Consider the following 144,179-nt stretch of genomic DNA (forward strand, 5'->3'; position numbering starts at 1 on the left):
TTTGATGTAGCCCCGTATGGGTTCTCCTTCCCTTTGGACTACCCCGAAGATGCTTTCCTTTGCTCTGGGGCACCGTTTGCTGGTGACAAAGTGTGCAGTGAAGACCTGCACGAACTGAGCCTAACACTTTATCGACCCGGGGGCCAGGTTCCTGTACCAAGTGCGGGCTACCCCCTTGAGGGTGGTGGTGAAAGCCACACACATGCATGATTCGCTGGCTCTGGCGAGGTGCATTTGGGACTGGAAAGCATCAACGTGGTCGTTGGGGTCGAAGGACCCGTCATACTTGTCTAGAGGTGGGAGCTTGAAATCTCTGGGCAAGGGGACTGCCAGGAGTTCTGACGCGAGGGGGGAAGGAACTAAGAGAATCGGGGCAACTCCTACCTCGTCCGAGCTCGTCTCGCCTTTGCCTCTGAGCTCTGACAGGACGCGGGTGGCGGTTCGTCGACCTCGACGGCGCCTTCGCTGCTGAGTGGGCCTTGTACTGGCGCTGCTGGCCTCCGTGTTGCCGAGCTCAATGGGCCCGGAGTGCTGGTAGTCCGCTGCTGCCAGTGCGCCGAATCGGTTTTCCACGAGTGGGAACTCCGGTTTGGAGCCCCGAGGTGCCGATCTCGCGGGCGAGGTTCCCGACCCGCCTGCGAGCTGCGAGGCGGGGATGACTTTTCTTTCTCTCCGGCCTGGGGACGAGGCCTGGCTGTTTGGGGTGTTCTGGGGCCTAGAGGCCTTTCCTTGGTGGAGGCACCCATCCTGCGGAGAGGCCTTGACCGGCTTCGGAGCAGGGTGGCGAGGTGGAAGTAGTGGTTGGTTCGGTGGCAGTTGGGGGAACTGCTGTTGATAGTGATACTGGGAGAGGTTGTGCAACACTTGGTGCTGGTGAAGCTGGTGTTGCTGGAATTGTTGCATCTGGGCTTGCATTGCCTGCATGCACTGCATCAGGTCGTCCAACCGATTTTGGCTAGGTGCCAGGGGGACGGCGGTTGGTTCAGTGAAGGTAGTCTCGATGGGGAGAGGAAAGGGGATGTTTGTGGCAGGTAGGTTTACAGGCGCCACTGCTTGTGGCGTATTCAGATTGGGAATTCCGTCCGCCGAGAGGGGGATGGTGAACTGCCCAACACACACCACGGTAACTTGAGGCTGTTCCCCGGTGGTGTTTGTCTCTGTGCCGCGTCCGGCGTTGCTGGAAGAGGCCATGAGTATTGAGTTTTTCAAAGAAGGAGAAAGGGGTATGAGAATTTTGGAGGGAGGCCTTTTGAAGCGTTCCCATAGACGACGCCAATTGATGATGCACAATCCAGCCGATTTTAGCTATCAACGATCTTGCCTCTGAACTGAGTAGCAGGGACCTGAAATGGAGGGAGAAGAGAAGCTCCGGGGAGAACCCGGCGTAAGGGCTCCGAAGCTCAAGTTAGAGTCTTTCAAAGGCAAGATAGACCAGATAGCGCAAAAGTTAGCATACCTCGTTCTTGTGGGGTAGGAGCCTTTTATAACCACCTCGCGCACTCACTTCCAGGCTTCTGTCAGATTGGGCATGATTATTTCTAAGCTCCTGCCAGTTCGGATGTCACTTCCTCTGGCCGGACAGAACCGCCACTGCTCCTTTTGTTGGAGCCGTCTCTGCGGCTAGTAACGACGGTGGCAGGTGGCGGTAGCAGGAGGCCGTTTGAAGTGCGACTGTCAGGCGTTAGATCCCAAATCAGTCAGGTGCGCCGCCCTCGGATACGGATGTCCTTGGTGTCAGGTACGCTTGGTCAGCCTGGTGTTTCGGAAGCGAAGTGCTGGAGTGGCGAGTGAGATGTCGAGCTCGGTTTGGGGAGTGTTCCGAACTGCCATGGGTCAGCTCGGGTCACAGCTTTGCGAGGCTCGGGACCCGAGGTAGTTCGTGCTCCTTGCAGGGAGCTCGGGTTCTCAGTAGGGAGCTCGGGTTCTTAATAGGGAGCTCGGACTCTTAATAGGGAGCTCGCTCTTAATAGGGAACTCGGACTCTTGGTAGGGAGCTCGGGCTCCTAGTAGAGCGGTCTGGAGTTCGGGCTCGGTAGTGAGCTTGGACTTCGTTACTTTTGGTGCTCATTTTGGGCGCTCCGCTATCCCGAGTTGTTTGCTTTTGCCACGTATCGGGTGATTGCGAGATCGGACCAAATTTCCCTTCATCACAAAGCATCCCTCATCGAGTAAGCATCTAATTGGCTGGATTAGCAAAGCTTATTCTTTATCTCAAAACATTATTGTTTTCATTATTTTTGGTGGTTTTAAACCCAGACCTTGGATCAATCCCGCATTTAGCATTGCAACTATTGGTTGACTAGCAATTTTTTTCTGTCTTGAAAAGAAGAAAAGAGCAATGCTTTTGTTGGACTAAGATCATTAAGTTCAGCCCTTTCAAACAAAATAAAAAAAAAAAAATAATGAAATAGTAATATCCTGGAGCTACATCAGTGATCCACAAATTGCACATGACTGATGAATCAAGTACCATAATCTCGTGGATTATGCTTACCACAAAAATCCTGTGTGCAAAGCCTCATACGGATCACTAATTGGGGTGCATTACTAATCCTTTTACTATTGGTTTTTGTTGAGTGATCCCATAAAAATCCAAGAGCTTCAATCCGCCTCTTCCACTATATCTGCTCAAATATGGTCTTGGTTACTGTAGGATAATAGGATAACATAAAGCCTAGGCAGGTAGTTCACAAAGCACAATTCAAGTTTCATAAATATTAACAAAAAAATTTAGATCATTGAAACAATCGAAAAATAAAAAGCAAAAAAGGTTCCTTCAATTTCAAGGGAAGCATATATTTCAAATACCAAATTTTTAACTACTAACTTTGCTGTTAAAAAAATGCATTTTATGATTTGAACCTTGCTTTAGGCCTCCTAAGAAAAAGGGCTCCTGTTCTTTCTTCTATAACAGAGAAACAGAACCAGAACAAGAAGAAACAGCCTTTGCAGTCCAAAAAGAAAGAATTATTTACGCATCTGTAGCAGTGTAGCTATCTGTAGCTTTCGTCCTGTTGGATCCACTCCACTCCATTCTCGCACTATGCTCGAGGCTCCTCCATTTTTCTTTTCTCAGTTCTCAGGTTTAAATTTTTGGAAAAGTACGGACATGCTTAATGCATTCTCACTGTAAACTTATAAACATTCACAATGTCCAAAATCCATATTCTATGCATTCATACTCGCATGTGAATTGACATCAATTCGGAGCTGGTACCTACCCCAAATGTAATTTGAGTCTACAAATTCTGACCCTAGGGTTATCGGTCATTCTCCTTTGTGTATTGAATGCTCTAAAAGGTTTAATTATAGTATTTCACTATAAGGTTATGTTTGGGAGTGCTTAAAAATAAGGCCAAAATTTTGGGCTAAATTTTGTGTTTATTCATACCTATACTATCTCAGTAGTGTTTTGTCATCACATACAAGGGATGCAAACGAATTAGATCGGATTTAAATCAAGGTATATTTGATTATGGTTCAATACTATTTATAGCAGATCTGATAGACAAGGATCTCAATTCGAATTCAATCAGGAAGTCGGATCTTGGATCTTCGGATCTGATCCAATTCGATTTGTTTTCTTTAAAAATTAATAAATTATTAAAAGAAAAATAAATATGCCAATTTAAATAAAGAAAAGCATAAAATACAAGTACTTTTTAATTATTTTCATAATATAAATACATGTTTTTATAAAAAGTAAATAATATGACAAATTTACAAAAATACAATATAAATAATATATTTATAAATAAATAATTAACATATATATGTATTATATATATTTATATAAATAAATATATAACAAATATAGGATCAAATCTTCTCGAATAGGATAGGGGGTTGATCCGAATCTGATCTGATTTTCCGATTGGATCCTATTATCTGATCCGAATTCGACCAAATAAGATCATGATCCAATCCATTTGCACCCCCTACACTCATTACTTATTTTTAAGCAATGCTTATTTGAATCCCAAACTCGGCCTAAGAACCACTATGGAGCTTATGGGGCCACTTCAAGATACCCTAAGGCTCTATTCGCTTTTCAATAAGTTACTTACCTGGGTAAGTTTTTCTTGGGAAACACTTACACGAGTAAATGCATTTACCCAAGGTTCAAAGTATCAATACGTATCGGCCGATATGTATCGTTCTGGGACCCCTCCGATATGCCCCTACAGTAGGTGTATCGGAGGTCTGATTGGTCTAGGGGGTAGAGGAGACCTAAATCAGCCCCCCTGAACTGGTTGCGAAAAAAAAGGCTCCAAAATGTGTATCGATTCGCTTGATACACCCTATCGACATATTGGGCGTATCGATATCTTGAACCTTGCATTTACCCATGTTCTTTTATTTCTCTGGTAAATTATTTACCCAAGAGATGGGTATCACTTACCCAGAAAAACAAACTCTTTTTTTTTTTTTTATGAATCCCATAAAAACAAACTTTCCCTAATGCACATATAAATCTCAAAATAGAACATGGAATTCAGGAGTGTCCTTGTCATTAAAGAATGCCCATGATGGCTAGGATCCGCAGTTCCTGAGAGCAACTGGTTCGGAAAATCATAACGAAACACTACCCATCATGAATGCCAATCTAAAAAGAATAAAAGATCAATATCCAATGCCTGGAGGCTTCAATTGTTATAGCAAAATATATTGCTAGACAACATGTTACATGAAAAGAAACCTTCTACTTCAAGAGTCCTAGTCCACAGGTTTCATGTAAAAGAAAGGAGAAACAAATTTAGATTCTTATGCACACGCACAAAAGTTCAATCATAACCAGATAAAAATCTCTCCTAACGCCCTTTCTCAAATCCAATGCGGGTTCTACTAGAACCTCTGTCATAGCCATCACGCATTGAAGATCCAGCACTTGCACTCATGGTCCCTCCGCTCCCAACTTTTTCCATGGCCTTCTTACCCTTCTTGACCTCCGTCAAGAACTGTTCCAATCCAAATGGATCAGCTTCTTCTGCCTGCTTCTCAAACTCCACTGCGCCACTTCTGGGAGCTGCACTCTCAGGGGCACCAGTAAATGCCCTGTCAGGTTTGAAGCGATCAGTCTTCATGATCTTTTCAAGTTGCTCATCTGCACCTCCATACATATCAGCATCCGCATCCTTCTTAGGCCTGTACAAGCTAGACAGGGTGGACTGTGCAGTAAACAGGCCCTTATCATATATGTTGTACTGGTCATCAGTTGCGAATCCAGAGTCCATTCCTTTCTCCTGGTTGAACAGCCTCTGGTCATACATGACTTCCCCGCGTCCTGCTCCTGTACTAGCCATACCAAGCGCCACTTTTTCACTAATATCACGGTCTCTATCACGTGTGATCTTACTCTTCTTACCCATTGCAGCATCTTTGGCCTCCAATCTTCTCTCTCGCTCCCTCTCCCTGCGTCGCTCCTCACGAATCTTTTCTCGCTGCAGGCGCTCCTCCCTCTCTTCCTTTGTCTCCCTCACAGGCTCCTCTTTTTCCCTCCCTCTTTCATGATCCCCCCTCACATCACCACTATCCATCATTGTCCTATCGGTAGGGATGGGAATAGCTGCCGGGGGTGGTGCACCCCCAGTCCTCTCAGCTCGGGCTTTCTGAGCCAATGCTCGCAGCTCCTGCTCCTTTCTTTCCTTCTCCTTCAATAGCATCTCCTTTTGGACCTTTGATCTCATTGCAACAGCTTCTCTAGCTTTCTGTTCCGCTACATATAATGCCTCAGAAAGTTTGGCAAAATTGTCATTAATCTGGACTTCTTGAAGGCCTCGTCCATCTGCTGCAAGACGTTTATCAAGGGGGATTGTATAACCTTTGGGGTTCTTCCAATTAGAAATGCAAGGTGGGATTTTCCAATCTTGCTGATCTTTCACTGTTACGGGACGAGGTGGGGAATGCATAACTGGCACGGGTGGGGAACCCATGGCTTTTGGGACTCTTTTGTGCTTGAACTTTGGCGGCTCAAGTGGATCAACTGGCATCTCTACCATTCTAATTATTCTCTCTTTTGCACCTGAATTGAACGCTGCTGACTGTTGTGATGGTTTATACTTAATGAACTTTGAGTCAGATGATTGCGTTGGCACATTCTTCGGTTGTGCCGCACTCAATCGGACATTGACAATTTTTTCAAGAGCTGCTTTTGTGCGCTCTGTTGTTTCATCTATCTCTTTCTCCAATTCTTCAGATTCTTTCACTTCATCTGTCAGAATTTTAGGGACGAGATCTTTATGCAGCGAATATACAATTTTCGAAGCATTCTCGTTCTGCTTAACAATTGCATCAAAGGCAACGTTTCCATGGGAGTCCACAGTAAGTGGAAGGATTTTTGAGCCTGGCTTCTGATCCTTCCTTCCCATGCCAAGAGGGTACTGGGCGACATGAATCTCAGGAAACGCACCGCCATCTCCAAAATCCTCGGGCTTTCGGGGCACAAAACCAGCACGTTTCAAGTATGGAGGTACTGGATTGGCTTTGGCAGTGGTAGACTGTTCTGCCTCAGAAGAACTAAAGCGTTGCTTGAACCATGGGTCATTTGAGTGGTCGTAATACGAGGTGGTCGATGATTTAACAGGTGGAAGTAGTTCGTTTAGTGCTGCCATGGCGAAACCACTTAGGGGAATAGAAAAGCACCGGTAATCTCAACCCGACAATCTGATAAAAAAAATATAAAAAGAGAAAGAAAAGAAACTAATTAGGTGGAGAAAATCAAACAACGTGCATAGATAAAGGGAAAACAACTTGAGTTTATGCTCTATTCCGAGATCAGATATTGAGTCATGAAATCTTAGATGCTGATCATGTTATTGAGACATGAAATCTTCAAAACAGGGGGAAGGTGTATTAAACGACGAAACCCTAACCCTAGAACCTAAGGAAGGTGTATTAAAAGACGAAACACAGAAGGTGTAAATTGAATCAAAGATCCAAGATTATAACATACCCAGACAGATCCATATAAATCTAACCCCAGATCGAACCAATCGTAGATTACGTTCGTGAGAATTGGCGGTAAAGATTTTTCAGTAGATAGATAAAAAAAAATAAAAGAAACATTCACAGTACAAGAGAGGAACAATTCATGTACCGGATGAAGAAGAAGAAGAAGAAGATCAAGTTTCGATCTATTAGGTTTAACTCAAACCTACCGACCTTCCTTCTATCGAATATCGCTGCAATGGAGCCCGGAAATATAAAATAAAAAGAGGGCGGCGAGAGGAGAGGGAAACGCGTTGAAGTCCATCCCCCTCCCTATTTGGTTCATCTAGCTTCTTTGATTGGGATTTCATCCCACCCGTGCATACACACGGCACCACTTCTACCGTTGGATTGGATTTTTTTTCGCTTACGACTGATTGAGACGACTCCGGATCACCTGCCCACGAAAACTCTGTCCACGCCCTGTGAATTAATTGAGAACATCTCCCCCTTATATAATACTATGCAGAAAATGAGATATTCTCATGTATAACTGCGACACGACTCACTTCCTACAAAAAGGTTCCGATCTAGTGTATGTGTATTACGCGTCTATGAAGTAAAGCCGTCCAGATTTTGAGCTGGGATTTGCTGCTCATGACAAAAACTGTGCGTACATCGCATCGGACCCATCATATCTGCGAGACAGAGATCATATTAGAACAGTTCTTTTTGTTGTGAGTACATCCGGCCTCCAAGTTATCGCCACGCGTCCATGCCAGAATCAACGTAGAAATTCTATTGAAAATGGACACGTGGGTTTCTACAATCGTTAATCAGTATGACGGATGATAGGCACGCGCCGTATTAAATCAATAGGATTAAATCTTCGGTGATGACTGATGAGTTTACTCTACCCGTTCGCCGCAAGCGAGGCGCGACGCGCGAGCGCTGCACATCCAAAGCAAGCTCCGTCCGCCATATCCATTTATTGTAATTCCATTTTCTCGTCTCCTCGAATAGGAAAGAGAGGCAGAAGCTTTCGGTCCTTAGTTTCAACCTGTTACTTTCCGCGAGGGATTTCATTGGAATGCAGAGGTTTTTCTGCAAATAGATTGAGTAACCCGACTGCTGATGTCGAAATTGCAAGTGATCTATCCATCTTGTTGAAATTTTGTGTTCAATGCCATGGAGCGCTACTCTACCGTCGGTTCTTTGAGGTTCTCACCTCTTCTTCCTTTAAGAAATCGAACTCTAATTCGTCGCATTAAGCCATCATTCTATGTGCCTTCATCAATTTCTTGTCATTCGAAGAACTCGGAGGATTGCGATGAAGAAAAAACGAAGAGAAATGGATTCAGGTTACTTGAATTTTCTGTAACTCTCACAGTTATCTCTTCTTCGCTGCCTCAAGCTCATGCCGCGCCGAAGGTCTCAGAGAAAAAGCGCTCGGCGAAGAAGATGGAAGCTTTGTCACCCGAAGAACTAAAATCGTGGTCTCAAGGGCTGCCGGTTGTCACCAACCGAATTCCTTATACGGACATACTGAATTTGAAGGAAGAGGGAAAGCTTAAACACATTATCAAGCTCCCCACAGTAAGTTTAAAGCAACGGCCTGATGCTGTTCTTGTCGTTTTAGAGGATTCTAGGGTTTTGAGGACTGTCCTACCGTCGGTGGAAAGAGATGGAAAGTTTTGGGAATCATGGGATAAATTACAATTGGATTCAGTTTGCGTCAATGCGTATACTCCTCCCATTAAAAAGCCGGAAATTCCAGTACCTTATTTAGGTATTTTGTTGAAAATACCACTCTTCATGTCTTCTTTTGTGAAACCAAAGCCACAGTCAAGGCGGGCGCTGGAGCTTGAGAGGGCCCGGAAGGAGCTACAGATGAGAAAGAAAGCTGAACTGGACAGGGTGAGGGAAGAACGTAAAATGATGGAGAAGGCCATCAAGGCCGAGAAGAAGATGGAAGAAAAGAAAAAGAATAGGGCATTGAGAAAGATAAAGCATGAAGAGTCTCTGCGTAAAGCAAGGAGGAATTACCAACGTATGGCAATTGTATGGGCCAACATGGCTCGGGATCAGAATGTAGCAACTGCCCTTGGGTTTGTTTTCTTCTTCATCTTTTACAGGACTGTTGTTTTGAGCTATAGGAGGCAGAAGAAGGATTACGAAGACAGGTTGAAGATTGAGAAAGCAGAGGCAGAGGAGAGGAAGAAAATGAGGGAGCTAGAAAGGGAAATGGAAGGAATTGAGGGTGAAGGTGATGATGGTGAGGAAGGGGGAAGTGAGCAGAATGCTTATCTTAAAATGGCAATGCAGTTCATGAAGTCTGGTGCTCGTGTTCGTAGAGCGAATAGTAAAAGACTTCCTCAGTATATGGAGAGAGGTCTTGACGTGAAGTTTTCAGATGTTGCAGGACTTGGTAAAATACGTCTTGAGCTTGAGGAGATTGTTAAGTTTTTCACACATGGAGAAATGTACCGTAGGAGAGGAGTAAAAATACCAGGTCAAATTTCCTTTACCCTCATATAATTGTTTCCTTTGAAGTGTTTTCGATTGGTAATTTTTTTTTTCTATTGAAATTGATACTTTATGTATTCAAGCTCGAGGATAAAATCAGTTCACTTACATCCTGGGTAACTGGGTAACATGGCACATAAATGCATGGTCCATAAAGGGGTTTAGCAAGTAGGTTATGAATCCATGGAACTTACTGCTTTGCGATTTTTGTGATATTGGCACAACATCAGTTTTGCATCTTATCCTGGTGAATGATTATATATTTTGTACACGAGTCCTGGGCAATGGACCATTTAGCTCTTTGTATATGGAGCTTGGTCCTTTCAACTATACAAACTATCCCTAGTCTTATAAAAAACTTTAAAGAAATGGTATGCTTTGTTTCGTGTAATAGGTCCAGTTCATAATAACACTAAAATGACATCACATAATAGCATGATACAATATCAAGTATGAAATTCTTTTAGGATCTGAATTATTTTAAGTAGTTCTTGGAAGGATCTCCACTGCTAAGTATAGTTAGTAAAACTGGGAAGATGTTTCAAATATTTTATACCTGTTACAACCCTTTTAATTTCTTGGAAAACCTCTTAAATATAAATGAAACAAGTCCACTGGATGTTGGGATGGATTTTGATAACATGCTGACATGGAGCTTTTTATTTATGTCACCTTCAAAATTCAAATAAGTCTTCTAATTTACCTAACCTCTGAGTTCATTAGAGGATGAGCCTGGTCAATTGTCTCCAATAGATTACCTGTAGTGTGACACTGTGACATGATGAAAATATAAGTGATAAGCCACGTTTCTAAAGCTTTATGTACTGCCAGTCATGAAAAAAAGATAATGCCTTCTGGATGACTTGATCTAATGATGATGCTTTGTTCTCAAAGATCCTGAGATTCCTCTCCCCTCAAACTATCCATATGATCACCAATGTTTGTATGCTATACACTGTTCTGCCTCTTTCATTTAGGCCCTTTAAATTCCACCCAACACTTAAGCTCCATCACTGTCCTCAGACTGCACCACTTGAAGTTTACGACCCCGCAAAAATATGCCAACTCAGCCAACATGAATGAGCAATGAATAACCTAATAATCTGCTGTTCCAAGCCCTCGCTGCGAAAATACATGCTGTTGAGTGGATGCCCATTCCTCTTACAATCAATGTGTCTCTAGCTAGAACCTAGAAACTTACATGGTGAAAGAGACTTTAATTCGAACAGGAGGAGCCTGGATTGCTTTATGTTGGAAATTCCCCCCTTTCCACCACAGATCTAGCTGAACTACCTACCATGGAGTTCAGTTTTCTTGGAATACATCTAACTTCGAAAAATGCAAGATTTGGTAGCCACCCATCTTTGTATAATATTTTTATGTCTATGGTTAGTTATTGAACATGGAGCCTTGAGGTTTTTCATCTGTTGTTTGATCTGGATTCTAATTTTTTGGTTACTTCATAATAACATTCTTCTAGTTCATCTCAATTTTGGGTCATTGTTACAACTTACAAGTTCATGCCCCCGCAAATATTTGAAAAAAAAGCCATCTTTATATATTTGAAAATTTTGGTTATTTATTAGAAACCCAATATCATGGACCCTTGGGGTTTCAATCCTTTTTTTTTATTTAGATTCTAATTTCTGGTATAATGCTATTCTTCTGCTTTTATTTTTTATTTTTTATTTTATTTTTGTTCTTGTGACAAGCCTGTGTTGCAGTACACTTCAATTAGTTCATATAAATATAACTGCAACAAGACGAGAAATCGAGTTTCTTTTTGTGTCAGATATCATATTAAAGCCGGTATTTGCTTTGTTCATATTTGTCGTTGGCATTAGGTTTTGTTACAATATATCACAATGATTCCTTGTAGGCGATTTAGCTTGAGTTGAAACACCAGCTTTATAATAATATGATCTGTTGCTTTCTTAGGTGGCATACTTCTTTGTGGCCCCCCTGGAGTGGGGAAGACATTACTAGCAAAAGCTGTGGCTGGTGAGGCAGGCGTTAACTTCTTTTCAATTTCTGCATCACAGTTTGTGGAAATATATGTTGGCGTTGGTGCTTCTCGTGTCCGAGCACTATACCAAGAAGCGAAGGAGAATGTAAGTACTCTCTGGAACTGCTCCGTTTTAACTATTTTTTCTTTCTTTACTTGTGCAATTTGGTGACCTACCTTTTGTATAAGAACATAATTTATGTTGTTATATGGTAATTCTTTCTGTTAATTCCACCATGATATCCAATGTCAGCATCACATAAATATCAAAAAACCCTACCTTGTTATTATTGTTACTATTGTTAGTAGTAGTACTAGTAGTCTTGGATTTGTTATAGGTATACCAGATTAGTCTTGGATTTGTTGGAAAAGCACATTCTTTAACAAATAATAATTAGCATGTGGATTTTTATAGGCACCATCTGTTGTTTTCATTGACGAGCTGGATGCTGTTGGAAGGGAGCGTGGTCTAATTAAGGGCTCTGGTGGTCAAGAACGCGATGCTACTCTCAATCAGGTTGGCAGGGAGATGCTTGATATTTATGAATCATGGATCACTATTGTTGCTTTTTTCTTCTATTTTTACTTAAAATTAGATACTGATATTTCTTGTTTTCTTAATTGAATTCTAGCTCCTTGTATGCTTGGATGGGTTTGAAGGTAGAGGGAATGTAATTACCATTGCTGCTACAAATAGACCAGATATTCTTGATCCGGCACTTGTGAGGCCTGGACGGTTTGATCGAAAAATTTATATCCCTAAACCTGGCCTTATTGGTCGCATTGAGATTCTGCAGGTAAGTAGTTCATATCTAGTATACATTATTTTGCATATTTACATGTTTGGTGTCCACAATGTCATTCTTTACATTTTCTTTAGAGTCTTCTCATGTATTTTTTTGGCAAGTCAATTCATGTTGAGATATTTTCAGTGATTTTTTTTAATCTTCTGGTATTAGGTCCATGCTCGTAAGAAGCCAATGGCTGAGGATGTGGATTACATGGCTGTGGCTAGTATAACAGAGGGAATGGTTGGTGCTGAGCTAGCCAACATAGTTGAGATTGCTGCCATTAATATGATGCGTGATGGAAGGTCTGAGGTAGGACTTGCACAGCTTGGGCTCAAATAATGCATCTGGTTTTGGTTTACTATGGAATCTAATGGTCAGTCAGTCAGTCTTCATTGAAAATATTGAATATCTTTATCCATCTAAGCTTTGGCTCCCTCAAAATTGAAAAACTGTCATTCCCTTTTCACTCACTGCAGTCCAGATCTGAAAATCAATTTTCTCCACATATTTTGGATCTAAAACCCTTTTGACCAACCCCTATGCACAGAACTGCAGGACTTCCCCTTCCCATCCTACATCAGAAGGTCCTTCAGTTGTTGATGTTATCAAGTATATTAGAGTATTCGCCTCTAATTTTCTCATCCCACTTGTCTTTGTTTTGGCCAATTTACCAACATGCAGAAAATGAGATTGCTGGAAAAGACAATAATCCTTCTTGTTTCATGATTTAGCTTTTGCTAGCTTCAAAAATATGTGTGTGTGTGTTCATTGTTCTTTCTCTTGTTTGCCCCTCACCTTATCTGAAGTTTTTCAGTGTTATGAAAATCACTTAGATGGCCATTGCCTATCCCTTGATCCATTAATGTGAACCTTAATTTAGGGGTCGTTTGACAACGGATGAAATTACTGAACTGAAAGACTTATTGCTTTGTTTTTTTTAGTTGTTAAAATAATTAAATAATGAAAATTTCAAGGGTATAGTGATCTACCCAACTTCAGCTTCGACCATTAAGGAGCCCAACCTCTTAAAAACTTATATGCTAAAAGACAAAGCAATAAGCTTTTCAATTTAGCATTTACGGCTGTTACCAAACAGCCCCTTAGCCTAACTATAGTAGGGAGGGGGATTTGATCATATATATATATAGATTAAATTTAATTCACAGATTTTTTTTTCTCTGTGGAATGGATTTTCTAAGTAATTAGTCTAAAAAATAAGTTGAGATTGCCTGATATAATATTGTGTTTATTTTTTCATGTCATATTGTATTAACTCAACAGAAGTGAACTTAGGTAATAGATATTATTAGATGTATCAAATTGTAATTAGTGTTTTAAAAGGTGTTACACTTGGAGGCACACCTCCAGGCAAGGTGCCCCCAAAACGCCCTGAGGCTTATGCCAAAGGCATTGATGCCTCTCTAGCGTACGCCTCATATGCCTTTTGCATGAGGTATGCAGCGTATGCGTATGCTAGAGGTGTACACCTGATGCACCTCATGCATGTCTCATACAAAAATACAAAAAAAAAGACAACAAAAGAAAAAAAATGAAAGGAAAAGGGAAGGGAAGGGAAGGGAAAGAAAAAGAAAGAAAGAGAAGAAAAAATGAAAAAGAAAGGAAAAGGAAGGAAAGAGGAGGGGAAATAAATAAAAGATGAGATCCTCCTTCCTCTTCTTCTTCCTCCCCACCCCTACCCCTCTTTTTTCCTTCTCACCCCCCTCCTCTTAAGGAGGCTTATGCCTTCTATGTTCTGAACCACACTTCACGCCTCCAGGTAGTAGATTGCGTCATGTCATGCCTCCTTGTTTTAAAAGATTGATTGTAATTCCATTGTTGAATTCTTGCCATGGGATGTTTGTGCTGGAGAATCAGCTAGAGTGAGAAGACATGATTCTGGAATGATTTTACTGAACATTTTAGTGTCAATAGTCTATACAGTTTTCTTATGACTATTTATTGATATTGGTGTTGAATTTTGGATGTGCTATTGAAGCTTTAGTGGCATATCGTGGTGCTGAAGTGCTATGACTGAACAAGGCAGCACCTCTGGACTCTAGGGCATTTTGGTCAATAAAAGTGATTAGTAGAGGGTGTATTACAATGATCAAATTGCTACAGAGGTGTCACCTTGGCTCAATCACTAATTTGTCAGAAGCATTTTTTTGCTGTTGAAGATTCAGCAGCGAATCCATTCTTTTGATGTTGCTTCTTGGAAGCAAAATGTATGTGGATTTGGTTTCATGCATTACCATTGCATTTGCATCCAATTATGTCTTTTGTCGGCAAATTAAGAAAGATATGATTAAGAGATTTGAATAAATTTAGGAAAGATTAGATTTGAATAAATTTAGGAAAGTCATATCCTAGGATTAAGGGAAAGATTTAGTCAATCCCTGATTGAGAGAAATTCTAGGGGTTTCCTATCTTTTCTTATTTAAGGTGTATGCTCAATATGTTTTTATCATCAATAAAGAAAATCTTCTTCTTTTCTCCCTCTATATTTCGCAACATGGTATCAGAGCTTTAGGGTTCGATCATGAATTTTAAGGTCGCCATGGTTGGCTCAGGTTCAACATCTTCGGATGCTACTAGTGGTGTGACGTCTTCGGAGGGAGGTATTCAGCCAACGGCTATTTCTCTTTCTGAGAATTCCCATCAAATTACCATTCACAAATTGAATGGAAAAAATTATCTTGAGTGGTCTCAGTCCGTGCGGTTGGTGATTGATGGCAAAGGGAAACTCGGCTATTTGAATGGCGAAGTGAAACCGCCAGCCACTGATGATCCAAAGTACAGGCAGTGGCGTTCTGAAAATTCTATGGTTACTGCTTGGTTGATCAACTCTATGGATCCGGTGGTTGGAAAACCATTCATGTTTCTGCCGACGGCTCGCGATGTGTGGGAAGCTGTTAGGGAAACCTATTCAGATTTGGACAATCATTCACAACTGTTCGAACTGAATACCCGAATGTGGAAGATGCAACAAGGTGAACGTGAAGTAACAACCTATTATAATGAGATGATGGCTGTTTGGCAGGAGTTGGGTTTATTTGAAGAAGAAGAATGGGAAAGTCCCAGTGACAGTGCTCAATACAAAAAGAAGATAGAAAGAGGTCGGGTTTTTGTCTTCTTGGTTGGTTTGAACAAAGAACTCGATGAGGTTCGGGGACATATCTTAGGACGAAAGCCCTTGCCTACTATAAGAGAGGTTTTTTCAGAAGTGCGTAGAGAAGAAGCACGACGGCAAGTGATGTTGAAGAATGTTAGTGAAACAAAAACAGAGAATGAAGGATCTGCTCTTGTGGCCCGAGGTGCAGACTTAGACGGAGATAAACGAGGAGGAAAGCAGAGGCCTTGGTGTGATCATTGTAGAAAGCCATGGCATACTCGGGAAACCTGTTGGAAGCTGCACGGGAAACCGGCGGGTTGGAAGAAAAAATTTGGCAGTGACAACAAGTCAAGGGGAGATGTCCGCGCACTTCAAGTAAGCAACTCGGATCCAGGGCAGCAATCATCCTCAGAGTCTCTTCCTTTCACAAAGGAACAAATTGAGCACTTATATAAAATGTTTCAATCTCAATCGTTAAGAAATTCTAACCCATCCTGTTCTCTAGCTCAGTCAGGTAATTTTTTCACTGCAACCATTGCTTGTACCAAATCTAATGGCTCCTGGATACTAGATTCAGGTGCCACTGATCATATGGCCAACACTTTGCAATTCTTTTCTTCATATACACCCTGTGTAGGGAATCAAAAGGTTAAGATTGCAGATGGTTCATTTGCTATTGTTGCTAGGAAAGGAACTGTATCTATTTCTCCTTCTCTAAACCTCAAAGATGTTCTGCATGTTCCTAACCTATCCTACAATCTCTTATCAGTCAGCAAACTAACCCTTGATCATAATTGTCGAGTTAATTTTTGGTCTTCTTGTTGTGAATTTCAGGATTTAACCTCGGGGAAGATGATTGGGAGTGCTAAATAGGACGGTGGTCTCTACCTTTTTAATAAAGGATCTACCTTTGGAAGGCAAGACCGACAGACTTGTTTCAACTCTATCTCTGTTTCTAGTGACAGTGAAGTTTTGTTATGGCATTATCGATTAGGACATCCTAGCTTTCAATATTTAAAGCATCTATTTCCCAAGTTATTCATGAATAAAAATCATTCAGTTTTCAAGTGTGAATCTTGTGAATTAGCAAAACATCATCGTGCTGTTTTTCAGTCTCAACCATATAAAAAATCAAAACCATTTACCATGATTCACAGTGATGTTTGGGGCCCTTCTAGAGTAACAACTCTTTTTGGAAAACGTTGGTTCATTACTTTTATTGATGATCATACTAGGGTCACTTGGGTTTTCCTTTTAAAAGAGAAATCTGATGCTGAAACTGTGTTCAAAAATTTCTATAACATGGTTCAAACACAATTTCAGACTCGGATTAAAATTTTTCGAAGTGATAATGGAAAGGAATTTTTTAACAATGTGTTACGGAATTTTTTTGCTGAGAAAGGAATTGTACACCAAAGTTCGTGTAATAATACACCTTAACAAAATGGGGTGGCTGAAAGGAAAAACAAACATCTCCTTGAAGTTGTTAGAGCCCTAAGTTTTCAAACTAAGGTTCCTAAGTATCTTTGGGGAGAAGCTGTTTTAACAACCACTTATTTGATTAACAGACTGCCTACACGAATTTTGGATTTTAAAACACCCATACAGGTTTTCATTGACTGTTTTCCAAACTCTCGGCTAGTGACAAACATTCCCTTAAAAATTTTTGGAAGTGTGGCCTTTGTTCATAACCATGACCCTAAACGTTCAAAACTTGATCCAAAAGCACATAAATGTATTTTTGTAGGCTATCCCACAAATCAGAGAGGTTACAAATGCTTTGATCCAGTTTTGAAAATGATGTTTGTGACTATGGATGCCACATTCTTTGAAGGAACCTCATACTACAGCAACTCCCATTTTCACGGGGAGAGCAACACTAGTGAAGATGGTTTTTTAGATGGTTCTGATTTAATGTTTGAATTTGTCCATAATGATGTTCCTCACAACCAATCACCGAAAGAAAGCGAGGCAGAAAATACAAAATTAGTGGAAACAAATGAATTAAATATTGAAAATGAACAACCTTTGGTGATGCCATCTCAAAATGAAAAAGCTGAAACAACAGAGATGCGTGCGAAACAGTATAAAGGCCTTGTATATTCAAGGGAATATCTAGCACAGAAAAGGAGAGGCACTATTTCGCAGTATAAAGGCCTTGGATCATGAAATTCATGATAATTCTCCAAAAATCCCTGAAAATATTCCTCCAGGTAATTCTAATTCTTTTAGTCAGCTTGATCTACCCATTGCTCTTAGGAAAGGTGTTAGCTCTTGTACAAAACATCCTCTGTCAAATTTTGTATCTTACAAAAATATTTCACCTTCATATTGTGCCTTTATTTCACAAGTGTCTAGTGTACCCATTGCTAATAGTATCCAGGAGGCTCTAAATGTTTTTGAGTGGAAAGAAGCTGTTTTTGAGGAGATGAGAGCTTTGGAAAAGAATGCTACTTGGGAGAAAGTGGACCTGCCAGATGGAAAGACAGTTGTTGGTTGTAAATGGGTGTTCACTCTAAAGTACAACTCAGATGGATCCTTGGAGAGATACAAGGCTCGCCTAGTAGCTAAAGGCTTTACTCAGACATATGGAGTAGACTACTCTGAGACCTTTTCTCCAGTGGCGAAACTAAATACAGTTCGAGTACTCTTATCTGTTGCAGCTAATTTTGACTGGCCACTGAATCAACTGGATGTGAAGAATGCCTTTTTGAATGGAGACTTGGAAGAAAAGTATATATGGATCCTCCACCTGGTTTCACTAAGAAGTTTGGAACTAAGGTATGCAAACTAAAAAAATCTCTATATGGACTTAAACAGTCTCCCAGAGCCTGGTTTGAGAGATTCACAAGGTTCGTTAAAAGTCAAGGATATAGTCAAGGACAATCTGATCATATTCTTTTCACAAAAAGATCCACCAAAGACAAGGTTTCGGTTTTGATTGTCTTTGTTGATGACATAATCTTGACTGGAGATGATATTGAAGAGATGAGCAGACTAAAGCAGAGCTTAGCCAAGGAATTTGAGATTAAAGACTTAGGCCAGATAAGGTATTTTCTTGGAATGGAAGTGGCAAAATCAAAGAAGGGCATTGTGGTTTTGCAACGAAAATATATTTTAGATATCTTGAAAGAAACTGGAATGAGTGGATGCAAACCTTCAGACACTCTGATAGAAGTTAATACTAAACTTGGAGAAGTTAAAGATGGGGTTCCAGTAGATACAGGAAGATACCAAAGGCTGGTAGGAAGATTGATTTACTTGTCACATACACGTCCTGATATTGCCTTCGCTGTGAGCATGGTGAGTCAATTTATGCACTCCCCGTACGAAGAACATCTTGAAGTTGTGTATCGAATTCTTAAGTACCTAAAAGGCACACCAGGAAAATGACTCTTCTTCAAGAAAAATGAGAAGAGAGGGGTTGAGGTGTATACAGATGCGGACTGGGTAGGCTCGATCACTGATAGAAGGTCAACTTCGGGGCACTACACATTTCTTTGGGGCAATTTAGTTACTTGGAGAAGCAAGAAGCAAAGTGTAGTTGCTAGAAGTAGTGCTAAGGCTGAATTCAGATCAATGGCTCAAGGAGTGTGTGAGGTTCTTTGGCTAAAGAGGGTGCTAGCAGATCTTAAGATACCAGTGAGCTTTCCTATGAAACTGTATTGTGATAACAAGGTAGCTATCAGCATTGCTCATAATTCGGTTCTACATGACAGGACTAAACATGTTGAGATTGACAAACACTTTATAAAGGAGAAGCTTGAAGAAGGAATAATCTGCACTCCGTTTGTACCAACCACGCAGCAAGTTGCAGATGTTTTGACTAAGGGCTTGTTGAGACAGCCATTTGAACTTCAAGTTGGCAAGTTGGGCATGATAGATATCTTTGCACCAACTTGAGGGGGAGTGTCGGAAAATTAAGAAAGACATGATTTGCGGCAAATTAAGAAAGATACGATTTGCGGCAAATTAAGAAAGATATGATTAAGAGATTTGAATAAATTTAGGAAATATTAGATTTGAATAAATTTAGGAAAGTCATATCCTAGGATTAAGGGAAAGATTTAGTCAATCCCTGATTGAGAGAAATTCTAGGGGTTTGTCTTTCCTATCTTTTCTTATTTAAGGTGTATGCTCAATATGTTTTTATCATCAATAAAGAAAATCTTCTTCTTTTCTCCCTCTATATTTCACAACATCTTTAGATAGGCAAGTCAAGATAAGCCTAATCTTTAAGCATAAAAGGGATGCTATTTGCAACAAAATTATAAATCTCGGAGTAGTTATTAAAATAAAGCCCAAGCTATAACTCAAAGTAATTTGTTAAGGTAGGAAAAAGAAAAACTTTAATTTAGATAAATGACAGTTGGCTAAATCCCTAATTAAACATTAATCAACCCAATATCTTACTGGATTGCAATGGTTATGAGATGTCTAATCAATTGGATGGCTGAGCAGAGCTTAGCCAATTGGGATGTCCTGGACCAGGATCTACTTATGTGGTGTAGCTTGCTTTTTCTGGTCATTACACATTCATCCTCCACAAGTATTTGTAGCACTCAGGTAGCCAGGCCTCATCTTGATAGTATATTGCTCAAGTCTCTTCCAACTTGATTGGTGATCTTGGACCTTGCATTGGACCAATTGATCAAGGGCAGGTTCCTAAAACATGATCCTGTATCAATAAAGTTAAAGCTACATTTAGGATTCCATTTTATGGGATCAATTGCATGCCTGTTGGATTTGGGTATGGACCAGTTTATCTGCCACATGGTATTCAAAAAAGTTAAAACTACATCTAGGAATCCATTTTATGGATCAACTGCATGGCATACATGTTGGATTTGGTTTTGGATCAGTTTGTCTGCCACATGGTATTCACATCCAGAGCCAAGAAAAGCCTTAGTCTGACACATGTAATCACCAGCTTATAAGCAACTCAATTTTATCACTGTACTTCATTCTTTTGATATTGTGCTAAAGCCTTTCTTAAACTTGCAGATTACAACTGATGATTTGCTACAAGCTGCACAAATAGAAGAAAGAGGATTGCTTGATAGAAAAGATAGAAGCCCAGAGATGTGGAAGCAACTAGCTCTTAATGAAGCAGCCATGGCTGTAGTAGCTGTGAACTTTCCTGATCTTAAGAATATTGAGTTTGTAATTTTCTCTACTCAACTTTGTTACTTCATATATTTATCTTTCTCATTTTCTACATGAAAGCTATGATAGCTGATGCATGAATGCACCTAGTGCACCATGTTGGTACAATGCAGTACCAACACTTACACTGGATACTGCATGTACAGTACTAGAGTTTAAATATGTTATTTCAAACCATCGTCATCACCATCTAAGCCTTGTCCTATCTCTATGGGGTCGGCTACAGGAATCCTGTTTTCCCATTTGATTCGGTTTTGTCCATATCCATAAATGTGTTATGTCAAATGTTATTCTTTTTAACTCCCCCAGTTTTTTTAGAAGGAAAGCATCCCTAATCAGAAGACACATAATACATGTTTGAAAAGACAAAAACACCCTCATCTTTTAATTATTATTATCTATTAGCATAATAAATGGTTTCTTTGTCTTCTCACATGGGATTTGCCCAAATAAGTGTTGTGCTTTTTATGTATTACACTTCCTATGATAAGTCCCCTTATTTTGTCAGTAAAAATAAGAAACTTGTAAATGTTGGAAGTTAATTGAAATTGCAGGGATACAACTTACAAGTATCGGGAACTATAAGTTGCTTAAAACATAAAAGTGAAGGCATTATATTAGGTGGCGTTTGATGACACTTTTCAGACCTCTGAAGTCTGAAAATTTTGCTTTCAGACGTCAGAGGTATTTGGAAGTGTATATGAATTTGGGTCTGAAAATTATTTTCAGATCTGAAATAGTAAGACCGGGGCCAGGTGCTGAATGCGTTCAGATGCATTTCAAACCTGGCTGAAAGTCCAAAATACCCTTAAAAACATGTTTGCGTTTCTCCCTCTCACCGTTCATCTTCTCCACTTGACGCAGCGGCAGCAAGTGACTCCTCTAGCGAACTAGCAGCGGCGGCGGCGAGTTCCAGCCCTCTCTCTCTCTCTCTCTTCATTCTTCTTTTTTTTTTGATGAATGATAATAAATTTATTAATTCAGAAGCAGATTTAGAGTGAGTTCATACAACATCCCAGGGAGAGGCGCGAGCTGCAGCCCCTCCTTGAATCTTACAAGTAAACTATGAAAGAAAAGCAAGAATCACAACTGAGCCCAAAACAATTCTTCCCTATTTACCCCTTGCTTGGCTAACACATCTGACAAAGTATTTGCTGATCGCCCCACCCACTGTACTATGACCAATATATTCCTTGTCAACCAATTAAATTTCTTCATTTCATTCTTGTAACGCCACATAGCCTCTTCAGGATTTTTCAACCAACCCACCACCACTTTGAATCCCCCTCGATTGTTAGGTGTTGTACCCCTAGCTGGTTTGCAAATTGCACCCCTTGTACAACAGCTAATAGTTCTGCCCTGATGGAGTCCCCAATTCCTAAGGGACCTGAGTAGAGCAACAAAATCTCTCCCTTCTCATTTCTCAAAGCACCCCCCATTCTAGATAATCCTGGATTACCCATGCTACTTCCATCAAAGTTCAACTTCAGTGAGCCTTCAGATGGAGGAGACCAGCTTGTAATTGATTTGTCCTTTAGGGATGAACACCTCGCTACTGCTAACCAATTTCTCCAAAGGTCATTAAAGGAGAATTGATGAAAGATTTCCAAGGTCTTCAGCCAAAGTATTGCCCTATTCAGCACACAGTCTTTCAATTCCTGACTACTCCTTTCCTTTTCTTGAAAAATTCTAGCGTTCCTTTCTTCCCAAAGAGTCCAAATCAAGGCAGCACGAGCACATCTCCACATAATTCTCCCTATTTTTGTAGGCCAATAAAAGGTAGAATGGTTGAAGAGGATGCGAACTTCTGCTGGTAGACTCCAACTACTCCCAAACAATGAAAGTATCCAAGCCCAAAGGTCTGCAAAAAAGGGACAAGATATTAATAGGTGGTAACAATCCTCACCGTGAACTCTACAGAGGATACATCAATTAGGAGAAATACAGAGGAAATGTCTTCTCTTTTGTAGGTTATCTAGAGTGTTTACTTTCCCATGGAATACTTCCCAACAAAACGCCATAATTTTTGGGGGGACTTGCCTGCACCAAATTTCTTTTGACGGAAAGGGTTGGTGAGTAGAAAGTTGAGAGATGGACTTGAAGAAAGAAGCACAAGTGAAGGTTCCATTGGGTCTAGGAGTCCATACCCTCTTATCTAGCTTGGAGGGATCCAAACAAACCTGATGAAGACAACCAAGCAAGACAGAAAGAGATTCAATTTCATCATCCCTAAGTCCTCTACGAAACCCAAAATCCCAAGTAGGATCTAAGGGTGTTCCCAAAGGTGAGACAAATTTTGAGACCACCTCTTTTTTGTACAAAGAAACAGAAAGTAGCAAAGGGAACGGATCCTTTAAAGGTGTGTCTCCTACCCAAAGAAATAGACAAATTTTGAGACCACCTCTTCTTTCTTCTTCTTCTTCTTCTTCATTTTCATTTTTGATCGCTGCTGCAACTCTTGACAATGGCAACAAGTGACTCCTCCAACGAACTAGCGGCGGTGACTCCTCCTCCGCAAGTGACTCCAAGCGAACCAGCGGCGGCAAGTGTCTTAAGCAAGTGACTCCTCTATTACAACTCTCACTGTTGCAACTTCCGTCCACTGTTTTTCATCTTCTTCTTCCTTAAGACATTATTTTTCTAATTATTAAATATTTTTTTATTGCTTTATGGATTTTATTACTATTTTCACTTTTCATTCAATTTTTTCTTATTTTAATAAATCATTTTTATTTTTATAATTTATTCATATTTTTCAATATTATTTTGAATTTAATAAATTATTTTTATGAAATAGTACACGTTGAACTCAAAATTACCAAATAGTCTAATTTATGGGTAAAATAGTAAAATTAGTGAGTTTCAGATGCTAAAGGTTTGATTCCATACAAACAACCTTCTTTATTCAGAGCCTCTAAAAAGTCAAAAAACAACTGTCTCTTTTCAGATTTTAGACACTTGATTTCTTTTTAACTTTTCAGATTTCAGATTTATCAAACACCACCATGGTTATTGGATATGATATATCAATATCATGTTCTAGATTTTGTAAACTGGGATTTTGGTTTCCGTAGAGGGTTATGTGATGATGAAAGTGCTTGTGTTTCAGAACTGTTGTCTTCACTCGAGTCTATTTGTTTAGATCCCCTCAAACTTGACACAAGAATTTGGACCCCTAACCCGAAAGGCTTTTTCACTTGCTCCTCTTTCTTTAAGTCCCTTTGCTCGACTTCTGCACCCCAGAACTTCCTAGTTAAAGAATTCTGGACTAGTCCCATTCCCCCAAAGATTGTTGTTTTTTGTTAGGAAGTTTATTATGGTAAGATTAATACCTTTGAAAATCTGCAAAAGAGAAGACCAAAGTGGTGCTTATCCCCTAATTAGTGTGTTCTTTGTAAATCTCAGAATGAGGACTGTCACCACTTACTGATCTCTTGCTCCTTTGCTACAACTTTATGAACCAATAGGAGTGGGGGACTCATTGAGAGAGGAGGTGATGGCCTTGCTTCAAGGTGTATAGATGTGCAAAACAATTGGGGTTACACCAAATCGAGATAGAGGGAGACTCTAAATTGTTGATTGAGTGGCTGCAATCTAGTAAGTTGGGAGCTTGAATTTATAGACAGCCCATAAGGGAAATCCTCAACATAACAAGGGAGATCGGTGCATGCTTCAAATGGACAAGGAGATCAGCTAATGGTTTAGCTAACACATTGGCTAAACAAGGGACCCTGAGGGAGAGAATGTCCTGGGCAGTTTTGTAAGAAAGATTACTGGGGGCTCAACACTTACTTAGGAGTTGACAGCTGTACTTAAATCTGGAAAGTTATTCTTAAGTTATATTAATGAAGTTACTGTTTCCAATAAAAAAAACTTTATGGAATTGGAGTTTTATGTTGTTTTGTGTGTAGGTGGAACCTACCATCTGATACTAGCTTGTTGTTTAGTTCGTCTATCTTTGAATGGCACATAAAGAGGGAGAATTATGTGGAAGTGCATAAGAGCAGCTTTGTTGTGGACAGTTTGGGAAGAAAGGAACACCTGTAATTATAAGCTAGCTAAAGCAGAATGGAAGGACTCCATGGGTGTTCAGAAATGAGATTAAGAAACTTAATCACATTACCAAGGACATGCAGTTATTATTTCAGTGGACTCCAAGAGCAGCAAATGGGTTTGCGGACCAGCTAGCGAAGCAAGGGGCTAATAGGGAACATTGTTTTTGGGCTTAGTTGTAGGGGTGGATTTGAGCTGAGCTGAGCTGAGCTGAATAGTACAAGGCTCGAGCTCGAGGGCTAATAGGGAACATTGTTTTTGGGCTCAGTTGTAGGGGTGGATTCGAGTTGAGTTGAGCCGAATAGTACGAGGCTCGAGCTCGACTCTCCAAGGTTGTACAAGGCTCGAGCTCGAGCTTGATTTGAGAAAAAAGGTTTTATAAAAATAAAAAATTATATATAAAAATATTTTTTTATTTGATATTTAAAAAATTAAGAATTATAATATTTTTATTATATATTATTTTCTATAATTTTATTATATATATATATTGAGCTCAGCTCGCGAGCCTCACGAGCCAAGCTCTATTAGGCTTGAGCTTGGTTAGAAGCTCGGTTGAAACCGAGTCGAGCTCAAGTAGCTTGTGAAGAGCTCGGCTCGTGGCCACCCCTACTTAGTTGTAAGGATATAAAGCAAAATCTTAGGTGGAATTTTAAAGGATAATGGGGTAGCCGAGGCTACTCAACTTCTGTACTAATTCTCATATCATTTTCTTAATAAAATCACCTTTTGCTGATAAAAAAAAGGAACACCAGAATTTTTTGTGAAAAAGAAAAGAGCTTCTCAGAAGTTAAAGAATGTATTCTGACAAGGGCAATTCAATGACTGAAAACTCTAAAGCTCTTCGGTGCACTCTTTTGATGACCTATGGAGAAGTTGGTTAGAAGTGGCTAATACTTCTACCAGGAAGGACAGACATGTGGTTGAATGAATGCCACCAGGGGAGGAGTTTATTAAGCTGAACTTTGATGGAAGTAGCCGAGGAAATCCAGGACCTTCAGGCATAGGAGTGCTGAGAAACAAAGACAATAGCACTATATCTTTGTACTCAGGTCCTGCGGGTGTGGGAGACTCTTTAAGGGCCGAATTAATTGCTGCTGTACAAGGAATCCAGCTTGCAAATCAGCTAGGCATAGAGCTTCTGATTATTGAAGGGGATTCCTAGGTGATAGTGGGTTAGCTAAAGGATCCGAACACCGTGATCTGGGGTTTTAGAGATCTTCTCAAAAAGGTTAAATGGCTGACAAGGAATAAGACAATCAGAGTTCAGTGGGTAGGCAGATCAGCAAACTCAGTGGCTGATTCACTTGCAAAACAAGGGGTTCTTCAGGCTACTTTATTTTGGGCTTCTGTGTAATTTCTTTTGTACTTATAATTCTATAACTAGTTTTAAAGGAAAGGTCGCATCTCGTGCCTTTCCATGGGTTGCATCAGTGTTAGCATCAGCATCCAACCATCTGCATCTATGCATTATATCCTTTGGAGAAGACATATGGCCTTTTTTAGTTTTTGGATTATTGATCAGGATCTTGACAACCTTTTAAAAGCAATCATTATGCTTTGGTAAGCCTCTTTGGTTTAATTGGTGTTTCAAAGGCACATCAACAAATAAAGGAGATTAGAGTTTTCTACTGTATATTTTATATGCATGTCATTGTTTAGGTGTATTTGACATGATTTTACCATCACAATTATCTGGATAATTTGCCATGGCAGTTTTACTTTTGATCAATTTCCTTCTACAACCAGTATAATCCTAGCAACTACTAATTCATTTTCAGTGTATTTGGTCCTTTGCATCGGAAAGTTATCCCTTTAGGCCATGTTTGTATTCAGGGGACTGGTGAAAAATTGAGGGTTCTAGAATAAGTACCAACTGCCACACCCCACAAATTCAGTATTCTGTTAAAACAACAGGGTTCCAGGATATCTGGAAAATAGGAGATTTGTTTTCCCTTTTCTGGCAATCTGGCCCCCATATTTGGAACATAGGAGATTTGTTCACTTAGTTGGCTGGAAAAAGTTTGTCAACCCAAAGAAAGTGGTGGGTTGGGAATAAGGAACTTGAAGTTCTTTAATAAGGCTCTGTTTGGGAAGTGGCATTGGACATATAATGAGGAGGTGGATAGCCTGTGAAGGGAAGTTATTCATGACAATATGATCAAAAGGGAGATAGCTGGGTTTCATGTGATGTTACCCTTACATATGGGTGTTCCCTGTGGAAAGGTATTAAAAGTGCCAAATCAGATTTTTTTTAAAGGAATTAGATATAAAATTGGGGATGGTACGAGGGTAAGGTTTTCGGATGACCTCTGGTATGAAGAAATTAGGCTGAAAGAGATCTACCTTGGGTTATTTGACTTAACTGTAAACAAGAAAGCTTTGGTGGCAGAGTTGTTGATGTTTCAAAATGGTACAGCAGTGTGGTCTCCTTTAAGAGGAGCTTAAATGACTGTGAGGTGGAGCAAATGGCTGATCTGTTATATAAACTTCACAGTTTTATCCCAAGCAGATCAGGGGAAGTTGACAAAAGAGAATGGAGATGGTGCAGGGATGGCAATTTTTCAGTTAGATCTTTTTATAGTAAGCCAGTGGGGAGGGGGGAAAGTAGTTTCCTTTGGGAAAGTGTTTGCTATACAGCTGCTCCAAGGAAGGTTGCTTTTCTTACGTGGACAGCCTCTCTGAACAAATGTCTGACTAGAGATAATTTACTGAAAGGGGTGTTCTAATTGATAGCACTAACTGCGTTTTCTGTAATGAGGAAGTGGAATCTGTTCATCACTTATTTTTGCATTGTTATTTTTCTATAAGGCTGTGGTCTAAAGTATTGGACATTTTTGGAAGACACTTTTGTTTTCCAAAATCTGTGGTTTTTAACTAGTTGGCAGTTGAAGGGTCTGAGCGGAAGAGGAAAATTAGTTTGGAAAGTGATTCCTGCAATCTTTTGGACTGTGTGAACGGAAAGAAATGGCAGAATCTTTCAAGATTTGGAAAAAAAAAACAGAAGGGACAATTGTAAAGGAATTATGAGGTAGAATACACTCTTGGGTTGTAGTGAACAAAATTTTTAAAGATATACCATACAGCTCTTTTTTGAATACCGTTTTGTTATTTTGTAATGATTGAGCAATACTTTTTGTACTGGTGGAGCTAGTTTTTGCACAGTTTTTTGCTGTATAGGTTTGGGCGGTGTATATTTTCTTTTTTTCAATACAATACATTACCTTTCTTCAAAGAAATATTTCTATCCAAAAACAGACGTCATTGTATTCTCACCACATGAAATTAAGTGAACATAGGATATTTGTTCTTCCATTTTTTTATAATCCACTTGTTCTTCCATTTTCATGTCACTAGTAATCATATGATGCTGCACCAGCCTACCAAAACCATTGGAAACCAACAGAAGAGCTCTTAATTATAGAAATCTCATAGTGCAAGGAGATTCAATGGTCGGATGGTTTAGGCACAACAGGAATGGAAGCTGGTGCTACCAACATATATTAAGAGAACTGAGATGGTTAGCAAGGGAGCTGAGAACCATGTCCACATGGATTCAGAGATCAGCAAATGGAATAGTGGATACATTAGCAAGACATGAGATAAACAGGGCTCAAATGTACAGGGGTTCTATCTAGAAGGAGAAACAGCAAGCAATGTAATTAATAAAATGAAATGATGGGAAGCTACCTAAAGTAGCATGAGGGCGCAAGCCATGACCATATTGTAAATTTCATTCATTTTACTGAAACTTGATAAATTCTTTGGATGTTACTCATAAAAAAACTGTAGTAGTGGAACTTATAACCCAAGCAATTCATTGTGAAGTTCTTACAAATTTCAAAATGAAACTAATTTTACAAAAATATAGAAAAGTATGATGATATGAATTTTCAAGGTACCTCGTCTCTTTTTTTCTTAAAAAAAAAAAAAAGAGGAAGTGTGGGGAGAAATGACAAGAAGATATTGGAACATAAATTTGGAAGAGATAATGGAAGCAAGAGTGCATTTTGGTCATGGTACTAGGAAATGGAATCCTAGAATGGCACCTTACATCTCTGCAAAGCGTAAAGGTATTCATATTAGAAATCTTACTAGAACTGCTCGTTTTTTATCAGAAGCTTGTGATTTAGTTTTTGATGCAGCAAGTAGGGGAAAACAATTCTTAATAGTTGGTACCTGAAAATAAAGCAGCCGATTTAGTAGCATTGGCTGCAATATGGGCTCGGTGTCATTATGTTAATTAACAAATAGGTTGTTAATTAGCACTTGAAGCGGCTAAATGGTTCCTGTCATTGGGCTCCCATCTGCAAATTGTTTATGATAGGCTGATTAGTGAAAGTGGAATGTCTTGGCTAAGCTAGGCATTTTTTCACATTCATTGAATAATTGATTATTTCAAGGTGAGATTTGACATGTTTAACTTTCCAGGCTTTTGCTTTAGCATTCTTGCATTTTGCTCCTTACTTTTATAATGTTCATGCCTAAATAACTTTTTAAGAATTTTGTTTCATGCTATCATTCTAATGGAAACTTCATTATATGGTTTGGATAGCTCACAATCTCACCTAGAGCTGGTAGAGAACTTGGCTATGTGCGAGTGAAAATGGACCATGTGAAATTCAAGGAGGGAATGCTTAGGTATGAAATTGTTTCACATACCAGTTATTGCTTTCAAATAATAATATTTCTGTAATACAACTTTTCTGTCATTTTTGGAGATTCTTCCTAGTCATGAAGTCTAGTGAACAGAATCTCATTGTACAGAGGGGCTTTGTGTATACCTTATATTAATATAATTATACTAATAATATAGCTGTAATTAAAAAGTGAATGGCAAGCAAACTGCTCTTGAACAGATTTAGTGGTTAAGATTGGTGGGATTCCCTTGAGTGAATTTTGTTTGCACTTCTAGTGGATTTATCTAGGCAGCTTATGGGAAAGCATCTTAACAATCTCGTTTGTTCATTTCTCTTCCCTGATTTCCCATGCAGTCGGCAATCTCTCCTGGATCATATTACTGTTCAACTAGCACCACGTGCAGCTGATGAGATTTGGTATGGTGAGGATCAGGTAAGACAACCATTTATTATTGGTCTATAATAATGATGCTAAATATGAGCAAAGAGGCTTTTCTGAAGATGTTTTGCAGATTGAGGTGAATGTTTAAGTGATAATGCGTTTGTGTTTGAGTTCACTGCTTAACTTGATGATGCTCTGTGGAATGATTCTAAGGTGGCAGTCTTGTTCCTTACTTCCCAAACTAGTGCTGTAAATGGATTTTGTTCTTGGAAGTTTTCTCATGGCAACACTTACGAACAAGTTTATTAATACAAGGGATCAGTTTCCAGTTCTACAGAAGTATGTAATGGAGGTGCCTTACTGCAAAAATATGGTAGCTTTGGTTTGTAGAATTAGTTGAGTGGAGCTGGAAATCCCAGCTAAACATGTGTTTCTGATGTTGATGAACCACACCACCTATCTAGATCTTCATGAACTGGCACAACAATTTTGTGCTTTACTTGTAAGGTGCATTGAGGATGAAGGTGGATGGATGCTTCATTTACGAACCTTGGTCTTTTTTTCTACTTTCTGCAGCATGTAAAATAGATGACCAGTAACTTCTAAAGGGATATATATTTACAAAATCCATGTTCTTTCATATTATAGTGTACATGAAATTCTATAAGCCTTTAAAAAACCTTGGCAAATGTAACTGTTGGAAGAGATGAGCCGTTTGCAGTGCACGGGTTCCTTTTTCCTTTCTTTTTTCTAGTGTTTGGTCTGCCTGGTTTTAGATGAATTAGTGCCCAACTTATGTGTTTCATTCTAGATAGTAGCTGCTTTCTATGTTTGTTTTATATATTATTTGCTTGTTATTGTTTTCTTTAGTCCTAGTGCTATCATTTGAAAGGAAGATTTCTAATCTGTTGAAAAATTTTCAGTTGAGCACAATTTGGGCAGAAACAGCAGATAATGCTAGATCAGCTGCACGAGCCTTTGTCCTTGGTGGCCTTTCTGAGAGAAATTATGGGTTGTCTGACTTTTGGGTTGCAGATAAACTTAACGTATCCTCCACCATGCCATTCTTTTGGTTTGTTTTCCTCTGTTATTATGTGAGGTGGAAATGATTATCAGCATGACAATTGACTTTTGTTCTTCTTCTTTAGGATATTGATTTAGAGGCCTTGCGCATTCTTAACATGTGTTATCAATGTGCTAAAGAGGTAACCTTAATTAAGTTGAGGAAGCATTTGTGAAGCACCATTTTTAGATCTTTTCTTGCGAGTACAGCCATATGAGATGTCATGTGTATGTTTCAGATCCTACATCGAAATCAAAAACTCATGGATGCTGTGGTTGGTGAACTCATTCAGAAGAAAAGTCTCACCAAGCAGGAATTCTTTCGCCTAGTTGAGGTACATGGTTTCCTTGAACCAATGCCACCCAACATAGTTGATATCAGGGTGTCCAAGCGCATGCAGTTCCAAGAAATGATGGTGGACAAGAAGGAAACAGTTAAAGAGAGCACTCTATGAAGTGGATGACTAGTCTATTCCATCTTCTCCTGTTTTTGAGGGTAATTATTTATATCTTCTACATTTGGGTTTTATCTAATTAGATACCATGGCATCTTGATATTCAAGTGTTAATTTTTGTATGTGAATATATCTAGAAGTTTTCCCCTGGAAATTTAGGCTATGCTCAATTAAGATTCTGCTCCAAAGAATCGCTATTTGAAGAATGAGTTCAAGCAAAATTGATTCTTTTTTGAAGCTAAAATCAATTTTTATTGCAAAAGGAATGATTTGTCATGGAAATTGCAAATTTGGAGGTCGGGATCTTTAGAATGTAGTTAATTGGGCATTTCTAAACTCGTGCACAATTGCCAATGGAGATCATCTTTGTTTCATAAAAGATAATTTTCATGGATTTGTGATGATATTGTGTTTTACCTAGTGCAAATATTTTGAGAAATTGCTTTGCAACTTATTAAGTTCCCAACTGTTTTTTGCTAGTTAATCCTTGAGCATGTCAATATTATGTTAGTTATAGTTATTGAGCATCCAGGCAGCGCTTCCTTAAGTGGACTTCATATCCAGTTTTTGCTGATCCAATCAATTAGGTGTACGTGGCTTGGCAAAAAATCATTGTGCCTGTGAAGCTTACTCTTTCCGAGAAAGATGTTCTTTTTCTATTATGGTAAAATCTCAGGCCAACTAGTGTGAAAATGCATGGTTGTGTGACTTGTGTCTGGGAGTGGTCATTTCATGCGGAAATGGTGGGGGTTAATGTCCATGTTCACTCCACCTCTTCCAAAACCTTGAACAGTTGTCCAGCGTCGTTTTGTCATCATAATTGCAGTTGCTTCATAATGCTAATTACTGTCTTATCATCAAAATTCCTTTTTCTTATTCCCAGGTTTAGTGGTCTGATGCGATACTGCCTTTGTCCTGAGAACTTATTGCAGCAGAGCACTCTCTTGAAAGATTGGCCCGCCCCCATTCTACCAATGCTAACTGGAAGAAGAGACTTCTGGGTCGGTAAAGTGAACTCAAATGCACCTTGCAAACGGTTGATAGATCTCCGTCGTCGGCTGAACTTGGAGACCAGAAGGTGCAATCTTGAAACAGCAAAGGATTTCACCTATTTGGAAGTCGAATGTTTGTATACTTAGTTTGTCTTCCGTTATTCCAGAAAGTGTTCTTATTCCCTTTTGTATATTATCATTTATCCATAAAGTAAATAGATTTCCCCGGTGCTTTCATCATATTCACAGGGGAGTGTCAATTGTGCCAAATGGTTTATGTGGCTGTTTAATTTATTTTTAGATTTTTAGATTCTGTTACTATTAATTAAGTAAAAAAAATATTAGACCTACAATTTAGGTGCAGGTACAATCAATGATCAAAATATCGGTGTCGAGTATTGTATCGGACAATTTGAATATGGATACAGATATGCTTTGGAAACACATGGATACAGACGAAAAAAATGAAAATGCTTAGATACGTTGGGGAAATAAATACATACAAATTCCATAAATATATTAATAACATTAAATTTAAAATCAAATAGTCACAAATAGGATACATAAATATCACATAATTTTATTGATTTTGCATTAATAAGAGTTCAAGACACATAACATATGCATATATTATATTTTAATTATTATATCAATTATTTTATATTTTACTATTTTTAATTTTTTACATTAACAAAAAAGTCAATTAAATATTAAATTATCAAATGTAAACTAAAATATCAATTAATAATTTAAAAAATATATAATTTCAATTTAAAATATATCAAATCTATTAAAATTTCTAATATAGTTTTTAATTACTAATATAATTATTACATTATTGATAGTTTTGTTTCTATAGTTTTTTTTTCTAAAATTAAAAACCATTTTTGGTATAAATGTTGATTAGTAGGGTTGATAGATTCTATTAAATATTATACTCACAAATATTTTCTAAACATTTTTTATTTTTGTAATTATTTAATATGTTGTTACTTAATGTAATATACATTAAAATATTAATTAATTAATAATTTAATATATATTAATTTTAAGTATTAAAATAATTATTTTATTATTAATATTTTATTTACATAAATTTCTTGAGTTTAAAATCATCTTTTGATTTTAATGTAAATTTGATAGATTATTTATTCCATTGGTTTATAAAATATCAATTTTGAATATTGTTCTTTATAGTTTTTAGTTAAAATTGTTGAACAAAAATATATTATTTATTTGAATTACATGTACTGTGTAGGTGTTATATGTAATAAAAGTTATTTTATTTCAAATATTTACACAAGTATTAAGTTGCCTTAATGATTTATGAGTTGCCTTGGGATAAAGGTGTGTACCATGTTGGGAGACATAGGTTCGAGTAGTGTGTTTGTCTTTACTTTGTAATAAATAAGTTCGTGCGTATTGGTCCGTATCACATGGTAAGGCGATACGTGCTCGTAGGGTTTTCGGGTCAATGGTAACGGTTTGGGTAGTTTGACCTTTAGATTAGAAATTTATTATATTAGGGTTTTATATCTCTTCTTTTATGAGAAAAGAGAGAGCTAGAGCTAGGTGGTTGTTGGCTGAGAAAATAAGAAAGAAAGGAAAAAGAGGAAAGGAAGGAGGGAAGGAAAAAAGAAAGGAAGAAGAAGAAGAAAAAGAAGGTGATGTTCACTTCTAATGATGATGGTGATGGCAATGGCAATGGCGATGGCATCCTCTTTCTTTGATTTCAAATCAGAGTTTTTTTTTGGACAAAAGAGGACTTCATTAAACAGAAAAACAAACAAAACAATAGAGACAATAATACAAAGAAGAGACAACAAAAGAAAAAAAAAGCAGAGAAAAAGAAACACAAAAACACATCACCCACAGTTCAACAACCTAGAACTACTAGGAGTAGCATAAAAAGCAACAATGTCTTTTAACATAGGACCTGCCATCCATCTTGGGCAAGCATCTTTCCAACAAAAATTGTAAACTAGACCCATCTTGGCTACTGCATGAGCCAACACATTAGCTTCACGGGCAGTCCAACAGAAAAAAAAAGGGATTTCCTAGCGCTAAGGGCTTTAATGTCTTTGCAAAGGAACAAAACATCTTGGTGGGGAGTGGCATCCTCCTCAACAAAGAACTAATAAGCTGTCTCGAGTTTACTTCAAAGATAACCTTATCCATCCTTGGTTCACAGCAAAAGATACCGCTTGGAGCATGGCCTTTGTTTTGGCAATCAATGCTGAATTAGCAGTACAGGAACCTGAAACAACAACCTTGCTCGTCTTTGATCACAAAACCAAAAGAAGTTACTCCATTTGAACTAAAGCCACTATCTGAATTTGATGAAACCTGAGTTTGGTGGCAACCAAAAACAACTTTTCCTAGACTTTTTTTCTAGGAAGCAAAGAGCTTCCTAATTTTTGATCAGAAATGTCTCCACTATGGTTCTGTAAATTAAGGAAATCACAACAACATGGTTAGTATTCTCATTTTCAAAAATAAAAGTATTCATGTCCTTCTAAATCTCCCACAGAGTTATAGCTATTTGAACCATTAGGCTATTGTTTAAATTAACAATGTCCTTTATGATTTGGGAGAACCAACTCCCAAAGTTTGAGGGGATAGAATCTTTTGAATGTTTGACTCCACAACCTACTCCAAGCCAGATACATCTAGCTTTGTCACACAAGAGCAGTACATGGACAATGGATTTTTCCTCTTGATTATATCTCAGGCAAATTGTTGAGTCAAGAATTTTCCTATTGGCTAAGTTCTTCCTAATTGGGATGCCATTATAGCAGCATTTCCAAAGAAAATTCAGGATTTTAGGTTCCATAGGGATTTTTCACAAAAGAGTTCCACAAATCTTTATCCCTTACATATTCATCCCTTACATATTCATCCCTTTCTAGATCATCAGAACCCAAACTTTGACTAGCTACACAGTAGGCTAACCTTACTACGAATCTCCCTTTTGGATCATGAACCTATATCAGTTCATACACCCACATGTTTGTTACTAGATCAATACTCATAATTTTTTCCTCTTCTGTTGGAGTAAAAAACCTCCCAATCTTCTCTACATCCCACCATCTTTCTTCTTGGTTTATAAACTCCCTCACTCGTAGGTTACTTTGTATTGGCCTAGGACCCATTGGCTTAAAACCTTCGAGGCTTAGAATCGAAGGGTCCTTCCAAACATCAACCCTTTCCCCTATATTGACTTTCCACATAATTCCTTTTTATAGCAATTTTCTTCCCTTCATAATGCTTCAAGAAAATGGCATCTAGGGAAATATTTTGCTTTTAGAAGGCGATCCCATAAATTGCTTGTATCCACACTTAGCTTCTAAGTTCATTTTTCCAATAAGGCAACATTGAAGAGGTGGGGATCCTTGAATCCCATCCCCCCACTAAGCTTTGACTTACAAATTTGGGTCCAAGGTACCCATCTTATTTTCTTTCTTCCATCATAGTCCCCCCACCACAACTTTCTTTCACACTTTACAATCTCCTCATAGAGTTTGTTGGGTATCAAGAAACAAGACATGCAATGGTTTGGCATAGCAGTGAGAACTGCTTTTATGAGAACATCCTTTCCTGCTTGAGACAATAAGGTCCCCCTCCAACTCTTGGCCTTATTTTCAATTCTCTTAGCGAGGTAATTGAACAAATGGATTTTTTTCCTCCCTATATTAGGGTAGGTTCCCAAATATAAGGAGGGGCTATATACCTTTTTGAATCTAAGAGAGTTAGCCAAAATCTTTTGACGTATAGGGTGCATTTTCTTACTAAAAAAGATTTCAAACTTTTCAAAGTTCACTTGTTGTGCCGATGCATTTCCATAGATTTCCAAAGCCTCTAGCATCTTATTTCCTTCACTAACATAGATTTCCAAAGATTTCAAACTTTTCAAAGTTCACCTGTGTCCCGACCCCTTTGAGGTCAAACTTCTTTTCAGGGAGTACCATTTACCAAGATTTGGTAAGATATAGATTTAACACATAACATAACCCAATTGACCCATTTGTCTCCAAACCCCAACTTTTGCAAGGTTCTTTGAAGGAAGTCCCCCATTTTACCTTGTCTAGGCTTTGTTCATGTCCATTTTTACAGCCACGAATCCATTTTTTGCCTTAGTTTTGTTCATGTAATGCATAACGTCATGGGCTATGATGATATTGCCAGTAATGGATCTTTCAGGAATGAAGGCACTTTGATTTAAGGAGAGATGACTTTGTTGAGTAGAGGTTTGAGCCTATTTTCCATGATTTTTAAAATAATTTTGTAAACTATACTACACAAGCTAATAGGCCTAAACTGGGTAGCCCTCTTAGGGTTCTTCACTTTCGGGATCAAGGTTATAAAGGTGGAGTTGAGGCCTCTGCTATGGATTCCATTTGAGAAAAACTTTTTAACTTCTCTTGTAACCCCTTCCCTTACTATCTCCCAAAACTTTTGAAAGAAAAAGTTAGGAAAGCCATCTAGACCTAGAGCTTTTTTCGAGGCCATCTGGAACAAGGCTTCCTTTATTTCCTCTTTTGTGACATCTTTTTGGAATTCTTCATTATCTTCCTTAGATAATTTCCCTTCCAAGAAGTCCATGACTGAATCTATGTTTGAAGGATTTGAGGAAGAAAAAATTTCTTGAAAGTGCTCTACTAAGACATTACTAACTTGGTCCTCCCAGTTGAAGTTTAAGGCTCTCAATTTGATCATGTACCTTCCTAAATTCCTCTTTGATCCACTCCCTAAGGTCTCTTGTCAGAATTGAGCACTTCCTGGAGATCCAAATCTAATCTGAGCTTTTCCCCCAGCTTTCCTTAATCATGTCCCCACATTTTTTATGTAACAACCAAATTTCTTCAAATCTGAAAGGTTTCTTTAGTTTTTTTCCCATGGGTTTTGTATTTAGGCAAATTTGGGAGGTGATTCAAACCATTGAGATCTCGTTTTTCTCTTTCTCTGATCTTAGATCTCACATCTCTCTTTCTCTCTAATCTCTCCCTAGTTCCTCTCTTAGATCTTAGTGACCTCAGACCTGAGGTCGTGTCTTAGTCCCTCTCTCATTTCTCAATCTCTTTTTTCTTCTCTGTTAATAATCTTAAAAATAATTAAATAACTTTTTATTAAACCACAAACCGCTATCCGAGTTGAACAATTTAGCGGTTTGATTGTTCGAGTCAATAGTTCTCTGACCAATTCAACGTTTTTTTTTTTCAAAAAAAAAAAGGTCCAATGTAAAAATGAACTTGGGTACACAACCGATTCCTGAGTTAAATGGTTTGACCTTCCAATCCAATTTTTAAAACAATGAGTTTAGGCATATAGCTCATGAAAGGTTTCCTTGATCAAAAGTTTTTGCAACTTGCAAGGTAAATGTTGGATTTGGTGGTAACCAACAAAATGACTCATATTTTGGGGAAAAAGAAAAAAATGAAGGGAGCATTTGCTTTTGCTTTTGAACTTTCAAAAGACAAATTGAAAATATTTTTTCAATTGTTATGCCAAAATGCCAAACTTGACTTTTTTTGGTGAGAAGATATCAAGACTTTGATTTTTTTTATTTAAGCTTTTATTTCAAAATTAAGTTTGGTAGCATTTTACAAGTGTTTCCAGGCTTACCAAACTAGGTCAAACCTAAGGGGGCTTGGGACTGATCCATTCAAAGTTTCAGACCAGACGCTTGAACGGCTAACCCAGACAACAGTGGTCAAACCTGGAATTAGGCACGAAGTTGTACTTTATATCTCATTATTTAGCATTTGCAATGGGGGGTACGTGGGTAGCCCATCCCCCACAATGTTTTTAAAACTGATTGGAATCAGAATTGCTTTGGCCATCAGTTTTGTAGAAGAGAGGGGCAACTTGAAATGAAGATGATGCAATATGCAAATTTCCATGTCATGAGTTCGGATCTGCTCCTCAAAGAGCACACCTCACACCTACCTCACAATATGTTTAGTCATGCATCTGGAACATCTCCATACTTGAAAATATTTATTCATAGGAGGATGTTTCCAATGCAGGCTGAAATGTACTGTGAAGTCAGTGTGAGGCACACTATGTGAGGAGCAAATTCGAACTCCAACATCATGTATTATTTGGCAAAGTGGCAATCGCGTCCCAGCTTGCTTCTGATCTCCAAGATCGTGCTAATGAAGAAATACCCCAGGAGTCCATTGAAGGTTAAGGATTATTATTTGTTTCCCTTTCCCTCTAATTCTAAACCTATCGATTATTCTTAAAACGAATATACATTAATTTTCTTTTAGGTTGTGTTTTGTTTTTTCATTAAAAATTTTCCATCAACTTCTCTCTTATTTTCTCTCAAGCCATTCATATGCTTATTTTTTCATGGTTTTTTGTTCTTGACTTCCTTTTTAAGGTAGGGGATGATGCTGGATCATGCAATGATTCAATAAATTATTATACATATAATTAATATGATATGATAAATGGAATTATTATGGGCTTGATGAGAAAAGTTCTCTGTTAGTTGGATCATTAATTAATTGTGGATAATTAATCAAGATTTTCCACACGGTTTGATCATCATTGAAGATAAATGCATGGGTGAAACTGATATACCATGAAGCTGAAACAGGGTATCCCAGTATCCAATGGCCAACTTCTTCAACCGCAGATCAATCAAACGGTGGTCACATGCAAATATGGCTGGACATTTAAGAATTAATTAAGACTTAAAACTATAAGGTTAGAAACCTAGACCGTCAAGGGAGCATGTAGGGCTGGGGTCGGGCTTATATATTTTAGACCAATGTGTATGTAAGGGCAACCCCTAGGTGCTATGCCTGACCTAAGTCCAGCCCCCTACAGCGAGATGCCATTTGGCAAATCAACATAAAGACATTTTGGGAGAATGATGGTTCAGTTTAGGGTCAGAATTTATAGGTCTAAAGTATTATTGGGGTAGGTGCCAGTTCGGAATTGATGTCAATTTACGGGCAAGCATTGGTGCCTAGAATGTGGGTTGTTGACATTTTGAATGTTTATAGCTCTGTAGTGGAAATCAAAAATCTGTGTTGACAAATTTCTTCCTATAACTATTTTATAAGTAGTTTTCAGTGTCCTTATTTTATCGACAACATCTTCCAACCCTATTATTTGTTTTTTGGTCAAACAAGAGACAAGTTCTTGACAAAAATACACCCAAAGAGATTAATAATATGATTAGAAAGTAGAGTAAATAATTAACTTAAATGATTAAGTAACAAAAAATTGTTTAATATTTCTAAAATAGATTGCAAACTTATAAAATTAATTAATTAATTAATTTAGCTTAAAATAATTTAAATTTTAAAAAATTAACAAAAGGAAGACATTTTGAATAAAAACTAATAACAATTACTAAACATTTAATACAAATGTTAGAAAACAAACTTCATAATGCAGGGAAAATCATCTATTTTAAAAGAAAGCCCTCATATCAAGAGAGCTTAGTCTTTAGACACATGGCATTATATTCTTTCAAAAATCAATATCTAATAATTGGGTACTTTCCACTTTCAAATGAAAACTTACTTCCTTAAACATGTGTCTTTCCACTCTAAAAAAAGTTCTCAAAAAAGTGTTAATTTAGACAAATGGCCACCTACAAAAAAAAAAAAAATATCCACTTCAAGTTGATCTTAGACACATGGCTATTTATAAGAAAAGTATCCATTCTTAATAATGGCGGTGTTTGGAACCATGGGAGTTTATTGAATAAACATTGTCACATAGGTGTCACTTCAGCATTTTCCTCATTATGTGGATCCGTATGCATAAAGACTTGCAAAAGATAGCCTTGATTTATGTGCACGCCTACTGTTGGGGAAAGCTTCATTTTAGCGCTTCCCCCAACAGATAGGCATTTATTCATTGTTTTGCTAATATGATGCCTAATGGCGCCTAGTGGTACCTAAGTGTCAATAAACGAGTTCATTATTACTTTTCTCGGTTTTGCAAACAAATCTACGGTTCCAAACACATACAATATGTAACTCATATTAATCTTTATAATTCAATTTTCTATTAGCAGTCCATATGTAAAGCACAGCCAGGCTCGGCCCATGATCCCAATGTTCCACAAATCCACTAAGAGACCTTATCGGTTACAACCAGACAATTTGGTACTTGCAAAAATGCAAATGGGGTGAGAGAGGCTCCAACTTTCAACCTCAGGATAACTCAGAAGCTATGAGACCTACGCACCACCACCCCATTGTGATCTCATGGAAGTAATGTTCCCAAGTTGTTTGTCACCTACAACTGAAATATATATATTAAAACAAGGAAGTCTAGAAATTTTCTTCCTTTTTTGAAGTTTTGAATTTTTTAATCAATGTCATTTTTGAAACTACCAATTAGAAATTCTACATTCCCTAAAAAAATCTTCCTAAAATCTCTCTCTTCCACACATTTCAATAACCTAAATAATCTAATATCCTAAAATTTCTCCTAAACAACCCCCCACTATCCCCAACTTTCTCCTAAGTTATCTCTAATTTAGTAGATAGTTTCTCTCCTAAATCATCTCTAATTCTTATTTATCTTCTCCCCACTTTTTATCTATATCTATCTAAAGAAAGTTTGAATTAAAAATTATTTAAATATTCTAACAAAATTATATAATAAACTTAAAATATTTATTAAAAAGACAAAAAATAATTATAATCGATTTAATAATATTCATATTATTATTAATTATATATTTTTGCAAAATTCATTACAAAATTATGTACAAATAATAAAAATCTAACATTAAAAATGAAATAATATTTAAATATTTCAATAACTAAATATCTTAAATAACAAAATATTAAAATTAATATTTTAAATCAGTTAATAATATATTTTAAATAGTTATTGAATAACATTTAATTACAATAAATAGATTAAGATTTTCAATATTTAGTTAAATAACTAAATATTTTAAATAATGAAATATTTAAAATAACAAAATTATGTATTAATAGTACTATAATTTTATGGATTATTAAATTCAATAAGTAATTAATATTTTAAAATTTAAATAATGATATTATTTCAATAAATGAATAATATTTTAAATAACTAATTTCATTTATACCAATTAATAATTCAAGAAAATAACTTTCAAAAAATTATTGTTCATTAATAATAATTTTAAAAACTTAATCTATATTTATTATATATTTATATATACTAAAATTAATATTTATTGTATTTTAGTAATTATTTATTGTTTTTTTGTGATAAATATATTTTCAATAATTATGTACAAATCTATTTTGTTTTGTTATTTAAAAGAAAATTTTCAATAATTATTGGATTTTAAACTACTGTGATTTAGCTTTTTTAATTTAATTTATTGTGTATTTTTTCTATAAATTTTTAATAGTTATTGGAAATTAAACTATTATTCACGGGCGGGTTGGTTCAATTCAGTTGTAGGTTGTTGGGCCAACCAAATTGACTTAGTCAGGTTGGAGAGTTGTCACTCAGGTTATATCAGTTTGGTCAATTTTTAGTTTGATTGGTTGGTTCAAAAGGTTTAAACTTAAAAAATTAAGTTTAAATTTTAAAAAAATTATAATGACATTATTAAAAAATTAAATTTATGATAAAAATATTTTAGCCTAAGAAATATTAGAATTTTCCACTTTCTCGTATTAAAAAAAATATATTTAAAATATAAAATATTAATATATATCTATGGTTGGGTAGTTCAATTTTAGTCAGTTTATAAATGGCCAAAGTGAAATTGATCAAACCCAGTTGGGTTGGAAAATTGTTAAACCAAAGTCAATTGGAAATACTAGAAATCGGGTTGGACAGTTTCATTAGTTTGATTAGGAATGGCAACGAGGTGGGGCGGGGATGAGAAGCCTCTCCCCATCCCCGTCCCCACGAAAAATCCCCATCCACATCTTTGTCCCCATCCCCACTAACGGGGGGACAAAGTTATCCCATCCCCATCTCAACGATTATGTTTTAATTTTTTATTTTATTTAAAAAATAAACATAAAATAATTATTGTTATTTTTGTATCGTAAGTTTGTTAAACAACCCTATCTAAAATTAATTATTGTTATTTTTGTATCGTAAAAAAATTATTAAAAATAGTATATAAAATATAAATGATTATTAATTATTATATAAAATAATTGTATAATCTTATATGTTTCTATTGTTTAACTTTAACTTAACAAATACCGTATTGCACGGGTCCTAGTATATAATATAAAAAAAACTCATAAAAAAAATTAAAAACCGACTTTGGTGCTCTCTAGTTTCTAAAATACAACCGCAGCGCATTGTTCTCTTGGAGTAGCACCACCCACTCACAAAAAATTTTTACTTGATTAGAATCTTCGAAGCAAGCAGATTCTCATCAGACGATAGAAATAGTTTCCCTCGTATAATAATCAATAATGGTCCCCTTCCCTTCAGGCTTCAACTCTAACTAATCTGGCCGTTAAAAGAGAAACCTTTTCTGTGAAATTTCAAATTTGTTACTCTATCTAATCGTATGGGGTTTGAAATTCCAAACGATACAAGAATTAAGTCCACGTTCTAGTTTGAAATTCCAACCAATAACTACCCATAACTGCCACGACTAGCACGTTTAAACTTTAAAAACGGCTTCTGGTTTATCCTTGGTACACTTCTTTGAAGAAGAGTAGTCTTTCTCAGAAGGTTAGAGCCCCCTCGATCCATTCATCAACATTGAGCTTTATTTCTCGATCGGAACCAGTACTGCTCCGACCTTCTGAGGAGAAACGACGAGAGCAACACCTTCCATGGCTTCTCTCTTGCGTCTTTTCTGCGCTTTATCCATTGCCGCAGCCACTCTGATAAATTTTGTTGTTATTGTCACAGCCACTGAATTTAAAGTTGGTGAAACTCTGGGCTGGCGACTACCCATCAACGACACTCAAGTTTATAGCCAGTGGGCCGCAAACAACAGATTCCGCGTTGGAGATTCTCTCTGTAAGTTGGTCATTGTTTTGCTTTTATTAATTGTTTGCAAATTTAAAGTTAACACAGGCAGCAATTAATGGCGGAGTTTCTTTCATCTCTCTCTCTCTCTCTCTCTATGTATTTGATACAGTATTTTGAATTTGTTTTACAGATTTTGAGTACGAGGAGGATTCAGTTCTCGTAGTGAACAAATGGGGGTACTATCACTGCAATACTAGCAAGCCAATCGTTGCCTACAACAATGGGAAGACGGTGATCAAGCTCGACAGAACTGGGCCATTCTACTTCATCAGTGGGGCGCCGGATCACTGCAAGGATGGACAGAGAGTGGTCGTCAACGTGCTGGCTCTCCGCCCATCTCCGCCATCCCCACCGTCTGCCGCCCTTCCACCCCAATCTCATGCGGCTGACTCACCGTCACCATCACCACTTGCAAGCTCATCATCAGGATTCTCTGTCGCTCTTACATCCATTCCCATAGTTGTGGCCCTCACCGCCAGTATCTCGTCCTTGGCTTGGGTTATTGCACCATACCCTCCTCATCTTAATTAATTAGATAATCACATTCAACAATATTCTATATTCTGATTAGTTCCATGGTTTTTTTTTTAATTTTATTTTTTATATATAATATATGTTGATCGAACGTATGCATGTATTGATATTGGTTTGTTATATATATGCTTGGTTAAATTACTACTTCGAGTCAAGACTCAAGAGTAGCTAGAGTTATTAATTCATTGAGAATATAGTGGGATTCTGTCTGTGATAATAGGCCCTTCTTGATTCTAGATATTACTATTACATCATTATCCTGGTTTCCTGCATTTACAAACTTGCCACGTCAACTTTTGTGTAGAAACAATAGTGAATCATGTTTGTTTTGCATGGGGTGATCATTAATTTGAAGCAACAGATCTCCTCAGGTGAAAAGGGAAAATGTAGGAAAAAAAAGGGAAACCCAATTACTACATTTCAATTCCTTAATTTGAAAGAATTGGCAATAAACACCAATTCTTGAGCTTGGACAATTGCGTACCTATGGTTGGGTACGTCAATTTGTTGAAGAAAAGACCCACCAACTAAACTATAAGAAACCAGGTTCCCCATGACCAAACCCTCCTAGACTGGGTTTGGGTTGGACCTCTCCCATCAAAATCAATTTGAATGGGTTGATTAAATTGGACCAGTCCAGACTCCAGACTCAATAATGGTCAAAAAAATACTTATTGGATCGGCTTGGACCTGATCCATTTGTAACGGATTTATATCGGACTGGGTTGGGTTGAGCCAATATAGAATATATTGAAACAAGACAAGAGTAGGGGTGTTATGGACCAGGTCTGGATCGTACACAATCTGAATTGAAACCAATTTGAACAAATTGAACGTACGGTCAAAAAAGACATTAAATTGGACCAGTCCAATCAAAAATATTTATGGTATTGGATTAGGACTGATCGGACCGGATTGGATTGGACCAGTATCCGATTCGATCCATTAACAACCCTACACGGACTGTTCTACTAAATCATGATCTGGCCAGTCACCAGTGGCCATGTTTGGACCCATTTGCAATCCTCAATCATCATCATCATTCCACATGACTGACTACCACACTCATGGTATACCTAGTGGTTATCTGATTTCTTCATAATGGTGAAGACCTGCTGATACAGACTCTATCTACTAAATTATGATCTGGCCAGTGGCCACGTTCCTCAATCATCATTCAAGCCAGTGGCAAGTGACCATGTCCCAACCGTATAGGATCTACTATTTGAATCTTGTTCGCCAGGTTCTCCAAATTCTAAATGGGTTTTCAGTCCAGCGCAATGGGTTAAGATTATATTCGAGACAGAAAGGTTAGGCTCATAGGTTGTTTCTGTTGTTTGTGACGTTGAAGAGAGTTTCACATGTTCCGCAGAAAACCAGAGAAGTGGTTTTGAATGCTAGCGAAGGCCTTGTTAGAGGCAATGGCTTTTGGAGCTCTGATGAATTCTTTGATTTATTCAACTTGGGGAACCGAGTTTAATTTTCTCAAAAATAGAAATAGAAAGTGAGAGCTTGATGACTTAAAAACAGATGAAACCGAAAAAAAATACCACACCAGAAAACAGAGGATATCTTATGTTATTTCGATGAGTTAAGAACACCTTATTTTTCTTTTCACCAATCTGAGGCAACTGGCTAAGATGAATTGAATAGAAAATTGAAGAAACCAGCAAACATTATTGAAAGAAAAAAAAAAGGCATACTGCCATTGCTGTGACTCTTCAGTCAGTAGAAAGCCGTCCCAAGCCACAATCAAAAGTTATTTCTATCACTCTTTGGCACTCCCCTTTTTATTCAATAAACGCTTTGATGTTCACTGCAAGTAAACAACGATCTGTCGCTCTTGAAACCTGAGTTCAAATCAATGTCCAAAATATAGCAGGAAAATGAAAAAAAACAGAGTATTTTGATCTGTAACAGTTGCGTGAAATAGTGGGAAATGCTGAGACCTCACATTCTCACCCTTGTTTTAATCGATGCTTCATGGCGGAAGCAAACCACCGAAAGCATGAATTCACCTTCAATCAAATCAAACCAGTGACAGCCAGGCAGAAGAATGTATATTTTGAAAATTTAATAGATGGAAAAGGTCATTTTTGACAATTTCGTTTCTTTTCATGGGGCTACACCACACAACGGGGGCATTTTCGAGGGCATTTTCGTCATTTTATCCATGAAGTTTACTTCAAACTTCTTCAAGGTCTTCTCCTCGTCTTCTCACCAAGAAAAAACCCTGGCTCAGGGTCCTGCAACTCAGAAGTCAGAACTCGATTTTCAGCAATAATGGCGACCTCAGAGAATAGCGGAGGAGCGACCCTCAGGCACGCCTTTGGGAACGTGCTCACCTTCTTCATTCTCCCTCTGATCGGAGTGCTCGCATTCTCGATCCGCCTTTTCTCTGTAAGTCGAGCTTATGATCATTTATATTTCAGTGTATTCATGGATCCGGTTGTCAATTTCTTGTCAACTTTGGGTTTTTGGATCTCATATTTTTCGAATTAGTTTTGTTTTGAATGAGTTATCTTGCATTGAAGTCTTACAGCTCAGTCGAATGGCTTGTACAGGTTATAAAGTATGAAAGTGTAATCCACGAATTTGATCCTTATTTCAATTACAGGGTTACACAGGTTCGATTCTTTCTTAATTTCTGTATTGGTGCAAAATTTGGTTTCTAAGGATATGATATTGTCGTGACTCGACAATGTGGTGCATAATTTGGCACTTCGGTTTTGCTGAATTATGATGTTAGCTCATTGTGACATGTCAGATTCAATAATTGGTGTAGATGTTGATTCCGGTCGTGGATAATGAGTGTCGAGGGTCCTCTTAAACTGCCCTGACAAGAAATTTACGAGTGGGCTAAGTTTACATGACCGGATGTTTTAGAATCTAAAACATTAGTTGGACTATGATAGAATTTAGGGAGTGCAGTTCTAGTAAATGCATTAAAAATTTAGAAATGTTTCATTGATGGGAAATGGTTCTTCATAAAACAACTACTTTGCAATCATTTTGATTACCCCTCAATGCCAGACAATAGAGAAATGCTTGAGAGTAACAAAGGGTCTCTAGAATGGTGAGGTGTAGAATGAATATTGGTGGGAAACATAATTGTTTCTAAGGCTTAAATTGTGACAGCAGACTGCTATAAACAAAGCAGCTCTAAAGAAGCATTAGCGTTTGAGTGGCATGGAAAATGGGAAATCCGGTTAGGTTACTTAAGTTAAGTATAGGTTTTGAGGTTCCGCTACATGAACAACAAATAACTCTTGGTGCAGTCCATAAGCGTCAAAACAAGGGCTGTACACAGGTTTGGTTGAATGTTGCGGTGCTGTCATGAGAAGGTACCATACAGAGTTCAGAAACAAGGTTGGGGTTCATCTAGGATTCTAAACAATGGATTTATTGCTATAGAAGGGGAAATAAAGTGGTTGAACTGAGAAAGTATATTAATAATACCATGAATCGTAGGGACAAAGAAACCTTTGTAATGTTGATGTGGTTCCAACTCACCTGGGATGGAATCCTACCTTCATGGCCCCCTCATCTCCAATTTCTCCTAGCAATGAAAAAAAAAAAAGAAAACCTTTGTATACTCTTCTTCTTGAATTGCAAAATCTATGCAATCTTCTCTTACTATCTTACCAATTTCTATTAAAGAAAAAAATTATAAATTTGAATTTTCTAATTAGGATGCCTGATATCATCTTATTATGTAGTCATGCTGTTAAGGTCAGTGGAATACTTCTTTTGAGAGATGTAGATTCTACAGTAAGCCTGGATTTTTTTTTTTCGAATTCATAGGCTACACAATGGGGGTAGCCCATCTCCCAAACCCATAACCCCTCTCTGCAACTGTGGTGGCAGAGGGATTTGATCCTGAGTTTCCACTACAACCAGCTAGAGATCCCACCAACTGAGCCACCATCAGTTGGTTCAGTAAGCCTGAGCTAAGATGTGCATGTTGTTAGTCCCTGTTTATCCTAAAATGGAATTGTGTCTATTCTTTTTTTTTATCAATAACAGAATTATTTCATTAATGAAAAATGAAAGATAAGTACAAGGGCAGGGGGAGATAAACTCTCTTAACTCCCCCCAAAAAATAAAAGATTACAAATAGGCCCAGAACAGCTGATTTCTTCCCACCCCTTGTTTGGCTAGTGCATCTGTAAAGGAATTGACACACCTCTTTCCCCATTGTAATCTCACTGCCTTATCCCGAGTCAACCACTTAAATACTCTTTTTTCATTCAGGTAGCTCCACATGCTTCTCTCCTTTTGTAGCCATTCTATTACTAACTTCGAGTCTCCCTCAATAATTAACCTCCTTAAGTTAAGCTCCTTAGCCTTTTTAGCACCTTCCAAGACTGCCAAAACTTCAGATCGAAGAGAGTCTCCTTCCTCGACTGGGCCTGAAAACATAGCAATAATCGCACACACTTCATTCCTAAAGACCCCTCCAATGCCTGAAGGGCCAGGGTTTCCTTCACTGCTACCATCGAAGTTCAGCTATATAAAGCCGAGAGCTGGAAGATCCCACATTGGTTGAGGGACAATCTTGTCAGGAGCTGAACAGGCCACTTCTTTCCAATTGTTCAACAGAGCTGATGTGGATATATCTTCAAATAACTTCAGAGACTTCACCCATTGTATTACCCTTATCGTAATTACTTCAATTATTGCCTCTCTGGACCTTTCCTTATCAACAAATGTTCTTTGATTTCTTTCCTCCCAAATTGTCCAGCATACAGCAACCCTTGTACATCTCCACAAAGCCTTCCCCCTCTTCTTTGTTACAACTACCAGCAGTAGGACCAAAGAGGCTTTGAACATCTGGTGGAGGAATCCAACTACAACCAAACAAAGAGAAAAACCATTCCCAAATAAAAGAAACAAATGGGCAAGAAATTAATAAGTGAAAGCAGGACTCACCATCAGCTTTACAAAGAACACATCAGTTAGGAGATAAGCACCAAAAAGGCTTCTTTCTTTGAAGGAGATAACCAGTGTTAATCCTTCCCAAGAAGGCTTCCCAACAAAAAGCCCCAGTCCTAGGTGGAATCAGTTTACCCATACTTCTTTAACTGGAAAGGTTTTCCCAACACTACCGGTAGGCACCATTAAAGCTTTGAAGAAGGAAGCACAGGAAAAAATACTGGAAGAAGAGGCACCATTAAAGCTTTGAAGAAGGAAGCAAAGGAAAAAATACTGGAAGAAGAGGGAATCCAAATGCGTGAGTCCGACTTTGAAGGGTCCAAGCAAACTCTTTGTAAGATATGAAGAAGAGACAAGAGGCTGTTTAGATCTGAATCCCTGGTTCCCTTTCTGAAAGGAAGGTGGAAACCGGTTCATTTTTGTAATCAGACAAGGCCGAGAGAGGGAAAGCAATCTTTCAAGGGTAAGTCTCCCACCCACAAGTGTTCCCAGAGCAAACTGGTCAACCATGTAAGCATGACTGCCAGGGTCTGCTAACACAGTGCAATTTTTGAAGTTGGCAGCTGCTGGTTGTATATTATGATTAGATCATATCCCCAAAGCTGTAAACTATGAAAAGACAACCCCTCCCCCAAAAGGAGCTGTCTGTTCTTTGTTTTCTATCTTTTCTTTTCTTTCCTTTTTTTTTTTTTGCATGTTTACTTAGGAAGTGGCTAGAATGGTTGTTTATATTTGTTTAGGAAGTATAGTGCATGTTTTGATTGATTCTATTATCTTATTTGTTTCTAGATCAGTTAGTAACTGATGGCCATGCTCATTGATTTCAGTATCTCACAAAGAATGGAATATATGATTTCTGGAACTGGTTTGATGATCGAACCTGGTAATGGCTATTATCATTGTTTGTTAACTTATTCTTTTTAGATTGTTGCTACTTTCCTAAACCAAAATAAAAATAGAGAAAGTTAATTCTCTAACCAACTAGGATAGTTCAGTAAACTCTCAGCACTAATTTTCCTTATTTCTGAAGTTATGCCCATTGAGGCCTACTAAATCTAGTATTCCTACAAAGGTTAAAGACTGGGAAAATCACTAAATATCACAACTTTGATTATAGAAGGGGACTCAAAAGTAGTGGTGTGCTGGATGAGAAATAACAGCATGGGAATAAATCACTAAATATCACAACTTTGATTATAGAAGGGGACTCAAAAGTAGTGGCGTGCTGGATGAGAAATAACAGCAAAGACAAGAGACTTAAAATATTCATGGGTTCACAGATCAGAAAATGGCTGTACTGATACCTTGGCCAAAGAGGGTGTCAATGGGAATCAACCATTCTGGGGGCTTTTTGATGATGTACAAATAGGGGACAGCCGGACAGGGTACACACCCTATTTGTGATAGTGGTCACCTCTAGTACAAACCCTATTTGTATTATACTATATGTGTGTTATTTTATATTTACATAAAGATTTATGCCAGATAAAATAACATATCATATACATTTAATATAATGTATTTAAAGTCATAGACCCAGAAGCCTAGACCATGATCACCCCTAGCCATGTGGCTAGAAATCTAAATGGATAAATAATTTATTAACTAAATATGAAAAATGAAAATAAAAAAATAAAAATGCATTTTTTTTGGAAGAGGTTAATTATGAATGTTCATTAATCAAAACTTAAAACCACTCCATGTGCACGAACTGTACAAAGGGAAAATACAACCTTACATCTCAGGATTTACAAAAAGATTTATTTTGACAAAAAAAGCATCATATGATTTCCTATAAAACACCCTATGCATACCCACCCAAGAAATGATTCTGGCCTTAAATTTAGCTAACAATCCATCTTCTGCCTCATATTTGTTTTCAAAAATCCTTGAATTCCTCTCAATCCAGATGGTTCAAAAAAACTGCAAGCATAGCAATCATCCACACAATCTTTCCTTCTTTGCTGAGACCCTGAAGTGTCCAGCACTTTATAAAGTCTTCCATTGATTCTGGATTCCAATAAAGATGTACCTAATATATCTGTTGTGTATAAAAGTAAAAATACAAAGGAAATAAAAAAATGCTTCATCTTTAATGGATCTCTCCTCAGTAATAATAACATTTGATAGGAAAAATCTTTGGGTGTCTAAATGCCATTTTAGAAGTAGCTAGAGAAGTTGATACCAAGAGTACCTAGTGGGTAGAATTAAAAAAAAAAAAATCCCCTCACCCTTCCAAAAGAAAAGGCAAAATAAATTGTTTAAAAGGTTTGAAGTGATTCTAAATGTAATACTCATCTTATTTATCGTAAGGTATCCTCTTGGTCGTGTGATTGGTGGAACCGTGTATCCTGGACTGACATTGACAGCTGGTTCCATATGGTGGTAGGTATTTGAGATTTATTGCCTTATTATTTCTTGAGAGTTTATTAAATAGTTTTTCTTTGATCGTTGCTACCAGATTTATCCTACTCTTCTGTGTACTTAGTATTTGTGAATCAGTATTCCAGATGGCTAGTGTTTTGGACAATTACTTTCTGATGGCAGGTTACTGAACTCATTGAACATTCCTCTATCCGTGGAAACAGTATGTGTATTTACTGCTCCTATTTTCTCAGCTAATGCCGCTTGGGCGACTTACCTTCTGACAAAGGTTTGCTTTCAGCTGAAATTTATTCTTGTCATGGATTCATTAGTCATGTACGCATTATGCAGTGATATGTTCTGTCTCCATTCTTAAATCTTAACAGGAAGTGAGAGGTACTGGTGCTGGATTGACAGCAGCAGCTCTATTAGCTATGGTAATTTCTATAACCACTTTTCAATTTATTATTATAATTTTTTCTGGGTTTGTTGAATTTTTTTCAGAGAGGGATCTCACCTGTTCTAAACCATGATTTTTTTTTTTTTTATTTGAGAGCAGAAATAGTTAAGGAGAAAAAATATAAAATTCAAAATTGTGGGGTAGATTTTACTAAGCTCCCAGCCTCATGTTAATTGTTTTTTATTAAAAAATTGGTGCTTGGGTTTCTTTGTAGTATGTAGGCTGGGAAATATTTTCTTTTTTCCTTTTGATATTGGTTACATTTTTGCGGTTCCAGGTTTCCATCTCATATGAAATAGAAACAAGTATGAGATTGGTTGTCCAAATCTGCATACTGACGAAAATGCAAAAATGTAACTGGGTTAGTTCAGACTTCAGAGTTTTGGGTAGTTAACAAAAAAAAAAAAGTTGCTTGTCAGATTCTCTATTTTGTGTAGCTTGAATTTTCATTTACATTGAAAATGAGCTGAACCTACCAAAGAATGTGGACTCATCTCTAATTATAGACTTGTGCAAATGTTAAACTAAATATGTAATCTTGGATATCTCTTTGACTGTCTATTAATTTGATGGTTAAATAAGTTATTTTTATACAAGATGTTGCAAATAACTGACATATTATAATTTCTATAGTAAAGTCCAGAATTTTTTTAGTAATGCTGAATATTCTTTTAATTTATTACTTTATTCTATCTTTCTTTCTTTATGTTTCCTCATTAGAGACCCTAGAAATGCAAAGTTGGAAGATTTGAGCTTCCCCCTCATTGCCTTTGTTAACCTTAAATATGAATTACATTCTTTTGTTCTATAAGGCCTATTACAGGTTAGAAAATGCATTTCCAGCTAAGCAGCTTGAAGAATTGTAGGAGAACAAGTGTCTAGAACTCCACAACTATAGTAGCCTAGGTTCTGTAGATGGAAACCTGGAGAAACCTCCTTTATGTTTCCACAACAATAACAAAGGCTCTCAAAGAACAAAAAGCCTGAAAGATAAATTTCATTCAAGTTGAAGTTGGTATTGGGGCTATGGGCTTCAATACCCCTTAAGTTGGATTATTTCTTGCAAATGCATGGTCCTGAAGGTTAACCATCGTGAGTATTGTTTGATGCCTGTTAACTGTTTGGGTTCCATGCGTCATAGACTCATGGAGTAGTAGAACTATTGTGAAGCCAGTGATGTGGAAATCTTTTATGAGGGATGATTGTTATTGTAGTTGGTCCTCATTGCTATCTTTTGTAGCATATTGGGAAGAGTGGTTGAGTTTCCAAGAACTTATGAAACAGGGGTTTGGTTTCCAAGAACAAAAGAAACACTGAATTTCAGATTTTCCATATCACTGCAGGAACGAATCATCTACAGATTGTTCAAACTCTGAGTACACAAAAACTTGTTTGGGGTATGAAAGTGATCCATTGTAGACATGCTATCAAGAGAAAAGAAGTCAACAAAGGGTCTCCATATCAACCACCACCCTGGACAACTACAGATGGCAGGAGGACCATGGCCTCTTAGATTCATGTTGAGAAAGGGCAAATAGTCTAGCAATTAATCTGAATTGCTCATCCAGATAAGTTCATAGAACTGAAAATAAAGAGACAGTTGCAGAAACTAGGGTTTCAAGAGAGAGGAAGAAGAGAAGAGAAGAAGAAGAAGAAGAAGAAGAGGAAGAAAAGGGCAAGTGTCGAGAGGTGTGTGTTATTCACTGTTCACACCCTCAAAAGATTACTTTATAATTTGAGAAAATAATAATTACAAGAAGGCCCCTATCTGGGTGCCCAAATACTAAGAGAGTATAAGAAAGGAGAAAAAGACCAAAAACACCCCTGTCTAGGGGTGGCAATGAGCCGAGCTTTTGACGAGCTGCCCGAGCCCAATTTACAGGCTCAATTAATAAACGAGCCGAGCTCGAGCCTAATAGAGCTCAGCTCGTGAGGCTCGCAAGCCGAGCTCGAATATATATAATAAAATTATAATTCTTAATTATTATAATTCTTAATTTTTTAAATATAAAATAAAAAATATTTTTTATATAATATTTTATTTTTATAAAATATTTTTCCTCAAATCGAGCTCGAGTCAAGCCCAGCTCGAGCTTATGAGTTTTTGAATCGAGCTCAATATTCTAGCTCAAACCGAGCTCGAGCCTTATACAACCTTGGCGAGCCGAGCTCGAGCCTCATACTATTCAGCTCGGCTCGGCTCGAATCCACCCCTACCCCTATCTAACCATTCTCAACACTCCCCCTCAAGCTGAGCATATATGTCAATCATGCCCAGCTTGGCAAGGTTCTTAGAAAACTTTGGATGGTGAACACCTTTAGTGAGGCAACCAACTAGTTGGTCTTCTGACCTTACAATAGGAAGGCAAATTTCTCTGCTAGAAATTCTTTCTTGATTGTCACAATATAGTCTCATTGGAACATTTGCTTGGATGCCCATCTCAGTCAATAAGGTCTTTAACCAGAGTAGTTCAGAGTTCAGACACTGCATGAGCCATTGCCCTGTACTCTGCCTCAGCACTAGAACGAGCAACCACAGATTGTTTCTTACTTCTCTAGGAAACCACATTGCCTCCAACTGAGGCACAATAACCGGATGTAGATCTTCTATCATCAATGGACCCTGCCCAATCATCTGTATACGCCTCAATCTTTAGATGGCCATGGTTGGAATACAACATCCCTTTGCCAGGGCATCCTTTCAGGTAGGCTAAAATTCTGTTAACTACTTGCATATGAGATGTCCTGGGTTCATGCATATATTGGCTAACCACTCCAACAAAATATGAAATGTCAGGTCTAGTCAAACAAAGATACAGAAGGCGCCCCACCAATCTCTGATATACCCCCCCCCCCCCGTCTGGAAGAACTTCTCCTTCAGTAGAGTTCAGCTTGTGGTTGGGATCAATTGGAGTTTCTATAGGCTTACACCCTAATTTCCCAACCTCATGAAGCAAATCAAGTACATATTTCCTTTGTAACGGAAAAATCCCCTTCTTGGATCTTGCAACTTCAATGCTAAGAAAGTATCGGAGATCACCAAGGTCCTTAATCTTAAATTCAGAAGCAAGGAATGACTTTAACTGAAAGATACCTATGATATCATCACCTGTCACAACAATGTCATCAACATATACTATCAACATTATTACTCTACCATCAACTCTTCTAATAAATAAGGTGTGGTCAGCCTGAGATTGAGAAAAACCAATCTTTAAGATGGCATTCCTAAACCTGTCAAGCCATGCTCTTGGAGATTGTTTTAGCCTATACAAAGACTTCTTCAAGCGGCACACGTTTCCATCACTGTTAGGAAAACTTACCCCAGGTGGTAAGTCCATATACACATCCTCTTGTAAGTCCCCATTAAAGAAGGTGTTCTTTACATCCATTTGATATAAAGGCCACAAGTAATGGGTAGCAAGAGACATGATCACACAAATAGAGTTCATTTTAGCAACTATAGCAAAGGTTTCCAGATAACCAATGCCATAAGTCTGAGTGCATCCTTTGGCTACAAGTCGAGCTTTGTATCTTTCAATTGAGCCATATGCCTTGTGCTTAACAGTATAAACCCACTTACACCCAACAGGAATCTTATCTTTGGGGCAAGGAACAACCTCCCAAGTCTGGTTCTTTATTAGGGCCTCCATTTCTTGGTTCATAGCTTCCTTCCAGTGGGGGTACTGCATTGCCTCTGTAACACTGCGAGGGATGGAAACAGAAGAGATAGCAGAAATATAGGCACAATAGGAAGGTGAAAGAGCATCATAAGACACATAGTTAGTGATAGGATACTTGCTACATGTCCTATTCCCTTTCCGAATGGCAATAAGAAGATCAAGGTCAGAATCAATAATATGATTGTTAGGAGGTTCAAGATTACCCGAGTCTGGGGAATCAAATTGTGATGGGCATTCTGCTTTAGGAACCACCCTCTTACTGCGCCTGATTAAAAATTGCTGCCAGGACCGAGGTCGATACACAGGAGGAGGAGGAGGAGGAGGAGGAGGAGGAGGAGGAAAAGGAATAGAGGTAGGAACAGGAAGGCGGAAGGAAGTCCGATCTTCACTTGCATTCTCCCCCTGAAGAGAAGGACGGGATGACTGGAAAAAGGAAGAGGATTCCAAAAAGGTAATATCCTTAGAGACATATCTCTTGCTAGAGAAAGCATCAAAGCATCTATAGCCTTTCTGGATTGGAGAGTAACCAAGAAATACACACTTAATTGATTTAGGATCAAACTTGTGCCGGGAAGGACTTATATCATTAACAAAACAAACACATCCAAAGACCTTAAGGGGTAGATTAAAAGGAGGTTCATCAGGGAAGAGTAGTTGGTGAGGAGAATGAAGGTTAAGGACCCTTGATGGGAGTCTGTTAATGAGATATACAACTGTCTCAATAGCATCACCCCAGAAACGAGTTGGAACATGAGTTTGGAACAATAAGCTTCGAGCAACTTCAACCACATGCCTGTTTTTTCTTTCAGCCACCCCATTTTGTTGTGGAGTATGACTACATGAACTTTGGTGAATAGCGCCCCTATCTTCAAGAAATCTATCCAAGTGATGTTCGAAGTATTCCTTGGCATTGTCAGATCTTATTATCTTAACTCTTTTCTCAAATTGTGTCTCGACCATATTCATGAAGTTTTGAACAACCATAGGAACTTCATCTCTACTTTTCATCAAATAAAGCCATGTATACCGACTGTAGTCATCAACGAAGAGAATGAAATATTTGTACTCCCCCATACAGGGGACAACATATGGGCCCCAAACATCAGTATGGATCAACTGGAAAGCAACATTACTTCTTTTACTGCTTGCAAAATGTGTTTCTACATTGTTTGGATAAATGATAAACTTCATATTCAAAATTCAATTTGGACACAGAACCAAACAAGTTTGGAAACAAAAACTTGACAGAATCAACAAACATATGACCAAGGCAACAATGCCATAATTTCAAAAGACTCATTTTCTCATTGAAACAAGACTCAATCTGTCTTGACAATCCATGCTCTGAAGGTCCATCCAGGAGGTAGACTCCATCCACTTCATGCCCACTTCCAATCGTCTTCCCCGTGCTCAGGTCCTAAAAAACACAATGGTTGGAAAAAAATGTCACTAAGCAATTATCAGATTTTGTTAGAGAACTAACAGACAATAATTTTTTTTGTAGCTAGGGCACATGTAGAGCATAGTCAAGAGAAAGGTTATTAGTGATTCTGACTTCACCTTGACCCAAGATTGGGGTCTGAGATTCATCAGCAACAATAATCTTGCCCTTCCCTAGGGTTAACTTATATGAGGTAAAATGTTAAGGCATACCAGTCATATGGACATTGGCCCTAGAGTCTACAATCCATGGGTTAAAGGAGGTGGAACAAGAAAGTGTAGTACCTATCTTGGATTATGAACTAGATAGATTTCTAAGTCCAAAACCAAGTGAGGAGGATGTACCACCCTTCTCTAGCTGCAACAATATATTCCTGAGTTTGTCCATCACATCAGAGGAGTCAAGCACATCCGAGGGCTGAGCATCATTACCAACTGTAGCCAAGTGAGTATTGCCCTTCTTCCCAGTTTTGTACTTTTCTAGTTTTAGATGAGGATTGAGCTTCCAGCACCTTTCTTTAGTGTGTCTTGGCTTCTTGCAGTACTCACAAATAACATCCTCAACTTTCTCTGCAATGGGATGTTTGCTAGTATTTTGCTTGGGTCAAGATGACATAAAGGCAGAATGATCACTCACAAAGGATTGCATCATGGCGGTTCTTCGGCTTTCCTCCCCTTGTACAAGAGAGTAACCAGTAGCAAGAGAGACAATGCCTGCACTAAGAATGTGTTGCTTGGTGAAATCAAACTCTGGGTTTAAGCCTGCCAAAAAATCAAAGACTCTATTCTCCTCTATGTACTTCCGATACTGTTCACCATGTTCAGGGTGCTTCCAAACTAGAGCTTTCAAGTGATCCATTTCTTCCCAAATAGACTGTAGAGAAGAGAAATAAATAGCAACAGATCTCTCCCCTTGACGCATACTGCAAGCTTCCCTTCGAAGCTGATACACTCTAGCAGTATTGTTAACTTGGGAATAAGTAGCAACTACCCTATCCCATATATCCTTGGCAGATGGAAGAAACATGTAATTTCGGGCAATATGAGGTTGCATTGAGCAAATTAGCCATGAAATAACAAGGGAGTTGTCATGTTCCCACCTTGCAAATTTCGAGTTTTCAGTACTCGGCTTCACTTCCCTTCCTGTGATGAATCCCAGTTTAGCCCCCCCCCAGTAATGGTAAGTTTAGCAGACTGAGACCACTCTATCGGGAGCACGCCGGGAACAATCTAAAAATCCTTAGATGATTCCATATTCTAACAAGACACCTTTTCACCAACCCAAAAGGGCCCCCAACACTTTAACTGATGTTCCAAACCCAAAAACTAGGTTACCACATGGTTAAGAACCAAAGGAAGACCCAAAAAACCAGGTTGGCGACAAAATAGAGGAGAAAAAACCCTCCCAAAAATCACACAGTGCTCAGAAAATTATGGGACCACTTCCTGTCAATCCCAAATTGAAAAACGACTTGAATGGTCTAGGTTTTATAGCAGAAAAATATCATTAAACCTGTTGTACATGGTTCGACATCAGATCTGGAATTTCTGCAATTTTTTCCTTGAAAAATCCACCAAAAATCATAGAAGCTTCATATGATGACAAGAGTCATACCAAAATTTTTCTAAAATCAGGGTGAATCAAACTGCGCTGGTTTCATAGACTTCCGCCGGCACCTGTACTGGCTGCTGACATCATCCAACGACAGTCTGGCATCAGCAGTTCGCCTCTGGGTAGGAGATCAGCAGAGAACAACTCCCAGATGCTTCTACCCGCTCTGATACCAAGTTGCAAAAACTAGGGTTTCAAGAGAGAGGAAGAAGAAGAAGAAGAAGAAGAAGAAAGAGCAAGTGTCGAGAGGTCTATGTTATTCACTGTTCACACCCTCAAAAGATTACTTTATAATTTGAGAAAATATAATTACAAGAAAGACCCTATCTGGGTGCCCAAATACTGAGAGAGTATAAGAAAGGAGAAAAAGACCAAAATCACCTGTCTAACCATTCTCAACAGAGACAAAAGCACTTTCAAGGAGTAGAGTGAACAGGGGAGAACTAGATTAGGGTTTGCCACGACCTGGGCAGAAAATGTAAAGGGCTGTAGATAGCTATCAGCTTTTGTTATATTTTTTTTTTCCTGCTTCATTGTGTCATTAGAATGTAAGCCTGCAGCTCTGTTCATTCTTCTACTTCTCTCTTCATTTCAACATCATGAAATGTTGGGGTATTTTATTTTGATCTTTAACAAAATTCTGGTTGTTAATGTTAAAAATACAATTGCAAATCACAGGATTTAGTGGAAAACTTTTGTCTATGTGCTAATCTCCAAATACTGATAAAAAAATGTGCTAACCTCCAAATAACCTCTTCTATTTGGTCCCAGAAAAAGACATCCTCCAGCCTATTGAAAAGTATAGGTACTCAATCTCTTTGTTCAGCATAGGTCTCCTGACAACAAACTATAAACAACCACTCCATTCTGAAACTGGAAAAAAACCATTACTCTCAAGTCTTACCAACCTAGGTAAAGACACGAAAAAGGTCTTGGAGGAAGATCATATAAGGCACCTGCCATTTTATTCTTCCAGAATTGTACTCTATCTCCTCTGCCCTTTGAAGCTGGTATTCACCACAAAATCGTTTTACTTCTCCATCATAATACCTTTCTATAAGCTGACCCCATAAGAAGGGGAAAAAAAGCATATCCCTAGAAGCAGGGGCAGATCCAGAATCATTCCTTATTTATAATCATAAGTAACAACAATAACAACAACAATAACAATTCTCAGTGCCCCGTTGTATCCTAACTCCTGAGGTGGGGTAGGAACCTCTCTCTCCTATTCCCTTTTATTGCAGGCTGCTATAGGAAGGATTGAGAGGATTATTATTGGGAGGGCCTCCTACTATTAAGAGATTTCACCACTTTAAATATCAACACTTTTATTCCTGTTGGGTGCGGAATTTGTTATGATAGTTTTTAGGTTTTGAATACGGATTAGTCTTGTTATCTTCCATCTTTCTTTTTGTACAAACTTTACATACTTATAAATGTTCTGTTGAGTGACCCTGTCCTTCCCTTTAATACTAAATTTATACCATTACTTACAAAAAAAAGAAAAAAGAATAATCATGAGGGGCCACTGTATCAGGATAGTTGGTATCTCTTACCACTCCCAACCAATTTCTATATGGGGTGTTTTCAGAATTTAGTAGAAGAGTCAGGGTGCCACCTTCACTCCACTTCTGCCTAGAAGGTCAACCATTGGTATAGAGACCAATCAGACCATACTAGCAACAAGGGATGCTGGCCAAAGCACTCTTAACCTGAAAGTTTATTAACCGTGATCTCATTCACTGAATCACAGGTTGCCTTTTGGTACTTCTTATTCCCCATTGGAAGCCCAGAAACATATGAACACTTAAGCGGGAAATAGCAGGGACCCCTTTCTTCACCCTAAATCCTGAGAGAAGTCCAAGTACTCTGCTTATGGATCATAAGATCAAGACCTCAACTATCCAATTAGGGCAATATTCCTGCCTCAATCTGTATGCAAATCCAAACTGTGCCACAAAAATATGGTGTGCAACAACATTTCAAACTGGCAGAGAATAAGGGATCGCCTAGCTATATCAAGTCATTTATAGTGTATATGTTTATAATATTCTGTTTCCTAATGCATTATGGGTTCATCATTTTTGTTCTTTCTTTTTCTTTTTCTTTTTCTTATTTTTGGCTTCCTATGGCTACACAATGGGGGGTAGCCAATCCCCCAAACCCATAGTGCCCCCAACCCTGGTGAAAGAAGGATTCAATCCCAAGTCTCTGCTCCAACAGCCAGAGAGACCTTACCAACTAAGCCAGTTGGCACCTTCTATCAGGTTGCATTCTTTGAATGTGTTAATTTGTAATTCATTATCAATTTTTATACTGCAAATTACATGTCTTCAAGACTTCAACATAAATTTCAATCTTCATAATTTGTTTGCTTTGTAGGTACCATCATATATATCTCGATCTGTAGCTGGCAGTTATGACAATGAGGCTGTGGCCATATTTGCTTTAATCTTCACCTTCTATCTTTATGTTAAGGTAGGATGTTGATTGTAAATGTTATGAATTTATTCTTATGTTTTTGTATTATAACATATTTACCCAAAAAAAAAAGTATTATAACATAGAAACATTCTAGCTTCTAACAGAAAGTCTGGATAGCTTTCTATATCTTTTTTCAATTGATTCTTCATGCGTTTTGTACTGGATAAATAAGAGATGTAATGTTGTTATTTTGTCCTCAACTATTATTTGACAATTATAGTAATTTTATGCAGACACTAAACACAGGATCCCTCTTCTACGCAACTTTAAATTCTTTAGCATACTTTTACATGGTAAGATGGTGTATGCTGAGATTGCCATTGTTCTTCTTTTCTCCTCTTACAATATTCATATTTGTTTGTAAATTCTTCAGGTCTGCTCTTGGGGTGGTTATACCTTTATTATTAACCTTATTCCAATGCACGTTCTTCTGTGCATTGTAACAGGTCGTTATTCTTCTAGGCTGTATATTGCCTATGCTCCTCTTGTAAGTATTTATGGCATTCTACAATGTTGCGTAGCAGCAAATTTGTATATTTACTTTTTGCCAAAACGCTTAAAAACTGCACATGACATGTTTACATGCATTGTTAAAATTTCCTGTATTTTGCCATTAGGATAATTTCAATTGCTTTTTTAACCCTTTTGGCAACAAAATTTGCTTTATCTTTCATAAGATTTATCTTTCTGGCTGCAGGTTGTCCTGGGTACATTGTTAGCCTCCCTGGTTCCTGTTGTTGGTTTTAATGCAGTGATGACATCAGAACATTTTGCATCTTTTTTGGTGAGTTATTCATTTATAAATAATTTTGATATTTGAATCGGTTCATGTTCCTGTACTTTCTAACCAAGGTAGTTTCTCTAAGAATTGTTGGGAAGTTCTCAAAATTCTGTCATTCTTAATTCTCTTGGTATCAGATATGCCACAAAGTGGGGGATCTAAGAAAAAATAGCAGAAAAGGAGCATAAATTTAGAATACACACACAACATTATTACCTTATTGTTATTCTCAGGTGGTTCTTGGTTGGGATATTGGACTCTTTATAGGAGAGGAAAGACCACTGCCTTGGATAAATAGCTTATCTAATAACCCAAATGGATCCCAAAATTGGCTAGTGCATTGGCTGATAGTTTAGCAAGAGGAGAGATGGGGAATGCTTATTCATTTTTGGGACCATATAATCTGGGTTAATGCACTATGTTTTTTGTGGTGTGTTTTTTCTTTATAATAAAAGCAGTCACTGTGTTTCCTCTCTTCTGCTAGTTTTGAGTAGGGATGTATCTCTTTTCTTCATTTTTCAATAACATTTTCCTTATAATGTTGCCAATCAACCAGAAAAACCTTAGATCCATAGATACAGAATGAAGGGAACAACCATAATCTACTTAATATGCTGATACCGTGCTTGTATATTTTAACTTTTTAAGGCATCTATAGACCATTTATATTTTTAGAAGTATTCATGATGTGATGTTGATAGGCCCCAATTAATGCCAGGAAGAGGAAAGGTCAACAATCAGCTAAGGGGGGGAAATAATTGAACAATTAATCACATGAGGGCAATTATAGCTGGAGGGAATAAGGAGAGTCTTGGGGCATTTATAGCTATGTCAGTTATGAATAAGAAGAGTTTTTGGGCATTTATAACTAGGCCAGCTGGGCATTTATAGAGGGAGTCAGTTATGCTATCAGTAGAGTATAAGAAGGGGCTTTGGGGGATGGGGGTGGGATGTTTTTCTTGGAGTGAAGAATATTGAGAGTGTTTGGGAGAGCCGGCGGTCTCTCGAAGTACCGACCAACTGCTACTGTTTTCTGCTGAATGAATACTAGTTTCTTTTGTTGATATTCAAGTGTGTGAACGCTGCTGTAAGTCTGTGAACTGCATGTCAAATTTCTAGGTCATATCAGATGTATAGAGTATCCATGCAGTAACCAGTTTCACTACATATACATTTTTTGCAACACAAGTATGTTAAGCACTTACAATATCTGGGTATTGTAAGTTTGTAACTTGAAATTCTGTTAGATTGCCCATTATTAATAGACAGAGGTCTGGGATTGGCATTTCGAAGTTACCACTTAATTATCCTCAAAAGTAAGGAAAACTCTTTTTCACTTGAGAGACAAAAATCCCACATTAAGACAACTGCCAAGAAACTAACCACAGTTAGGACCTTTAAAGTTCTTTGAAATCTCATTTCTATGACTGCATAAGACTGAATATGAAATTGAAAAATTGACCCAAATAAGAAAGCAAAAAATTTATAAAAGTGTCATTGGCTGGTAAGATACTGGGAGGTTCCTGATTCTTTCAAACCAGTTAGAGAATCTAGAAGCTAGGCAGCTGTTCAACTTCATTCGGTCTCTCTTACAGGGTGCCTGGGGTTGTAGGCCCCAAGGAAGGCAATGAAACACACAAACCAAGTCTCATCTAAACCTGGCTCTCCCCCTCCACATTTGTTATTTCCCTTTTTCTGCATTTGCATTTGGCACTTGGGGTGATTTTAAAGGTTACACTGTTACAGATAAACTGCCATATAGGCATGTATAGGGCATAACCTGAGTAGGTTCAACCATTTGATGGCTTAACAGTTGTGTAGACCAGGATGCTATTCCTGTCACTTTTATTTAAGGTTCCAGGGGAAACCATTTTTCCACTATAGCATGTACAAATGAAATGACTTCACATACCAAGTGGCAGAAGCCCCATTGGATTTACACCACTAGCACACATTACCATTGTAGTACTGTTTCCAGCTTCAATATCTCATATCTTAATAAATTGTTATTGTTGTTCTTATATGAAAGTTGGACCATATTCTTATGATATGGGATCAAGAAGATGAAAGAAATGAATGCAGCTCTAATTGCCAAGTGGTTTTTGAGATTCAGTTCTCATCCTCAGCTTCTTTGAAGACAGATAATTGCAGAAAATTTTGGAGTCAGGAACTTCAACTGGGACCCAGGCATTGTGGAGGATCCTTATGTTGGTTCAATCTGGAGAGGTTTTGAAAAATTTTATAACAATTTTCTTCAGGGAATTAAGCTGAAAGTGGGGAAGGGAGATGGGTCAAATTCTAGAAAGATGTAAGCAACCCAGTGCATGAGGCTCCCACCAATGCAGGGTCTGGAGAGGGATAGATGTACACAGCCTTACCCCTGCACATACAGATAGGCTGGTTCCAAAAATTCTGGAAAGATGTCCAGTGTGAAAAACTGAAAATTGTGCCTTGATGGATAGGTTTCCTTCATTGTATATACTGGCGGAGAACAGAGTAGCAAGAGCCATTGATTCTTATGATATCTTTGAAGGGCTACCCACCTGGAGTCCAACTTTCAGGATAAGTTTGAATGACTGGGAAATAGAGGAGATGGTTTCTCTGTTCAATCTGCTCAACATGTCTCTCCGGAGAACTGATCTAGAGGATTCAAGGAGCTGGAAGTGGGAGAATTCTGGAATATTCTCGGTCAAGTCCCTGTACAGGCGGCTGACTCATAGCAACAACTTTGCTTTCCCTCATAAAAAGGTCTGACTGCCTCACATCCCTTCTAAGGTGGCTTTCTTATTGTGGGTAGCAGTGCTGGAAAGGTGCTTAATCAGAGACAATTTGTCAAGAAGAGGCATGGCAGTTCAATCTGATGCTTGTGTGTTCTGCTGAAGTAGCAGAGAAACTTCAGAGCATTTATTCTTGCACTGAACAGAGATGTCCAAGATTTATTCTTGTTTCTTTTTCTTTTTTTTTTTATTTGTTTGCTGAGTATCTCTTGGTACATGCCAGAGAGTTTATCAGAACATTTATTCTCATGGAAAGTGAAAGGTTTAAATGAGAAGGGTAGAAAACTGTGTAGTAATATTCCAGCTGCAGTGTCTTGGTGTATTTGGAAGGAGAGGAATCAGAGAATATTTCAGAATAGGAGCAGCCCACTGCTTAGTGGAGGATCTAATCAGGAAAATTCTGGGCACTATCCATTCTTGGTTGGCTGCAACATCACAATTCAAAGGAATAGCCCATCAAAGTTATTTGGATCCTGACATTTTGTTTTTAAGGCTGGCAGGACAGGAGCTAACTGAATACTCAATTGTAAAGATTTTCCGTACATGGTTATACTTGTACATGATCTTCTTTGAATGAATACAAAATCAGTATGTTACCTTTTCTTCAAAAAAAGTTGGACCATATTCTGACTTTATATCATAATTATAAACCTATTATAGATGAGGAGTCGACAGGCACCAGTTAATTGATTATAAAAGTTCTTTTGGAACTTGGAAGCAGCTTCTATTTGACTGGAATGACATCTCCATATGTCACAACAAATATCTGAAAACGTCTAAAATGGGATGCAATACCTTTATATGATCAATATAAGAAAATTGAAGTACTTTAATTTGGGTTTCTATTCACATGTTAACTACCCAGAAAAATGGAATTGACTTGGATGAGTGACTTGGCTGAATTTTCATACCATGGTTTGACATGACCTCCAGCGGACACCTTCCAATTGCAAGTACACTAGCTGAATTGCACTCTTGATTAACATTTTTTTTACATTTATATATCTCATATCTTTATGGTCTTATGGAATTATTACTTCCATGTAAGATTGACCACAATATGGAATTACTTTGACCTGGACTAAAAGTTGAATCTTGTTTGATTTCTACTATGTTCTCCATTGTCCTTGTATAAAATGTTTTCTTTCTGCCAATGCTCTGATGTTTACAGGTTTTCATTATCATACATGTGGTGGCTCTTGTGTATTACATCAAAGGGCTTCTCTCACCAAAAATGTTTAAAGTGGCTGTTACGCTTGTTGTGTCCATTGGCATGTAAGGTTTCTTGCGTTTTATTTTCTCTTGTACCTTGTTAAATTTTGAAGGAGAGAGGGATTGTTTATCCAAGAGGTGGTTATCATGTATAATATAAAAAGGACTCAGAAAAACTACTTTTTTCTCTTTTAAAGTTTGGTTGCTTTATTTTATTCAATGATTACTGAAAGAAGGGATGGGGGCAGGGACAATTGAAAGTAATAAAAGAAAAGACAAGCCTAAAATGCATGATGTATTGGCATTTTATTTGGTTTTGTTGTGATTTGTTGAAAAGTAGTATTTGGTTCTAGGAATTTTCCCATGAGATCTATCAAAGAATCAACTCATTTACAACCAATTTTCCTTTAAGTTGCTTTATCGGGATTGTTAATATACAAGTTATGTGTGTATTTCATGTTAAATGTTAATGCTGTGGATGTGCTTCTTTTCAGGATAATTTGTTCTTCTGTGATAGCAGTACTCGTGGCACTGGTGGCTTCTAGCCCTACAAAGGGGTGGAGTGGACGCAGTTTGAGTCTTCTTGATCCGTAATCATCTAGTCATGCTATTCATCTCTCTCTCTCAGATTGTTTTTGCATCTAAATTTTTGAAAAACAATTAGGCATGCCATTTTTCTCAGTAACTGAAAACCATTTCATTAAAAACACCAAACGGCTAAAGAGCAGGAGGCCAAATTACAACAGGAAACCACAGACAGCCAAATAAGAAAGAAAACCAAAATAAGAGATGAAATCAGAAACAAAATTACAAGTTACAACTCCCACCTGGCTCAGGGCATCCCTAAATTAGCGTTTCCCTACCTACACCTGTTCTTTCCAAAGAGTCAACCAACCTATTGGGGCTTCTTGGTGTCCACCTGAAAGAGGCATTTAAAGTGGCACCTAAAGATTGAGCTTGCCTCCCTAAACTCCTGACTTTCCAAGGAACCTGAACAGTTGTTCTCAACCAACTTATAACTGTTTGACAGTCACCTTCCACTTGCACAAATCTCACTTCTTGTTGCACTAGCAATTTCAGTCCTTCAATCAAAGCCAACAGCTCTGCTCTTTAAGAATTTCCAAAACCCACTCGCCCAGAGAAACTTAGGATTATGTTACCCCCATTATCCCTGGCCACACCTTCCAGAAGTTCCTGGGTTCCCAAGACAGCAACCATCAAAGTTCAGCTTGACTACACCTTCTGAAGGAGGGGAGACACCTTTAAAGTCTTCATACACTGCAGCCCAATGAGCAGCCCTAATCTTTATCAGATCAGAACTGTCCACATTTCTAGATTTTTCTTCAAAGATCCTTGCATTCCTTTCACCCCACAGCCCCCATAAGACTGACCCCCGCATACACTGCCATAGGATTTTTTGCCTTACTGCCCCTTTCCCACCAATCTGATTTAAACAGATCAGCTATTTCAGCTGGTGCCCTCCAAGTTTTTCCAAACAGTCCAAGAGCAAACTGCCACAACCTAGAGGTGTAGGAAACTAGGAACAATGTAACATAAGGTGATTGGTACTTTCCCCACTCTTCCAACAAAGAACATACACATGAGAAATCCCAGAACTTTCATCTTCTTCGAAATCTTTTGCAGGTGTTTATAATTTGGTTGACAGTATCCCAACAAAACATCTTCACTTTAGGAGGGGTAGGACTATACTAAACCTATTTAAAGGGAAAATGTCTGTTTTCAGGAAGTGAGTCAAAAGTCTTAAAGAAAGAAGCACAAGTGAAATTGCCCATTGTGGGCATGTCATTTACCAACCTCAAATAATTGGGATTAAGTCTGTTTTGAGTCTATCTAGTTGTAGGCATGTCATTTCTTATGAAACATACTTTCTAATATAATAGCCTCCTAGATGGAGAGTAAGGACACTGTGCTCATGCAGGTATTTGGAAATTATTTTTACCTTGATATGTGGTTAGAGTATCTCGAGTCCTGGTTATTCTTTACTGCCTCCATTAAACTGTTATAAGCAGTAATCATAATTTTTCGCTTCCACTAACCTTATACTGCCTCTTCATCCTGGGTTAGTTTCCTGATACTCTTTAAATTGAGACAGAACTTATGCAAGCAAGTACATACCCATCATTGCAAGTGTTAGTGAACATCAACCACCAACCTGGCCATCTTACTTTATGGATATTAATGTTCTGGCATTCTTGGTTCCAGCTGGCATTGTTGTAAGTATCACTGCCTGCTCATTGCATTTGTTGCCTCTGCTCAAAGTTGCTTTTGGTGACATTTATCTTCTTTGTTTGTGTCTGAATTGCTGTCTTATTCATGTTCCAATGTTGGCAGGCCTGCTTTTTGCCCCTCTCTGATGCCAGTTCCTTCGTGGTCCTTTATATTGTAACATCAGTGTATTTTTCAGGAGTCATGGTACTCAAATCTATAAGGCACCCAACATAATTGATGTTTCTGCTACTTTCCCAACTCTTACCATTTAGTCTCTCTTTCTGATTTTCCAGGTTCGGCTTATGCTTGTCCTAGCTCCAGCAGCATCTATTATATCTGGAATTTCTCTTTCTGAAGCCTTTGATGTTTTCGCACGATCAATCAAATTTCAACCGCCCAGAATTCCAGAGAATTCCCATTCTGGTGTAAGGCTTCATTTAGTCTTCCCCCCTTTTCCTATACACATTCTTCTAACAATTTAGTTTGAAATTGAATTTTCAATCTAACACCCATTTGTTCTATTGGTGTTTAAGGCAGGAGATGCTACTTCTGGAAAAGACACAATAAAAAATGGTGCAGCAAAGCTGGAAAAACAGTCAGGCACTGATAAAAACGAAGACAGTTTTAAGGAAAGGCCCTCAAAAAAGAACAGGAAGAAAGAAAAAGAACCTGTGGAAAAAGCAACTATTAAGTCACAAATTGAGAAGAAGCTTCTGGTTTTACCTTTGGAGACTTCTGTTATTGCTATTTTTTTGCTTGTGATATTGGGTGCCTTTTATGTGGTATGTGATATCTCTACACTCTTGCATTTCTTAATAGCATCATCCCTTGAATATAATATTTTGAGTTTCATAAATTATTTTGTGTACATTTTGTTTCCAATTTGTCTGAAAGTTGTTCACATAATATCGATTGTAAAAGGTGCCATGTGTTTGTTCAATGCCCATGTTTTTTATTTGTACATTTAATTATACTTAGGATGTGACTAAGCTGGCGATTTTTTAATGTATTCAAGTTTCGCTTGAATGTATGTATTACTTAGCATCCATGAGGTGCTCATCTTCTCTAACATGGTGGAGTATGTGATGCTTCTAAAAGCTGAGAACTTTTATACAAGTTTCCCTTGGTTTGCATCTCTTTCCATTGCACTCCTTTCCATCCCTCTTATTGGACTTTGAATATAAGTTGTGACTTTACCTTTAGGTTCACTGTGTCTGGGCAGCAGCAGAAGCTTATTCAGCCCCTTCGATTGTTCTTACATCTCGTTCACATGATGGTCTGCATGTTTTTGATGATTTTCGAGAAGCTTATGCATGGCTACGCCACAACACTGATGTAGATGATAAGGTGAGTGCCCCTTTTCTTTTTGCCTGCTTTATTGCATGCATGAATCATATAATTTTATCTCTTTTCTAATTTACCGCCCATCTTGGTCTTGGTTTTGGAACAGTTCTATCCTAATACCATAGATTGAATCATTGAACCATTTGAGAGTGAAACTTACCTTCTCCACATATATCAATTAGGAGCAATTGGATAAAATCAATTCTATGCTTCTCAAACTCCATGTGAAAATTCTTTGACCTACTGAATTTCATAAAAACCACATGACCTAAGGCCTTTTAGGCTGATTGAATGAGATTACTCAAATCCTTACTATTATGGTTGTAGGTCTAGATTTTAGAGAAAGGAAAAATGACAGAAAGCATATATATACACTTCTTTCTAATATTGACCAGAGTTTTATAAGGAGAATGTCATTTCTAATCTTGATCAGGTCTCTAACACCATGATTTCTTTTTATGATCATCTTTGTTCCTAGGCATCTTGTTGAGGTAGGGTAGTCAGAAGAACCAGTGGTAAACCACATACCTTTGACTTTGAGCAAAAGGTCTTATTTACCTGCCTTAGCATAAAAGCAACCAATTTGGTACCAGCAGCAGTGATTTGGTCAATTTGGACAGAGAGAAATAGGAGGCTATTTGAGAACAAATATAATTTCAAAGATACAGTAATGAAAAGTTTGGGGGTAGAATACTCTTGGGTAGCAGTACATAAGCTTTCCAAGTTTTTTGTTCCCTGCCCAGTATCTTATTGTGCAGGGCTCTGTATATGTTTTATTGGGATTAATATAATACCTTACCTTTTCTTCAAAAAAATAAATAAATAAAAGCAACCAACATGGTCTTATCCTCAAATCCAATGCACTTGGCTAGCATTCCTATCCTTCACCCCTCAGGCAATGGACTCAAAGACTTGCAAACAATCTCAAATATGATTCACCAAAGCGGTTCAGAAGTTTGACACAGTAACATCTTGAATCATTTTTTGGGGCATTTCATATGATCAAAAGGTTTTGCATAAAATCGCTAATAAATTGTTTGAGTTCTTATCTGTCTCCATAGAACCCGAATTGACCATAGAAAATCTTTGTGCCAGTTGCATCATCTGACAATTTGGGCTTTAGAATTTCAGGCTTAACTAAAAGAAGAAAGAAATTGAACGGATCCTTGACAAAAGCCTCTTGCAGGTTGCATCTTGGTGGGACTATGGCTATCAGACAACCGCAATGGCTAACCGCACTGTCATTGTTGACAACAATACTTGGAATAACACGCATATTGCAACTGTTGGAACTGCCATGTCTTCTCCAGAAAAGGCAGCATGGGAGATTTTTCACTCCTTGGATGTGAAATATGTTCTCGTAGTCTTTGGAGGTTGGCTTCCTTGATGTTCTATTGTATTGGCTTACTTTCAGAAAACTGATTATTCTGAACAGTTTCTCCTCGTGATCAGGTTTTGTTGGATACCCTAGTGATGATATTAATAAGTTCCTGTGGATGGTTCGTATTGGAGGGGGTGTTTTCCCTCATATCAGGGAACCTGATTATCTTGTAAGTCGGGTTTGAATGATAGTAGAATTATTGATGCATTGCTCTACTTAGATCTTTTGATGGTGGAACTTCTTTAAATTAACTTAGTGTAGTTACTCTTGTTTGTTGATTGTTTTAGAATCCGTAGTTGATTTTCAAAAGGGAATTCTGTAATGCATCCAACTCTGCCATTGTAAGCTTGTCTTACACTGCTGGTCCCAAGCCTTGATTAAGGAGGGTTGCGATAGGTTGGCAGCCAACACTAAAACTTGTCAAACTCTCGTGACAATTCTGTATTGCATCCCTCTAAGATGGTGGTTTAATGATGTACACAGTTAATCTCCATTTATCGTGTCTGCCTGCATGTATGTTTACAAAGCATGAAGAAACATTTGTAAGCCCTGCATATCAATGTGTTTTTTAAAAAATATTAAATATACATAAATCATACATGTTTACCTGTTTATCTGTGTAGTTAAAGTGGCTAGGCATTTTGGATTCCCTTTGTGAGACATTGCTATACACAGTAAACTCATATACTGTTGTATAATCAGGGTCATGTCCTAAATGATCAGTTAGGATTGTTAGTAGAACCATTTCAGATCTGGCCAATAGAGCTTCAGCTTGGGTCATAAATATATACAGGTCCAGATCAGTGGTTCTGGCATTCTGGATTTGTGGTCCTTGAGCTGATTTATATGGATTCCATGCTATGTTTGCTTCCAAGTGAAACGCCCCAAGGTTCAATCTTGAGGCCCAAGCCTAACGGTATAGGAATGCTTTAAATCATTTGTCTGTCAGACAACTATTCAACCATCTCAGCCATCTGATAAAGGATGACTGAGAACAATTCTCTACTACTGGGGAGATCCAGATCATGGGATCCCGTTGTTTATTATGCCCTGATCACATGGTCCTTGTATATCCACCAGACTCAGGTTACCTGTCTACTTAGAACTCAAGGATATCGAGGAAAAGCCTTAAAACTCGAGGACACTTATTTTACACAATGAGTTGTTTATATCAATATTATATATTTCATGCATTGATTAGAATAGGGTTCTCATCACAAATCAAGTTAATGACCACTTTTCTGTTTTTTGGATTTGTGCTTCTGATTTGTTTAATTAATTTTTTACCCATTTGGTGCTTTGATTTACATTAAGAGCTTTCTAATAGCCTGAAAGAATTGTAAGAAAGCTTTTGGTACGTTGTAACTTGTAATCCAAATATGATCACTAATGGTCTGAAATTGCCCAGGTTTGCTTCAACCAACATTTCTTATTTTGTTTTGATGTCATTCAATTCCAAAACCAATTTCATTTGGCCAAGCACAGATCATCTCTTCTGTAATTCTTTCTTTGGGTTATATGTAGGGGATGCTATTGAAAAGTAACTATTTTCTTGAATTTTCTTTTCTGTAAAAGAGAGATGGTCAGTACCGGATTGATTCTCAGGCCACTTCAACTATGCTAAATTGTCTCATGTACAAGCTCTCATATTACAGGTCTGGCTCGTATCCTGACACAACTTTCTCCTTACAATGTATATGGATGGCTATACTATATTCTTGTTTTTCCCCCTCTAGATTTGTGGAAACAGATGGCAAGGGCTTTGACAGAGTAAGGGGAACTGAAATAGGGAAGAAATATTTCGAACTTAGCCATTTTGAGGAGGTCAGAGCTTCTAAAATTTTTTACTTAACATATAGGAGTACATAATCCAATATCCATAATTTCTTATTGTTGCAGTGCTATGTCAATGCTAGCTTATTTCAATTTCAGTACCTATTACCTAACTTACTGGTCTTATGATCTATTTAGGCTTTCACGACACACCATTGGATGGTACGGATATACAAATTAAAAGCACCAAAGAATAGGGTCCGAGGAAAGACAAAGAAATCAAAAGCGGTATTTTCTTATAAATAGTTCGTCTTAATATTCAGTGTCTGTTATTGTCCGACCTTATAAATTTCACATGCCATAATGCCTTGGCTTTTTCCCACTCTGACAGAGTTCAAAAGGAAGCACGGCAACGAGCTCAAAAAGGGCAGGAAGGAGAAAGAAGAATCCTTGGCATTAGGAAACACTTGCATAGGGGAATTGTCTCTGTGAAGTTATTCTGCATACAATCTACATGCATGAACATTGAGGGATTGGGCAAAGGTTGTATCCAGTCTTGTATCATTTGTTTTCTGCGCTTTAATTGCTTTACACCGTTGTGGGAGAAAGATTAGTTTCTGATCCACGAACCAGCTCCAGAGAAGGAATAACGAGGTAAATTAATAACAATTTTTTACTTACTGGAAGGTGTAATGTGCAACTAGTAGATCTAACCCATTGACTGAATTCTCTATAATGAAGAAATTGCATGAATATTTACTTGTATCAGCTGTTTTGTGTTTCTCAGAAGTATCATCACATGTCATGATCTGCCCTGTATGGTGAACCGATTAGGGTGGACCCATTAAAACAAAAGAAGGCGAACGCGAAACTTATCCCGTTGTCACTAGGGACCAGGGTTGGGGGATTATGGGTACGGGGGACAAGTTACCCTACCCCCTGTTGTGTAGCCCATGAACATGAATCAATATCTTCTTCATCCGAGGTTCAATAAAGTGTCGACCTCTGCCCATTTATGCAATGAGCGTCTACCTCAAGCCCGGGCCCATGTAACAGACCAGCAATTTAGACCCAAGTTACCAATAAGAGAGATTCCAGCGGCAGCGGAGGCCATCACTCTGGTTAAAAGAGTGGCTTGGTTTTGACCATATGATGTACCTTTGGGCCAAGTTTTCCTTCTAGGGCCCAACATGTTTCCATAGTGAAAACCATGGAAATAAGCTTAAATGGACCACCCTACTGCTTAACCAGTCCCCAGTTAATGGATTAACCGTCTGCAACTGCAAGGATAGCGCATCTCCTTACGTGAAAAACGAAAATGCAACAAGGTTTAAACTTTAAATATCGATGCGTATGATATACCAAGATTTATCGTGTGATTTCAAGGGGCGATACTCTTTTTATTTTTTTCAAGTTTCAACATACAGCTTTAAAGGTATTATTAACCTTAAAATGTGGCCATGTGTCAAAACTCATAATATTTGGCATATCGGTGGGTTAAAAAAACTAATACATACCGTACTAATGAGTTTGGTACTTAACCTTGGCAGCACTAAAGCATATGTACTCTGATTCAGCTTTGCAGGTGTTCGGGGTAGAACCAAGGGCCGTATTAGTCGATACGCATCGTATCAGGGGCTTACTGATATGTCCCTATAAGGGGTATTTCGGGGTTTAACCTGGTTCAAGGGGTAGACAGGTCTTAAACCGACCCCTTTGAACAGATTTTAAAAAATTAAAAAAAAGGAGAAATGAGCCTCAATATAGACCGATATGCCTCTACTGGTGTATCAGTCATATCGATATTTCGAACCTTAAGAAGAATGTGTGTAATTTAAATGACAATAAACATGAATTTCAATACATGTTCGTATGCAAACTTTTGCACTCAAAAGTGGTCAATATAAAAAAATGTAGATTCCAATCTTGGAATTCATGTTAGTGCTCACCACAACTAAGAATCATTTGGCAAGAGTAAATTCATCATTGCAAAATTAAACCAATTTGCATTTTTATGAACCAGACATTTATTTGTATTTGCACTGAACACATTTGTATTTGCATTTTTAAGAATCGTAATGGATTCTTATCAACACTCAACATGAAAAATCCCTGAAAATGAGACTTGACAGCAATAAGTTCTAGCTTAATTTTAAATGATGTCAAAGAATGACAATGAATATCCATCCACCTCTAGAGCCTCCCACCTCAAAACTACTTAAGCTCTAGTCTTGTATCGTGTCATCTGACGAGCCTACCAATGCCATAAACTGAACCAAAATGACATCTCTGTAAACAGTAAGCTGGAGCAGACAAACAGCAGTTCTCCAAACAATAGAAGTCACTACAAATTTACTGTACAAAAGTAGTATATACTTCCAGACTAGAGCAAACCCTCCTGGCTCCTAGCCAAAGCAAAGTATGGGTTTCTCTTGCTTGAGTAACAGTAATTTGTGTAAGAACCACACATACTGCATCTGCACCATATGTCAAAGTCATCATAGTTTTTTAGGTAAATGGAAGGTCTTCTTAAGGAATTTTATTGCTGCTTCATCATTCCGATTACATAACACGCGTAACAGTGTGTTTGGTTCAGTTGGATTCCACTGGACTGAAGTTGGAGGTAGTGGTAGCCTGGATTTAGTGGAAGAATCATAAGTTTTCAGGGTCACATGCTTGAATTGCTCAATGAGGTTCTCGGTCTCAGTACAGAAAAGTGGAAGGATACCTACTGCTGTTTCTGAAAACTTGGCTATCAAGTCATCTGGCAATCCATCCCCATTGGACCAGAATAAGTCTTTAAGAGATTTGAAATCATCCTCAATTATTTGAGAATCTTGTAAGGAAAAAGCACGAGAAGGGCCTCCAGCAAGAAGCATCAACAAGAAACCCTCAAATGAAGCTTTCATTACTTCGGTAATCACATGGGTGCGCACCCTATTATGAATTGTTTCTGCTATGATCTCTAAGTTCTGCTCAAGTTCTTGAAGTAGAGGCTCAATCCTTGAACTTGCTGGTTCCCCCACGTACAAACCATCCCACAGAACATGACTTAGATCATGGAAGATTATCTTGTAAGCTGTTGCCTCACAGAGTTGTTGGATCCCTCCCTGACAAGCAGCTACTGATAGCTCAAACTTTTTACCCATCACATTTGAAATGTCATCTGCATGACCAGATTCACAATTTCTCAGGTAAGTGACTATCCTTTTCTCTAAGACTCCCAACTCAGTCCTGATGCGCAGCAAAGTATTAATACGGACACATAGCTGTGGTACTCCAAAGGAGTTGTCTCCATTCATTGTGCCACCTTGAGTTTTCTGCTTCTTAGTGCTTTGTGGTTTCTCTTTCTTTTTCCACACACCTTGGAACTTGGATCCTGTAGTACATCTGGTTAATGCTGGCATAGTGGGAATAAAAGTACTCCGTGTCCCTATACATCACAACAAAAGGGCAATCATTATTAACAAGATAAAGAGTCTCTAGGTTTTGCAACCATGTACCACAGCCAGATTTTGCCTTGGATATGTAATGCTGAAGACATCTATCAAGGCCAGCCATCAAGTCAGGAAGCAACACTGGATGCGTAGGTATTGGCAACTCAAAGAATGCATCTAAAGTCTCATCTACAATTCGAAGGATGTCAACAGCAGATGGAGCAAACCTTTATTTATTTTTCCTTGGGTCCCACACCTACAAAGACGAGGTAGGAAAAATTGGCAAACATAAAACAATTATTCAGTAATACAATTATGAAACGAGTTATTATCATATAAAAAATGGGAATACGGATGCATCCATGCACACATGCATGTGAATGTGCTTGGAATATGTGTGCATATGCAGGCATTGAACCAGAAGGTGTGGTAATGAACCGCAATCCTTTAACCACATAATGCAAACATTCTTCAAGTACAATTTGGGAAAACATGATAATCAACCTTCAAGATCTCCAAAAAAAGATGTCCGGAGTTCAAACAGAAAATTCCATATTTTAGAGGTTTTGAAACCATGCAAAGTTTAGTATGTAGAATTACCAATAAAAAATTATAGTGATAGAGGTATGCCTCAATTCAAGAATGACTAGGAAATATTTATCCATTTCCACTCTCTTGTCAACTCGTAAGGATCTACAATGTGGAAGCCTAAACAAGTTAGATTGGATTCAAAGCAGTAAGTATTTAAGTTACACCACAAAAAGCAGTTCCTGAGCTCATTATGTCAAGTCAAAGATCTACAAAAACCATGGAAACTCCTACACCAAGGGGCAGATCAGGTAATGGAAACAAAAGGTCATGGAAAGTTCAGTTTAGAGGCTGATTACAAGAGCCCTGGGAATCATATTCTCTCATTTACCCGCCTTGAAGTCAATTCTTTTGCCTTCACATAAATCATCAACTTTAGAGATGCCTTTCATCACACTTAAATCATGGTTGCTAGTGACAGAATCTGAACTCCATGCAAATTCTGAGTGGCTACACTCCTCCAGTGGCTCGAGTTCCTCATGACTTGGCATGAACTCAACTTAGTCTTTTCCCAACCATAATGAGGTTGGCTACATGAATCTTGTTCCACCATTCCACTCTGTTCAGTGCCATATCTATTGTTAAATTATGGGTCCTTGAGTCATTACTCACTAGTTCAACCCATGTCCCTTTGGCCTGCCACCATCTCTTCTAGACCCTTTAACATGCAAAAGAGCTTCTGCTAATTAGACTGTTCCGTGCCACTTATTCTCTATTTTTTTTTTCTTTTGTTTTTCTCCAACTATATGTTTCTCGCTATGAACACTTTAAGGTTGGACATCCCCAAAATGCTTTTTCTCTTCCCCTTTCTTACTGTTTGTTTTTCAATTAGTTCTAGTCTATGGGTGAGGCTCATGCATTGGTCAAGCAACCTTTCTTTTTCTTAAAAAAAAGGGGAAAAAAAAAATTTTTTGCCCTCTCATCTACCAAGGGTGATATTGTCACTCAGGCCTTAGATTTTTTTTTTTTTTTTGAATTGCTAATAGTTAAAATTTTATTAATATGGATGAAACAATGGCATATGTACATTGTACTTAACACCCCTTTTGTTGCCCTAGCATGCGAGCCACCCCATTGTTTCGTAGAAAGGTGCTGAAATAAAAAAACTGTAAAAGAAAAGAATATTTCTTGAAGAAAAAGAAGAAAGGAGAAAAGGAAGAGAAGAGATTTGAAAGAGAAAAGAGAACAATAATGCTGGTCACCCTCTTCACTATTATTTATAGTCTGAAATAATAAAAGAGTACAAAGACCAATATGCCCTTATAGGGCGGCTAACACATAAAATAGCATAAAACAATTAAAATAACTGCTCGAAAAGGACCTAACAAGAGTGTTGTGGTCTCCGCTTCCTATCTAAACAATAAATAATAAAAAACTACCACTATAGACTACACAATTTGTCTAAAACCCTCAACACTCCCCCTCAAGTTGGGAGTAAATGCCACACATTCCCAACTTGCATAGATTGTAATGTTGTATTCAAGCTTGTTCTTTGCAACCCCTTTGGTTAAGACATCATCCAATTGTAGTTCAGAGGAGATATAAGGCAAGCAGACTTCTCCAGTTGTCACCCTTTCTCTTATGAAGTTCCTATCAACCTCAATGTGTTTAGTCTTATCATGCTGAATTAGATTATGGGCAATATTGATTGCAACTTGGTTGTCACAACATATCATGGGCTCCTTAGCTTTTATTCCAATCTCACTCAGTAGAGATCTCACCCAAAGTAGTTCTAAAACACCATAAGCCATAGATCTATATTCAGCTTCTACACTTGATGTAGAACTGACTGTTTTTTACTCTTCCATGAGACCAAGTTTCCTCCCACAAAGGTGCATACCCCTGATGTAGATCTCCTGTCATCAAAGCAACCTGGCCAATCTGCATCTGTGTAGGACTCTAGCTTTAAATTTTCATGGTCGGAGAAAAGAATCCCTCTGCCAAGATGCTTCTTCAGGTATGCAAGTATCCTCTTAATGGCTTCCCAATGCTGAACCCGATGAGCATGCATATACTAACTCACAACACTAACAATATAGGAGATGTCTGGACGTGTCATACATAAATATAGTAGTCGCCTACCATCCTCTAATATCTTCCCACATCCTAAACCAACTCACCATCCAAAGCATTAATTCTATGATTTGGGTCAATAGGAGTATCAACTAGTTTAGTTCCTAGCTTCCTAGTCTCCTATAGTAAATCCAAGTCATACTTCCTCTAAGAGATGAAAATCCCATACTCGGATCTTGCAACCTCAATCTCTAGAAAGTATTTCAGTTCACCTAGATCCTTGATCTCAAACTCTTGTTGTAGTGAGTAGTGACTTTTTGAATGCATCAATCTCCTTTAGATCATTTCCTGTAACAACTATATCATCTACATATACAATCAATACTGACAAGAGTGTTTGTCTCCTTTTTACAAAGAGAGTATTATCAGATTGAGTCTATATGTACCCAAAACGGATAAGTGCTCCTCTGAACCTGTCAAACCATGCCCTACGTGACTGTTTCAAACCATATAGTGATTTCTTCAGCCTACAAACTTTTTCCCTACCAACATTCTCATAAAAACCAGCTAGAATGTCCATATATACCTCTTCTTGCATATTAAGGAAAGTGATTTTAACATCAAGGTAGAATAGAAGCCATGAATAGGTAGTTGCTAGGGACAAGAGAATCCAAACTAACCTTGCCTTGTACCTCTCTATGTTGCCATCAGCCCTATACTTCACAGTGAACACCCATCTACATCCGACTGCCTCTTTGTCTGTAGGAAGATCAACTATTTTCCATGTTTGATTTTTAACCAAGGCTTCCATTTCTTCTTGCATAGCTAGTTTCTACTCGGGTTTAGAGAGAACCTCACTGACATTCCTAGGTATAGACACAGAATCCAAGGAAAAAAAGAAAGCACAGTAGGAGGGTGATAAGGCATTGTAGGAGAGATGGTGTGAAATGCAATGGGTTGTACACTTTCTCTTCCCTTTACAGAGTGCAACGGGAAGATCAAGATCAAAGGGATCAACTGCCACAACAATGTTAGGTACAAAAACATCATTATCAGGGAAAATAACAAGCTCAAGCTCAAGGGAAATACCTGGAATTGTATCAGCCGAACCTGGGATCTCGGATGGATTAATGGAGAGTGGTGCAAGTTCTTCTATCTGAGCATGTGTGGAGTCAACCCTCTTCTGGTGACGCTGATAGACCTGTAAGGCTGGTCGTAGTGGATCAGACAGTGAGATATAGTTGTTGATGGTGGAATAGATAGATCAGATGAAGGAACAAATGACACCGGAAGAGGGACAGGTTGTGAGTTCTCCCCAAAACACTCCCCCTAAGGAGAACCACTCAAGAAAAAGAAAGTAGACTCAAAAAAGATAACATCCATAGTAACAAACATGCTCCCCGACACTGGATCATAACAACAATACCCCTTTTGGTTTTGAGCATACCCAACAATACCCCTTCGGGGGGAGGGAGGTCATTGGAGGTCCGACCGGAGATACACCCAAAAACTCTCAAAGGTATATGAAATATCTCCCCATTTGGAAAAAGCAAGCCGAAAGTTGCCTTAAACCCCAAAGTGCGTGAAGGAACACAATTAATCAGATGCACGGCTATGAGAACTGCATCCCCCCAAAAACGAATAGGAACTGAGGCACACATCATAAGGCTCCTTGCCACCTTCACAATATGTCCATTCTTCCTCTCTACTACCCCATTCTATTGCGGTGTATATGCACAACTACTTTGATGAATCACACTGTGCTCCAAAAAGTATGAGGACAAGTACTTCTCAAAGTATTCTCTAACATTATTTGATCTGAAGACTTTAGTCCTCACTCCAAATTGTGTGAACCATCTGGTAGAATTGTCGCACCAAAATAGGTACTTCATCACGTGATCTTATTAGATATATCCAAGAATACCGTGTATGATCATCCACAAACAAGAGAAAATAACGATAACCACCCATGGAACAAATGTGGTAAGGACCCCATACATCAGTATGAACAATATCAAAAGCAAAGGAACTTCTTTTATTACTTGGTTTAAAAGAATGTCTACAATGCTTTCCCAATTGATAGCTTTCACATTCCAAACTAGACAACTGAATAGACTCAAACAACTTTGGAAACAAAAACCTCAATGAAATGAAAGAAAAATGACCCAAATGATTATGCTAGAGCATAATCTGACTCACTAACTCTGATCCACTACTGCTGCTGCTACTAGCATGATGGCTCTGATGTCTTGGAATCTCATCCAGAAGATAGACTCCATTCACCTTACGACCACTCCCAATCATCCTCTTTGATTCTAGATCCTGCAAAATACAATTACCAAGAAGAAAGGTTACTAAGCAGTTCAATTTTTTTATCAGAGAGCTTACTGAAAGAAAATTAGTGTAGAGTTTAGGGACATGTAAGACAGAGGATAAAGTAATGTCATTAATCACTCTAGCTGTCCCTTTCCTAGCAATGGGAATATGGGAACCATCTGTTGTAGAGACTAATACCAAAGCACAACTGGTAAGAACTAAAGAGGGTAGATATATTGGTCATGTGCTCAGATGCTCCTAAGTCTATAATCCAAGGTGGTCCCTCTTTACCTGGGGTGGATACATGATTTGCAACTACATATGAACTACCTGTATGAGCAAAGGAAGTAGTATGGTTGGCTCCTACACTGTTCTACCCATCTGAAGAACTAGAACTGGCTGAATCCTTCTTACTCATAAGCTGCCCATACTTTTCCAATTCAATCCTCACTACTGCTGCTGCAATGGACTCCAGATCAGCCTGGGAGAGGGGTCCTGAAGGGTCTCCTGTAATTGCCACATTTGCATTTCCCCTCTTGTTCTTAATCCAAGATGGTACGAGATGAGGGTAAAGTTTCAAACAGGTGTCTTTGGTATGCGTAGTCTTCTTGCAATAGTCACACACCAAATCTTTCTGTCCTCCTTCCTAGCCTCACTACTCCCCGTGTCTCCATTTGGCTTAGATTTAACTGTACTAACCATAGCTAACTGATCAATCCCAGGCTGTCTCAACATGACATTCCTCCAGCTCGCCTCCCTAGAGACAAAGGCATAAGCTTGAGAAAGAGTTACACTTTCTCTAGAAAGGAGATGTTGCCTAGCAATGTTGAATTCAGGGTTCAGTACAGCCAAGAACTCAAAAACCCTATTCTTTTCTACCAACCCTTGATAGGTTGGTGTGTCCTTCATACTCTCCCAAACCATAGTTTCTAAGTGGTCGATCTCCTGCCAAAGAGTTTTCAACATGGAGAAATAGGTGGCAAGAGGTCTATCTCCTTGTTTTGTACTAATCACCTAATTCCTTAACTGATAGGCTCTAGCTACACTTTGTTCCTGGGAATAGGTTTCAATCACTCCATCCCAAATCTCCTTTGCAGTATTAGCCCACAAAAAAATTTTAACAATGTGAGGTAACATAGAGTTACACAGCCAAGGGTTGGGAGGAATAGAATTCCTTAATGAGGATGACGTAGCCACCACAAACCAAATTTTTATGATACTATCAATGGAGAAAGGAGACAAGACCTGCATGGACTTCACCCAATGCGCCTTGCCACCATTATAGAAATATTTTTAATTAAAGCTCCTTTACTTTTGCTCTTCTCTTTGGATATCCTATCGTTCTTTTTTTTCTGATAACACAAAGTTATTGATACAGGGGCCATTAATTGGTGTAATGGTAAAATCTTGAGCTGGTGAGTGTGAGAATGCAGATTTGAGTTTGAAAGTGGTCACTTTGTGCCCAAAAAAAATGACAAAGGGTAGGACAGTATCCACTCTAGCCCTCCAAGACCCCAGATAGCTGGGACAAACATTGGGTAATGGCCTTTTTATTAATTTTTTAATATCTGTATGAAAAGAATAATATATCTAGTGTGTGCCAGACACCACAGTTCAATAGCTAGCCTCAGCTACCACTATTATTGTTTTCCTTTTACAAGTTCCCCCTTGGGGAATTAAACCCCAAAACATCTGAATTCTGTTCACTCCTTGTTTTGCAAGCCCATCAACTAAGCTGTTAGCTGATCATGGTGTCTATTTGCATCTTGCCCTCAGTTCCTATGCTAGTTTCTTAATCTCCCTAAAGGTGTCTCTATGTTCCCATGAACCAACATGATCTCCTTCTAACTAACTTATGATTATAAGTGAAACCCCATCAATTAAAAATGTCAGTAGTTCAGGGGCTTGGCAATTCTTAAACCCTGTAGTACCACCCACATCTCTCCCTCGGTTGAGTCTCCCCATCCAATATGCCCAGAATATTACTGCTAAAATGTTCCTTTCACAATTTCTTAAAATTCCTCCCAGCTCCACAAGATCTTGGATTCCGTATGCTACAAGCCTGCAACCATCAAAGTTCAACCTTATAGTGTTTGATGGGAGGGGGGCTCCACGCAGTTGACAATTTTTTCTTTTTTAGATCAGTGGCTGATAACCTGCTTCTTGTCAACAACAGTGTTTTAAAAGGCGTGCCTCCAGGCGAGGCGCCCCAAAAACGCCCTAAGGCATATGCCAGAGGCACTGGCACCTCTGAGGCGTACGTCTCAAGTGCAAGAGGCGTACACCTCATACACTTTTTTCATGAGGTGTGCTAGAGGCGAATGCCTCATGAACACCCCATGTAAAAAGACAAAAAAAAGAAAAAAGAAAAAAAGGAAAGGAAAGGAAAAGAAAGGGAAGGTGAAAAAAAAAAGAGAGAGAAGAAAAGGGAAGGGAAGGAGGCTTACACCTCCTGAACACAAAGAGGCTCACGCCTCTAGGTAGTGGAACTCCTCGTGTCACGCCTCCATGTGTTAAAACATTGGTCAACAAAGACATTGTCATATTTTGCCAATTGCTTATAATGTCATCCAAGGTGAAAAAAGTAAAACACCCATAGTCTTTACCAAAGTAGTGAAGTACTGCTGCCCTTGTGCATCTCCAGGGATTTTTCCTCTATTCTTCATTGGAAAGACGAGTGAAAAAAGGCCTGCACCTCTCTAAGAGAGTTCCACTTACAGCCAAATAAAGAAAAAAAAAATACTCCTACATATTGGATGTAAAGGGGCAGGAGATCAGCAAATGGCTGTAGTGTCAAAACTTACCCTACAAAGAAAAGGCATGAGGAGATAAAGTCCAATTTGTTTTTTTTTTTTTTCTTTTGCAAATTATTAGAGGTGTTAAATTTCAAATGAGCTACCTCCCAAGACCTCATTAGAATGTGATATTAGATTTCAATTATTATCAGAAATCTAGGTTTGCAAGATCCTGACAAAAAGGAATTAAAACTAGCTATAAAAAAAATATGAAAGACCAGATTCAGTGTTTGGACAAAACAGGATTGAATCTACATTCTACATGGTCATGACATGTGCAGGTGAGGTAGCAACCCAAACTATGTAAACATTTCCTCCAGTCACCCTCCTACCATATGACAAGTTTAGGCAAAGACTTCTTCACAAGAAGAAGAAGAAAGCAAAGGGGATTTATTTAAAAAGAAAGCAAAGGGGATTTATTTAAAAAGAAAAGCGGAATGTGCAGTTAGGTTAGCCTGAACTCTGAAGTTGATGTGGACAATAACAGCATAGACAAGGCTAATTCAAAACAATTTTTCATGGATTGGAAGGTGTTAAGGAAATTTGATTGGGTAAAATGAGATGCAATTTGAAGAATCAAGAAAGTGGGAGAGCTGGGGCTCAGAAAAACAACTTTTATTAATAAAGCATTGTTGGAAAGTGGCTTTAAAGGTTTAGCTTGGAAAAAAAAGATCATCATGAAGAAGTTGCTTCTAGATATGGAGTGACTAGACTTTATTAGGATTCCATAGAGATTTTAGCAACTGATGGGTTTATTTCTGGATAAGAATTATGAAGTTTATCAGCTCTTTGCCAGTCCATCTAATTCCAATATAGGGGGGTAACATAAAAATGAGATTTTGAGAGGATAAGTGGTTCAGAATTAGAAAACTTAAAGAAATGGAACATTTTGCAAAGTTTCTAGATTGCATTGACTGAACTATAAAAATAACTGAGAGGCCCTTTGATAACAACTAAAGTGGCTGAACTGAATGGGTTATTGATTTGTCTTCTAGTGAACAAGTTTAAAAGGAGGTTGTGAGCTCCTTAATGGCTGAAACTGAAGTTAGGTTGATTACTATACTCTCAAACATTTTTATTATTTAATTATTTTATACACCAAAAACAAAGCAAATCATTCAATCCATCCACTTTAGCCATTATCAAATGGCCACAGTGTTTTGAGCTTAGAAACGACTAAGTGGTTTAGCGTCTGAATTTTGGAAGACAATTATAACACAGTTTGAAGAATGTCTTCAGCCTTCAACAGGTTGGAAGAATTAATCCCAGAAACAAGATGGCCGAAGGACGCAATGCTTGAAGGTTTCAGAAAGTACTTGTATGTGGCTTCAATTAGAAATCAAGTGGATCATTTATCAAGTTAAAGGTGTTTGGAGCAACCCAGTTCCTTTAAGAACTGAAGTTTTTGCATCACTCCTTTCCTTGGATGGTATCTTAATGGTGGATCACTTAAGAAAAGGACAGATATAACATCTTATTCCTGGTTATTCGTTGCATTTGCTCCGTTGTTTTTTCTAATGCATGAATTTCTTTCTATTTTTGTTAATAGTGAATTTAAGGGGAGGGAGAGATTTCCTCAAAAGCAACACACGTACAATGGAGAATCTATAAAACATAACATCATAGACATACACAAGGACCCTTTCATGCATGAATTTTTTTCAATCTCAAATTTGGTGATAATCAAAACTGCCATCAATTTTAAACTACTCATAGCAATAAAAAACAACCAAATGCCTCCAAGATTCACACAACAAAGCTATTTTCTGCGAAGACAAGATCATAACTAAGCTTTGTGATTTAAATGATCACAACAAAAAGGAAAAGGCAAAGATGTAAATCTTTAGTAGCAGGATGAAATGAACGAAGAATTTGGAGCAGAACAAATGTAACATTGTAACCGATTCTTTTTTCTTTTTTTCTTTTTTTTTTTGCATTGAAATTCAATACAATGCCTTACTTTTTCAAAAAAAAAAAAAAAAAAAAAGATTGAGGGGAAATATAAGTTCCACCAGCATGAGGAAAAAAGGGCCAGTCTTTGCATACCTCTTGCTCCAGGATCCTGTCAACCCATTCCTTCAGTCTGTCCACTCTGGTCTTTATCCATACCTTCACCAAAATAGCAATTGTAGTTTCAGCCTCATAAGGAGGCATCTCACGAATTATTGCCTTTCCACCATCTTCACTGTCCACAGAATCTTCAACAGCAATCTGTACAAGATCTTTCTCTAACTTGTCAGCAGCTCGTAACACTTGAACAGCATCAGGTGTCAGTTCTGTGATACCCGAAATAATTTGCTTCAGCTCATTTCCATAACAAGCATGAAGGGTAGCAACTGCAACAGCCGCTGCAAGAGGATGCCATCTCTTCAGGATTGGGCTAAATATTGCTTTTTCATTAGCTGCAAGTTCACCAATATCTTTTGCAAGGATAGACAAGAGAGGAAGTGGAATTGGCATATTTTTGGATGATCACCTACAAGAGTCTGCCTTCTCCATTTTCTGTCTTAAGACAGATCAAACAGATTATCACATCATAAAATGGAGAGGTCTACTGCTAACTTTACATTCACATAAAAATAAAAAAGGGCAGCCTCTTTTCTAATCATTTCTTGGGTTAATACACATCTTGGCATCTCCTAAGACAACCCAACCTATTTCCACCAAGTGAACAGGTGATGCTTCCAATCCAAACCATCCATCAAATAGGTATCCTGACCGACTGGGATGGACTTGTATTTGCTTCTCTACTCCATGTCAGTCTACACTCCACTTCGTGCCCGTTTGGGAGGGCTGAAGTGTAACAGCCTCTAGCTTTCCGAGGTGGCCCTACACGGACAGCCTTTAAGCTGTCTGGTAAAAAATTCCCGGAGAGCCCAATTGCTCAAATGGTTGTCAGTCAAGCTTATCCGAAGTGCCTCAAAGCAGTCATCTGCAATTTCAATTCTTTTCAATTTAAACACTACAGATTATAGCAGGGGCTTTTGGGGTGAAACTTTCCGCATGAATAGAGGATGTTGACTAAGACCATTTTGGATACCTAGCCAAACTGCCACATGGAAGGTTCTGAACTTCTGATTTGTCTTACACCCCATCCATATAAATATGCCACCAAATCAATGGTCAGGCACCATTCACTAGTGGTGCCAGGATCAGCCACAGCCCAAAACAGTTTGATTTGACCATTTAAATGACCAGCAACTGCATAATATTCTCACATGGTTACAAACATTACTTAATTTAGATATCAGCATTCAGCTAATACTGGATTGGCGAAATCATTCAATTACAGATATTGATTGGATAAGTGAAATCCTCCCGTTAGCATCTTTTGGGGGTTTTCTTATCCTACTAAACCAAACAAATAAATTACCTACTGCTAACATGTATAGATTGATGAGTTGGCATTGCATGTATACAGTATGCCCCATTAGGATCATTTGAGCATCGAGTCCAAGTATACTTCATAATGCCTCTTACTATTTACTAAGCAAAATGCAAAATAATGCACCAGATGGACTTGCCTGGGCAAAAGCATTGCGGAGCGATGACCTAATGTAGGTATCAATCCTGTTGCGAGTCACATCAATTTCTTCTTTCTTTTTCCTCCTATAATCATGTGAGATATCTTCCACTAGTATCTTAGCTGCCGATACACCTAGAGAAACAAGGGCCTGCATTGAATCAATGTTTGATTGATTAAATGTGTCATGATAAGCAAGAAGTCTTTTTTCAGCCCAACCCAATATCAAACTCAAGATTGAACTCAAGATCTTGGAGGAAACTGGATCTTTTGTTGCTTTTGCATCTTTCGCAACTTCTGTTAACTGATTATCAGCAGAAAACAGCAGGTCACTCTCTATCTGACCAGTTGAAACATAACGATGAAATAAGATTCATAAAAAGCAAACATTATGGAGCATCTGGTTCATCCCAAGGATCACCCAAGTTTTCTTTATGAGTTCTATAAGCTCATCAACCTCTTCAATGAGAGAGGTCTCTTCATTTGCATCAAAACAAGCTTCTAGAAGCATTTGGTAGAGCCAAAAGTTCAGGGGAGACCCATCTGCCCAATGGCATGTATCAGAGACAGTACCATCAAATGATCTGCAAGCAAGAGACATAACAGAACTTCGAAGAATTTGCATTGATTCATTGTTCTTCCCAGTTTCTATGGGTTTTTTTAAAGCCCCGTGAATAATCTGCTGAAGTTGTTGTGCTGACATATCTGACTTATCTATTGATAGATGAGGGTGCAGCAGGAGTCCAGCCTCAAGAACTTTCAAGTTTCTAATCTGCCAAGCTTCATACTCTTGCTGATCGGGAAAATCTGAAGATTTGAACTGTTCTAGTAGCTCCAATGGCAGAACGATTGACTCAATGCGCTTTCCAAGCTGTTATACGAACATAAAACAAAATCCTATGATGAACACCATTGACATTTTAACCTACAAATATATATGAACTTCTTTTTGTTCCTTTTTTTTCTCCATTACAGATAAATTATATATGAAACTCAAAGATGTACATGGTATAAAATCAAATCAACTACATAAAAGAATCGAGTAAATTGCCAATGGAATAGCAACTACTGTACAATGAGTTTATAAAATGGCTATCAATTTACCATACTCATTCAAGCCACCTATGAACATGATAAACACCACAACAAAAAAATGTGTGTGGTTAAACAATGTGACAAGGATCATCAATTCCAAAGATCCACATATGAACAATGTCCGAGTTAAAAAGAGCTACAGGTTAGTCAACTCATAAATCAATAATCATGAGCCCAAAACACGAGAGAGAGAGAAGAAAAATAAAAGGAAAGAAAAAGAAAAACCATAAAACGCCTCAACCATGATTGGAAAAATAAAAACGAAGAAAATTCCTTTCCTTGAAAATTCAAAGTAAAAGAAAAACAAAAGAGATAATTAGCATTCTATTAACATACATCCTGAGAACATAGTGTAAAAAAGAAAAAGATTAAAAAAACTAAATGAGAAAGAAGGAAAAGAATCTATAAATCTCGAATCAGGATCTCCGAAAGAAAAGAGAGCTTACTTGGCCTGTAGCAATTCTCAGCAGAGCCTTCCTAATCCTAGAGTCCGTCTGCTCCGAAAACCTCATCTGAACCCTCATAAGCTCCCCAACAGTGACGGGCTTCTTCGACTTCGAAGGACTACTGCTCTCCTTGGCCGGACTCTTCTTCGAAGAGCTCAACCCCAAAGCCTTCTTAACCTTGCTCGCAGCAGTTGAAGTGAATGATCTATGAAGAGAATGCGAGGTTGAAGAGGAGGAGAGAGTAGAAGGAGAATAGGAAAGAGACGATGCAGAAGATGGAGACCTCTCGTTCCTATCCGAGTGAGGGATAAAATTCAATGGCTTGCCAGCAGAGGATCGATAAGCACCAACGAAGATCTCGTAAGCAGTCTCCCGGAGCTCCGAATGAGTTAAATTGCAGCCCAATTCACCAAACGGGGAGGGTAGATCAATGGAGGGAGACCTGCAGTTGCTTGCCATCTCTCTTCTGTCTCTGCTGAAGAGATGAGCCATTGTTCAGTCTCCTAACTCACTCTCGTGCCCTTTATTTCTTGTCTCTAAACTGTGATGATTCGATGAGTTTCGTTCTCCCTTGGCACATTCCCTGCAATCGAGAGAGAGAGAGAGTGGGAGGGAGTTAGTTCTACTGAAACTGAATTCCCGCCTTCACCCGGGAATTAAGAGCGCCTCCCCACAGAGCGCGCCCCACATGCACATTTCAGCGTGCATCGGGGTTGGGGGGTAACTCACACCTTCAGCGTCAGACCAATAGTAATCTGCCACGCCAGCCTATCCTTCCCCATTTTAAAATTAAGGTGATTGTTTTTAGATGGTGTGGCAGATTGCTATTGGCGGAGATGGCTTTCGCATGAGCAAAAGTAAATTACAAACTAGACCCCTTTATGTCCACTCGCTAACTTTTTCCGGGCCTAAGATGGTGGTTCCAGAATTCTCTTTCGCTCATTCAAGGATGGACAAAAGTGTCCGTCCAAAGATTTTTATCGGACCAGCTGGATATATTAATCCACGTCAGAGTTGCAGACAATTGGTTACGACACGACGTCAGATCTATTTTGAATAACTCCAACAATTTTCAACTTTTACGGGGTACATCTAATATATCTATTAGGGTCTGAGTTTTTTTTTTTTTTTTTCTTTCACAATCAAAAGAGATAGACTAAGAAGGTATTGTTTATTGAGTAAACGAGGTCACATTCAAGGAAGCTTCATTTTGGAGTTTCTCTCATAGGTATATGTTTATTGGCACTTTTGCTAATGTAGTGCTTAATGGTGGTTATGTATCATAAACGCCCTCATTAATTGTATTTTTCAGTTTTATAACTACATCAAGTATAAAATGTTTATTTAATAAACGTCAATAAAACCAAGTACATACTAAACTTATTCCTCCCCATTAAAGAATATATGAATAACACAACCATTTCTTTTTTTTTTATTATCAATTTCTTTTTTCATTATGGTTTCTGTTACGCCAATAATCCCTTTGTCTCACCATTGCAGAGAATAATAAAGGACGACCACTTTTTGGTGGTGACGAGAACAGGTTAAGGTTAGCTTTTATTATTTTTGTTTTTCAATCCAATTATTTTTTCTATTCTACCAATCGCACCTGTCATTTTTTATGTTCTTTTTATTTTCATTCTTACTTTTCTTTCACCAAACAAGCGCAGCCATTTCCGCCAATAACCCCCTATGTTTCTATTATTAAAACAAGTTAGCTTCTAAGTGTTCAAACAAAAAGTCTTCTTTGTTCTACCGATAACTTCATCAATGACTATGTTTAATTTTTAACATGAATTTGTTCATCTGAATCTGACTGAGGCTATAACTTACCAAAAAAAAAAACAACTTTTAACGTTTGAATGCATGAAGCTATTTGTTTGTATCTGACCAACATATAAAGAAAAAGAGGGCAATACTTGGCTTGTTAACTTTAGGTTAATGTGTTTCTTTCACATGTAGGGAGTTATTAACGTATTAGATTTAAAACCATATTTCATCTTTTTTTTATTTTAGTTTTCATATCCATTTCTCTCACAATTTGCATGCATCAGTGCATTGCACGTGCAATTTTGTATGTGTTTTATTAGAGTTTGTTTCTAGGATATTTATATATTAAACCTATTGGGTTGGCTTCGCTGTTGATGATTTCGACTTATTAATAAGGGTATGGTTATCAGGTTTGTGAGCTTTATTGCTTCTATTAATCAGTTAGGTCGCTTGTTCAAACAAATTATGTTCTCTACTCTCTTAGCCTCATAAAGATATTCGTGAATTTAACCTCTTTTGTCCTCACACTTGGGGTGAGCTACCTCATTCGATGATGGTTGGTGTGGGATTAATATTTTTATGATTATATATGCTCATGTTTCCCAAGCTTTCCAGTCTTTTCCAAAATTGTGAGAGAAAATTCACAATCTCTTAAGGTTTTTAACAAATGCTCATATAGTTGCTATGGAAGATTTGAAATCATGAGGTGCTTATTGTCTTGTATAAAAAGAACATTTCCCTTCTATTGAGTTTCAAACATTATATTGTATATACCAAGAATGATATTCATATTAAATTAGATTATAACTAGCTCCCATGGAGACAGCTGGTTTAGCTCAAGTCTTAGTCTTAGTTGGGTCATGCTTTTGACATTGTGAATGTGAGTCCCTCAATTAAGGTTGGTGTCTAAGAAGAACCATTACTTAGAAACTTGTGCTGGACATTTGGGATGCCCCATAGTAATTTCATGTATTTCATTCTCTCAACAAATTTTGCAATTGAACATTTTTACCGGTTTAGCAGCAGACTTTCAAGTTTCAATAACACATTTTCATCACTTAAGAAAGCTTTCTATCCCATAGTCCACGTTAGCCTTATAAGTAAAACCAACATATATTAGAAATGTGTTTATTACGTAAATCCATCTATATTATATTTTTTGTTTAATTAATATAACAGATAGCTCATTTATATTGCAAGGTCCCCAAAAAAGAGACATGCATTGAAACCATAATCACAATCTTATACCTAATAGAAAGTGAATGAGAAAATTTTCTCAGAATTTTGTGGATTCCAAATTTGATTAAAATAAACTTAAGTACAAGTGAGCAATATTGAAAAGTTTATATTGTTCAAAAGTGTGGATCAATTTCGCATTACAAACTAAAACCATAAAACCCCATATGCCTCCAAGCACAAGCACAACACCTCCAATGAGAGCTCTAAACACTTCATATGCCTTTGCCTCAACCAAGAATTCCAAAACTCTATGATTCTTATATCGCATGCATGGGCTATCATAGACTTCAGCAAACACACAAACACACACACACACACGATCAATGGTTGCAATTATAGTAACCTAATACTTAAATCCAAAAAGTCCCAACTCTCTATCTTTCATGCCATTTACTAAATAATGCTCTATATCCACTTGATAGGTTAACCCCTCATAAGCCATTAATTAATATTTCAGATTCCCTATAAGAGCATTAAAATTGTAATCTAAATACCATGTCAATCCATTTCTTCTTGGTGTTACCTACCTTCAATTCAAAGACAAAAAATGTGATTGTAAGAAATCGAGCACCATCACTTTGAAAATGCTCTATGTTGTTGGAACCATCCCCAATGTAGTAATATTGATGTAGGCCAAGTGTTGTTGATTCCTATGTAATATTAACCATTTTTTATAGCAACACTTTGAAAATTTAGAGGGCTTCCTTTCTTCTTCTTCTTCTTGATGTGCATGCTTATACACATTTAATAAATACATAAATAAATGCTCTTTTATCTTCTACATTACGTGTAGATGCCTCTAGAAACTCTTTGCAATTCTGAAAAACATTGTAGAAAACTCTGCATTAGGATCCAGTTCAATTACACAACCATAAGAATCCATTGCATCTTCAGCCTTTGCAATTCTTGTCCATCATTTTAAGATATAATCTGGAGGTAGGTGTTTTACTTGTTGCCTTTGAGAGAAAACATATAATGCATGGGGGCACACAAAATTGCCATAAACTCAAAACTTTTTACAAATGTAAATAATCGTTACATGTATTGGACCAAACGTCACAATATGCTCATGTGGTTTATCCGAGTATTTTACCTTATAATTAACCACGGTTCCAATCTCAGCCACATCTTTAATAACAAAATCATGATTTTCTGAATATTGCGTCTCAAACTCCCTATACATTGTTGGAGTATATATAGATGCGGCATGCTTGAACATTTGTATTGGAAAAGCCAGGTGAAGAGTGATTTGACTCTTCACTTCCGTTTCTAACTCTACAACTCTTTCCAAGTATTTAAAAAAGCAACATAAATCCAAGTAAGTTTAGATATCCTCTTAATGAATTGTTCATGCTCTCACTACTCTTTTGTGTAGTTTTCATATCAACACAAAAATGATGTTTGCAACCAAGTATTGTCTATCAAATCATATTTTTCATGCAAAGTCTTAAGAAATTCATCTTCTTCTTCATATTCATACTATCAAAAAGAAGAAATAACAACAGAAACATGCTTCAAATGCTTAGCTGCATTTTTATATATATGCCATATGCAAAGACGATGGCATGTATTTGGATTGCATTCGCCATTGCTGGGTCTTGATCAGCAAGAATTGTCCTTGGATATTTTCCAGACATTACCTTCAAAAAGGACTAAAAAATCCACTTAAAAGACTAAATGCTCTCATCATACATTAATGCGGCTCCAAAAAGAATAGTTTGCTTATGATGGTCAACTCCAACAAAGAGGGCAAATGGTCTCTGCTCATCATTTGTTCTAAAAGTATTATCAACATAACCAAAATAGTTGTAGCCGGCCACCATTCTTGCATCTGCCCAAAAGATGTTGGTTATTTGACTACTCTCATTGTCAACTTGAATTGAATGAAATGATGGCATGTTATCTTCTTGCTTTTGGCCGTATACCTGAATCATCTGCGATATCTGCTTGAAAAGCTTGTGTGATCTTGTTATTTTTCTTTGTGATCTTATAGTGTATAAGGAAATTGTCATCCCTCATTATTTGATAAATGGTATTTATTCACTTTAATAAATTCACATATAAGGAGGATTAGGTGGTTGGTTATTGAGGCTTGAGAATTGACATCATTACAGATTCACACGTTTTATTGTAACAAAAGTTAAAAGTGTAACCTCATAATTTTGTCATAAAAAAGCTGGCCCATGCAGGTCTCGAACCTGCGACCTTCGCGTTATTAGCACGACGCTCTAACCAACTGAGCTAATAGGCCACAGGTGATACATTTTTCAGTTCAACTATGTCAAACAAACTACCACAGTGCAGCTGCAGCCGATTCATTTCGATGATGCGCCTATCGATCGGAGTGTATCGAGTCGACGGACATGTTTGTAATCACAAGCTCTCATTTCTCAGTGACTCAGACTCAGCAGTTGGTTTGGAGGGAAGTATAGCCATCGAGGAAAAAGGTGTAGGAGATCCGGAGTCGGTTCGGAGACTTGACTGATCAGTAACCAAAATCATGATGATGCCGCAAATCACGTTAAGTTGCGCCTAGATTGAATTGTCGACCTGTCTCTCCCATCTTGTTCATCCAATCAATCCCTAGCTTGCTTGAGAATTCACCAGCATACCACGGGTACCAGGTATGAATCTTCACTGCGGTTGGTTCCCAGTAAAATCTAGGGTTTCAAATTGGCATATTTCATGAAATGAAGTTTCCATCTTTTCCTGTGTAAAAGGATTTTAGGTTTGTGACGCTTTATGCCATCTTCGGTTCGGTTATATATATATAAAGAGAGAGAGAGAGAGAATCGCTCTTTTAGTGGAACTGGAATCATTTTGATACACAGTTGTTTAGCTTCAAGAAGAAAGAAGAGCATCCATTTATGGAAAAACTGGGGGATGATGAAATAGGGTTGGTTCTTAGCCGGGTTTTCGATCTCAATGATAGGAAGTCCTGTGCACTGGTCTGTAAGCAGTGGTTGAGGGTGGAGGGTCTGACACGTTCCTCACTACGAGTCTTAGAGCCCAAGCTCCTCCATAAATTCTTACCCAGGTTCCCAAATTTGGCCACTTTCGGAGCAGGTAGAGGCATTACTGATACAGACCTCGAATTTGTAGCCCAAACATGCCCAAATCTTCGGGTGCTTAACTTGAATCTTCGACAGACAAAGAGGGTTCTTGAGGAATTCGATGCGTTGGGCTTAGACGACGTCGGGGACGATGGGATCTCTGCGGTTGCAACTGGGTGTCGGAGTTTAGCCAAGGTTTGTTTGCGGCGTAGGAGGGGAATTGGGAATGTTGGGGTTATTACTCTTATAAAATCATCCCAGAATTTGACTGCTTTGGATTTGACCAAGTGTGAGAAGGTGACGGATCAAGCTCTTGAAGCCATTGGAGCTGCGACTTCGTTGCAGGTTCTCAACTTGCAGGGCTGTTCATTGGTTACTGATTGGGGGTTGGCTTCATTGGCCACGGGATCTTCCTCGAGAACGTTGAAGAAATTGGTACTAGCTGAATGCGATCAAATCACAGATGTTGGGGTATCACTGTTGCAGCAGATGTATCAGCTGGAAGAATTGAACTTGGCGGAATGCGGCCCCAAAGTCACCGACGTGGGAGGCGTAGCAATAGCGGCCATCCACACACTTGAGCGACTGGACTTCTCGTGGCTGATCAACATCTCAGACGTAACACTGGTTGCAGTTGCTCAGAACTGCTGCAATCTTGTTGAGATGGACGTGACCGGCTGTGAATTGATAACAGGGGCAGGCATTCGAGCCTTCTCAAACCATGAAACGCTGGAAGTTCTGGTGCTGGCATCTTGTTACAATGTGTTTGGGGATGATGTGGAGCAGACGGTGGTGGAATGCCAGTCATTGAAGTATGTTGGGCTGGATAAAGGACTGAGGATGTGGATGCCCACGGTGATGCAAGACAACATCAGGAGGTTCTGTATATTGGCCTGGCGATGACATCGTCCCTTGTCGGTTAGCAACCGGCGGGTCGCAACTCGCAAGAGAATCCTGTCACCGACTGATCGTGGGAGATGTAATTTCTTCCTTTACTCTTTTTACTCTGGCGTATTTGCCCAATGCTCACTGCATTGCTTTCCTTCACCTTCACCTGTTGATGTTGTTAAAGTCGGACCGGACAGAAAGCTAGAAAGCTCACCGGATCAACTGAACTGGGACCCAAATGCTTACCGGGTCACACTGTATTCGGAATTTCAGAGTGCATAGAGAATTATAGACATCAAAAGGGTATGTTCCTTATTTTTTTTTAAATGAAAAAAAGAAAACTTAATCTCTCTGTATCTGATATCAAGCCATTTAACATGTTAAAACAAGGTTCCAAGTATCATAAATGCAAAAAGTATTGGAAGGTCAGGATACGCATGCATAAAAGCCCCAATTCCTCTTTCCCTTTCTCTCTCTTCTTCGTCCCTTCTCTGAAACTTTTTATTTTGTGCTTGATCTTTGATGTACAAAAAGCCCCTTTCAGATTTCTCCAACGATCAAAATAAATAAATAAATAAAAATTCTATGTGGCTCTAGCCACAATCCACACCAATCGATAGAAAAGTTCTATTAATTGCTCTCATTCTATCCATCAATATTTTTATCTTCTATTAATTTCTCTCGTTCTATCCATCAATATTTTTATCTTCTGCAAGCGAGAAGCCAGATTAAGATGATAATCGACAGGATAGCATCTCCAACCATCAATTTCAACTTATTCTAAAGCCACATCTTCTGTCTCAATTGTTAGTCTATAAATTATCTGCTTGGAAAGGTTTTCTCTTTTACCCGCAAGGAATTCAAATTTTTCCAGAGTTCAAAACCTTTTCAATATTGTTCATAGAAACATATAAATTATTCTCCTCCCAATTTCTCTCTCTCTCATTAACTCTCATATTCAATCATCAACTCCTAGACCATTCTCCAATTTCATGGATTTTGAATCTAAACTTTAGGTTTTCTTTTTTCAGTGGATCTTTGCCGATAAATGTTAAAAATTGATCATTAAAATTTATTACTTATAAATATTAAAACAAATTATTTTGTCTTTCTTAGATTTAAGATATACACATGATTTAGTCTATCATTTTTTTTTTGTATTAATAGGATATTAAATAATATGGAGAGGCAGAATGTATATGAAATCTACATGACCTTACCACAAAGAGCTTTACACAGGTTTGATCTCACACCTCCATTTTACGAGAGATGCTGAGTTAACATGTGTATAAGGTATTGATTGGAGTAAAATGTTGTGTGGAGGAATCTCCCAAACAGCCCAGGCTATTTTTAGTATGACATATCCATACATCAGCTCCCTTCAACAGACTACATATTCATTTATACCATGGACCGTAGCTTGCATTGATTCAACAAGCTATGCTAGTAACAGTTAATTTGAAAATGAGGAATCAGGCATTCCCAGAACTCCAAGGTCATTCACCAACCAATCCGGATCTCTAATCCACAAAGTATATGTTTGGCATTGATGCTGCAGATACAGCACCCTTTTCTGAGTAAACGGTGCTGTTGATGTGTGGGTTAGAAGCACTGTCTTTTTTTGGAAACATTGCTATTAGGTAGGACGTTTCCTGGAGCAACAACAATGTTTTATGTTTGGTACCAATGTTCTAGGAAATGTTTTCAGTATGGGTATCTATTATCCAGTGCCACATCATGTCCCTGCCACTGCCACCTCATGTCCTAATTGATAGCAACGAACTGCAATTTCGGTAAACGCCAAATTTGGCATTGCTCCAAGTTATGCTTTTCCGATTTTCAATACATAGCTTGAAACACCATTTTTTATGAAAAAACGGTTCTAAACAAATAAACATTTCCTGGAATACCGTTTTTTTTTTGTGACATGGCATTGATGTATGCTGTTTTTTGGAGCAACAGCATCAATGCCAGACGCAAAGAATCCTACCCACCACAACACTATAGTTGTACATCGGGAACAACACCCCATGAATGGTAATAATGCAAATATGTTCTTAAGATTACATTTCTTTGAGATACAAAATTACAAACTTCCAACCGGAGTACATAAGTACTTCAATTCGGATTTATAAGTGTTTATTTGCCATATAAAAATGCAATAATTAAGGGGGGAAAATGTTTTTTTACCATTTTCATATCATGAGGAGAGTGCATTATTATATCCATTCAAAGGACACCGTACAGCCTTTTGTATCCGAAACAAAGAATAGAACAAAATGGACTTACAATTATGGACCATTTTTGCATCCATGAATCCAAGAAAAGGATATATGTAGAATACATATTTGCATTTATATCACAAACAAACGCAGCTTAATGTGCAGCTGTAGTGATGTGTGGATGATTTTGTTTTACAAAGCATAAACTGTCTAGCAAAAATATATTGATTGTGATAGTTGTTTTGCTTTGAAAAACAAAATCATTTATATTGCCGATGCCCCCACTAGCTCCAGACGGATTCATCATTCATGAGAGTTCACTTTCTTTACTCTCCCTGTAAAAAGGAGGGTATGCTCCTTTCAACTCCTCCTTTCCACGATAGGGTACTACAACCACTGAACCACATCACCCATGTTAACTAGAGAAGACAAGGGCAATGAGATGTATCATCCATGGTAGGGCCATGTTTGGTTTGCTGCTCTGGGCTTCATTCGTTTAATTCTTATTCATTTTGGGCATGAATGAGAAAGAATAAATAACATTATAGCATTTGATTACAATTTACAAAATTCTTACCATGAACCTTATTCTTTTGAAAATGAAAAACCAGCCCATAACACAAAAATTGAGATAACTTACAACATGAGAAATAATCACTCTCCATCTTACTCGTTTTCATTCTTTAAAGTAACTCTATGCTAACCATCATAAACCATGGACCTAGGTCTACAAAACCAACGCCAGATTGTCATAAAAACTTATGCTGACAAACATTGACTGACAGTCATCTGCCCGTAAACATCTATGCCAATGGTTTAGCAACATAACACACTTCCAATTTGATAAAAAAAAAAAGCGTTAGCTTCATAGCAATATTTTCTCATTCCACCCATTCTTGTCAAAATAGCAAATGTAACCTATCAAGCCTTATCGGCAGGCACGTCTTGTAAACTTGTAATCACATCCAACCATCAAATCAAAATTAAAAGGAATAAAAAAATGAACCAAAGAGCAAAATTTCTCATTATATTTGACTCAATGATGATTAGTCACTGCAGCCGATTGCAGTCAAGACATGTCGGACCCCAGCAAACTGCTCTCTATGGGATTTCATTGCTCCTACTATTCTCTATCCATTTTTTCCCTTCCATCAACAACAATAATGACAATGGGTTTCAAGAAGATTATGTACTCAAACCACCCATTGTGGCTGTGGATCTCATTCAGTCTTCTCTAATCATCATTCCGCATCTCAGTAACCATACCCTGATAATACACACAAGTCCAAGTTAATTAATCCAGCCAGGAAAAACAAAAGATACGGCTAGAGAACTTGTAAATGCGACTTTGGGAAAACAAGAAATCAAGTAAAATATGAGATTAGGTCATTAAAAGTCCAAAACCTGAATTGTCCATGGGATTCCCAGCTGGCATTGGCTCAGGCTCCTTGATGTCAACCACCACAACATCCGATGTGAGGAAGGTCCTTGCCACAGAGGCTGCATGCTCCAAGCAACATCTCACAACCTAGTTTTGAAAAAACACATCCGTTAGGACATAGAAGAACTTATGAATAACCTTAATCACATGGAAACTCAAAGATTAACAAACTTGCTTTGATTATCGCAACCTTGCCTACATGAAAAACAATATAACCCGGTCCCAACAACATGCTGTAAATATATGAAAGCATATGCAGCAACCACAAATCCCTAGTGTTAAGTTGTGATGGAAGGAAAAAAAGAGGGTCCAAGAAGCTATAAAGCCTATAAAACTAACACTGGCAAGCTAAGGGGTTGCCAGTGTTGTCATAAAATGTAAAATTTCATTATGAATTATAGCCCATGCCTTTTCGTCTTGTATTCCTAATATGAAACAAGATGGAACAACCTATTTTCTACATCCCTTGGAATAGATGAATATAGTAAAGCAACTTACTTTGGTAGGATCGATTATTCCAGCTGCCATCAAGTCCTCATATTTCCCAGTTGCAGCATTGTAACCATATTTCGGATTGTCACTGGACAGCACCTGAAGAATGGAACACAACAAATCAGCTATTTGATCACGGATAAAACAAGACAAATTTTCTGACAAGCTAGACCCGTGTGTCAATACCTTCTCAATGACCACACTTCCATTGACACCAGCGTTCTTGGCAATCAACTTCAGAGGGTAGCTCAAAGCCCTTTTAACAATGTCTGCCCCAACCTGCCAACAATTCATGGTAACCTGAGTCAGAATATTCACAAATCACAAGAAACATATGAGTTTTACCTCAGACAAGTTCACAAATGGTTAAACATGCATCACCTTTTGCTCATCATCATCAAGAGTGTCCTTTATAGAATCAACCTTTGCTGCAAGCCTCAACAGGGTGCACCCACCACCAACTACAATGCCTTCCTCAACAGCTGCCTGGGAACCATAATAAGGTTTATGGCATAATTGTGGTAACAACAGCATGTAAAATAATAAAAGACCCCATTGTAAGAGCTCTTGTAAAATTGGTTTTGCTCAAAGTCCAATACCTTTGTTGCATTAAGAGCATCTTCTACTCTTAATTTTTTCTCCTTTAATTCAGTTTCCGTTTGCGCCCCAACCTGTATGTTCATTACAAAAATTAATAAACACAACCATCTAAAAACTCACTCGATCAACCCAAAGCGTCATCCTCATTTTAAAGAAACACTTGAAAATTACCTGAATGACAGCAACACCACCTGAGAGTTTCGCAATTCTCTCGTTAAGCTTTTCTTTCTCATAGTCTTGTTCTGCAGCCTGCAACAACCATTACCAGGTAAAGGAAGTTCCAATACAGGCAGCAAAAAAATAAATAAATAAATAAATAAACTAAGAATCTTGAAATTCTAGGAAATTCACCTCAATTAGGTTCTGGATCTGAGCAACTCGCTTATTTACTGCTTCCTGTGTACTGCCATCACCAACAATTGTAGTGGCATCCTTGGTAAGCACAACCTTGGCAGCATGGCCCAAGACCTCCTTTTCAGCTTTGTCCAGAGCCAGACCAACCTCATCTCTAATTACAGTTGCTGCGCCAAGTACAAAAAAACTCTCAGGGACTTGGAATAGGTCATACATGTCTCAACTTCCCCAGTGGTGACCAAAAATGTGCAGAAGCAGAACCTATAATCCATGTATAAGAACTAACCTCCAGTAAGAATAGCAATATCATCAAGGTATTGACTCTTGCGTTCTCCAAATCCAGGAGCTTTCAGTGCAGCAATCTTCAATGATCCCCTGAGCTTGTTCACAACAAGAGTTGCAAGAGCTTCCTGTTCAATATCTTCAGCAATTATCAAGATTGGGTATCCCCCTCTTATAGCATCCTCCAAAACATTGATGAGATCCCTTGCATTTGTGATCTTCTTGTCAACAAGAAGCAACTACATAAACAATGACATCAATCAGCCAGGATAATAGATACATAGACAGGCCTATACGGTTAAATGTGCACCAAACAGTAAACTTCATGGCACAACCACATACCTTGCAGTTTTCATATTCAACTGCCATTTTCTCACTGTCTGTGACAAAGTAGGGGGAGATGTAGCCACGGTCAAATTGCATTCCTTCCACAACATAGAGGCTGTTCTCTGCACTTTTCCCTTCTTCAAGAGTGACAACACCCTTCCTGCCCACTTTACTCATAGCCTCAGCAATCATATTTCCTACTTCATAGTTATTCCCAGCACTAACTGCTGCTACATCTGCTAGTTCACTGTCTTCGACCTGCAAAAAAATATATATATTATAAGCACAGTCAACCTTGTACTCCATAGCACATATTGAAAATCCTATAGAAAGAGTATTTAGGAAACCAGTTTAGATAATTATGATGATAATAATCACAATTTGCAATATAATAAAATATGAAGATCATTTGTTATTTCACTTTTGACATCATCATCTCAGCCTTGTCCCAACCATGTGGAGTCAGCTACAAGAAAAAAATGGCATCAATGTAAAATGCAAATTATATTTACACTGGTAATCATCTCACTTTACCTCTTTTGACATTAATTTGAGCTCAGCAACTAGAGCTTTGGCGGTCTTCTCTATACCTCGAGTAATTTGAACAGGGTTGGCACCGGCTGCCACAACCTGATTGTACCAATCCCTGGTTAGTCCTTCACAAATAAGCATTGTTCATTATTCAAGCTCTTAAAGAAAATAAAGCAAGAGCTATGTCTGACCAACCTTTACACCTTCAGCAATCAGACCTTGAGCAAGAACAACAGATGTTGTTGTCCCATCACCAGCCAAGTCATTGGTCTTTGCAGCAGCTTGCCTCACCAACTTAGCTCCAATATTCTCAACAGGATCCTCTAGCTCAACCTAAAGACCAGTAGGATGAAGGAACATTAGCAGTGATCAGCAAGCGTCAAAAGAGAATTTCATTAAACATCAACAAAGTTTTAATAGTAAATAATACCTCCCTAGCCACAGTAACACCATCATTAACAATTTTGGGGGAGCCATATTTGCTCTCCAGGACAACATTCCTCCCCTTCGGACCAAGGGTGACACCAACTAGGTCTGCAAGCTTGTTTACACCCGTCTGCATTGTGACAGAAGGGGGAAATTAAAGATAGGAAATGCAGGAATAACCTTTCCATGAGAAGAAAACTTGACTAGCATTTAAAAGCTCACTTGCAGTTTCTTAATGGCCGATCCATCCTTGTTGAAATACAACTCCTTAGCCATAGCCATTATCTTAGGGGATCTTCTTGAAAGGATCACATTCTGTCTCCTTCCACCAAGGGAACTCGAAGAAATGGAGGCAAAAGAAGATAATTTTTCCAAAGAGCTGGAAAGTTTCTTATCCACTGCACGGTTGCCTGCAGCCGCTAGGGAACCAACAGAAGATATGGTGGCAATAGTTGATGCCATTTACTTTTAACAGACCTGTATCGTTTCAGTGTCAATTTACTTGAAAAAGACCCACCTGAGATTACTAATAAAACAAACACCTATAGAAATGAAAACCAACAAACAGGAAAGCAAAGAAATATTGGTTTCAATTACAATGAACTTTTACTGCTAACTTCTCTCATTACCTAAACAAATATCCAATTCAGTCCAGTACCCAGAAGACTCAGAATTACCAACAATAATGGCCTTTTTTGGTCAGTTGGTTATTCCCCATTTATTAGATTGCTGTTTTTTTTGACAGTCCATTCACCCTCTATTTCTCGAAGGAATTCCATTAACACCTTTCTTCTCTCAATGTGCATTCGTACTTATTAGTTATCAGAAAACTCTGCTAAACATTCAACGCTCACTTGTCTATAGAATTATTCACAATAACATACGTTGTCAAATTGCCAGTGTCACATTTTATAATAATAAGTTCAGATAATGCAAAAGTAGAGAGAATGAAGAAAATATCTCCCGTAGCTTATTACTGAAATTTCTATTTCTTCAGAATTTCCTAGAAATTAAACTCTAATTCACACAAAACATCAAATTCAAAACTGAAAAAAAAAAGCAATTCGAATTCTTTTGGTAAAAAGGATTTTCATTAAAACAAAAACGAAGGAACAGAGAGACAAAAGATACACCAACAACGACCCCCTACAATATCCTTACGGACATCCGAATTGAAACTTTGGCAGAAAATAACATCAAATTGATATGACCAAACGACAAATGGAAAATAAACAAGCAAAAACTCGTATTTTGGTCCAGTCTAAACATAACTAAGCTTTAGACAACAAATGCGAATACTTAACAAAGCAAAATCGCAAAACCCCTAAGACATGGTTGAAAAGGCTCGGACAGGAAAACCAGAACCATTACCAGGAACTCAGAAAGCTTACCTAAAAACCAGTTTTGAGGATAGAGCTAGGGTTTTACAGTGGTGGGTGGGTGGATAAGTGTGGCGTGGCCACTCTTCTCACTTTCTCAGTTCTCACACTCTCAGGAGTCAGGTCTCAGCTGAAGAAGAAACTCCGGGCAACTCAGAAACGAGAGGAGATTGGATGGGGATGGTTTAATAAAATGATAAGGGGTTCTGAATCAATGGAGTGGACGGGCTCACCTAAGCACGAGTTTTAAAGCGTCGGATTGGAATTCCTAATTTTCGGTTTCGATGCACTTGGGTTATAGCTGTTACCTAGATTCTAATACGACGGTCGATGTATCGTTCTTTTAAAAGCACGTGCTTTCCAAATCAATTTATTAATTCTTGAAGCTTCGTACAGATCTAGGCCGTTAGATGGAAAATCAACAGTACCCTTCTTTGCACACTGCACACATGGAACAATCTAGAACATCTCTGCTCTATCCTCGATTGTGTGAACTCAACCCTCGAAGTCTCAATGCACGAAGAGCAGGAGTGACGCTTGCACGGATGTGGGTGGGCCGTGTGTCCAATCCACACATTTATTCCATTCCCCGCCAACCCCTTTACCAAACATTCAACTATAGCCCATCTAATATATGGCGGGTCCCATTTTTATAATGGGTCCCTGTCGATGGAATGTATTTTCTTGGCAGGAGATTCTAATTCTTATCTTTGTAACGGGATGTGGAGCGAATGATAACATCCTAAGGGTTATATTATACTAGTGTCCAGTGATAAAACACATGGAGCCCACAAATGAGGGTTCCCGATTGGTACTTGTACTTTGGGTTTATTACTGGTTCTTTAAATTTAAAATAGGATAATTTAGTAATTAATTTTTAAAACGTGTTAATTCAATACTTATGATTAATCAATTCATTAACTATTAAGTAACATTTAAAAAGATAAAAATATCCTTCGAATGTCATCTAATTCTCTTTTATCAACCATCTAAACATTGTTAAAAAATGAATAATCCCAAATTTTTGCCTCTCGTATTCAAGAAAGTTGGTGTCATAAGAATACCCATTGAGACATGACCCCAACTTTCTTTAATATAAGAAACAATGATTTGGGATCGTTCATTTTTTATCTATGTTTGGATGATTGATAAAGAGAATTAGATGATAGATGAAGGGCATTTTTGTTTTTTCAAATGTCACTTGGCGGTTGGTTAACGAATTGGCTAATGATAGGTATTAGATTGGCACGTTTTAAAAGTTTGAGTATTGAATTGTTGCATTCTAAAGTTTGATAACCAAAATGGCACTAGGCCCAAAGTACAAGGTACTAGTTGAGAAATTTTCCTATAAAAATAACTAAATGAATCCACTAATAATGGGTTTAATTGGTCTTTGTTTCATATCACTTGACAAAGTTGCAGTGGTGAGTTGGACACCAGTGATCGGAATCTATTCAAGATTGCCTTTGCCCAGTGAATAGAGTAGAAGTGTAAATCAGGTTGTGCCACTCGCAACCCGGCACGATTGTATGGGTCGTGTCAGGCTTGGGGTTTCAAGTCCATGGGCCGGGCTATGTCGCCCACAGCCCGCGTGCTTGACCTAGCACGACCCATATATATATATATAATATATAATATATAATATATAAATATTATATAATAATATATAATATATTAATAAAATAAACAATTGTTTTCAATTTTATTATATTATTTTATTTAATTATTGTATATATCAAAATTCGTATAAAATAAAAATTTTAAGATTTTTTTCAATTTTTTAAATAAATAGCTTTAGCCTAATCCACGACCCGACTTGGCTTAAGGCTCGGCCCACAGATTAGCCTAATTCGTGGCACAACACGATATGGCATGGGTCCGCATGGGCTTGGGCCATGAGCCATGTCGGGCCAACCCCCCAAAATATCACAAGGGAGGGAGGCATAACCCAAGACAATCCACACTTTGCGTAAGCCACACGCAGGTCGTGTTGTGCCGGCCCAACACAACCCATTTTACAATGCTAGAAGGGAGTTTTTTTTCCTCATCAAACAACCAAACATGCAAAGAGGTAATAGAGGGTAAGATTGAGATTAAAAAAAAAAAAACTTAAAACTGCACATGGAGGAGAGATCGTCTGTCCCTAGGGGACAGAAAAGTTTCTGTCCCTACCAATAATAATCAACCACGTCTCTCTTTTCTGTAAATTTCAAAATTAACGGAGTCCAGACCTTAACGGCAGCTGGACTCCAAAGCTTATTAATTTTAGTTTAACCGCCCTTTTTGGGATCCCGCTTTCCAAGTTTTTCTTCATTTTCATTTTTGTTCTGTTTTTTCTCCCTCTCCCTCACATCCAAAGTTCGCCTGCACCAACACCATCGCATATCGCCATTGCAATCGAGACACCACCATTCGTCTGCAGAAACAACCGGAGTCTTTCTTGACCACCGCTCATTCCCCTCGTTGGAGATCACCGGCTTCTTTTCATTATTCTTTCATTGTTGGGATTGGTTTTTGCCGATTGTAATGATGGAAGGATCCATGCGGAGGAGATCAAGGAAGAAGAGCTTAATGGAGATGACAGGTGACTGTGACGATGATGAAGAGGAAGATAGGGATAGGTGGTGGCATGGCCAATTCTGTGTGTTCTGTTCTAAACTAGACATCAGCGGAAGGAAGGCCATACATAATCCCAATTGCTCATGCTATATACCTCGTCTTCTCTTTAATTTCAAATTTTCAAATTCTGGAGTTTTGAGCTTCGCTTCTTTATTTTTTTTTTTATTTGTGTCTATACAATACACCATATAATATGCATGCCAATACAAAATTCAATACCCCATGAAAGAGGGTAACGAAACAGATGCCATTCTGAATTCATTAGTTTCTGCAATTTATTCTTCACATAATACAAGCTCTATTGTCTGTTCTACATGATTTAAAAACATGGTATATTTGTTGTTGTTGGCATATTGCAGTTTGTGGATTAAACATGGGAAAGGGCAACAAATTCTCGATTAATTAAATAAGTAACCAATTCAAAAAAATCTTAGTTTAAAATTTTGTCATTCAATAAGAAAACAAACACACAGCAATGTTTTGTCCTGTTAAGGCTAATCGATATCTAGATTACATAGTGGCACTATAAAGATAAAAATATCTGATGAATTGACCTTTTGGTTATTAATCTACAATGTCACTAACAAATTTTTGTGGATTCAAGTATTGTAAAGAAGAGCAAATTGAATGATGTATATACACAAATTACCCTGGTGTTACAGTGCCTCTGGTTTCTGTAGATGTGCTTAACATCGGTATGATTATATTGGACCTCAAAGTTCATCTCAATTGTTGGGTAAAAGTCCCAAGAGGGAGTAAGATTGAGGTAGACATAGTTGAATGAAGTCTTTTTGAAAGAAACAGGGATAATAAGATCGAATGCAAAACCTCACCACACCTTTGCAGCTTCAAATTACAAGTTTTAGGGGAAGCTTCTCTCTATTATTAGCAAGCCATGGAATATCATCTCCAATGTCCACCGATCCGTTGTGCTTGCAACTCATATATCAGAGAGAGAGAGAGAGAGAGAGAGTCATTATAACTTTCTTCTTCCATTTATAAAAAGACGCCATATATGGAAGATTCTTGTGTCTATAAATCATTTAATTTATGAGAAATTTAGAAGAAAAAAAAAACAACTTTACAGTGCAAGATTTTTCCAGACATGAAGATAGAGGGAAAAAGGAAGAAATTTTGAATCTTTAAGCCAAAATACTGCTGAAATGAACGTCGAAGATGAGCGGTGGAAAGATTTTGAAAGCTTGCAACGAACGAACGAACTCCTGTAGCTCGGCTCGCAAAGGCAGTGTTCTCCTATGATGATCTCCGGCAAGGGGATTGAGCGGTGGACGAGAAAGACTCCGGCTGTTGCCGCAGACAAATGACGGTGGCTCGATTGCAATGACAGTGTGCGATGACGTTGGTGCGGAACTTTCGTTGTGACGGAGAGGTAGAGAAAGTAGAACGAAAATGGAGAAGAGAAACTCGGAAAGTGGATCCCAAAAGGGCGGTTAAAACAAAATTGATAAATTTTGGAGTCCAACTGCCGTTAAGGTCTGGACTCCGTTAATTTTGAAATTTGCCAAAAAGAGAGACGTGATTGATTATTATTGGTAGGGACAGACGATCTCTCCTCCATGTCACGTTCTAATAATTGGTAGAGAATTAATAGATGGGAGGTTTTTGTTTTGAAAAATGAAGGGATATTTCAGTATTTAAATAAAATACCAGGGGAGGTTTAAGTCTTTTACGGTTTTACCCTTTTTTTTTTTTTTTTTATCGATTGAACTAAAATTGGAAGGATTTGCGGGATCTGGGTCTCAAACATGAGTTGTTGAGACAAAGATTAGTGGAGGAGGAGGTGCATTTCATCCATTTTGAGAGGAAGCCATCAATCGTTGCAACGACAATACCATCTATTGCTGAAGCCTAGGGAATGTTGATTTTCAGATCTAAACCGATGGTTCTTGAATGCCATTCAACAGTAGGGTGGGTCTCATGGTTGTAAATCAATTAAACCATTTTTCTTTAACTTCCTTATTAACAACTGATGCGCCGAGTGTTTTATTCATCTATTCTCAGATGCAACATCTTAGTAGTCTAGGAACTAACTGATGCGGGTAGATTTGGAGGAATTAATTACAGATCTATGTTATTAAACAGTAGCATGGTTAGTTGATAGCCATCCACGGCTAAAATAAGTCTACAGAGTGTAAGAGATTCCAATCGCTTGGGATTGGGAGGGAATCGGGACTATCGACCCCATTGGCGGATTTGGACTTTGACCAGCAATGGTGGGTCTCACTCACAAGATGAGCATTAGTTTTCGGACAGAAGAAAAGTGCCCTTGTGAGTTTGTTACTAGCAACGCTTTTGAACCGTCATTGACCTGGACGGTTGGATTATCTCAAACTTGGTATCTGGTAAAAAATCATTAAAAAAGTCAATAAATCGTTGACTTAGGCGGTCGAATCGTCGACCTGTTCAACGGCTTTGACCATTTATTTTACTTTTAATTTTGCTGTCAGACGGGACCATTTATTCTGTTTCCGGGTCATTTTTTAAAACGTTGGTTACTAGATCTCCATTGCCGGCAATTGGTGATATGAAAGACAATAAAGTTCACTGTTCCAAGGTTGAAGATGATGGGTTTTTTCTTTGAATTAATTATATATCTCAAACTTGTGTGCAGTATTATTGTTGGTTCAACAGCCATCTAAATAGCTACTGGGTTCAGCTATACCTATCTCGTTTACCAGGTGTGGTACCAATCTTTTTTTTTTTTTTTTTCTCTATGACAGTCCAAGGCCCATGACCACTCAAGACCTGTTTGGGAGGGCTTTAACGTTGATTGAGTTGTATTTACTGTACTATTTCAAAAAAATTTATCAAATTCATAAAAAAATTGATTTCTCATCTCAATATAAGTGTTTGTAGGCTTTTGCGAGTTTTGTACCAAACATATAGCTTCATGGATTTCATGTGAGGCCTACGTTACAATGTTAGAAATTGCTTCATGAAAGCACTCCCAAATGGGCACTCATGCAAAAAGTTGATGGTTAAAATTCTCTCATATTTATAGCGTGGGCTGTCAACAGGGGCTCCTCCCACATGATACATTAGTTCATATATATATATATAGACTTTGGTGTAATAGTATTGGTGTTGGATGCATGACTGATAATCCAACATGTCATGTAGGAAGAACCCCGTTGACGTCCCAAGTTGTTAAACCCAACTAATGCCTATCGATCAACATACCCATTTTTTTATTAGAAGATCTGGCCCGTTCATGATTATTCTTATGTAATACGAGTTCACATCTGTGCCCCACAATTATTATTATTATTATTATTATTTGATGGTCATCTTTACTAGTATGCAATGCACTAAAATATATCTCTACATTTCTATGTAACTAAGAGCCAGGCCATTTATTTGTTTCTTCTAATTAAATGGGCAGCCCATGGCCGGTTTGATGTCCCCCCCAACACCCCCTACTTTATGTTTTTAGTAGAATCATTTTATGATTGTTTGTTTTTATTCAAAAGAGTGCCAATCAAACAAAAAATTGATGTTTAAACTGAAAACGCTTTAGTGGAGTTGATGTCATAGTGTTTCAAGTAGAAAAAAAAGGCATTATACCAAACATCACTTAATTGTTTCTCTAATGTTGTTGTGTTTGGTTAGTTCTAAGTGATTGAGGGAATCCATTAAAATGGAGATGGAGGGGGAAAGCATTCGTCCCTCTTAAAAAGCTTAAATGTTATAGAAGCCATACATGGCAATAGAGGATACTACTACTTCCAAAGCTTAAATGTTATGAACACAAATTTAAATGTACAGTGTGTAAGTGCATATATAGAGTTAGCTAGCCATTGTAGAACCGATGAAAGTCATAATAACATGGAAGTCAATCATTGTACAACTTGCGATGGAGGTCATGCCAACTACTACGACTGCATATCTGAGAACCAAAATCATAAATCCCTACTTTCCCCGAATTAATCCTAGTTTGCCAACACTATCAAAGTCTATGATGTCCCATGCGATATCACATTGCTCCTTCCAATACCAATAGTAGTGAATCACCCTAAACACACACTTGCATGCCAAAGGCTAATACTAATAAATCAAGAATGTCACATGTCAATGTTGGAGAAGATGGGGTCACTGTAACTTTAGAGGAGAAGCTCTGAGGCGCGTCTGAAGACACTGTCTTTAGAAACCTTCTGAGTTTGTTGGGTTACATGCAAATTTGTTCCCAGGATACAACAGAGCCTTTGGGCGAGAATCTGCAACTAGCGAAGTTGAAGAGTCTCCAAAGAAACCTTCTGTGAGACTGTAGCAGACCGGACTGAGAGAGAGAGAGAGAGTGAATTTCGAAATTGTGTGTTTTGGAGTCTGATTCATGCTTCTTAAATAATTTGTGAAGAGGTATGAGGAAAAGGTGGGTGCTGGTTCAGAGAAGGCACCTTGAACAGTCACAATTTCAAACATTGTGACTGTTTAAAAAGTAGTTAACAGTTGGTGACTGTTAACTTTGAATTGTGCCTCTTGATCACACCCGATCGAATCGTGACCGTTGATCTCATCAACGGCGATCAACGGTGATCAACGCACCAAAACCAGAGCCGCCCATCGCGAACCACGCGGGTGCGCGCAAAGTGCGAGCAAAGTGCGCCTCTAAAGCGCCTCATTGCGCCACACACACGCGCGCACACGCGTGCACGCGCGTTGCGCAATATCGAATCCCCATATTCTCCTCTACTAATTCTAAGGAGTGTAAATCAGCTCCTATTGAAACACTGAAAACAAACCTTATAATTATCCAATGTGGGACAAGTTCAAAACCGGGTTTTTGTAAGAGAAAAACAGATTTTTAAATCAAGTGTGTAGGTGCAATTTCTCATGTAATTGACCAATCAAACCCATTGGATTTGATCTCTTATGAGATTAAAATCCAACAATCCCCCACATTGATTGATCAATTACATAGTTGTCTCTTAATCCAAACTACTATGACATAGTTATGCATACAAAAAGTGTTTATCAACTTAAACCTCTTGTTAGTATAGTTATCTCAGAGCCTTGCCAAAGTTATTGGTGGTAAGACCTTAAACCAATTACTCTTAAGACAGACTGGAGACACCTATACACACAAAAATGTCCAGTCTCTGCAAGAGTTTCAAGTTTTGCTCAGCACTGTTATGGCCATGTGCTTCTTTCTTGGTTTCATGAACAATCCCGAGAGCAAACCCAAACCCTCATGAGAAGCGGCACCACTTTTATGTTCACATAGGTGAAGTTCCACTATGTGCTCCGTTATTTGACACATTTCAGAACTTCATTAAGAGTTTATCTCAACCTCTCATCATAACGGACAGCACTGTTTATGTTGTGATGGGAAATTTCTCAATGTCAGTGCTAACAGTCACATTGCTGTAACTTGTTGTTACCCATTAAACCCAATACTGATAGTTTTCAGTTCAGGTTGGGTTACCATTACAGGTGACTAAGTAAATGGTTTTAATCCCATCTCTTTGGTTGTCATTCTTACCAATTCTCTAGCCAAGCCCTTGGTAAGAGGATCAGCCAAGTTTTTACTTGACCTCACATAGGTTATAGTGATGACTCCATCTTGAATTAGTTGTCTAACAAATTCATGTCTCAGACTTATATGTCTGGACTTACCATTGTAGATACCAATGTAGGCCCTTGACAGAGTTGTCTCACTATCACAGTAAATGGGAATTGGAGGCATAGTACTAGGCCAAAGTTTTATATCCAATAATAAATTCCTAATCCATTCAGCCTCTTTTCCAGCAGCCGCTAAGGCTATGAATTCGGATTCCATGGTCGAGTGAGATATACAAGTTTGTCTTTTGGATGCCCAAGAGATTGCACCCCCACCAAGGACGAAAATCCATCCAGATGTGGACTTGTTATCTTCATTACCGGTAATCCAACTTGCATCAGTGTACTCTTCTAGTACAGCTGGATAATCACAGTAAAACAAGCCAAGTTCCAAAGTTCTCTTGAGATACCCAAGAACTCTCCCAATTGCCTTCCAGTGCTCTGCACCGGGATTACTTGTAAACCGACTGAGTTTACTTACTGCAAATGCAATATCAGGTCTGGTACAAAGCATAGCATACATCAAGCTTCCTACTGCACTAGCATACTCAATTTGTGCAATTGCTCTACCAATATTTTCTACTAGCTTTATACTAGAATCATATGGTGTGCTATATTCTTTAAACCCTAAATGCTTAAATTTCTCAAGTACTTTCTCAATATAATGTGATTGGCTTAATGCATAGCCCCTACCATGTTTTTTAACTTTTATTCCCAAGATAGTATCTACTTCTCCTAAATCTTTCATCTTGAAGACAGAGGATAAATAGTTTTTAGTTTCATTTATGCCAACCATATTTGTACCCACAATAAGCATATCATCAACGTAAAGATATACAATTACTCCATAATTTGCAGTGAATTTTGAGTAGATGCATCTATCAGCACTATTATGTTTAAAGCCAAAAGCTAGGATGCAAGAATCAAATTTCTCATGCCACTGTTTAGGTGCTTGTTTTAATCCATATAGTGATTTAACCAGTTTACAGACTTTCTTCTCGTTTCTAGGAAGAACAAATCCTTCTGGTTGTTCCATATAAACCTCTTCATTTAAATCACCATTTAAGAAAGCGGTTTTAACATCCATTTGGTGAATAGATAAGTGATAAATGGATGCTAATGCTACGAGTGTTCTAATAGAAGTTGTTCTAGCCACTGGTGCATAGGTGTCAAAGTAATCAATCCCTTCCTTTTGACTAAATCCTTTGGCTACCAATCTAGCCTTAAAAGTTTGTACAGTTCCATCAGTGTTGTATTTTCTTCTAAACACCCATTTACATTTTATTGGTTTTGATCCTGGAGGCAGATCTACTAGTACCCATGTGTTATTTGACATTATTGAATCCATTTCATCATTTATAGCTTCCTTCCAAAAGGCAACATCTCTAGAAGTCATGGCCTCATTATAGGTTTTTGGATCATTTTCAATGTTTAGGACAATATGTATCTTATTTAAGATCTTCTCTCTATCAGCCTCAACCAAAAATACAATTGACTGAGTAGAGATAAAATCTGAACCTAAGTGTTTCTCTGTTCTTTGTCTTTGACTTCTTCTAAATCCTATTGTAGGTGTTATAGTTGTGTCATTTCTTCTTTTAGTCTCGTTATTATCAACAAGTATTGAGATTTGAGTTTCTCTGTCATTTTCTGTGGATTCATTTCCTGTAGGTTCAGAAAACAGTTTATTTTCAAAAAATTCAACATCTCTAGTTTCAATTATTATGTTGGACTCTAAGTCTAGAAGCCTATAGGCCTTGCTATGTTCTGCATATCCAACAAACATATTTTTCTTAGCTCTGAGTCCTAATTTTGTTCTTTTAGGATCTAGTATTCTATAATATGCTAAGCACCCCCACACTTTTAGATATGCTAAATTAGGCTTTCTTCATGTCCATAATTCATATGGGCATTTGTTATTAACTCTAGAAACAATTCTGTTATGTAAATGGCAGGCTGTTAGGAGTGCTTCCCCCCACAGGTTTAAGGGTGCATTAGCTTTTAACAACATGCAGTTTATCATTTTTGTAAGTGTTCTATTTTTTCTTTTAGCCAGGCCATTCTGCTGAGGGGTATAGGGAGTAGAACACTGATGTATTATTCCAAATTCTTCACAGAAAGAATTAAACTCATTTTTAAAGTATTCAACACCCCTATCACTTCTAAGGATTTTAATTTTCTTTTCTAGTTGATTTTCAACTTTAGTCTTATATAGTTTAAACATGTCAAAGGCTTCATCCTTAGTTCTCATAAGGTAGACATAGGTGTACCTAGAAAAGTCATCTATAAATGTTATGAAGTATCTCTTGACTCCTCTAGTTAATACACCATTGAGTTCACAGATATCAGAATGGATTAGTTCTAGAAGTTGAGAATTTCTCTCGACACTAGGGAAAAGTTTCTTAGCCATTTTAGATTTTACACATATTTCACATTTTTCAGTTGATTCATTACTATAAGCAATTATACCTATTTTGCTCATGTTCTTTATGGATTTAAAATTCAAGTGTGCTAATCTATCATGCCATAAAGAGAAAGAATCAACAATATAAGCAAGATTGTCTGGGCTTTTGACTTTGGCTTTAACATTAGAACTAAGAAGATTGCTTTTTATTTCAATCTCAACTTAGCCTCTTACAGTTTCTTACTTAACCCGTATTTATTAGAACTATTAGTGTAATACTTTCTATAGGAAGATTTCGATAATAATTAGCCAATAAAGTAATAACTTGGATAAAACTTTTCTAGATTATGAATTTGTGAGAAAACACAAAGCTAATAAAGTTCCCCTTGGCTTTGTGAGTGCCTAAGATTGCTACATATTAGTAAGCTTTGGCCCTGTTTAGCACCCATCTAGAGAATCAATTATAATGATTTTGGCCATTCTCCGGATGAAAATGTCATTTGGGGTCAGTAAATCCATATTTTCCATCCAATTCTAGATGGAACTTTTGCTCCAAGGGAGATTCTTGCTATGATGGCCTTAAAATATACAAACACATGCACCCATTTTACATGTGCAAGCATGGGCAATTACATTTCATGGTAAAATGGATTTTGGGATTGAACAAAAGCCCTAGACCATCATTTTCAGGTAAAACAAGCTCTTCAATCCCATGATTTTTTTTTTCTTACAAACACTCATTTTTGCTTCCATATTCATGTCTTATTAGAGGATCATTTTCACTCTCTCTCTCTCTCTCTGTCTCTCTCAAGGTCCAAGAACAACTCCACGATTTTAGGTAAAACTAGAGGGGACCAATGTGATGCACGTGATTTGTTAAGCAAAAGCTAAACAATAGAAACGTAGAAGAGTACACAATTATTTCATACTTTTAACTTTTTAAATAATTAATAATTATTTATATTTTATATACTACTTTTAATAATTTTTTACAATACAAAAATAACAATAATTATTTTCATCTAGGGTTGTTCATCAAATTGATGAAATCGACCAACCTGACCAACTCGGTTCTAATATTTTCGATCGACCTTGGTTCAACAATTTCCCAACCCAACCAAGTTGGATCAGTTTCACTTTAGCCATTTGTAATTTGACCAAGTTGGATCAGTTTCCCATATTCCTTAGTCTAAAATATTTTATATCATAAATTTAATTTTAAATTTATTTTTCAATAATGCCACTATATTTGTTTTAAAAAATAAATTCAAATTTTTAAGTTTAAATCTTTTGAACTGGTGGACCAAACCGATATAACCCGAGTTTATTGGTTTTCACTAATGGTCAATCGGTTTCATGTAACCAACTCCCCAACCTAACCAGGTCAATCTAGTTAGCTAAAATGCCTACAATCGAACCAAACAAACCCATGAACACTCTTAATTTCAGCTAAATTAATAATCTAATCTCCAATAAATAACGATAGTTTAATATCCAATAATTATTGAAATTTTATAGCAAAAATACACAATTATTGAAAATATATTGATAATGAAAATACAATAAATAAATAATAAAATTACAATAATTACAAAAATTACAAAAGTACAATAAATACTAAAAAATATATTAAGTTAGTCAATAAATAGTGTAATATCAAATAATAGTTTAATCTATAATAAATAGTAATCAATAAATAAACAAAAATACAATAAGTACATTAAATAAATTTAAAAAGTTAAATAACAATAGTTTAATCTCCAATAATTATTGAAAATTATCTGTTAAATAACAAAGCATAAATAGATTCATACATAATTAATGAAAATATATTTATCACAAAAAACAATAAATACATAATTAATTTTATATATAAGTATATAATAAATATAGATTAATATTTTTAAATTATTATCAATAAATATTAATTCTTTTGAAAGTTATTATCCATAATTATTAATTGATATAAGTGAAATTAGTTATTTACAATTTTATTTAGTTATTTAAATAATATCATTATTTCAATTTTAAAATATTAATTATTTATTGAATTTAATAAACCATAAAATTATAATTTGTACTATTATGACATAATTGCGTTATTAATTTTGTAAAGTATTATATTATTATTAATTTGAATATTATGTTATAATTAATTTTCTACTTTTAATAATTTACTTAATTTTATCATATAATCTCGTTATTTTAACAATTTAAAATCATTTATGTCAAATATTTCATTGTTTAAAATATTTAGTTATTTGAATATTTAAATAATATATAAAATATTTAATTTTTTTATTTGAATTTTATGTATTTTAAAGTTATTATTTTTATTTAAGATTTTTAGTTATTGATTTATTTAAATAATATTTTTTAATATTAAACTTTTATTATTTGAATAATATTTAAATTGAATAATTCGGAAAATCATAATTTATGTTTTTGGTACATAATTTTGTGATGAATTTTATAAAAATATAACATTATTAATATTATGAATATTATTAAATCTATTATAGCTGTTTTTTTAAATATATTAAACTTATTATATAATTTTGTTAGAACATTTAAATAATTTTTAATTTTTTAAATTTTTAATTCAAACTTTGTTTAGATAAATATTGATAAAAAATGGGGGAGAGGATTAATTGGAATAAGAGATAATTTCGGAGAGAAATTCTACTAAATTAGATATAATTTAGGAGATAAATAGGAATTAGAGATAGTTAAGGAGAAAGTTGGGGATAATAGGGGAGGTAGTTTAGGAGAAATTTTAGGAGAGGATATTATTTTGGTTATTGGGAAGTATTTGTGGGTGAGGTATATATATATATATATATAGTCTAAGATTAAAAAAACTTCCCCTCTCTACCTGATAGTTGACCACCGACATCTTCATCCACATGGATGGTATGACGGTCCCGGCCACCAAATGCCACACATAATTGATCGTCGGTGGTTGGTGCTCTCATCTAAGCTCAAAAGAGATGTGTCGGTGGGTGGCTATGTACTTTAAACTTAAAGATGAGCCGGATATATATATATATATATAGCCCCCACCATTCAAACACGTGCCTTCTCACTTTTATGGAAAAGCTAGGCACATGAAAATTTCTGAGAAAGTGGATGTTCAAGCCCACATCCACTCACAAAAAAAAAATGATAACTCCAATATTAAAGAAATAGTAAAATTCACACACATAGTGTCCTAATCCCTAAAAAATTGTCACTTCAAATGTTATGCTAATAACTAAATTTATAAAATTTCTCCAAAACAATCTCTCCCATCTAAAATTCCTTCTAAAGCACCTGTTAGTCTATATTATAAACCATCTAAAAACCAAAAAACGTAGTTAAATTAATTTGTGAAATAATTATTATATTTTCAATAATTATTGATATTATTGAGTATTATTTAGTAAATATGAATTCCTAAACTATAATTTTTTCATAATTTTGGTAAATTGAAAATTTTAATTACTAAGAATTACTTGCTGAAAATTACTTATTTTGGTAATTTAATTTCAGAATTTTTTGAAAATTAATTATTGAAATCAATTACTAAAAATTAATAATTAATTAAAATGTTAATAAATACAAATTTAATAATTCAAAATTATCAGTAATTTTTAGCAATAAGTAGTTATTGATATTTTCAGTAATTTTGGTCAATTTATTAATATTTAATAATATTATCAAATAATAATTATAAATTTTCAGTAATCTTTTAGTGGAAAATTAAAATCAATAAATATAAATTTATTTTTTATATTTTCATTAATTTTGGTATTTACTATAATTTTTTAGCAATAATTAGCGATTTTATTAATTTAGTAAATGTTAAATTATAAAACTTCCAAAATTTCAAATAAATAATTGAAAATTTTCAATAATTTCCATAAATATTGAATACCACATTTATAGTCACCATAACTAATGGAACTATATTTATGCGTTTAGGGCTGTTATTGGTTTAGGGTATGACCCCCAAGGTAGGAATGACAACGGGATGGTTCGGGGCGGGGTCATACTCCCGATCCCAACCTTGAGTTTTAAATTAATCCTTATAAAAAATTTTAATTTGCATTCCCGGCCCTTGATAGAGAGGGCTTCCCCATCGAGGACCTAAATCACTGAATTTTTTAATTAAAAGTTTGTGATTAGAAAGGTATTTATTTAAAATAAAGAAAAATTTAAAAATGCAAATAATATTTAAAATATATTTTGATATATATATATATATATATGTAATATAAATAATATTTTATATATATATATACATGTGTGTGTGTGTAATTGGGGTTGAGGCAGGGTGTGGACTTCACTCCCTGTCCCCAATCCAATATTCCTATTAATCCCATCCCAACCCTATTCCTGTTAAGGCAATCTCCATCCCATCCCTACTTGATCTAGGAGGCTAGGTACTTGTTGTGGATGGAGAAAATTCCTTACCCCCAAGTTGTGTAGCTCCATAAAACAATAAGTTACATTGCATGGGGGACTATATATATATATATATATATATATATATATATATATAGATAGATAGATGAGTTCTTCAATCCCATGATTTTTTCTTACAAACACTCGTTTTGCTTCCTCATTCAAATCAACTTTTTTCTTCCAAATAATTCAGAGAGATATTTCCAAATGTACTTGTATGTGGCCAGCCCATTGAATAACATAGATATATTTCCAATTGTATTTGTATGTTGGTCCATAGAAGATTAAAATGGTGGGCAACACTTTGAAAATTTGGCTTTAGTCAAAAGCCAGTTTATCATTAAGGAATCACTCTGAAATTTTATCTTTAGTCAAGAGCCACTATTCCTGCATGAATGCATGGAGGATATCAATGGATTGGGTCTGGGCTTGATCCATGTATACCTAGACTTGGACTTGGACCTTTGTATGGACTCAACAGATAATCGGCACCCGTTATTGTTAACATTTGCTATTTCTATGACATTCATTTATTATTCCTAAAATAATAAAAAAATCTTAGGGTGATTTGGTTTTAAGAGTTGATATGAGGAAATAAGACGATGCTAAATACGATACCGATTTCGAGAAATAGGAATCAGATGAATGTGCCAAATGCATATGCAAATTATTAGAATCCATTCATTTTTGGATGGATTTTGAGAAAGAACCTTTAGAATTGATGTCAAATATGGGCCTTTGTTTCATGAACACATGAGACCACTCTCATCATTGTAACAATGAGAATTCATAGCATTTAGAAAAAAAAAAAGAAAAAAGAATTATGCCTTGACAACCTTGTTCTAATATAAAATGGGATTTTATGATTTAATTTAAAAATAACTAACCACATGTGTGAAAAATGAGAAGAGGAGGTTTTTGTGAGCTTTGTATGTGTTCCCATATGTGCATATGTATAGGACAACCCTGAAGTACGCTCCTTACACGTTAGTTCTTGTATATGCATGCATGTGCATAAATGCACTTGTGTGCAATGCACATTGGCACGTGCTCATGTGCATGCACTAGGGTTAACTCGGTTCAGTTCAGTTACAGGTTGTGTGGGAACCAAATCAACTTGGTCGGGTTGGGGAATTGGTCACCGATCATTAATGAAAACCGGCTAGCTTAGGCTGTTTTCAGTTTGGTTGGTCAGTTCAAAAGATATATATATATATATATATATATATATAGTTTTGGTTGGTTTATAAATAGCGAAACCAAAACTGACTCGACTTAGTCGGGTTGGGGAAATTGTGAATCGAAGCCAACTGAAAATACCAGAAAACTAACCAATTTGGGTCGAGGGTCAGGTTGATTGATTTGGTCGATTATATCGGTTTGATGAACAACTTTATTTCGTTGTTTTTTCACAACAAAAAACCGCCTTTGCGGTGAACTACTATGATGGGAATGCCAAATCAAATCAAACCATTTTTAAGCATATACCAAACCAAACGCAATTCAGTTTGATTTTATGGTTTGAACTGTACAATGAACACCCCTAGTAAAAGCCTAATGTGGATATAGGTTCAATAAAAGAATTTGCCAAACCTCATTTCATTAATTGCTTTCTAAGGCTGTCCGCCCTTTCTATTTTCGAATTTCAATTATATAACAACAACAATAATAATAATAATATATCTAAACTGAATGTATAAAATTATAAATATATAATAAACTCTTTTATTTTATAATAAAATAATATAATGAAAATTTTAAATTTTAACTTTTAGGCATGTTGTTTGGGCTTTCTAATTGAATTAAGAAAAATAAAGTCATGATTGCCCCAAAGCCCCCAAAATAAAGTCATGGCTTGATCCATGAATTAGTGCCCGTTTGGGCCAGAGGGTTTAACTTCGGTTCAGCTGTTCAAATAAAAAAAAAAAAAAAAAAAACGACTGAAAGAGGCTTGTCTGGAGAGTGTTTGGGAGGCCTTGACTTTGTTTCAGTTGCTTTGAAAAAGCTATTGGAAGAGGCTTGCCTGGAGTGCTGTATAAATTATTTGGCTCAAACTTTTTTTTGTTTATTTTTACCGGACATTGCTTATAGTTATGGGCATTTCCTTCTGGGTAACAAAGCCAAAAGCCACAGCGTGTGAAAAGCTCTCCCAAATGGGTAATGACTGATTAGACGTTAGGTTGAGCTAGCTTAAAGCTCAGCGCTAGCTTCTAGATCGTGGAATAAATAAAAAGTTTAACTGATGACCTATTCTAAATTAAGCTCAGGTCACTTGGTTATCATCCCTAAGCCAAAACGGTTGGAATGAGACATCACTATCTAGGATTTATACGATGTTTTGATTTTTGAGGTTCATTTTCGGGATTATGAATTACATGGCAGAAAAGTTGTAATTCTGTGTTTGGTTTGACATCTAGGGGGCGTTCTTTTTCTGGATTTTGAGAGGTGGGGGGGGGGGAAGTTAGTCAATAGGATTTTGATTCCCATTGATAAAAAATCTCATGTTCTTTTTTCAGATTTATGTGGGGGATTAGGAAAAGTTTATTTTCTTGGATACCTAGGTGGGTAATACGTGAATGGGATAAAAATGCCCCTTATAATAATGAATTTTTATGACTAAAATGGTCATTGTCTTATTTGCATAGAAAATAAAAGAACATGAATAAATGCACTTATTTGAAACTGGATAAATACACTTACCCGGATAAATAACTTACCAAAAAACGAACAGAGCCCAAATAACAAAAACACAGAAAGTTGAGGGACCTTGAAGAGATGGAATTGGGCCGGGCCTCTGATTATTAAGTGGACCTAAAAAGTTAGTCATGGTCCTGAAACACGGGCCAAAGCATATCCCAGGTTTAGCCTTAAAGCATTCTATGAAGCGTGGGCTTGGTCCTTGTAATAATCATTAATTTGGATCGGGTGAGGCCCCCATATCTAGCCCGCCACTGATCTTTATTTTTCATTGCAAAAATATTAGTGATAATACAGGAAAACACAATTAAAATCTGAGTAAATGAAATTCGAACTAATATGATATCCACAATAAATCAAAGTATTATAATTATTATAATAAAGGCATAGGGAGAAAGAAAAGCTAAGCCACTGTTTTAAGACTCGGCCCGGACCTGACGGTTGGACGGTGAAAACTGGGAACCAGAGACCATTCCGGTTTTTACTCCGGTCCGAGTCTTAATTAGCTAATTAGTGTATCAATCAAGTAGGGCCTGCTTTGGACACCAATCACCTATGTTCAATGAAATCGTTTCATTTGTGTTACATGGCGCTTGAATAAACACAATTCTCACCTGAAATAGATTCATTTCAGGTTGTTAAGGAAAACCAAAGCATAACGTTGAAACTTAACAATGCATAATTCATTTGAAAGGGAAATGGAAAAAAAATGTGGATATTCGACTAACTAATATGGCTGGAATGAGATTTCATGGGCTTTTAGATGGTTTAGACTTGGGTCAAATTTTACAATTTAGCTAGATTCAATCACTTCCTTCCAAATACTATACGTTGCTACATAAACATAGATCCATGAAATTGGGTTTACGGTGGGCCAGTTTCATTTCTCCCCCTCAGTTCTGTTGATCCAAAGTCCAAACACAGCTTTGGTGGAAGGCCCTTTCTTTGGTACAATTTCCAATTTGACGCACTTGGTGTGCTTCAATCACTGTTTTCCATTTCGGTAAGCAACTGAGATTGGGAGAGTGGAAATGGCCAAATGGGGTCTGATTGCTTCAAACCTTAGCAAATCCAATGCAGACAAATATTGAGGCAGAAAGCAAGAACAAGATATCATGAACTTGTAAACCAAAGGAGGTGACAATATATATAGGAGGGACCAGATGATGTAAGACCCAACATACCCAACTTGTATAACTACGCAAAACCAGCTTGGACTGAACCCCATTGGACCATCTCTCTCTCTCTCTCTGTGATGTGCTGTAATTTGAAACTTGAAAGAATCAACTACACAATGTAGTAAAGAGCCTGGGATCTAGAAGCCGTAACGTTGGCTAATCTGGGTGGTCCAGCAGAGCAATAGGGAATTATCATAGTATTTTTGAACAATTCATTATCCTTGGAACCGGAATGGTCTGTTCCCATAATCTGTTTGGTTTAGATAGGAATCGAAATGAGAATTGGAATAAGCTGAAATGAAATTTCATTTCCAAAGGAGAGTGAGGGTATCACCATTCCCTCAAATGGGGGAATGCCATTCCATCAGGAATGGAAATGGTATTCCAATTCCGTCCAACCAAACAGTTGGATTCCGAATTCTCACAAACCAAACAGGCCCTTAGAGATAAATTTTATATGAGATTGGTCTTTGTGTGATGGGCCGTGCTAAGCTGAACCGGTCAAAACCTTCAACAGGTCAATCAATTGGGCTTGAAATTTAAAGTCCATTCAGACACATTGGATTGTAGGAAAGCCCATTCAGTTCCCCACACGGTTGTCATTATGCAGAAGCAGAACCTTTTATCTGACATGTTTTTGTTGATATGGTAGTTGTTTTTTATGTTTAAAAAAAAATCATAGATATTGAGAAATTACCCCTTGGCCCTTGTTATTGTTTAAGCTTTGGTTGGGTTTCCAGAATACGCACCAAAATAAACCAAAAAAAAAAAAAAAGGCCAGAAGTGAATATTTAGATTAGCCAATTTATGAGATCACATCTGCGCCCCACACGATTTATAGATTGGGGTATTTTCGTGCTCAAGCACAGAAATGGGCTTTGGGCCAGGGCCAGTAAAAAGTGGGCTATACAGTCATGGTCCGTGAACCCATGCAACCCGAGCTCAAGGTTGGGTTGAGGTCAATCCTATTCCTCCTAACCCAATCAGACTTTTTTTTGGGTACGGTTAGGATTTGGATTGGTTCGGGTTGGCTCGCTTGTTTCATTTTATTTTGCTGAAATATTATTTATTTTGTTAAAAATATTCTTGTTTCTTATAAAAAAATGTATGCTGTCGGAAGGATATGATACCGAAGGGCTTTGACCAATAAAAACCCTTCCATAAATTTGATAAATAACCATCTGATTGATTACCTTTTTTTAATACCAGTTGATTGGTTACAAGTTTTTCAGGTATCATAATCTAGCGTATTTATTAAACTTAAAGGTAGGAGATTAAGGTTTATGGTTTTAACATAACAAACCACTTTTTGCTAAGACATGATTTTAACCTTGGACTAACACTGAAATCATGGCCTTTGAAATATTGCTGTGAGCCTACCTTGAATTAGATGATGTCGAAGTGGGGCCACAGCAATACATCAAAGGTTGTGTTTTACAGTTATGCTGGAAGACAAGTGAACTCTCTAGTAGACCTATTCATGGGCTGGGCTTCTTCCTCAGCTTTACACTATTTTGGGCTTAGGCTTCAGGTTGGGCTCATTCAAATTTTGACAAAAGCCAAGCCTAAGCCTAGCCCACGAACAAGTCTACTCCATAGCAATTAATATATGTACAGGGATAAAGTTATGGTATTTAAGGAATTCCACACTCATAGCGGATTACAGAATTTTTTGCTTTTAAATGTTAAAATTTTGGATTGGGTGGGGTTATTGAAGACCCCAACCCCAACCCCAACCCAACCCAACCCAAAGTTGAATTGGATTTATATTTTTCATCCCTGACCCTAACCCGTAGTTGATGCTAACTTGGTCCAAGTTGCAGCCCTAATGCAAACCACTGGAACCTTAGGCCTACTTACTACTACTACTACTGATTGATAAATTATACTTGGTTGCTCTCGTTCAAGATAGATCACAAGCTTCGTTTGCCCCATAAATTAGACACCCGTTAGAAGACTCCAACGTGTAGTTTCGCCATTTTTGGAGTTTATAGTACTTACCGTGCTTTGGAGTTCTTCTGTTAACGATTTCATTCATCACATTAAAAAGAAAAAAAAAATGCTTGACCAGTTAAAAAGATGGAGCAAATGGTTGGTACATAGCAAATTATCATATCGTGAGGGTTAGTTCGAGCATTGCAGCTTTCATGTGGCACATGTGGTAGATTCACATGCACATGCACAGTGGGTTTAAGTCAGGTGGGCTGGGCTGCATTTTACTTCAATCCAAGCCCAATTCTAAGAATTTAGCCTAAGGCCTAACTCAAAGGTCAAGCCTGAACTGTCCGGCCCAAATTCAATTTGCAGTAAAATTTGATGTACTTGAGTTGAGCTTGGGCCTGGGCCAGGATTGAGTTGGTCAATCAGATCACACAAAAAATTCATATAAATGTATATGTGCTGTGCAATGTATGTATGTATATATATTTAAGGTTTACTAAAAAATATACTTATATGCATGTGTATACAAAATATGCATATATATATATATATATATATATATATATATATATATATATATATATATATACACGTATTGGGTCTGAATCAGATTAGGATAAATCAGGCCGTTCTTGTTCCAGGTTTAGGTTACCTAAGAGCTAGGCCCAAGCTCAGCCCGTATAAATTGCGAGCCCATTAGAGGTTTCTCATTTTCCCCTCCCCAGTCCCCAACTCCCCATCCATAAGAAAGAAAAGAAAAAAAAAGCGCTTGAACTTGAGAAAGTCTCTCTAATGATTTTGGGAGAGTTAGTTAGTGGGTAGGCTGTACTACAGTTTACTGCAACTGAGGTTTGTTATTTTCGGAGGTGGGGTGATCACCTAAATAAGATGATGATCAGCTAGTAACAGCATACAATGTAGCTCAAGAATTCAACATTGAAAATTGAAATCTCTGGAGTTGTCGCTTTTGCCGACTTCCCTCAGGTCTCATCCATAATGTATCCAAATATTCTACTTTTGAGATCGGATCTTCTGCTAGCTACCATACATTGTTGCTAACATCACACAGAGCTTTTGAAATGGAAAGACAAAGAACTGTAACAAAACGATGCTTGACCAAACCAACAACGAGCTTATTTATTTAATTTTTAATTATCTTTACAGGCTACAGAGCATCGTCTACTCGATTTGATAGCCAAAAATCATAAACAAATGAGTATGACAGAAAAACACACATAGTCTCTGATTCTTTTCCTGTATATTCTTGTCTTTACGTCCCATGGTCCATGGATTTTGTGTGCACTCCCAGTCACCCGACATTTGCAGTACCGACTTGTTTAGCTACCCAAACCAGATTGCAGAGATTGTTTGTGGAAGGACAATCCCTTAAAGACAAAAAGATGATCACTTTCATACGCAATAACCTTGAAAATTGAGTGTGCATGGCAATGGAGATGAAGCTTTTGGTCGGCCTCAGAGGGATTTACTCTGATTGTCGATTACCATTTTAGCAGCAGTAGTCACATGGTTTATCGGGCAACTGGCTTTAAGCTTGGATTAGTTGCAGCTGGGTATTATCTGTTTATTTCTCTCTATATATATTAGAAGCAAACAAATGTAATATATGGTCCATCTTGAACTCAGCATTTAAGGCTTGTTTGTTTTTCCTAATGTCAGATTGAACTAGCAGAGATCTAGTAGATAAAGTAAACCAATAATAAAGTCAGTAATTAATTCAGTAAACCAGCATAAACAAGCTATCTAGCTACATAAAAAAAGTATTAATTACTATAATTAAACAAGTGGAATGCCCCTAGCTAGGAGCTATATATATATAGGCCAATTATATACACCTAAAAAAAATAAAACCCCATTAATTCATAAGAAAGCTGACATGTTTGCTATTCAGGCTATTGACTTTACTTGCATTATCCTTCCAAGAAATGAATTCAGCTTGTCTTTCTTGCTTAATTCAATTGTATGAAGCTGAAACAAACAGGCTAGAAATAAAGATTAAATATTAGAATATCCGACTCTAATTCATTTGTTCTTCAAACCCTATTGGTTACTAGAGCAAAAAAGTCCAAGACTCTAGATCAATCCCTGTACAAATAAAGATGCTATTCATGAGTTTTTTTTTTCCTCACTCTCAATATTGTATCACAACTTGTGTATCATCTGGTTCTAGTGTTGAACAAACACATGGGTATAGCAATTCAAATGCGCGCCTTCAAATGCAAGGAACTTACCCAAAGTCCCACTCCTCCCATTTGAAATAAGAACCATCTAAGCTTTTGTGGTTGATGCTGGTAGATAGAACAGCTTCACCACTTGTTCTCTTACTAATCCAAATATAAAATATTCAAATATATATGAGGTAGTTCATAAGTAGAGAGTTAGGTTGTAAGCCCAACATACTAGCATATTCCATTGAGATTAACCTTCTGAGATGCTTTGTACAATAAGACTAAGTTCTTGGTAAATAAGATTAATGACATGCATGGTTTTATAGCACTAAGTCTCTGCTTGTTTAACCATAACGTAGGTTAAAAACTCTTCAATCCAAAATTAGACTACTTTTAGTGTTTAATTACGGTGTATTCATTAATAATTAATATGGGTCACATGTTAAATCTAAATATCAACTAATTATGTTAAAGTTTACTTACTTTTTTTTATTTTTTATTGACAAAATATATTTTCCCATTTAACAAAGTGGATTCACATGCACCATAGATTTTACCCTAGCTACTTTCAATGCTTTTAGAATTTAGAGTAATATATTCAAGGATTTCCATTTCCCTACTCTAGGGTCCTACTTGGAAGGTACATTTGGAGCCCAAGTTTCTGCCTTTTACATACTCGTTTCTCAAACGGAAACCCGGTGGACTGGGTGATCAAACCGGTAGAGATCGTCAACCAAATCCAAAACGAATGGACTATTCCGGACAGGACAACTGAGTTCTTGCTTTTTCTAAAGTTGCTTCGATCAGTCTGGGTCTGGGTCCTCGGTCTACTTTCGACTACGTCTCCATCTCTAGTGGTCCAGCCGAATCGTGTTTCAGGTTTCAGCAGAGGAGGAGGAAGGAAGAAAAAGTGCTCGGCCGGGTCGGATCATATGCCGAATGCCGACCTGAAAAAGAAGGTCCGCCGAGTCTCACTTCTGGAAGGAAGTGATTGGATTGGTTACATCTCGGTATCCAGATCCGGACAAAAATAACAACACCGGGTCCGCACGAGCCTTCGTTGTCGTTACTCGTTACGTACCAGTGTCGTTGAAAACGGAAAAAGATCTGATTTTTATCGTTAAAGCTTGCTTGACCGTACTTAGGACGATGAGATCATGACCGTACTCAGAAGGGAAGAGAAGAGAAGGGGATGATGTTGATGATGATCAGATCTGATGAGTGATGGCGAAGACGTTGGACATAAGACATCCCATGTGCTCCCTCGGTACTCTCTGCTTGAACGGTCCACATACAACGCCAAAGAATCTAATCCTTTTTATTCAAAATATATCTCTGTGGCCTCACATGAGTTTTCGGATCGACAGGTGGAAAATCATCGATGCAGATGGGAGACAAGAACGTTTAGTTTGTTTCTACTTGCCATGGCCTCGTGGGGTTTCTTTTAGGGGTGTCGAATTTAATTCGGTCTTTTTGAGAAATGGCATCTCAGTACTTGAAAATATTTTATTTTCCATATTGCCTCATTTGTTGCAATCAAAACATGGATCCCGGCAATCTACTATAGTACTATTCGTCTGAACAAATCCCGTATGTTGTTACTTTTTTCGGTTGACAAAGTTACGTTTATAAGAAGATGAATAAGAAGTTAAGAACCCCACTTTGAGAAATATAATCTTAGTTTAACCAAGTTGTTGATATTGGTTAGTACTTAGTAGCTAGGGTCTATTAACATAGGGGCATATATTCATACGCTAAGCAAATATAAATTGGGTTATCTAAAATCAAAGTAGATGCCCTCCAGGTGATTGGACAAAATTAGATTGATTGATGTTGTAGCAAGGGTTTTCATCACTGCATTGCCAACAAGGCAAAAAATATATAATCAGGTTCTAGAACCTAAAGGCCAGTCAATTCTCTGTGGTCCTACTTAATTAAGAAAATAATGCAGAGATCTATATCATTGTGGTCATTTTAATCTTCATTTTCCTTTTCTTTTGATACCCCTATATGACTAAGTATATAGTTTATATTTGACAGCAGTTGGTATTGCTTTTGTTGATGTTATATGTAACATATATAACTCAATTTAGTTGGTGCATGGGTTAGATTGTCCTTTTCTTAAACCCTTGAAATGATTGACTTTCCCTTAATTAGGATTGGAGCTAGAGATTCTAGGCTATGCAGCTACACTTTCTAATGTTTGTTCTATATGGAGAAGTATCAACTTTGCAGCTTATGCAGCAATAGGTTTTTGGTGGGGAAGATTAGTAGGGTAGGTGACAATTAAACAAGTATTTTAGACTATTTGGTTCCCTTTCTTAGAAACTAGAGTATTCTCTCTCTCTCCTTCTAACTTTTCAACTTCATTGCTTTGCATCACCTTTTTGCAGATAAGCTAAAGAAAAGGATGAGATGAGGAGCCACTACACTACATTACCAACCCAACAAATAAAGTAAGCAATTTGTCCAAACAAAGCAATTGAAAATACCAACAGTCCTTTTACAGAAAGCTTTCCCTAATAATGTGACTTGAAATTTTGCCATCATTCATTGTAGCACCATCTTGGAGACAATGGTAGGAGAATCAAAGGGGGTGATGCAAATTGCTACTTAAATTAATGCCTAGCTAATGCACGCATGCATTTTTGTATTGGTTCCTTTCTCCATGCAAATTTTGTCATGATAATAAAGTTATTCTATTCTGCACATCAGCAATAGCTAAAATCTCACACAATTTTTCTTACTTGTATTATTAGTGAGAAGATTTGATAAATTCCTCCAGGTCTAGCTAGGGCCTTGGTTCATATATAGCTTTCATATTATGAAAAAGGGTTCCTAATTTTTATAACATTAGGTCCCAAATCAATCAATATCTTTCCTTTAATTGAATTTTCATGGAAGGTCCATTGATTCATATCACGAATAGAAGGGAAACTAGATTATATTGCTAATTTCTCCACCTTGATTATATCATTTTCAACCATTGTTTTATTTCTTTTTTTTTTTTTTCATTTCTTGTTAATCATCTTGGTGATAGTCCCACATACACAATAATGTCGAGCACACCCTTAATTGAAGGCTTTAATTGGCACCAATAGTTATCCCCATTACTTCAATTATTTCTAAACACAGTCACAAATGTTACCAGAATATGCCATGAATTAATGTTGTACAATTAAGATTTGATTGATGGATGGAAACAAAATAATGCAGCAAGAGAAAAGAAGATCAAATAATAATTTTATATACCTGTCCAAAACCATTCTCATTTGATCATACCATGAAGAACAAGAGCTGACACCCCATATTCTCATGTTTCTGCAAAAAAAAAAAATCAATAACCATGTTTTGTCATCTTCTGATTTAAGGCCCCCATGCCCATTATGGACAAGGTCATAAAATAATTAAATATCATGAACTCTTAGAGTGAAAAATTATAACTTTACCTACCAAAATCCCCATTAAAACATAAAATTAATGTCTCATCTTCTGCATCATAAAAGGTTGTGTTTGGTATCATTATTGTTTCTACTTGAAACATTTTGAGTTGATCAATATAAATTGGTGAGAGATATGTATTATCAGATCATAAATGAGAATCACTTTAGCTAGACTAGTTGACCATTCCAATTACAAACGTCAATGATTAATCCCAAACATGCATTTTTAAGACATGTATTTTTCAACCATAAACAGCCTCAAATAAGAGTTGCATCACTTGTATGCATGCCAATTTGTATTAATCAGTCCACAATGTTTGAAGTAAAAACAACAACGAAATGTTTTAAAAGAAAAATGGTTTTGAAAAGCGTTGGCCTTAACAATAAACTGAATCTCCATCTCCTTGGATCAATCAAATTCATCAAACTTAGCTTTGTTTTGGAAATTGGTTGTTGTTTATTTGTTTTGTTTTGGTTAATTGTTGCTGTAGTGAACTACTAGTTTAAAATTATGAATTGAATCAACCAACCCACTTAACTACATCAGACAGAGGGAAGTGGTATTGAACTTTTGATGCTACTGAGTGTAAAATTTAACTCGGACGAGTCACAGCTCCACTGCCCTGTTTTTTTGGTAATCACTCACTGCCCTGTTTGATTACGTTGGAAACAGTAAAGTAAACATGTCGGATTTCGTTTGACTTTTGATTTTTCAAAATTTTGAGAGCCGCAAATCTATTGAAAGGAGAGTCGGACCTACCATGGACATTGGACCACTCCCTATACTAGCTAGAGCTAGGGGCTAGAGAGGACTCCTTGGGTGGTGACCTGTCTACTGGATGGACACGTGTCAGAATCTGGGAATGCCGACAGTCATGGTCTTGCTGGATAATGGATGTGGGGCCAACGGCTGTGAGTCAGTGACCCAAGCCCGATAAGCTGGCCGGTGCGGGTTCAAGTTCAACCCACATGTGTTGTTCAAAAGTTGGGACGTGGATAGAGCTGTCGAAGGGTACGGAATACCCGACCCATGGGTACGATATGATTTCAACCTGTTGGCCCCATCACTGCTACTTTTTTACAGTTACACTAATCACTAGTATAAATAAACTTTCGGGTAGAGATTTGGGTCCCATCCGGGTCCATGGATTGGAGCCAGTTTGGGAGTTGAGTCCTATACTCCTATTGGAGCTTATTCAATGTGCATAGGGCCACGTAATCTTCCACGTGCCAATAAAGAGGTTAAAAGTGTCCCATGTTGATTCTGTCCTTGGGCTGAATCAGATACAAATTTGATACCCGGTTCAGCTTTTCCATCCTTTTATTCGTAATTATGATTTACACTCGTACACGTATCATTAGATGATGCAAAATTTGCATTATTTGTCTCGTTTGCATTCATTGGGAAAGCAAATTTTATACACCCAAAAACTGATACAATATTTACACCACCCTCCTCATATAAAGTGGGGATCATATCATCTTGCTCCCTAGCTATCTCACTCCCAAACAAATAACCCATACATCCACACCAGTGCAAATGAAATCCATTTTATCATAGAATCCTCAGACTCTCTTCTTTTCCAAGTAAACGGGAATCTGTTCATTAACAAATAACAGAGTGGAAGTTGGGTCCTTACTTGAATTGAAGGTTGAATATTTTAATTATCGGTTACTCCCAAACCCAAAAGAACGGCTAATTAATGGCGTTTGCACAAATACTTAACCGCATTAATACAATTGCATGCTGCAACTTCCGAGTGGCGAGTTGCAGACAAGTCTTTGCCTCATCCATTAAAGAGCATTAGTAGGGTAGTTCAGACTCCAGAGCCATATACATTAATTTTGCATTTCGTGTTTGTGATAAATTTCCCCAAATAATAATGGTGCCGTTCTACTTTTAATTATATATCCATTGTGTACTGTTGTGGTGGTCATCATTAATTTTGCATTTCTTTGTAGGGTTTTGCAGTTATTGGTTGTAATTTACATATTTCTATATGGTTTTTCTTCATATGTTATGGAGAGTAAATAAAATTACCTAAATCCTGTAAAATCTTGATTTGCACTTTGCAGTTTTGTTTTCGTTTATTTATAATTATAATTTGTATTTCTATCTGATATAAAATTTGCACATTTTGTCTCTTTTGCTCTCATTGACAGTGCAAAATTTGCATCTTACCTTGCTCCTAGAGATTATTTCATTTCACTTCCTAATTTATTTCTCTCAAACAAAAAGACAAAATCAAATCTCTGAAACAAAAGCAAACCAGAATTTACTGTCAGCCCTTTTACACTCCCATGCATTTACACCGCTGCAAATGAAATTTGTATTGCAACCAAACACAGCTTTAGTAACAACTAGAGAGGATTTGATGGATTCCTCTTGAGCTTTGGATAGATCAACCCTTTAATTTGCATAAACCCATTCCGCCTTACTTTGTTTGTGGGGATTTTGATGTAAAGGGTTTGATGGGTTCCTGTAGAAGATTAGATTGCAATTGATGCAAGTGAAGAAAAATGAAGATTTGTGCTGGAATTTTGCTGCTGGTACTTTATACTTTATATATGCAATGGACATCATCACCAGGGTTCTTTTCTTCTTTTCAAAAAAAAAAAAAACATCATCACTAGGGGAAAATGTTTGTGCTTGGTTGGTTGTTGACACAACTAAGGCTATGTCACTTAAAAGACATGTAGGGTTGTGAGGGTGACATTCATCCACCAATCACAATCGAAATTCCCTACTAAAACCAACCAATTAAAGCTAAGGTTTGGTACAAGTTATGAAGCTCAAAAAATTTTTCCAACTCAAGATGATGGTTTTGATTATCTATTAAAGTATTTGATCTTTCATTCTCCCCATTTCCTTTCTCCCCTCTCCTAGTAGAGGCTCCTTGTTTATGCATTATTTTACTTAGTGCTCACTGCTAAAATATATTGGGTCATATAAGGTTGACCAAACATTAAATGCAGCTTCACTTAATTTAACATACCCTCAGTTAAACCACAAATGGAATAAATAAAATGAATGCGGCTCAATGCTATACTAGGGTTCGAGGATTAGTTTTCATCATCACATTGGTTCAACCTGATCCCTCCAAATTGAATTAGTTCAATCCAATTCCTCGTGACACCCATTTTCACCATACCCTTCTGAAAAAAAGAAAACACCAAATCCTAGAACATACTAGCTAACCGACCTGACCAAATTCTTTTTAGCCAAACCCAACCTGACCCATTGTTCCATGACCACAGCATTTTGAACCCAACGCCCTACCACCACCACCAACCAATCAAAAGAAAAAAAAAAAAAAAGAAAGAGAAGCCAAAAAGAAAAAAAAGGGGGAAAAGAAACCCTTTGAGTCTTTGACAGTAAAAATATTTGTTACACAAAGTCAATATGAGGCTCCAACTTTTGGATCCACAATGGGACATGATCCAAAGTTCTAGAGATCATGCTCCAACTTTAGGATTCACATTTAGCCACCACTAAAAAGAATTTTTTTGGATCCACATTTTGCAAAAAGGAGAGGACTGGGGTATTTTACAAATCAGCATTCGGCACCCCTCCAACTCCAGAAGGGACGATTTTTGTATTCACAAAAAGTCCGACTATGAATTGACAACCACATCCTCATTCACAACCACAACCACAACCACAACCACAACCACAATCACTTCTAATAGTCCAATTTTTTTTTTTCTTTTTTTTTTTTAACTTGTACTGAAATTCCACATTGCTCCCTGAATTGGGTGTCACATCCTCTGCTCCGACAGCCAGTGATGATCTTCAATTCTTTGGGCAAGGCAATTCATGGAGCCTTTACCGCAGATACAATCCTGTGGCACCAATCAGGCTTGGAAGACCACCCTCGTAGGGTAAGGGCTTGGTGGTTTTCCCGTGTAGCCTGTACTATCATAAGGTTAGACTTTAATTTTAAAAGAAATCCATGTAGCGTTCAAAGTCTGAGCAATCTGGATCAAGTATAGTTAGATTAAGTCTATTTTAGATTATCAATTAAGGGGTGATTCATTAGTATATTAGTTGATTCGTTCCAATATTGACATGAAATTGATTCTTATGATCACGTTATTAGTGATGTATGTACCAAATACTAAAAAAAAAACTGTTTTAGACGATGACAATACGGCCTAATGAAGCCTTGTATGATGGGCATGACCCCACGATTGGCCTCGGCCACATAAGTTGCCACTTTTCCTCTACCGCACAGTGAATACTGAACAGCGACCTACCACCAAGCAAAACACGAAGACCATGCCTTATCTCTATCATTCCAAGCGGGTCCCTGCAATCAAATCTCAAAAGTCTCTCTCGAGTAGAACCACTAACAGTCTATACCACCACTCAAACTATAGGTCTGGACACCTATGCATCCAACACGTGGCAAGTTGAGTATTATTACTTGTTACTTTTCTCCGTGCAGCAGCCTAGAACTCCCACCAAACAGTTGTGTCATCCCATCGTCCAACAACAAACCAAGTTGAGTATTATTAGGTCGACTTCACATATATAATTTAACTAGAGATAGATATCGAGGATAAGAGAAGGTGCTACATGTTATTTTTTTGTTGTTTATGATATTCAGACTTAAAGAGTAAGGGCAATGTTTTGGTCAAAGATATTTATTAATTAATATTTGATGAAGACCATATCCTGTAGTTTCCTGCCCTAAAAGAGTTGTTGGGTCAAAGTCGTACGCATGATTCTATTATCAGAACAAATTAAGAAATAAAAGACCTATATTTTGCCAGTTGTCTAGCTGGATAGCCTAATAAATGGTTACAGATTTACAGACACAAGTCTAACAAGGAGAGAAGAAGAATATAAAAAGAACAAAAGTTGCGGTTGGTGGCAGGCAACGAGGCACAGAAACAACTAATAACACCCAATTAGTTCTGCAATATTGGGTACCTAAATTATGAGGATGCATCAGTAATCACATCACTAAATACATACAGCTACAGCTATGCATGCAGCAATTAGATTCCAGAGAAGGCTCTCATCTTTCCAACGCAAATAATGCGTATGTGTTTGCTTATTTATAATTAAAACTTTGGGTGCTCAGCCAAGCCACACACGAATCTAGATAGTGTGGATCATCAAATTCTCAAATCGTCTCAACTCAACCACCTTGCATGCTAATGCTAGGTCACATTAGGGGCCAGCAACAACCCTAATTCCCCTCTATCAATCAAACATGTGGACACATTATTTTGGTAAGCTCCTTGTTAATTCATTCAAGGGACACTCAATCACCACCCCCCTTGGGAGTTGAATGCCCTTTTAAAATTATACACATAATAAAAAAAACTTGTGGGGATCATCTTATTATATATATTACATTTATAGAGGACACCAAATAAACATTCTTAATTTTTATTTATTTATTTTTTTCGGGACCTTCAATTCATAAACTGATTATTAAATCTCAGTCCCGAACCGGGCTCTTTCCACTGTTTTCTCCATCTCAAAACAATGGCACTGCGTTCTTTTGCTTATGCTCAGTTTGGAAAGAGTATAGAAAATAATACAAAATACAGGGTTTTGTAACTCTATATATTTGTATTTTTGTACTCTTTCCAAACTGTGCCTTAAATTCAAACGCCTTCTTCAAAAGCTTGCTTTCATTTGATCCATGACCCTGACACTCTGGATATGCTACACATAATAAAGTGTTCCCACATCCCTACCCACAGAACACCATCATGTATTGGGAATATCTGCAAAGCTATAATGTGCCATGAGTAGAGATGAGGGAACTGATCCTGATCTGATCGAATTAATACCAGAGAGAACACTTATCTGGTTTGGGCCTTGACTGATCCATGCATGTTACCCATATAGTCCTGAATATAAGCCCACACCCAACCTGGCCAATACCCATTATGTACCCATTCCTTGGCCAGCTTAATTTTAATTTATTGCTTTGGACCCAAACTTTTAGTTTGGATTTGGACGTCCATTTGAACGAAGAGATTGATTGGTTGAACCTTTGGATTATCCATAATCGAGTAGCCAAAACACAATTGAAATAGAACGTCTGATCCGAGTATGATAACAATGTATTTTGAAGGGTCACAAATCACAACAGTGGTGTGCTCCTTCTTATGGTCCCCATACAAAACATTTTACAAAAATGATATAAACACTGAAAATGCCCAATCTAGCAAATTTAGGCCCTGTTTGGCAATGTCCCCACTGTTTCTGTTCTTGAGGAAATTCCTGTTCTGGAACAGGAATTTTGTTTCTTACTTTTCAAGAATAACAGAGGTGTTTGGCAATTTGTTCTTTGAGAACAAATTTCTGTTCTATAGAAATAGAAACAACGTTTGGATGGCGCAAGTATTTTTTTAATATTAATTCTACAAATCTATCAGCAGATTTTGCATTGCTGCAAGTTATTAAGGCTAAAATTAACAAAAAAAATAAGTGCCATTGTGAGTCTCAAGTTACATGAATCATAAGGGTTCATTTTCTAATTATATTTGACTTGAAATATAAAACAATGAATAATTACGGATATTCAATAGGAACACTGGACTACAAGATCAATTCTAGGGGTAGGGGGAACCCAGGTTGGGAGTTGGGAGAAGGAGTAGAGGGAAGATCATATCATTAGGAATTTTCAGGGTTGATAGAATTTCAGATTGTTAGGAAGTAGTTAGAGTTACGAAAACCAATTTGGTTTCATTTCACGCAACTCAGGTTGGGAGTTGGGAAAAAGGATTAGATGGAAGCTCATATCATTAGGAATTTCAGGGTAGATGGAAGCTCGGATCGTTAGGAAGTTGGGAAAATAAACCATACATGTGTAAATGATAGTTGTCGGTAAGCAGATGTCGAAGAGTTGTTGCAGCATTCACCTTGAAATAATACTGATAGAGAGGAAAATTGAATGAGAGGCAAAACATGGTATATATCCAGTAACAAAGAAAAAAATGATGATAAGAAAGACAAGCAAAAGAGTGTTTACCATCGACAATAAGGAAAAACAGTGCAAAACAAGAGTACTCACCTTCGTCATTCACCATTGACAATGAGCAAAGCCAAATGCTCACCAAAGTCCCTGATTGTTCACAAAAAATTCAACATTCACTGCTCATTGGTTGCGCGACGGTAGAGAGAGAAGTCAAAGGAAGAGGAAAGCCATTAGGGTGGAGTTTATTAGATTGGGCAAAATGTCTAAAATGCCTTTGCTCTCACATGGGAAATAAGGCATGCGTGTTCGTAAATTTGAAGGACAATGTGAGAATTGCGTATTCTATGGGAACGTATTCTTTGAGAGTGTCAATTTGTCATTCCCAAAAAACACATTCTTTTCTTTGGGTGTTGTTCTCACGCAAGAATGACTCGTTTTTCATATTTTTATTTTGCCAAACATGATTTTGTTCCGCAGAAACGCTGGAAACAGAAGAAATACTATCGCAGAACATTGCCAAATGGGGCCTTACTTGTCCAACTAAATAACACACTTTTTATGGCCAGATCAGTAGTGCAACGAGATGGACCGTAGTCATCTCATATTCTCATTAAGCAGATTTTTTTGGAACCAATGGAACTCCAATAAAAAGATTGTATATAAAAGTGGTTCCAAAAGATTGAGAGACTAACAAAGAGAAAGCTTTCCAAAAGCTGCAGTAGAAATATGAAAAAGTTAAAGCATCATTCATGCTGCTAATGTATTTCCAAAAACTCTGATGAAGAAGTAACTTGATGGGACTTGGGGCTCCCAAATTCCAATTCCCAAAAGCTTGTTGGGATGGTGAAGAGGATATTCATTTGGGTTGCCAAAAAGATTGTAAATAATAGCAATACGTTGTGAGAAAATAAAGAAGAAAGAGAAGATGATCAGATGGGTCCTTTGCTCTTTGAGAGAGAGCAGTCACAGCTATGAATGGGGTCGTCAAGATTGGATTTCTCGTACAATTATTTACATACAGTTGGAGAAACTCTGTCTGTGTGTAGAAGGAAAAGAGACTGAGAGAGAGAAGCTGAGATTTTTGTGATTAATTTGATGGAAGACAAACTTTTTGGATTCATTTGGAGATTTAAGGAAGATAACAAGGAAAAGTTAAAATTCGTGGCTCTCACTTTCTCAGTCCCCCACCTTCGATGATTTGGTGGGATAGAGATACAGTGGCACAGGTTGGAGTTGTGACAGTAAGAGAGAGAGGAGAGTGGGTTCAGATCGAAATTTGATATGGGTAGGATATTGGTTAGGGATTTGGAGACAAATGAAGCAGAAATGAATTGGTTTTATGTGATCCCCACATCAAGCAAAAGCCTAGCGCAAAGGTTAAACCCCCCCACCACTGGGCACTGGGCACTAATAATTTGATGTGATACGCACGACTCAATTATATTTGTTGGGTCGATATCGGATCACCGACTCATGTACCATCTCCCAGAGTCCATGCCAAGTGGACAAACCGTCTCAGGTTTATTCTCTTTCCTCTCTCTTCTGTGTAGACCCATCTTCTTTTCCCCCTTTTAACAATTCATCCATCGATATTTGATATCGTGATGTTATATGAGAGCTTGATTGTTATGTAGTTATCATTCATGACATCAAAGCCTTGCATTTGTTTGGCTAAAACCGGCTCACTCTAACCTGGTTCAGGTTTTAGCATTTGCAAACAAATTTGATTCAATTTTTTATATCAGATTTAAATCTTGTGCTGAAATTTAATTAATTATAACGGAATAATAAAGATAGAACATTGAAGGCACATCCAAGAAAAATTGTCATAAAATGCTTGTTCTGTTTGGGAAAAGTTCAAGTGTCGGGTTTTGGTAGGTATTTGATAAAAATACTTTCATGTAGGGACGATGATACTATCACAAGTTCCAAGACACTTTGCATTCAAAATGAGACTGAAAGTTGGTCAATGTAAAAAAGGTAAGATTTCAGCTGTCTTGGAATTCGTGTTTGTACCCATAACAACCAAGACCATTTGCTAATAAAACAAAATTTATCAATGCAAAGCTAAACCAACTTTGCATTTTCATGACCTCCTTGTTTGTATTTACATTTTATATATTTTTATTTGCATTATTTCCAAATGAAGCCTAAAGGTTTCTATCCAGTTGGTTTAGTCTTGAGTTGGTTGTAATGTAGACTTAGTATCAAATCTGTCTCCACTAGGGTTGTTGTGTATGTAGCCTTTTTATCTAAAGAAAAGAATATTATTAGTTTAATTTAAGAGAATAATATTTAAATAAATTTCAATGTGGTGGAATATCAAAGGGTATGGTACAATAAGAGTGTTCTCATGGTAAGAGACCTACTAGGTGTCCTCCCTACTTGTTCCACATCTATAATATTTGTTTTATCCAGTATTTAAATTAACTCTTTGAAAGATGTTACATGCAAACCATTAGGCCTTATTTGTTTATAATTTTGTAACTTACTTGGGTTACCTAGGTAAGTATTTTTTCCTGGGTAATGTTTACTCAGATAAGTTCATTTATTCATGTTCTTTTGATTTCTATATAAGCAATATAATTAACTTTTTACCCATAAGTTAATACTAAAATGGGCAAACTTGTCCCACTATGTTTTATATTTCTCCACATGTGAGAAATTAATTTACGAACGTAGTAGACAGTGAGTTTTACATGGGTAAGTGAGGCTTTCTTTATTGTAGGACCCAGTGGTTAATGCAAAAAAAAAAATGTTGTAAAGTTGGTCAATGGGAAAGAGATATTCATTGACCAACTTTCCTAATAAATCATATATATTTTTTTTTAATTATCAAAAGCTCACTTGAATACAAATTTATTTCTTTTTTATTGATGTACTTTTACATCTTATTATCAATGTAAATATGCATTAGTCTGTCATTTGTTAATACATAAATGTAATATTGTCAAACATAGACAAAAGTGAAACAGAGTACAAATTTACCCTGAACCGAGATTTACGCTCCATTTGCATCGTTTCCAAACACAACCTTATTTACCAATAAACAAATGAAGCCTAAGGGGTTACTGAAATAGCAAGTCAATTATCCTGTTACACGCGTTAGTGGCTAGCTGATGAGCTAAAGCATTTCTTTGTCTATTTACATAAAATATTTGACATATATTAGAAGAGTCTTGAAGCTCCATCACTGCATCTCTGTACAACTTGTGTTTCCAGTTAAACATAGTATGAGGTTCTGGGCAAGATCTGCACAAAAACTAGTGCATCACAATTGATTGCTAGCTACTTTATATTCTTCTTCTTGGATTCCTGAAGACCCAGTATGATGGCTTGCCATTTTGCTTCAGATAGATGCTATGCCGAGACCCTGTGCCTTGCTGCTGTAAGTACCTGGTCTGAATTCTTAAGTAATACATACAAATACGAACTGGCAACTCGACTACATGAGTGTAGGAATGAGCCATCAACAAATAGTTTGTACATCAGATCTTGTTGAGGGTTCTTGCTATCTAGAAGAAAAGACATTCCTTGCATGGTTTTTAAAACCGAACCGGTTAGGGGTTTGGTTACCGGTTCGAATGGTCCAATCGTTTGACCCGAATAGTCGGTTCATTCTAACAAAAAAATAAAAAACGATCAAAACCTTTCGAACAGTTAATTGGCCGGTTCAGTGGTTTATTGACCAAAATTAATAATTTTGGAAAAAAAACGGTTTTGAGGGAAATCAGGAACCGATGAAATGACCGGTTCCCGGTTTTTTCGGTCCGACCGTCCGGTTCGGTCCGATTTTAAAAATCATGATTCCTTATGCTTCAACCTTATCTATACTATTCATAATTAGTGCATATGCCATCTTTCCATGCAAGTAAATATTAACCACATGTGATATATGATATTTGGATTTAACTTGTATGACTAATTAAACCAATTATTTATTTTATATAGTTGTGCTAATTAATATTAACCTAATATATTGCATTTGAATTTTACTTTTATCACTTATATTAACCTAAATCAGTGTGTGCTAATTTTACTTTTATCTATTTTATATAATATAGATATAGATAAAATGAAATGACTTGTCTAAAAACATCTATCATATCATAATCATAATCAGATAACTTTTAATTAGTGATATGATTCGTACTGCTTTTGGTATTTTAAAGGCAGCTCTAGATGTAATCTACTTTTCTAAACAAAATATATACAGTTGGGAACTTCTTTCATTTGATGGCCAAACACCAAATAATTCCAAAATGAAAACTAATGGGCTTTTTTTTTTTTCTTGACAAATAATGAGTTGGATAACTGAGTTATGTGGCTGGAAGTTTTACTCCTCTAATTATAGTGGATTCAAGTCAAGACCCATCTTACACTGTGGGTGTGTCCACTCAAAGGAAATAAGCATAATCAGACAATTTCTAGCCGTTAAAGAGTCGATATTTTTAGAGATAGGACAAATGAATCTGTGGGCCCCAGATCATTTTATGGGTCTCCATGGGCTGTAGAGCCCACTCCCAAGCTTTTTCCCAGCAATAATTTTGTCCTAACTTCAAACTATAATTGAACAACAGTAATTCACGATGTTCAAGGTAGCATATTTGAAAAAAAAAGGTCCTGACCTACCTCTGGTTTGGCATTTCTCAGAACAATTATACTAAAATCTATTCAAAATTCGTTTGTTTGATTGAAATCAGTTGGAACTTTCTTTTGTAATACAATAAAAAGTGTAATGACAAAACTACCCTTTACATTACATAAAAATGATTATATATCATTTAAGTTTATAAAATACCCATATATAACAAAAGCAGAATATACAAATTGTCACATCTAGCATCAAACTACTCTGCTGCGGTCTCTCTTTTAAAGACAAGATCATTTTTTTCTTAATAAAAAGAGTACTTTCTTTGTGGGAATCCATTTCAAACCTATCTCTATGCTGACTTTTTCAGTTTTTTGTTTGGTTTTTTTTTATCAAAATCAATCGGCTGACTTTTTTTCTATTTTATATATTTCATGTCAAAATCAATCTCTGTTCATTCGTTTGTAGTTTGTAATAATTGAGAACATGTCGCATGAATAATAATAAAAAATTAGGAAAGATGTTTTTAATGTATATCTAGTGTTCGGATTGCAAGTCCTTAAGGCCCGAGCCCGGTCCGAGTCCGAGGTTATGTCCGATTTTCCCAATCCGAGCCCAGCCTATTATGTAATTTGATGCATTCAGGTTGGGTTTGGGCTCGGGCCGGGTTCGGGTTGGTTAATGAATCCATTCTAAAATTATACATATATAAATGTATTTATGCAAATATATATACATATATTTATATATGTATGTAAAATATTTATACAAATGTTATATATACAAATATGTATGTATATATATGTAAATATGTATGCAACATTTACATATATACACATATATATGTATAAATGTATATAATTGAGTCGGGCTCGGATCGGGTTCTGGCTACCTAAGGGCTAGGCCCAAGCTTGGCTCGAAAAATAAAAGCCCGACTTCTTGGGCATGAGCCCAGCCCGAGGACCGAAAATCCAAGCCCAGTCTGTGTAAAATTCCGGATTGGGCCGGTTCAGGCTCGGGCTGGGCTCGCCCAAGTTGCCACCCCTATGTTTGGGTGATGGTTGAGCTGGCCAAGGAAGCTACGTGGCAATCTCTGCGGTAGCCCGCTTCTCAGGCCACGTCGACGCCATGCGTAATGGAAGATCACGACTAAGAAGGATTGTCCTATATGGACAAGGAAGCGGACTCTGCTGAGGAAGAGGAAACCTCCCGAAGACCTCGACGGACGCCCTCATCTTGACAACCCCAGAAGCCCTATCCATTTGAGACACGGACACCCATATGGACAAGGATTGTCCTATACCCTTTGAATACCTCTTTGCTTTATCTCTTTACCCGGGGAACAACTCCTCGGGCCTTTGACCTCTCTCTTGGTTGCAGATCTCGGTGCGCGGCTTTGTTCTTCCACCTCGGCTTCATCTAGTTGGCAAGACTATCCGTTTGTGTCCTTGGATCGGACAGCATTAGATTGACGTCATCTATGGGAAATGTACAAAAAGTCATTTCCCAAACCCCTTTCCACGCACTAAAAGCAACCATGCCTAAGAACACATCCGATCACTCTAGAGCCTATTCCCCATCTCGGGGATCCCACTCACTTCATATCTCTCTGCCTCGGGAGTCCTAGCATCAGACAGTGGTCGACCCTGCACAGCTCCTTGCCATGAAGTAGAAGGTTTACTGTATCCTGGCCATGATGGAGATGCTGGGGCAACCAGCTCATGCCCCCTAAGTTACTTGCCCTGCCACTTAGGCACCTACTATAGCTAATCCTCGCATCGAGGACCTTAAAAGGCGCTACGCAAGTCTGCACGGGGCCCAATCCGACTACAAGCGACCGTAGCCACCCAGAATACTTGACTCACCAGCTCGGCCTCGCGCACATGATGCCCGCTGTAGATCTCATCACTCCGCTCGAGTGTCGGCAAAAGAACGACTCGGCCAACGTCTACAACAACCACCAACCTCGATAGCAAAATCCGGCTCGGTCCGAGATCAACCTGCGATCCTGAAAGCTAAGTCCGTAAACATGATCCCGGCCGACAGAGATGCCAAGATCAGAGAACTGAGAAAGCGGCTGGCTGAACTGGAATGTAGCTAAGCGGATAGAAGCGGGGCTCCTCCGACGGCTTGGCACTTAGAACAACACCACAACCAGATTGTGAAGGAACCCGTCTTCGTCCAGGAGGTCATTGACGAGACTCCCCTAGTTGGCTGACGATCGTTGACAAGACCCCAATGATCACATTGAGGGGTTCAAGGCAATAATGATGTTGCACGACTCCTCCAAAGGTCTCATGTGCAAGGCCTTCGTCGCCACCCTCCACGGAGCCACCAGAACTTAGTACGCCTCCCTTCCTCCGCGGTTCATATCCTCCTATGATCAATTGGAGATGCAATTCCTGGCACAGTTCACTGCCAGCCAAAGGCACTAGAAGACACTGGCCAACCTCATGCAAGTACAACAAAGGAAAGGAGAACACTTGGCGAGATTAAATGCCGAGGCCCTTCAAGTCCGGACTCTAGACCAGTCGGTGGCCCTGTCCGCCATCATGAGCATGCTGCGCTCAATGTTGAAATTCTCTTTGGAAAAGAACCATCCACCCAACCTGACCACGCTCATGAAGCACACATAGAAGTATATGAACGCTGAAGAGGCCTAAGCAGTGTGTAGGAAGGATGAAGACCAACACGACCAGAAGTGTAGAGACCATGACGACCAAAGACCAGACCGAGACGCCAAGAGGCTAGATTGCCGACCTAACCACAGATCAAGGACCCCACCGCTGAGGTATCACAACTTCACTCCACTCTACGCTCTGTGGGCCAACAT

At 37.5% G+C, this 144,179-nt stretch overlaps 5 protein-coding genes, 1 non-coding gene and 2 pseudogenes across 15 annotated transcripts; 4 read left to right on the forward strand and 4 right to left on the reverse strand.

Annotated features, from left to right (window-relative positions):
* Nucleotides 1–4,607: 4,607 nt before the first annotated feature.
* On the reverse strand, nt 4,608–7,465 carry LOC104595115 (SNW/SKI-interacting protein A pseudogene; annotated as a pseudogene). 4 transcript variants are annotated; one of them, XR_016082276.1, is made up of 2 exons: nt 7,158–7,465; nt 4,608–6,663 (listed from the first exon to the last, which is right to left on the reverse strand). The product of XR_016082276.1 is annotated as an SNW/SKI-interacting protein A pseudogene, transcript variant X4 (transcript). The 4 variants fall into 4 exon arrangements; XR_016082274.1 differs by having other exon boundaries at nt 7,162–7,422; XR_016082273.1 differs by having other exon boundaries at nt 7,097–7,422.
* Nucleotides 7,466–7,829: 364 nt separating this feature from the next.
* Nucleotides 7,830–32,419, forward strand: EMB2083 (AAA-type ATPase family protein). Of its 3 annotated transcripts, XR_016082272.1 has the most exons (13): nt 7,830–9,439; nt 11,392–11,564; nt 11,874–11,975; nt 12,091–12,255; nt 12,418–12,558; nt 20,366–20,524; nt 29,136–29,221; nt 29,575–29,653; nt 30,526–30,648; nt 30,751–30,807; nt 30,904–31,160; nt 31,707–31,783; nt 32,003–32,419. XR_016082272.1 is itself a non-coding variant. In XM_010255704.3 (12 exons), exons 1-11 carry the CDS (start codon nt 8,116–8,118, stop codon nt 31,117–31,119), a joined length of 2,625 nt encoding a protein of 874 aa, XP_010254006.1. In that variant the 5' UTR covers nt 7,830–8,115; the 3' UTR covers nt 31,120–31,160; nt 32,003–32,419. The 3 variants fall into 3 exon arrangements, 2 of the variants coding, with proteins under 2 accessions (XP_010254006.1, XP_088753459.1); XM_010255704.3 differs by lacking the exon at nt 31,707–31,783; XM_088897333.1 differs by lacking the exons at nt 30,751–30,807; nt 30,904–31,160; nt 31,707–31,783; nt 32,003–32,419 and adding an exon at nt 29,816–29,941 and having other exon boundaries at nt 30,526–30,654.
* A 10,322-nt stretch (nt 32,420–42,741) lies between these two features.
* On the forward strand, nt 42,742–43,794 carry LOC104595117 (mavicyanin). The gene is made up of 2 exons (XM_010255706.3): nt 42,742–43,085; nt 43,228–43,794. Exons 1-2 carry the CDS (start codon nt 42,896–42,898, stop codon nt 43,626–43,628), a joined length of 591 nt encoding a protein of 196 aa, XP_010254008.1. The 5' UTR covers nt 42,742–42,895; the 3' UTR covers nt 43,629–43,794.
* Nucleotides 43,795–45,072: 1,278 nt separating this feature from the next.
* On the forward strand, nt 45,073–72,874 carry LOC104595118 (dolichyl-diphosphooligosaccharide--protein glycosyltransferase subunit STT3A-like). Of its 3 annotated transcripts, XM_010255707.3 has the most exons (23): nt 45,073–46,031; nt 46,196–46,258; nt 49,394–49,449; nt 50,880–50,951; nt 51,114–51,219; nt 51,317–51,367; nt 60,508–60,603; nt 60,843–60,902; nt 60,983–61,096; nt 61,307–61,393; nt 65,339–65,442; nt 65,874–65,969; nt 67,493–67,613; nt 67,732–67,812; nt 67,902–68,033; nt 68,142–68,390; nt 68,812–68,955; nt 70,139–70,325; nt 70,405–70,502; nt 71,909–71,988; nt 72,070–72,157; nt 72,305–72,394; nt 72,498–72,874. In XM_010255707.3, the coding sequence occupies exons 1-23, from the start codon at nt 45,915–45,917 to the stop codon at nt 72,564–72,566; spliced, it is 2,361 nt and encodes a 786-aa protein (XP_010254009.1). In that variant the 5' UTR covers nt 45,073–45,914; the 3' UTR covers nt 72,567–72,874. The 3 variants fall into 3 exon arrangements, with proteins under 3 accessions (XP_010254009.1, XP_088754571.1, XP_088754570.1); XM_088898445.1 differs by lacking the exons at nt 71,909–71,988; nt 72,305–72,394; nt 72,498–72,874 and having other exon boundaries at nt 45,075–46,031; nt 71,989–72,116; XM_088898444.1 differs by lacking the exons at nt 72,070–72,157; nt 72,305–72,394; nt 72,498–72,874 and having other exon boundaries at nt 45,075–46,031; nt 71,858–71,920.
* A 1,241-nt stretch (nt 72,875–74,115) lies between these two features.
* LOC104595119 (protein unc-13 homolog) lies at nt 74,116–89,005 on the reverse strand (annotated as a pseudogene). Its single transcript, XR_016081918.1, has 5 exons — nt 88,320–89,005; nt 86,780–87,649; nt 85,302–85,757; nt 75,610–75,799; nt 74,116–75,539 (listed from the first exon to the last, which is right to left on the reverse strand). The product of XR_016081918.1 is annotated as a protein unc-13 homolog (transcript).
* Nucleotides 89,006–93,505: 4,500 nt separating this feature from the next.
* On the reverse strand, nt 93,506–93,579 carry TRNAI-AAU (transfer RNA isoleucine (anticodon AAU)). Its single transcript has one exon. It is a non-coding gene; the product is annotated as a tRNA-Ile (tRNA).
* A 90-nt stretch (nt 93,580–93,669) lies between these two features.
* Nucleotides 93,670–95,701, forward strand: LOC104595120 (F-box protein SKIP2-like). The gene is made up of 2 exons (XM_010255708.2): nt 93,670–93,952; nt 94,049–95,701. Exon 2 carries the CDS (start codon nt 94,196–94,198, stop codon nt 95,282–95,284), a length of 1,089 nt encoding a protein of 362 aa, XP_010254010.1. The 5' UTR covers nt 93,670–93,952; nt 94,049–94,195; the 3' UTR covers nt 95,285–95,701.
* A 2,629-nt stretch (nt 95,702–98,330) lies between these two features.
* Nucleotides 98,331–103,530, reverse strand: LOC104595121 (ruBisCO large subunit-binding protein subunit beta, chloroplastic-like). The gene is made up of 15 exons (XM_010255709.3): nt 103,336–103,530; nt 102,167–102,421; nt 101,949–102,074; nt 101,714–101,851; nt 101,522–101,617; nt 101,003–101,245; nt 100,665–100,899; nt 100,376–100,545; nt 100,196–100,273; nt 100,024–100,095; nt 99,806–99,910; nt 99,611–99,703; nt 99,431–99,523; nt 98,896–99,019; nt 98,331–98,758 (listed from the first exon to the last, which is right to left on the reverse strand). The coding sequence occupies exons 2-15, from the start codon at nt 102,404–102,406 to the stop codon at nt 98,745–98,747; spliced, it is 1,827 nt and encodes a 608-aa protein (XP_010254011.1). The 5' UTR covers nt 102,407–102,421; nt 103,336–103,530; the 3' UTR covers nt 98,331–98,744.
* Nucleotides 103,531–144,179: the final 40,649 nt, after the last annotated feature.

The sequence above is a fragment of the Nelumbo nucifera genome, chromosome 2 (assembly GCF_055504915.1).
Source record: "Nelumbo nucifera cultivar China Antique chromosome 2, China Antique-T2T, whole genome shotgun sequence".
Classification (NCBI taxonomy): Eukaryota; Viridiplantae; Streptophyta; class Magnoliopsida; order Proteales; family Nelumbonaceae; genus Nelumbo; species Nelumbo nucifera.

Coding starts and splice junctions, on each gene's coding strand:
- EMB2083 (XM_010255704.3), top strand. CDS start 8,116: ATGGAGCGCTACTCTACCGTCGGTTCTTTGAGGTTCTCACCTCTTCTT. Junction 12,256..12,417: donor GTCGCATTGAGATTCTGCAG/GTAAGTAGTTCA, acceptor TTCTGGTATTAG/GTCCATGCTCGTAAGAAGCC. Junction 12,559..20,365: donor TGCGTGATGGAAGGTCTGAG/GTAGGACTTGCA, acceptor TTAAACTTGCAG/ATTACAACTGATGATTTGCT.
- LOC104595117 (XM_010255706.3), top strand. CDS start 42,896: ATGGCTTCTCTCTTGCGTCTTTTCTGCGCTTTATCCATTGCCGCAGCC. Junction 43,086..43,227: donor CCGCGTTGGAGATTCTCTCT/GTAAGTTGGTCA, acceptor TTTGTTTTACAG/ATTTTGAGTACGAGGAGGAT.
- LOC104595118 (XM_010255707.3), top strand. CDS start 45,915: ATGGCGACCTCAGAGAATAGCGGAGGAGCGACCCTCAGGCACGCCTTT. Junction 51,368..60,507: donor CAGCAGCTCTATTAGCTATG/GTAATTTCTATA, acceptor TTTGCTTTGTAG/GTACCATCATATATATCTCG. Junction 68,956..70,138: donor ACACTGATGTAGATGATAAG/GTGAGTGCCCCT, acceptor AGCCTCTTGCAG/GTTGCATCTTGGTGGGACTA.
- LOC104595120 (XM_010255708.2), top strand. CDS start 94,196: ATGGAAAAACTGGGGGATGATGAAATAGGGTTGGTTCTTAGCCGGGTT.
- LOC104595121 (XM_010255709.3), bottom strand. CDS start 102,406: ATGGCATCAACTATTGCCACCATATCTTCTGTTGGTTCCCTAGCGGCT. Junction 100,546..100,664: donor TATTGCTATTCTTACTGGAG/GTTAGTTCTTAT, acceptor TACTTGGCGCAG/CAACTGTAATTAGAGATGAG. Junction 99,704..99,805: donor TTGATGATGATGAGCAAAAG/GTGATGCATGTT, acceptor AATTGTTGGCAG/GTTGGGGCAGACATTGTTAA.